Genomic DNA, 144179 nt, shown 5'->3' with positions numbered 1-144179 from the left:
AATCGATTCCCTCTTGTTGGTTATAACCTTGCACCACTAGTCTAGCTTTATTCCTTACGATTTCTCCACTATCATCAAGCTTATTGCGAAAGACCCATCTAGTACTAATTACAGTACGATTAGATGGTCTAGAGACAAGATGCCATACCTCATTCCTTTTGAATTGATCTAGCTCCTCTTGCATGGTCGTCACCCAACATGAGTCATTAAGAGCAATGGTGATGTGGCTAGGTTCGATTTGTGAGAGGTAGGCATTGTAGACACAAAAGTTTTGGAGGGATGACCTGGTTTTTACTCGTGATTCAAGGTCACTAGTCTGATTTGTGGGAGGATAGGAGCTTTGGTGTTTCCATTTTCTTGGAACAATGGTGTTGGAGGTTTCATTTGTTTCGTTTGGTTCTGATGCAACAGTTGCAATGACTGTTGCATGAGGGTGATTTTGTGAGGGTGATTGTGGACCAGTTTCTGTTTGAGTAGTGAATGGTTCACTGCCATCCTCATTCCCCCTGGATGAGTTAGCTCTATTTTAAGATGAGGAAGGGTTAGTTCCCCCTGAATTTTGGCCAGCTTCTTCATGCAACAGATGCTCTGACTGTTGCACAACTTCCTCAGCCTCTTCCACCATGTCCATGTCATGACAAATCATTCCAATGTCGAAATCATCCTCCTTCTCTTCATCATCAGCCTGTTCATTAGACATAAAAAGACTAGATTCGTCAAATATTACATGAACGCTTTATTCCATTTTCATAGTCCTTTTGTTGTAAACTTTGTAAGCTTTACTATGACTAGAATAACCAACAAATACTCCTTCATCACTACGAGCATCAAATTTACCTAGGTTGTTTTTGCCATTGTTGTGAACAAGGCATTTAATACCAAAGCATTTTAAATGTGAGATGTTAGACTTTCTTCCTCGTAGTAATTTATAAGGTGTTTCGTTAATTATTTTCCTAATCATGACTTGGTTGTAGATGTAACAAGATGTTTACGGCCTCGGCCCAAAAGTGTTGGAGCCGGTGTCCTCTAGTTAGTGCGGATAACGTTATTGTACATACACTTGTACGGACAAGTGGGAGCTTGTTGGGGCTGGTGACCTCTACAGTTAGTGCAATGACATATAAATCTCTAAAAGGATCAAAGGGTATACTTTTGTATTATTATCAGTTGGTCCACGTTTATCAATAACGGTTGGCTTGCTAGATAAGTTTGACGTTATTGTCATACTGATGGCGGTGATCAACTGGTCCCTAAAAGTCACACCTATAGGATACGTTTGAGAGATGCGACGGTATGAAAATACAGTCATGTTGATGCCTAATATGACTAAGCAGTTAGTCGGAGTTATTGACTAATAATTAGTCAGACGCGATGTTGAGATAATTATTTGATACGGATTAAATAATAATGGCTAAAACGAATTAAGCGGTTAATTCGTAAATTGATTATAAACGATTATATTTAATTGATGTATATTGAATTAATTATACAATATTGTCTTTGTCGGACAAGTATTAATATGTCGACTAATCCATGTTACTAGTCGATATTTTAATAATCGATAACCGATGACGATTTATAATAAAATCCCGTCATATACATTTTAGCATTTTCGAGTCGGACCACGAGTTAAAATAAGGAGAAAGTGAAAGCCCACTTCCCCATGAAGCTCACGGTTTTGGCTGAAACAAACAAAAGGAGAGCTTTCTCTCCTTTTGACCTAAGCATATTCATTTGCACAAAAATTAGGTTTTTGGAGGCATTCTCTCTGAAACCTAGATCTCACATCGAAAACCTCACAAAACTCTCTCAATATTGCAAGGCAATTAGAGAGTACTTTCTAGCACAAGGGGCATAGTCTCAGACGGTCTTGGGTGCAACGATTAGGAGGAAATCTATATTGATTTCTGTTCTTAGGCCGTATTTACAAAGGACCCGAGGTTGATTCTTGTTCTTTATCGTTTTTCTCTTATTTTCGTTTATGACCATAAATCGCATGTTAAACTTACGTTATAGTCCTAAAATTTAAGGGAATTTTACGGATATTTCCCTACAAGTGGTATCAGAGCGAGGCCACGTAATTTTTTTCATGTTGATTTTCATAAAACGATTTGAAACGATGTTGTTTTGTCTAGAAAACCGTGAGGCCGATTGATTTACACGGCTGCTTCAATTTTTTGTTGAGCATTGAAAACCGTGTCATGCAAAGTACTCGGCCTGTTTTCTGGTTTTTTTTTGCCTTGAATACCGTGCCATACGGTTTATGTCTGATCAGACGATGTTTTGTTTTTCGATTTGTTCTTTGCATATTGTTATTTTAAACGATAATCATAGCAATATGTTAAAGATTTGTCAATTGTAATTTTGTTTTAATACGGATTATGTTCAAATTGCAATTGGTGTTTTTTGTTCAATTGTTGTTGCTCACCGTTTGAGCAGCTGAATTTTTTTTTTTTGCCCTTTTGCTCTCGGCAATGAGCTGCTGGAAAATAAAAAAAAAATAAAAAAAAATTGATGTTTTTTTGTCACGGTCCAGCCGTGAAAAAGAAAAAAAAAAGAAATTTTTTCATGTTCTTTTAATTTTTTCGGGCATGATTTATGCATAATACGGATTTTGTGCATTCGCTTGATAGTGAAACGGTTCACTCACGTACCATTTTGTTATTTTAAAGCAATTTTAAAATAACGGATTATCATGAATTAAAATTAAGTTGATAGAAGCGATTTTGTCACATAATTTTAATTGTTAAAAGGTGGTTTGGATAAATTTAACATAATTACGGAATTATGTCACGAATAAATTTGTTTTAGTTGATGCATTTTTATTTATCGTTACTTTTGAATGCCTTGAATGTTTTTATTACGTATTTAATTTTACAAACGGTTGTAACTTAGTGTGGCCTTAGTAGAACGTGTAACCGTAATGATGGAACACGGTCTTGGTTGTATTTTGAGATCTCGCATCTCCGTTTTGGTTTTTTCCTTGTAATTACAGTTTTTATTTAGAATGTAAATAGGTTTATATTTTGTAAATTTTAAATTGTAATTTTGAGAAGACCAAAGATGGAGAATCCGATGCTCACTCCCGCTACATGGATCAAGATGGAACATCAAGACAAGCTTCTCGGGTCCAACGGTGGATTCCAAAGTTGTATTATGTTCTTTTTACTAGGATAGGCCACACTAGGAATTTTTATTTACGTTTTGCATTCTTTTAAGTTTTCATCGTAACGATAGTTTACATCATATTCCGCCTAAAACCAAACCACCTGATATTTGCATGAAAACTGACACATATAGAGGTCACGCGTTAGTTTTCTATGATATACAGATATCACACGTTTTTTACTTAAGCCATCACCTAAGTTAATTCATTCACGCAATGCTAGTTTTTCGTTCACTTAAAATGAATTAAAACTAAGTTGATGGGATCTTCCTCGTATAAACAAAAATTGAGAATAGTCTTTATAGGTCAAACTCCAATGAATCCCTTCTTCGTCGGTAGGCATAATATGACCCCTTCTACGTCGGGTAAGTTGGAACTGATTGACCTATTTTATCTCAACACTATGGTCACTCGTACGATCCTGTGATTATGGTGGACTATAGATAGGATTTACGGAAATCTATCGACCAAGAGTTCTAACGATAGAACTAGCTAAACAGTTGGCTTATCAATTTACGGAAATTGAGTCTTGGGATCACTTGTATTATTCTTGAGGGAGATCAATTATGCAAGTGCAATGAGTCTACGCGTTAAAATGAATTTTAAATAGACTTAAGTCACCTCGATGAGTTGCTTATTTCGTTTTGTTTTTCCTTCTTTTTCAGTGTAGAACACGATCATTTAAACTGCTAATAACATAATGGCTGGCCGTGCTGACGACCCAATGCCAAGTGCCACATTGGACCGTGAGTCCTGGCTTCGGATCTTCATGAATCAGATGAATCAGTCTACTCGACTGAAGAATGATGGATCAAACTTCGCGGACTGGGAGGCGGCATTACGGAATGCTGCCATTGCTGACGGGAAGCTCAAATATCTGATAGAGCCCATCCCGCCAAACCCAGGTCCCACGGCTAGAGCTAACGAGATCGCCAAGTATAACGATTTCGCCATGGAAGCGGGTGCGATAAAGAACGTACTCATTTTTGCAATGGAATCCAATTTGCAGAAACGCTTCATAGCCCACGGTGCAAACAAGATTTTCACCACGCTCACTAAGGAATTCTCGAAAGCACCGAAAATCGTGACCTATGAGCATACCTGTCGCTTCTTTGAGGCGAAACTCCAGAAGGGCCAACCGGTTAGCCCACACATTCTCAAAGATGATTGAGAATGTCGAGAAACTGGAGGCGCTTGATTGTAAAATCAGCGAGAACATTGTGATTGACCGCATGCTTCATTCACTCCACGATGGTTTTGCGCTCTTTAGAGCCAATTACTATATGAATGATTTGAAGAAAAGTCCTCACGCACTACACTCCTTTCTCGTACAGACCGAGAAGGACATGAAGTTTAGTGGGAGCCTGAAACAGGATGTTCTCGTTGTGTCAAACAAGGGCAAGGGTAAGGGCAAAGCTCAAGCAGACCTAGCAGTAGGTAAGCCGAAGTTTAAGAAGTCGGGATCGGGTAAGAGTGGGCCTGGTGAGTCGAGCACCTCATCAGGCGCGACAAAGAGCAAGACTGGTAACATGGAATGCCACCATTGCCACAAGACTGGGCATTGGAGGCGTACATGTCCTGTATACCATGAGGACATAAAAGCAGGTCGTGTTAATCCTGTTGGTATGTCTTCTTCTTCTTCTTTTATTCATATGATTGAGATTAACCACGCAAGTTACGGAACTTGGGTACTAGATACTGGTTGTGGTTCTCATCTGTGTAATCATGTGCAGGGGCTCCGAAACATCGAACCCCTCGTAAAGGGTGAGGTGGACCTGCGTGTCGGGAATGGAGCACGAGTGGCTGCCGTCTCGAGGGGAACATATGTGATCCAGCTTCCTAGCGGATTTGAGTTATTTTTATATAATCGCTATTATGTACCAGTCTTTACTTCAAAAACATTATTTCGGTTTACGCACTTGACAAACTTGGTTTTTCATTTGTAATAGAGAATAATAGTTGCATTTTCTCATTACACGATATGATTTATGGCAAGGCAGTCTCCATGAACGGAATTTATGTTTTAGATAATTGAAAAACCGGGAGAGAAAGAAACTGGGTCCGGTACGACCTCCCGAACGACTTAAATTGAAGTCTATAATACACGGTTTATCGGGATTCGAGGGTCACGAAACAAAATTCTCCGGAAATCACATAGAAAGTTCCTCGGGTCAAATAAAGCGGCCATGCAAAATTTGAGTAGCAACGGAAGACATTTGGGGGTGCCGGTATGCCATAAACCAGCAATCGTTGAACCTCGGATAATCGTGAAAAATGGATTAATGCTCGTCTAATGCTCGTTATCTAAAGCTGAATCGAATAGGTTAACTTCTGAAATGACCTCGGATGCGTGATTGAAAAACCGGGAGAGAAAGAAACAGGGTCCGGTATGACCTCCCGAACGACTCTAATTGAAGTCTATAATACACGGTTTTTCGGGATTCCAGGGTCCCGGAAAAAATTCTCTAAAAATAACATAGAAATTTCCTCGGGTCTGATAAAGCGGCCACGCAAAATTTGAGTAGCAACGTAAGACATTTGGGGGTGCCGGTATGCCATAAACCAACAATCGTCAAACCTCGGATAATCGTGAAAAATGGATTAATGCTCGTTTAATGCTCGTTATTAGAGGCCGAATCGAATAGGTTAACTCCTGAAATGACCTCAGACTCGTGATTGAAAAACCGGAAGAAACTGGGTCCGGTACCACCTCCCGAACGGCTTAAATTAAAGTGTATAATACACGGTTTATCAGGATTATTCGAGGGTCCCGGAAAAAAATTCTCCGGAAATCACATACAAAGTTCCTCGGGTTAGATAAAGCGGCCACGCAAAATTTGAGTAGCAACGGAAGACATTTGGGGGTGCCGGTATGCCATAAACCAGCAATCGTTGAACCTCGGATAATCGTGAAAAATGGATTAATGCTCGTTTAATGCTCGTTATTTAAAGCTGAATCGAATAGGTTAACTTCTGAAATGACCTCGGATGCGTGATTGAAAAACCGGGAGAGAAAGAAACTGGGTCCGGTACGACCTCCCGAACGACTCAAATTGAAGTCTATAATACACGGTTTTTCGGGAGTCCAGGGTCCCGGAACAAAATTCTCTGAAAATAACATAGAACCGATATATTGCACGTAATGAATAAGAAGTTAAAGGTTGGTGACAAAGATCAAACATATCTATGGCACTGCCGTATGGGACACATTAATGAGAAACGCGTTAAACAGCTCATACAGAATGGAGCTATCTCGGCCTTTGATTTTCAATCATTTGGCACGTGTGAATCATGTCTCATTGGTAAGATGACTCGAATTTCCTTCAAAGGTGTTGGAATGCGCGCTGCTGACCTATTAGGACTCATACATACGGATGTGTGTGGACCTATGTCAATCACCGCACGAGAAGGCTATAGGTATTTCATCACTTTCACGGACGACTTAAGTAGATATGGCTATGTCTACTTGATGAAGCATAAAAGTGAGTCCTTTGAGAAATTCAAAGAATACCAGAATCGGGTACATAACCAACTGGGTAGAAAGATTAAAACACTACGATCAGACCGTGGTGGCGAGTATCTTTCTCATGAGTTTGATCAACACCTTAAGGACTGTGGGATTGCCTTACAGTTAACTCCACCTGGAACACCTCAGTTGAATGGTGTGTCCGAACGGAAAAATCGAACACTACTTGATATGGTTCGATCCATGATGAGTCACACCGTGTTGCCTGATTCATTGTGGGGTTATGCTCTTCTGTCAGCTGCTCTAATACTTAACCGAAATCCGTCTAAAGCTGTTGACAAGACTCCATATGAACTATGGAAGGGAACGGTCCCTAACTTGTCCTTTATATGGGTTTGGGGCTGCGAGGCTTATGTCAAGTGGAGACACGAGGATAAGCTCGGCCCGCGATCGGTCAAGACATACTTTATAGGTTATCCTAAAGGAACACTTGGTCATTACTTCTATTCGCCAACCGAACAACGTGTATTTGTTGCGGCTAGTGCGACATTCTTAGAGAAGGAATTTCTCGAGAATGCGAAGAGTAATAGAACCTTCGAGCTGTCGGAGATTCCAGAACCAAATACCGAGCAACCATTGGAGGAACCAGTTCCTTCAATCCCGGCTGTGGTGAATATTCCTGAGGAACCTAGGAGGTCGGGAAGAGTCTCTATTCCTCCGGACAGATACATTGGTATGGTCGAGGAACATGACATAGATGACATTCTACTCTTAACGAGTAGTGAACCCGCAACCTATAAAGGTGCCATGACTAGTTCCGACTCAAAGCTATGGCTTGAAGCCATGCAATCCGAGATGGACTCCATGTATGAGAACAACGTATGGGATCTTGTTGACTTGCCAGCTAAGGTTCGTCCCCTTCAATGCAAGTGGCTTTACAAGATAAAGCATTCTGTGGAAGGTCAACAAGTTATCTATAAAGCACGACTAGTTGCTAAAGGTTTCACCCAAGTGCCAGGTTTGCACTACGATGAAATTTTCGCACCCGTGGTTATGCTGCGTTCCATTCGGATTGTCTTAGCGATTGCCGCTTTTCATGACTATGAAATTTGGCAAATGGATGTGAAAACCGCCTTCTTAAATGGTTATTTGGAGGAAGAGTTGTACATGGTACAACCCGAAGGTTTCATCGATCCTGAACATCCTAAGAAAGTGTGCAAGCTTAAGCGTTCCATTTATGGACTTAAGCAAGCTTCTCGGAGTTGGAATCATCGTTTCGACCAAGTGATAAAAGAAAATGGATTTACTCGATCGGTCAAGGAACCATGTCTATATATCAAGTCGAGTGGGAGCAAAATTGTCTTCCTAATATTGTATGTTGATGACATACTCCTAATTGGGAATGACATACCTCTCTTAACTTCGGTAAAAGTATGGTTGAAGAACCATTTCCAGATGAAAGATCTGGGTGAGGCACAAAGAATTTTGGGCATCCGTATCTATCGAGATAGATCACGTCGGATGTTATCTCTCAGTCAGGAGTCTTATATAGACAAGATACTAGAGAGATTCAGCATGACTAACTCCAAAAGGGGGTTTCTTCCTATGGCTCCAGGGGTGCATTTGAGCAAGTCTCAGGCACCAGAGACACCGGAAGAGAAAGAGCGCATGACCCGGATTCCTTATGCTTCGGCTATAGGATCAATCATGTATGCCATGATATGCACACGTCCGGACGTGGCATATGCATTGAGTATGACAAGTCGATTCCAACAGCATCCAGGTATAACAACCCGACCCACCACGGTCGTAACACAACCCAATAAGATGGGATACGTACCTTTGGGCCCATTACTTGTCCTCACTTAAGCCCAAAAGCACAAGGCCTTGTTACTAAGTGGTGGGTGGAATCCCTTATAAACATATCACAACCTCCTCAATTCCCCGATGTGGGACAACCTTACTCTCAATAACTGGGGTGTTACACCAGGTGAATCACATTGGATGGCTGTCAAGAACATTCTTAAGTACCTACGGAGGACTAAAGATTGGGCATTGACTTATGGAGGCGAACAAAAGCTATGCGCAACCGGTTACGCAGATGCTAGCTTCCAAACGGATCGAGATGACTCGAAATCTCGGTCTGGATTCGTTTTTACTCTTAATGGCGCTGCATCAATCACCGGAAGAGTTCCAAACAAAGTGTTACAAAGAGATTTTTACGATCGAGTCCGAGTACTATGCCGCGTCTGAAGTTGCAAAGGAAGCGATATGGATGCGTCAATTCTTACAAGGACTATCTGTAGTGCCTAGTTCGAATGACCCGATCACCATCTATTGCGACAATAGAGGTGCCATCTTCCAGGCTAAGGAGCCTAAGTCTAGCAACAAGTCTAGACATGTACAACGGAAAGCTCATCTAATCCGAGATTACGTGGAGCAAAAGGAGGTAGTGATAGAAAAGATTGCTACAGATGATAATATAGCAGATCCTCTCACTAAACCATTACGACAAGATAAGCATGAAGAGCATGTTAATTCCATGGGAATTAAATGTGTTCCTGAGTTGTAGTACTCTTTTATGGATTAGATTCATTTTCTTGTGTACTCTATACGAAATCATCGTTTTGATATTTATATATTTTGTTTTTCATGTGGAATTGTACGACAATTTTGAACACCACAAAGTGAACTGAACAAACATTATATTTTTGGTCCTTAATTGCCCACATGAGCTGATAACTCTGGCAATTATTTTGTGACATTGGTTGATGGTGGGTTCAACGAGCCATAAGTCAAACGGTTGACTGACCAATCACAGAGGCGAGTTATACGGATATCTCGTAGGACAATTGTGACAACGACGTGGAGTCCTAAATGTTTTATAACATTCGGTGCCAGGTCGTGGATAGGACCTCCATGGTGATCCTAAGAGTCGATTCTTTTGACTATCGACTGTCTCTTGAGATTAAGGCAGATTTTGGGTGACTTTGGTTTCTTTCTCACGGTCATCCGTAACAGGGGGCCAAGTAGATTTTTTCTGGGTCATTTCATGATGTGCTTATATCGGCAGGAGTCGAGTTGAAGGAAATATTCAGCCTTTATCAGGTACTCGATATTTCTCAGGGCCACTCGAGGAGTCAGAATCGAATTGCATGGCCATGCTCGAATGCGGATTCGTTTTATCAGTTAAGTTACTCTCTAGTCGGGGAAACCACTCTTGATACAGATCGATTGTAAAATACGACTTTTGCGGATCCAGATCTGCAAATTGTTTTACATTGAGTGGGAGAAGTTTTAAATGGATATGAGAATCGGTTATCGCACATACACTTGTACGGACAAGTGGGAGTTTGTTGGAGCCGGTGTCCTCCAGTTAGTGCGGATAACGTTATTGCACATACACTTGTACGGACAAGTGGGAGCTTGTTGGGGCTGGTGTCCTCTACAGTTAGTGCAATGACATATAAATCTCTAAAAGGATCAAAGGGTATACTTTTGTATTATTATCAGTTGGTCCACGTTTATCAATAACGGTTGGCTTGCTAGATAAGTTTGACGTTATTGTCATACTGATGGCGGTGATCAACTGGTCCCTAAAAGTCACACCTATAGGATACGTTTGAGAGATGTGACGGTATGAAAATACAGTCATGTTGATGCCTAATATGACTAAGCAGTTAGTCGGAGTTATTGACTAATAATTAGTCAGACGCGATGTTGAGATAATTATTTGATACAGATTAAATAATAATGGCTAAGACGAATTAAGCGGTTAATTCGTAAATTGAATATAAACGATTATATTTAATTGATGTATATTGAATTAATTATACAATATTGTCTTTGTCGGACAAGTATTAATATGTCGACTAATCCATGTTACTAGTCGATATTTTAATAATCGATAACCGATGACGATTTATAATAAAATCCCGTCATATACATTTTAGCATTTTCGAGTCGGACCACGAGTTAAAATAAGGAGAAAGTGAAAGCCCACTTCCCCATGAAGCTCACGGTTTTGGCCGAAACAAACAAAAGGAGAGCTTTCTCTCCTTTTGACCTAAGCATATTCATTTGTACAAAAATTAGGTTTTTGGAGGCATTCTCTCTGAAACCTAGATCTCACATCGAAAACCTCACAAAACTCTCTCAATATTGCAAGGCAAATAGAGAGTACTTTCTAGCACAAGGGGCATAGTCTCAGACGGTCTTGGGTGCAACGATTAGGAGAAAATCTATATTGATTTCTGTTCTTAGGCCGTATTTACAAAGGATCCGAGGTTGATTCTTGTTCTTTATCGTTTTTCTCTTATTTTCGTTTATGACCATAAATCGCATGTTAAACTTACGTTATAGTCCTAAAATTTAAGGGAATTTTACGAATATTTCCCTACAAAAAGTTCTTTGGTACTTTAGAGCTAATGATCATAGTCCTAGCCATGTTTTCAAGAGTTCGATTCATTCGTTCCACAACCCCATTTTGTTGAGAGGTTTTGCGGCCGAAAATTATGGCTAATACCATGATCATTACAATAGTCCTCAAATGATGAATTCTCAAATTCGGTTCCATGGTCGGATCTTAAGGATGCAAGTTTTAGACCAAATTTGTTTTGAACCATTTTAACCAAAATTAAGAATTCATCAAATGCTTGATTTTTGGAACTTAAGAAAAGTAGTCAAACATATATTGAAAGGTCATCTACAATCACACAAATATAGCGACTTCCACCCTTTCTAACAATACGCATGGGTCCACATAAATCAATGTGAACAAGTTCAAGGACACGAGAAGTGCTAACACAATTTTTGGATTTCAAGGAGCATTTAATTTGTTTAATTACATTTAACACAATCATCACAAAGTGATTTAAACTCAGATTTCATGTTAGGTATGTCATCTACTAGGTCAAGTTTCTTGAGAGTATTAAGGGTTTTAGCATTAACATGACCCAACCTTTTGTGCCAAAGTCAAGGGTCATTTTTGTGAAAACTCATACATGATAAAGTTTGACCCGACAATGAGCATAGGTTACTCATGTACACATGTATCTTTGGCATGCTTACCTTCAAGAATTAACTCTCTAGTTTTACCACCAAGTATTCTACATACACTAGCCTAAAATTCAACAATGTTACCTCAATCACACAATTGTGAAATGCTTAGAAGATTGTGTTTCAAACCTTTGACAAGCAACACTTTGTCGACACATAGTGACTTTGACTTACCAACTTTTTCAATACCAATGATTTCACCTCGTTTGTTGACACCAAAAGTCACCATGCCACCTTTGTACGCTTCTAGCGAGATGAATTGGTTTTCTTCTCCTGTCATGTGACGAGAGCATGTACTATCTAAGTACCAATTGTTGCTGCCTCCCACTAATGCCTATACAAGATCAAACAGTTAGTTTGGGAGCCCAAACAAGTTTGGGTCCCTTCTCGACACTAGCTTGTTTCACCAAGTCTTTCTTGATCCACACCTTTTTATCTAATTTAGTGTTCTTTTCTAGGTCAAGTTTTCTCTTTTCACAATTGTTAAGCTCATGATCAGTATTACCACAGTAGTTGAAAATAACATATTCAGGAAGTCCAGCGTACTTTTGTCTTCTAAAATCAGTTTTGCTTGGGTCCTGATTTCGGATGCAACAGTGCGTGCTACTGTTGCATTTGAAACCAAGTTCAGCATTCTTTGCAAGCTTTTCATACTCTTGGGACTGTTTTAGAAGAAACTCCAAGACATTCTGACTTCCTTCCCATTTCAAATAGAACATCTTAGCCTCATCTAGCTCTTTGGTTAGTGTTTCAATTTTAGCAAGATGATTAAGATTTAGTTGACTTACTTTGTCGAAAGCATGTGTAGCATGTCTTACTTCGTCACTGAGCAATAAGCCAATTTTCTCAAGTTGCTTGTTATCTCTTTTACACAAGGTGAGGTCAGCTAGCAAAGAGTCACGTTCCTTAGTTAGTGAAGACACATGTTTCGTGAGAGTCTCAATTTAATTTCCTTCATAGACTCAGATGCAACAGTTGCATCATCTGTTGCATTATTTTGTTCAGCCTTTTTTAGAGTTTCAATTTGAACAAGAAGGTCATTATTTGATTGTTACATTCGATCTAAGGCACTTTTAACATGACTTGACTCGTCATTTAACATTTCAGCAATTTTGACAAGATCCCCTTTTTCACTTTGACATGTTGCTAGATCAATCAAAAGTTGGTCACGTTCTTTGGTTAGTGAGAACATGGTTTTGTCGAAGGACTATTCTCCTTTGTTAAACACAGATGCAACATTGCAGTGATCCGTTGCATGTATTTCATCAACCTTTTTAGCAAGAAACAAATTCTGTTTTCGGAGTTTTTTAATCTCCTTCTCAAGACTCGATGATGAACTAGGTTGATCTACCTCATTTAGACATTCTTTTAAACCAACATTTTCTTCGGCTATGTCTTCAATTTCAGTTTGCATAGCCTCTAATTTATCGTTTTGGACACGACACTTATCAATGAATTGGTCTAGGAGAAGACAAATTTTGTCTTTAGAGAAAGATCGAACCTTTTTCTTGAGCTTATTTACCTCAATGTCAGAATCTGAATCTGAGTCCACGGAGTGAGCCATAAGACATTTGACACTTTCTTTCTTTGTTGACTTTGGAACATCATTACTTAACTGAGATGAGATGCTAAGTTTGGCATCCAATTCTTCCTCAAGGACGTCGTCCTCGTCGGAATCAGACATTCCCCAAATGGTAGTCATTACTTTGCTTTTGTATTCTCTTTTAGCAAACTCACGCTTTTCTAGATTTAATGTCGTTCCACTTTGGACATTCTTTGATTTGGTGACCTTTGTCACCACATTTAAAGCAACCAACAGTGGAAGTAGACTTTCTTTTGGGAAAGCGTCGTTTGCTAGTATAGTTATTAGACCTTTGAGAGTTTCGACCATTAATCATGCCAACAATGTTTTTAGTGAACATTGCAAACTCGTCATCTTCATCCTCCTCATCACTTGAGAGAGCATAGAGAGCAAGTCCTTTCCCTTTAGAGCTTTCACCGGATCGCTTCATGAGAGTTAACTCATGAGCCATGAGTGAGCCAATAAGTTCATCAAGGGATAGCAAGGAGAGGTCTTTAGCTTCCTCAATAGCCGTAATTTTCGGTTGCCATTTTTCAGATAGGCTACGAAGAATTTTACGGACTAAATACTCGGATTCGAAGTTTCTACCTAGACTCTTGAGGTCATTAACAATACTAGAGAAACGAGAAGACAAACTATTAATTGACTCATCTCTTCCCATGTTAAACATCTCATATTGTTGCATGAGAAGATCAACACGGTACTTTTTGACTTGTGACGTTCCCTCATAAGCAAGATTAAGGGTGTCCCAAATTTCTTTTGCCGAGTCACATCCGGATATCCGGTTAATCTCTTGTTCACCGATGCCATATTGAAGGATGGACATGGCTTTAGAGTTTTTCTCGACTTTCCTATAATCGGCTTCAACATATTTGTCCTCACTTTTGAGGGACTTAGTGCCATCGGCATTAGTCACCTCAAATTTGAGAGGACCCTTTTGAATGATCAACCAACATTCGTAGTCCGCACTTTTGACATAGTGCTCCATGCGGTGTTTCCACCAAGCATAGTTTTCTCCTTTAAACATGGGAAACTTAGTATGTTTTGAATCGTCCATAACTATAGGATCAACTCTTTGGTTATAACCAATATCAAGAGCACGAGGCTCTGATACCAATTGAAGAGTTAAGAACGATTGAACACTTAAGAGGGGGAGGAGGTGAATTAGGTGTACCTTTTAAAAATTTTCTCGTTTACTTGGTTAAAAATAAACACAAGTAAAAACTATTAAGTACAAACTTGAGAAACTTAATGGATAGTAAGTTCACAAGAGGTACAACAGGTCTATGCAACAGTATAATGGACTGTTGCACAGCACTGGCAACGAGATAGGTAGATAAAAATGCGAAGGATAAACGAATGTAAAAGTAAATAAACAAACAAGATGATGTTTAAAAAATTGGTTCAGCTCCTACTCCGGAGCCTACGTCCAACCGTTATTTTATTGCTTGTTTAGAAATTTACTCAAACTTAACTAAACCCCTTACAATGAAAATAACTCGCCAACCTACTCCGGTTGCAATTGCTTGAAGCTACTCCGCTTCAAGACTTTACCTTTCTCAAAGCTACTCCGCTTCAAGACTTAAAGTTCTATCTCAACGGTTTACAGAGTCAGAATCTCAGTGGTTCACTTAAGAACATGGAGATTACAATTAAGACCTAAACACGAGAATCATTGAACATATTCTTTATGCAACAGTGAAGCGAACTGATACTTGGAGATTTTACAGCTTTGAAAAACAAGTGAAGACTTTTGAAAACAGAAAACGGTTTTGCAAATATTTGAAGAACAAAGCTTTAAAATGCTGAAATGATTTTGCAAATGTTTTACAATGAGTGTTCTGAAAAGTCTTGCAATAAATGATAAATGAAGTGACTATTTATAGAGAAAGGTAGTGTGTAAGAGAAGGGTCTTAACACTACATTAATCTAATATCCATAAGTTTGTAGTATGCATTTTCATTTAAAATTATAAAAGAACAATCAGGTTTGTGAGGCTCAAGGATGCTGCATTTTTCAGAGGCAAAGGAGTGTTTTCCATAAAATTAATGGGAACTCACAATTTTGCCACAAATAGAAAAAACATAAGACCTATTTTTAGCATGAAAAACAACTTGCACAAATGGGATTGTCATCTTTTAAATTATTGTGCAAGCATATTCTTTTTGTTCTTTTTGTTCTTCAGTTTTGAAATAATGTTCCTCTTGAACATAGAAAAGCTTTTTAAAGAATTTCAAACACTTGTGAATTTTTTTCGAAAATTCTCCATACGTTAGTACCAGAAACCTTGGTGCAACAGTCACAGGGACTGTTGCATGGTATTGCAATCACTAATGCGAAAAAGAGGATATGTTAAATTACCTCGTTTACAACATTCATTCTAGGCAATGGGAATTCTTGACTTGTCTTTCATCTTGATCATCTTGTTACTTGATTAGCTTGTGGACTTTTTGATTGATCATCAATAGCTTCAATTTTGCTAAACAATTTAACTAAGAAGCAAACAATTAAATAACAAATGAAACTTGGCATCATCAACCAAATGTGTTCTAACAGTGATCGATAATGGAGCGCCAAAATTTACATACGCACTTGATTTTCAATACGGTTTTAGCCGGCAACAATGCCAAAATATGAGTCCATATATCTAGTGGTAAGTACTTGGATTTGGAAGATGATGATGATGATTTCGCTTTGTTTCTTCCGTTCTTCTTCTTCGGCATCGTACGTTGGTGGACCACTCCCTGGACTGAATAGGGTTTTCTTTGGCTAATCAAGTATGGAGTAATTGCTATAAGTATCTTCGTTTCGGTTATCGGGTAGGTCTCTCATAAAAGGGAGATGGCCGTAAAATTAAAACAGGTCAAATAGATTTTCAGGATATATGAGACTTAACTTTTTGATAGCATTTAGATAATTAGAATGTCTGTTACACAGATATACTATTAGGCCCATTTTAAGTTTAAGACGAGTATTGTGTACGAGTATTGTGTTCGGTTATTTGTATACTTTTATTTTATGGGATAAAGCCATGTTGTGGTAACCGGTCAATCGAAATAATTATACTCTAAAATCTAAATATCCAAAATAAAATAGGTACATGAGCAATCGGGATGAAGAGAATATATTGTTTTTTTACTTTTTTGTATTTAATTATTTAAGAAGTACTATTTCTGGGTTTTAAATTTATCTCGGAAAATAACAAAAGAATTTAGACGATGTGAAGGTTCAATTGGGTCGTTTGCAGCCTAAGACTTCAGCCTGTTTTATGGGTCGATGTCAAATTGTCCAATGGGTTAACCCGAAATTGCTAACCTCTACTTCAAAATTGTACTCCTTAATCTGTCGTGATTTAGGGAGACGACCATGTTTCAATTTATGTGAGGAAAATATTGCAAATTTAAGCAATTACAAATCAGTATTTTCATCTCTCAATGAACTCTCAAACTCCGAAAAGTTGGAATTTTATGTTTAAACTCGTTAATTGCACAAACTTTTTTGTTTGATCAAGATTTACATAAACGAAAATATAAAAGCACATGAAATAAAAGTTGTTCACTACAAGTATTGAGACGATGACCTCAAATTTAGTAATACTACCGAATACCAACGACAAAGTCTAATGCTAACAAAGTTTATAGTTCATACAATTTTACTTGACATGCCGATTTGCTAAAACTGCTTGGTCTAGGTAAACGACTTTCGTACATGCAGCAGGGATTACAGGGTCAGCGACCGGCTAGAAGGCGTGGTTCTCGTCCCGTTCAGCAGAATCAACAAACTTTGCCTATGATGCAGCAACAGATGCTTCCAAGAGGGCGTGTTTCCGAATACCCACCTGGCTGTAACATATCTGAGGTCCCAATTCCTGAAGCTATGCTTCCAACATATGACATGGTGGCATGCCTTTACATGATACTGGAATGGCGCAGCCTGTCCCGATTACTGCTTTAGCAATTACATTGGCTAACCCATCTCCAGAACATCAGCGAACGATGCTGGGAGAAAGCTTGTACCCACTAATGGACATCATAGAGCATGAGAATGCAGCGAAGGTGACAGGTATGCCTCTTGAGATGGACCAGCCAGAAGTTTTGCACTTGCTCGAATCCCTAGATGCTTTAAAGACCAAAGTTTCTGAAGCAATATGTCCACTATTTGTATGAGTTGTTATGGATCCAAATTCACTTACTCCTATCTTATACTCGTGTTTTCCCGTTGTTAGGAAAATGCATCCTCATCCAAATTCCAAAAGCCAGAACATAGTAAAAGCACCTAGCACGTGAATCACTCAAACAAGATGTGAAACTCCAAATCTTCATTTGAAGCTCAGATTCGAAAACAAAAATCAAATATTTATGGTTTCTCTATGAGATTTCTTTTAGCATGTCACAATTGGTAGCTAGAAAAATCAAGCAACAAAGTCGGATCAGTTGTACCAATGTTATACTACAAGCCTAGAACAATACGCTGGGAATAGTACAAATTAGGAACGAATAGCAATTGACATATTTCGGGTAGGTTGACTAACAGCCAGAGGTTCTTCCCAAACACCACTGGTAAGATAAACATTCGCTCATTCAAGGGAAAAACCTCAAATCACGTGCTCCACATCCTTTGGACCACACCAAACTCTCCGAATACATTTCTAGTTGTAAATAACGGCTTATAATACCTTCACACTCCTGCACTTCACAACTAGCTATATTATACGACTCATTCTGAATAATAAAATAGCCACCGTCACTCTCACAAAAGAAAACCTTTTCTTTTGAACCATCGTACTTCTTGAACAAATTATAACCATCTAAACTTGATTGCCCGGAGAACCATAGAGTCCATGGATTGTTTTTCTTGTCCTGTTCCAGCACCCATATACTGGAAGCTACCTCAGAAATTCTAAAAATCGCTAGTGATTCCCCAAGAAGAAACAAATGCCTAAATGATCCGCTTTCTTCCCAACTAGATGGCAGTTCCGAAAAGGTGGGTTCTTCCGTATCAAAGTCAAAGGAACCAAGATGAGTAAATGGATTCCTATCTTTATCAATATTCCCAAGCCAATATGCCACTTCTTTCAAAGAAACAGCGGTCGATACAGAAAAAAATGGCTGAGACATCTCAATAGTGTTCGGAAAACTAATATATTATCCAACATTTCTATAAGTCCATTGTTGATCACGAAGTGTATACACGGCAACATACATTTGTCTAGGCTTTTCACCCACACCCTTTCCCGATGCAATCGCAACGACTTTATAATCGTTACTAGCAGGAGCATAACACATATTCACAATCCTTGAGCCAAGACGAGGGAAATGGACAAGCGGGAATTACAAATGATTTACGAATACAAGGGTTCCACAATCTCAATTCATTCCGGTAAGAAGGATAATCATCAGTTCTACTAACAAGGATCAACCCATTACAACTACCGATTTTAGTGTACGAATACAAATCAGATCTCCTCAAAATGTGGCCCGTTTCTTCATGACGAACTATCAACAAACACTTTGTCCCCCGATATTCACGGTAAACCAAACAATCGAGGGCAAATAATGATGAACAATCGAGGGATAATAATGATTTATTATTATTCCCAAAATTGGGGATTTGGGAAAGTTGAAAATGGATGTGAATAAAATTAGGATCATCAATAATAGAGCACAAAGTTTTACATACGCACCTTAATTTTAATAGGGTTTTCGCTGGCAATTTCACGAGAATCTCAAACCAAATTTCCAGTGGCAATAACTTGAATGCTGAAATTTGGGTCAATTGCTTTTTACTACTGGATGAATTTTGGGGGTTCGGCATCATTTGTAACCTAATTTTTCCAGGAATGAGGGAATTCGATTTTCGATTGAACGGAGGATCACACGTTTATAACCTAATTTTTAAGCAACAAAAATCCTCCGGCATTTGATTTTTTTTTTTTGGTTACCCAAGGGAACACCCGGATAGTGGATACCCTGCAAACCCGGGGACTAAGTAAGTCATCAAGGTTGCCCTTGATGGCAGGTGACAGGTGGATACCGCATCACTCCCGTGCAGGGAGTCGAACCCGGGACCTCTCAATTCGTTGGCATTTGATTTTTTCTATTTTATAATTGGGGATATTTTTTTCGCCTTGGACGAACCCTAATGGTTTTTTTTTTTATCGTAGACTGACTAGACTCACACTGGACCAATGTTAATAACTAGTCTCGTCCAGAACGGATATATCCGTTTTACCATTGTATTCAAACAGTATGACTTGTTTATTACAGAGGAATTTTTACAAATATATTAATTTTTAAGATATACGAATTGTTATTATATACTTCGTATGCAACTAAGCTAAGAAAAATATTCAAATAAATCGCCCAAAGGAAGTCTTATTTACCATACAAGCAAGATTTGTTGTGCTTCTTTGGGAGTCCTCAATCTTTGAGGAAGATTAACATCCCTCCTTTTTTTTTTTTTTACTTTGAGACGGTTTTAACTTTTAAGCAAGACCAATCTCGCTTTAGCTTAAGATTTTTCTGTGTTTTTTTTTTTGCTAAGTTGTTATTATATGTATACGTGAATCTAAAACAAAATTTGGAAAAGAATCATGTAAATAGCTTGCTGATGATATAAACAGCTTTTTAAGTTAGCATATTTTCCGCCATTTTTCTATTTTGTTATCAATTTCCTCATTAAAACGGACATATCCATCTTGAGCAATAAAACGGGCCGATTAAATTGATCAGACAAAATGTAGATGAAAGCGGGTTTATGGTAGTCTGGTACGCGATAGTTATCCAATATCCAACAGTTGACTCATGTCTTCCTGTTCCCCAAAAAGCCGAAACAAGTTTCAAAGTTATATCCAGAACTCCCATTGTTACCTTTGCCTTTACCTGCTAGATGAAGTAGTAGCAATGCTGTGTCAAGCCAAACAGTTTAGGTAACTACGGAGGCTTCAAAAGCAACTCGTCTTTCGCGTCCTATCGTTGCAGGTCAACCAATCGGATAATGGATCAATGAAACAGAAAGCAAAACCTTTGGCCGAGTTACAGAACCTCTGAGCCTTACCAGTTTTCGAGATCATGTTATAAGTTCTATCCATTTACGTTTTGATTGCCAATTTGTATGGAAATGTCGAATTCACCTGATTTGCACAAGGAGTGAAGGAATCACAGTAGAATTGATCAATAATAATACTAATAGGATTTTGAACATCTTCCATTATCACATTTTCGAACTTTATCGCCTTTGCGTAACCTGATCCTCCCTGCATTAAGTGAAAAAGGTCAACTGAATTTATGAACTACAGCCTTAAATATAAGGACAAAACAATACAGTATTGTAGACTTGTAGTACCTGCCAACTCTTAATCCTTAGGCCATTGGTAGTATTTCTCATAAAGGCGCCATTAATTTAGGACGATGTTTAATTGTTTTGTACAAAATCTGCAGCATTATTCTTCCCTATCACCATACTGTACTTAACTGCTCAGCAAGACATTAAAAAATACAATCTAGTACTAGAGAATAGATTACATGTCTGAATTCTCTTACTCTCGCTTTTTACGGAGGACTAATCTTTGCTCTCTTTGAAAAATGAAAAAGACGTGATAAATAATTAAAAATCGTCAACATATAAGTAATGGAGGTTCATCTAGGTCAACCAAACATCTCACAGTCAAGAAGGTAAGCGGTGTTAAAATTCAAGGGGGATGGTTTAGAACCAACAGCAATTAAACGAAGAAAATACGCAAAATCTATCACATCAGCACAATTAAATATTCAGTAATGGTTTTAACATCGGTAGTTGTTTAATTTTGAAAATGAGTGAACAATTCTATTAGAAATCAATACTCAGGGAGGGTGTAGAAATAATTGGAGAAAGAAATTCTCTTATTCATGGGAAGGACCTCAAATCACGAGCTCCATATCCTTTGAACAACACCAAGCTCTCCAAATACGTTTCCAGTTTTAAATGAGAGCTCATATATCTTTTGAACGGCTGCACTTGGTCACTAGCTATATTATAAGCCTTGTTCCCGCAAAATAAATAGCCACCATCATTCTCACAATAGAACACCTTTTCAAAATTACCATAGCACAACTTGAATACTTCATAACCATCCTCACTTGATTTCCCTGAAAACCATAGTGTCCATGGCCCCTTTTGGTTGTCCTGCTCTACCACCCATATGCTGGAAGTTACTTCAGAAATACTGAAAACGGTTAGCAACCCCCCAAGAAGAAAAAGAAACCTTAAGGAGCCTCTTTCTTCGCAAGTAAATGGCATTTCCAAAAGGGTTAATGTTTCCTGATCAAAGTCGAATGAACCAAGATGAGTAAATGCAAGCCTTTGGTTATCATTATTTCCAAGCCAGTGTGCTGCGCCTCGAAAGAAAACAGCAGTTGATACAAAATTAAACATCCAAAACATACTAACATTATTGTTCAGAGTACCGACATTGAGGGGGTCATTTCTAACGGTCCATTGTTGATTAGTGAGAGTATAAACTGCGAAATAAATTTTTTCATCCTTTACTCCTTGACTATTATCAAATCCAAACGCAACCACTTTATAATCCTTGCTATCACGGGCAAACCCGAACAAATACCAACTATTGTATAGCAAAGGTGTTAGAACACATTGGGTTGATGATGCCAAGTCCTTTTGTTATTTGATTGTTTGTTCTTAGTTGAAATGATTAGTAATTGAAGCAATCAAATGGACTTTCAACAATGATTCAAGATGATCAAGCTAATCAAGGAAGTCAAGACAATGATATTTTCCAAGTCTTAGTCGAAAAATGTAAGAGTCAGTGTAACATTCTCATTTAAGTCAAGTAATGACAAAACCATGTAACAGTACGTTGTACTGTGGTTTCTGGTACTATCATACGGAGGAGGAATTTCGACCAAATGTTTTTAAGTGTCAAAACTTTGCAAACTTTAAACCTTAAACATTTGAATTTTCAAAAGCTTGAAAATAATCTGAAATTTTGGAGTCACAAGCCCACTTGACTAAGCCTCTAGATTTGTGCAAACACCTTTTACTAAAATGGCAAAGAAGACTTGTCAAACTTCTAAAGTAAGAAAAGCCTTTTGCCATTTCGGTAAATTGTCACATGTTGAGTGTAGTAGCTTAAGTTTTCTGATTTCTTAAGCCCCAAGCCTATAGTCTAACACTTACCATCACTCAAAGCTATCATTTTAATATTGGATTTAATTTTTCTAAGTTGTACTTACCTAAGACTAAATCCACTATAAATAGAGTGTCTTAGTCACATTTATTTCTTAAGACTTCCAAAGCATTTATTGTAAAAACCTTGCAAATCATTTGTGCATTTAAAGCTTTGTTCTTCAAGTGTTTGCAAAACGTTTTTCTGATTTTAAGTCTTCAAAATTGTTTTCGAAAAAGGCTGTAAAACCTACAAGTATCAGTTCGCTGTACTGTGACATAATGAGTTTGTTCCATGATTCTCGTGTTAGATCTTCATTGTGATCTTTATGTTCATTTAGTGAACTTTTGAGATTCAAGATTCTGTAACACCTTGAGATAGAACCCATAAACTCTTGAAGCGGAGTAGCTTTAAGTTTGAGTGCAACCGGAGTAGGTTGGCGAGTTATTTTCATTGTAAGGGGTTTAGTAAGTTTGAGTAAATTTCTAAACAAGCAATAAAATAACGGTTGGACGTAGGCCTCGGAGTAGAGGCTGAACCAATTTTTAAAATGTCGTTTGTTTGTTCATTTACTTTTACGTTCTTCCACTTTGCTATTTCTCGCATGTACCTAATCAAGTTCTGTGTCACAGTCACCTATACTGTGACAGTTCGTGATGCTGAAAATCCCATACCCTCGAGGGCTACCAATAATCTATTACTCTTATTATTTTCAGAATTGAATTGGGCATGCATGTGAGCGAAATCAAGGTTATCAATAATAGAGCACCAAGATGTACATACGCACCTGAATTTTAATAGTGTTTTCGCGGGTAATGTTGACAAAATATGAGTCCAAACTTCGGGTGGTAAGTACTTGGAATCTGAAGTATAGGGCAATTCCGATGAAGTTGTGGAATTCTTGATGCTCTTCATTATATTGTAAGGTTTGATAAGAGTACCAAATGAATTGCATGCAGTTCAATTGATTTCCAGGTGGAACAATACACTTATTTATACTAGTCGTTGCAAGATCCTGGATTCCTAGTGATAAGTAGACTAAAAAATTGGGGGATATGGACTCGCCCCAAGTTTTTGAGATTACTTTTTTTTTTATGTGTTTTCCATGATCATTCGGGTCAGCTTGAAGAAGAGAAGATCAACTAATTGTTTATACGTTATAACCTAATTTTTACGCAACTGACTCCTCACCGCGTAGGACTTTCAAATCCCTAAGCAATTAGCTTTACAAAGGTGATATATGACTCAATTTTTTTTAAAAAAAAAAAAAATTAATTTACTTGTCTTCAACAAAAATTCGTGTATGACAAGAAATGTGACCACACCCAAATCAGTTAGTTACGTTCAGTATAGGTATGTCTTAAAGTAGGTTTTAGTGTTGTAACGATAAAATCACTTTTATAAAGCAATCACAATTTAGACCGTTGATTTCATAAAGAGTTTGTAAAGCCTCCACTTTCCTTCCTCGCCGCCTAATCTTGCCTACCTTCCCCTAATTTGCTGAGTTGGCAGTCATGCAGCCCTTTGTTTGACACCTCACCTCCCTCTTGTCTCCCTGCCACCGTTAAATTCACCTTTGCCTTCCTCTAAACTTCCCCTGTTCAAACCTTTTCTCCTTTGTTCCTCTGTTTCTTAACTCTGTTTTTAATCAAATATGGCTTCTTCCTCTAAACCTAACCTTTGTCGATCTGGTGTAGGTCTTAAATTGCCCCTATATCTTTGTGCGGATTTCACTGGTGTTGATTTTTCGAAAGCTCTAATTGCCAAGATTCTTGATCAACGCTTTTTGGATGTGTTCCGTCTATATGATCAGATTTCTCAACACTGGCATCTTCAAGGCTCTGTTACAATTCGTGCTATGAAGCCTTATTACATTTTCGAGTTTTCTTCAGCTGTTGATTTAGCCTACTTCCGTCTGCGACAAACTGTGAACATTGAAGGAAGTTTGTTTGTATTTCGTCCGGTTTCACCTTCCACTGTTCCTGATAACTTGCTCTTTCATGTTGTTCCTCTTTGGATACGGGTGCACCATCTTCCTCTTCAGTTCCTGAGTCCCTCGGTTGCTGCTTTTCTTCTCTCCCATGTGGGAGATATTTGCGAGGAAGAGTCATATCCATCGCTCCTTCCACCTCGGAGTTTTGTCCGGGTTAAAGTTTGGGTGGACCTTTCCAAACCACTGATTCCTGGTTGTTATCTTTCTCTTAATGATAGAGAGCACCTTTGGATTGGATTCTCCTACGAAGGAGTTTTCCGATTCTGCAAAACTTGTGGTCTTTTGGGCCATCGTGTGTCCTTTTGTCCATCTGGTAGGGTTCTTGGTGCTCGTGGTATTCAAGCTCGCTTGAATGAGCTTGCAGCTCGTGGACTGGAAGTGTTACATGGCCCTCCTGGGTCGTCTTTTTATACTCCTGAAATTTTTGGACTTCCACCTCGTATCCACTTTTTAAATTCGGATGTTCATACACTCTCTTCTGAGGACCCTGTTCTTGTGGATTCCGGTGGAGGATCACCGGTGTTTCCTTTTTCGTCTTCCTCCTCAGATGATGATGATCATGGCATGGACTATCATTATCCTCCTGAGACTTGTGTCCATGAGGACGAGTCTCGTGAGGTCTTGCTTGAAAATTTCCCTGTCATTCGTGGTTCGGTTGTGCCGGGTCCTTTTTCGCCTACTGTTTCTCCTTTTCCTGTGCCTGGCCATTCTCGTGGTGGCCTTTCCTCGTTTGAGGTGGGAGGCCCATCACATGGTGGTGTACCTTCTCGCTTTAGGGAGGTATCCCCCGCTTTTCGCATGAGTGTGCCTGAGGAGGAGGTGGATGCAACTCTTGAACTTGGCCTCGCTGAACCGTCCACTCCTCCTCGTTCTCTGGATGTTAGTTGCCTTTTTCGTCCCCCTGCTAGTTCCTCTAATACTCGTCACATTGCTTTGGACTCTCTTGGACGGTCGGTGAGATTTGTTTTTAAAAGAAAGGTAGGGATTGGTTTTAACTTTTACAGCCGAACTCGTTTTAAGCATACTCGCAAAATGAGTTATATGGATTTGGCTGTAGATACGGACTATGAACCAATGCCTGTTGAGTTACTGTTGGGTTCCTTATCTGCTGAGCCTTTCCTTTTTAGGCCACCGGATTTGACGTGCTCTGTTTCTGTTTTGCGGCCTAAACGGTCTTTTTCTTGCTCTTCTTCAACGGTTCTTGATGAACCTGTGTCAAAGAAACCACGTATGGAACAAGGTGGTCCTTTTCTTTCTTGGGACGGACCATTACTAACGCTTGTTCCTTTTTCTTTGTCCAGAGGTGATGCTGTGGTTCCTGTTTTTGGTCTGGTGGCGGACCATAATTCGCCACCCGTTTACCCATGAAGATCTTTTGTTGGAATTGTAGGGGGCTAGGATCGACGGATGATCCTACAATTCCTTTTCTACATAGAAGTGTCCACCAATATCATCCGTCTATTTTGTTTCTTCAAGAAACTATGACTACCTTTGACTCGGCTTCGTATAAGACTTCTCATCTGGGTCTGCCTAATTGTTGCGGTGTTGATTCAGTTGGACGTAGTGGCGGCCTCCTTTTGCGATGGGATACCTCTCTACTTTTAACAACCTTATATATAGAACCTCATTTTATCTTATGTAAATTAGTAATCCCTATGGCTCCTTGTACAAATAATGTATTATATATTATTTTTATATATGGTGAAGCTCGGTTTGAATACCGCCAATCTTTATGGGATCGTATTACTTCTAAGGTTTTGAATCTTTCTCCTTTACTTCTCTTAGGCGATTTCAATCAGATTGAATTGTTTGCTGATAAGTTTGGCGGTTCAGTTTCCATTCGGGGTCAAGGTGATTTCACGTCTTGGAAAATTAGGAATAGTCTTATGGATGTTCCTTTTTTTAGACCCCGGTTTACTTGGATGAATAGTCAGTTTGATGGTAATTTTATAATGGAACGACTGGACCGTGCCTATGCTACTCAGGATTGGTTTGCTCTTTTCCCGTATACTTCAATTTTACATCTTCCTATTCTTGTCTCGGATCATGCTCCTATAATCCTTTCTTTATGCCCGGATTCTAAACCACGTAAAAGACCGTATCGTATTGATAACTGGTGCTTGTCTTATCCTGAGGTCCGTGAATTGGTTTTACAAGTTTGGGCAACCCCTTTCTTTGGTTCTGCGATGTTTGTAGTTTCCCGTAAACTTGCTACAGCTCGACGTGCAATCCTCCAATGGGTAATCAATCATCGTATATCTCACGGGATTAACTGGTCGGAAATAGAAGCTGATTTGGATTTAACTGCTACCCATATAGTGGACAACAATTCTGCGTCTGAGTTTCTACAGCTTCGCTTTTCTCGCTTACATTTGCTTCGAAATCAGAGACAATATTGGGTTCAACGATCCAAGGTCAAGAGTGAGATTTTAGATGGGTTTCCTACACGCTTTCTTTATAATCGAGTGAAACAGCGATCAACAAAACATCGTATCATTACCCTTCGATCTGCTGATAATGTATGGTTGGAATCCCCCAGTGATATTAGTGATGAGATTGTTAATTACTTCAAGCTTTTGCTCACTTCTACTACCGCTTTGGATCCTGCCTATCGTGTGGACTCTCTACATTCTTGTTTTGCTGGTTTATCTTTTTCCCGGTTAGGACCCACTGAATGTTCGATACTGCAAGAGTCTTTCAAGGAAGCTGAGGTTATGAATGCTCTCCGTGGTATGGATGCATCAAAATCCCCAGGCCCGGATGGCATTACACCTCTTTTTTTTCACACTTTTTGGCCACAGATAGGCCATTTAGTGACCTCGGCAGTTCTTCGGTTTCTTAATTCGGGTGTCATGCTAAAGGAGTGGAACAATACCATCATTGTTCTAATACCAAAGACTGCTAAACCGGAGTGTGTCTCGCAATTTCGACCTATTAGTCTATGCAATGTCATCTATCGGTTGGCTTCCAAGTGTATGGCTAACCGTCTCAGGCTGGTAATTCCTTCCATTATTTCTGAATCTCAACAAGCTTTTGTTCCTGGCCGTCTCATGGCTGATGGATGCCTTATTGCTCATGAGATAATGCACTATGTTAACAAAGCTAAACATGGAACAAACTGTTATTCTGTAATCAAGCTAGATATGCATAAGGCTTTTGATCGGGTATCCTGGAATTTTCTAATGTCAGCCTTGGACTTCTTTGGTTTTCCAATTTCCTGGCGAAATCTCATTTGGGAGTGCATCTCCACTGTGAAATATAGTATCATGATTAATGGCGAACCTTCCCCTTCTTTCCATCCTTCTTGTGGATTACGCCAAGGGGATCCTCTATCACCCTATTTATTTATCATGTGTATGGAAATTATTTCTCGTCAACTTCAGGCAGCTGAGTCCCGGCATCAACTTTTTGGCCTTAAGATTTCTCGGTATGCTCCACCTCTTTCGCACTTGTTTTATGCTGATGACGCTTTTATCTGCTGTAAGGCAACGCCGCCTTCTTTTGAGTCTATTCGGGATATTTTCCATGATTTTGAAGCTGCCTCAGGTCAAATGATTAATCTTCAAAAGTCTTTTATTAAGTTTAGTCCGAATTCGCCAGCTGATTTCAAGTCTCATATGACATCTATTTTGCGTATGAGAATTGCTGATTCCTTTGGCACTTACTTGGGTGTTCCGGTGGATCTTCCTAAATGTAAGAAGAATGCTTTTCATGAATTACTGGATAAGATTACTACACGAATTTCGTCATGGGCATCTCTTCATTTATCGCAGCCTAGCAAGTTGGTTATCATTAACTCTATCTTAATTGGTTCGTTGGTCCATATTCTTGCTGCTGTTCCTCTACCACTTTCAGTCTCTAAAAAACTTGTCTCCTTAATTGCGGCCTTCTGGTGGAGTAAAAATTCTTCTCAAAGATCAATTCATTGGCTCTCTCAGTCACACTTACATACACCACAGGATTTGGGAGGTCTTGGTATCAAATCAGTGACTATTCTTAGTCAGGCTTATCTCTTGAAGAATTTTTGGCGCATTCATCATCATCCTACTGGTATTCTTGCCAAATATCTCACACCCAAGTATCAAAAAGATTTCCCTATTCCTCCTCCTAAATCTAGGGTTTCACAGCCATCGTTTGTATGGCAAGGGCTTTGTAAAGTTGCAACGCGCTGCTCTGATGCCATGGCATGGAAGGTTGGTAATGGCCATTCTATTAATATTCGCACAAGTCCTTGGGTACAAGGAAAGTGCCCAGGTGTTCGACAGGACCCAAGTCCTCTTTCTCTTACACTTTCTGATTTGATTTTGGAGAATGGCTCATGGAGGACACCTCTTATCTTTCGGGTTTTCGATGCTCCCACTGCTAAGGCCATATTGGCCATGGAACCACCTCAAATTGAAATTGATGATTATCTGTATTGGAAATACACTGAGGATGGTGCATATAATATCCAATCGGGTTACAAATATCTTCTACCTAAGCTCTCGCCACGCCCACGACATTTATCTGTCTTCCCATGGAAATTGATTTGGCTCGTTCCGTTTTCAAAGAAATTTCCTCTTTTTATTTGGCGCCTAGCTCATCACATTATTCCAACTAAGACTGTTCTAGCCCATCGAGGTTTAAGCATTGGTACTTCCTGTCCGTTATGTCAGACGGGTACGGAGACTCCTGAACATCTGTTTCGTTCATGTGATGTAATCCAGCATGTCTGGAGGGCCTCGTTGCTTGGAATTAGATCTATGGCTAATTCCACTGTCTCTTTCAGTAAGTGGCTGGCTGATCATCTGCTGTATCTCCATCGTTCTTCTTCGACAGGGTTTGATGATTTACTGTACTTCTTTTGCGTCTTACGCTCCATTTGGCTCACTCGGAATTCCATTGTTTTTGACAATGCTACTCTTGAGCCTGTACGTATACTTCGTCTGGCAGAAACCTTGCACCAGTCCCATTTAAGTTTATCTTCTCTCCGTCTTGAAGAGTTTCAATCACGACGATTTTCCAATCTGGCAGGTAGGTCTCCAACATTTTCGCGTGCTACGATCTCTTACAAGATCTCTATTTGCAGGAGTTCCTTTCAGAATGGATATGTGGCTACTGTTGTATCTGATACTTGCTTACCTAAGGTCTTCTACTTGCGTGCTTCCTCTCTTTTCGCGGCGCATTCTCATGCATTGCACCAGGTCATGAAGACTCAGGATGTTTCGTCTACTGACATTGCTTTTATCGTTTCATCGCCAAAATTATCTTCAGTTCTGGCATCTCAAATGCCAGTTCCAATCGATGTGCGTCATTCCCTGTCTGGAATTCGCACTTTTCTTCGTTCCCGACGTAACTGGTCGGTTAGTTTAGCTACTGGTTAGTTTCTTGTTGTAGTGGCATTGGGTTCAGACTCTTCTGTTTTCTGTTTAATTTCCTTTAATATAATGGTTTACTTTTGTCGAAAAAAAAAAATGCCAATCAATATACAACTCGATTTCTTATGTGTGAATGTGTGATGGCTTGTCCATTTCATAGGTTCTACCTATGAAATCACTTTCATTAAGCAATCACAATTTAGACGGTCGATTTCATTAAGATTTTCTAAAGCTCCAAATGCTACTTGATAATTTATATACCTTTTTTTTTTGTCTGTTCGTTTTTATGTGTGGTAGCTTGTCTATTTTTCATTTCATTTGGAAAAATTCCTTTCAGAATTGCTAATGACATCTCACAATCGAGACTTTACAAAGGCAAAGGTGTTAAATTTCGAGTGAGATAGTTCACCGCCTTTGTGTCCTACCAGCTCAAATCCAGACTATAAATCGATTTGTTCAAATAAATGAAGACATGCTTCTCCTGTCAGAACCAGCGTATGTTAATAACCAAATTGTATCGGGTGTCAGGTCGGACAAGGTCGGTTTTGGATTGTTAATTTTCCGGGTCTCCTCGGGTTTTGGGCAAGTCAAGTCGGATCGGGTGAAGTTTGCCAACACTAGGTATCAAGCATGAATAATTCTGGTAATAAGCTTTGTCCCTACCATAACTCTCTACCCATCAATCTCACTATATACACATACAAGACCGTCTCTGAGAATTTCGAGGCAAATCACTGAAACATAAACTACAGACAGAGCTTCACAAAAATGTTTCGCACTGGTCAATTTTTTGGCTGAAGAACAATGAACTATGAGGACGAATAATCTGGCAACCTAGTGCTGTTACGTTCATCAATATTCAATTATTGCGCATCAAAGGTTAGGAAAATCCCTACTCACCAGAAAAGGCCAGAACATCATAGCAAATGCCCCTCGCAAATGAATCACTCATACGCAAGATGTGAAACTCCAAATAATCTTTTGCAGCATATGTATTATGTAGCAGACGCTCAAAGTGGGAATAAGAAATTAAGCGATTAACAATCTTGAAAAATATAAGGAAAATAGAGATAAAGAAAGAAAAAGTACCTAATGTATTTCTCAACTTAAACTCATATCTGCAGAATTGATAATTCAAGGGATTGTTGGATTAAAAATTGAAGGGACCGCGGTACATTACATGTAGCAGCGGAAGACGGAAACGCGGTCCTCCTGAGACCTATTGCATTTAAAAACTTGTAAAATTGAGTAAAGGGACACATACTTTATGTGTAGACAATAAATTGGTCTAACCCCGAAAATACGGAGTCTCTAGTGTATCCACACCGGTAAATAAACTAACGTTCTCAACCCTTGAGACAACCTCGGAATATAGAGAAACACTTTTCTCACTTGTATGTATGAGAGTAGAAGAGAATGGAACTTCTTGTCTTGTTATTATTTTTCAAAGGCAACATGCCTTGCTATTTATAGCCCAACAAAACGTAGGCAACAAGTTACGATTAGGTTGATTACAATCATGAGTCATTAACTTTATCCATGAAGAGTATTTGATCACGCAACATTACTTCATGTTTATCAAAAGGCTATAAACGGCTTCATGTTTATCAAATGGCTTTATGTTTATCAAGCCACGTTGCTTAATTATCTCCCGCCGGTCTCTCATACAAATGTCTTTCCGATATTAACTATATTTCCGTGTTAGCGGACAATATAAAAATATGTCATCTAGGTTATTTAATTTATTATCTCATAACAAATTAAATTACCTTAAACGTTAAATATTAAACCGTAAGTGTGTGACCACATAGGTTCATCGCTAAACCGGTAATAATTAATCTCATTAATTATTAATCGAGGTTGGCGTCTAACAACACTCCCCGACGGCCGGATAACATGAATACCAATATTCACTGTACTTCACTGTACTCGAACCTGGTAAAGGATATCGTATTTATTTCCTCCGTCGTTCCAACTCCGGATCGTCCTAGGGTATGGTTTGACTGTCAAACCCCACGAGACGACCACTATGTTACATGTCAATCATTATTGGTCAAGAATGACTTTAAGAAACTCCTTTCTTAAAACATTCGTATGCCCCAACCAAGGTCTTTATATGACCAATAAGATTAATGACAACATAGAGTTCAAACTCATTACCCTGAGTTGACGGATTCCATCTTGACTCGCCACTAATTACATAGGTACTTAATTATACCCAATGACCATTCAACTAGCATTTTTACACACTAGGTGTCCCAGATCTAAGTAAAATAAGTAGTCTATTAACTACAATGATGATCTCAGGTCAAAGGATAAAGTATACAACTATTCCTTAAGAGAATTTCCACATTAACAAAGCATAGGTAATAATAACCATTTGGGAAATCTCACCGTTGGTCGGTTCAATAATCATATCTCCATATGCATTATCTATATTATAACTTAATGAATGAGATCCATTAATACTCATATCATGAGTACCGTTATCAATATATTGGTCTATCCGGATTATCATAGTCCCATTCTGATAATCACATGACCAAGAACACTTTTAGACTAAACTCTATAATACTCGACTCTCATTATCATAATCTCCATTATGATGTCAAATATACTTTTAATCAAGGACTTATCATCGTATTAATACCATAATGAGATAATAAGAAAATGCCATCTAATTATTAATCTCCATTAATAATTACATTGTATGAAATATGTTCAAAATGTTACATAACTAACGATTGCTCTGGGGCACAATTCTAACAATCTCCCACTTGACCTAGAGCCAATCGGTCATGAACCTTAATCCTATATTCCACTTGTGCTTGCCAAACTCCTTTGATCCAAGCGCTTTAGTGAGAGGATCTGCAACGTTTTCTTTCCCTTCCACCTTTTGAATTTGAACGTCTCCACGTTCAATTATTTCTCTAATCAGGTGAAATTTCCGAAGAACGTGTTTGGATCGTTGGTGTGATCTTGACTCCTTTGCTTGTGCAATAGCTCCCGTATTGTCACACATTAGAGGAACACCTTCCTCCACAGAGGAACAACACCAAGTTCATTAAGAACTTTTTATCCAAACGGCTTCTTTAGCAAAGATCACATGCGGCTATGTACTCTGCTTGATTCTTCGAGTCGCTCATCGTACCTTGTTTGGAACTCCTCCAACTCACAAACTCCACCATTCAAGGTGAAAACATAACCGTGAGGTAGACTTGCTATCATCTTTATCCGATGCAAAGCTAGCATCAGTATAGCCAAACACTTTTAGCTCACAATCTCCAAAAATGAGGAATTGGTCCTTAGTCCTTCTCATATACTTAAGGATGGTTTTCACCACTTTCCAATGTTCCTCACCAGGATTTCGCTGATACCTACTCGCTATTCCTAGCGCGTAGGCCACATCAGGCCTTGTACATGTCATGGTATACATGATAGCTCCCACTGCATTCGCATATGGGACTCTGCTCATGCGTTCTATTTCCTCTGGGGTTTTAGGACTATCCTCCCTAGAAACAGATATACCAGTACCTATTGGCAGATAGCCTCTTTTAGAGTTATCCATGCGATATCTCCTTAAGATAGCATCAATGTACAAAGATTGGGAGAGCCCTAGCAGCTTACATGATCTATCTCTATAGATTCTTATTCCAAGAATATAAGCCGCTTCTCCCATATCCTTCATGGAGAATTGTTCAGATAGCCAAATCTTTGTCTTTTGCATGGCTGGCACATCATTTCCTATTAGCAATATGTCATCCACATATAGCACTAGGAAAATTACTATACTCCCACTAGCCTTTTTGTATACACATGGCTCCTCTTCACATCGCACAAAATCAAAACTTTTGATTGTCGTGTGAAAGCGAATATTCCAACTACGAGAAGCTTGCTTTAACCCATAAATGGATCGCTGCAACTTACATACTTTATTATGAGCAGATGGTAATGTGAAACCCTCAGGTTGAGTCATATAGACTTCTTCCTTAAGCTCTCCATTAAGAAAAGCTGTTTTCACATCCATTTGCCATATCTCATAATCATAGTATGCAGCTATGGCCAATAGAATCCGAATAGATTTGAGCATTGCTACGGGAGAAAAAGTTTCCTCATAATCAATACCTTCCTTTTGATTATATCCCTTAGCAACAAGACGGGCTTTATAGGTTTCAACCTTCCCATCCGCTCCAATCTTTTTCTTGAAAACCCATTTGCATCCAATAGGTTTAACGTCCTTAGAGCAATCAACCAAATCCCATACTTTGTTGATTCTCATGGACTCCATTTCGGATTCCATAGCCTCAAGCCATTTCTCATGGTCTGGACATGTCATAGCCTCTTTGAAACACTTAGGATCGTCATTAACAACTGAGATATCATCCATATGATCATCGTCATTCTGCACCATAAGATTCAATCGATCTGGTGCCCGACGTTCCCTAGTGGATCTTCTAAGAGGTTCATGTACAACTTGATCCTCTTGTTGCCTAGGTTCTTGAACTGGTTCATTAGCCACGTTATTTATCTCAACACTTGAGCTTGGAACCCTTGGAGGCAACTTTAATATATCAAGTAAAGGCTGCTCAACTTGCATCTCATGCTTTTGAGCTAATGCTGATTCGTTGGTATCTCGAATCTCATCAAGATCAATTTCTACACCATGGCTTCCTTTTTCAAGGAATTCCTTTTCCAAAAAGGTTGCAGTTCTGGCCACAAACACTTTGTGTTCAAAAGGGTGATAAAAATAGTACCCCATTGTCTCCTTAGGATAACCAACAAACCTGCACTTGTCAGACGTTGCATCAAGCTTGTCTGACTGCAGTCGTTTAACATAAACCGGACAACCCCAAACCTTCAAATGTTTCAGGTTGGGCATACGTCCTTTCCATATCTCATATGGAGTTTTAGCAACTGCCTTAGTGGGAACTTTATTCAGTAAATATGCAGCAGTTTCTAAAGCATATCCCCACAAGAAGATTGGAAGATCGGTGAACCCCATCATGGATCGTACCATATCTAATAAGGTTCGATTTCTCCTTTCAGAAACACCATTGTGTTGCGGCGTTCCCGGAGAAGTCCATTGTGACAAGATCCCATCTTGTCTCAGATAATCAACAAACTCATCACTGAGGTACTCACCACCACGGTCAGATCTCAATGCTTTGATGTTCTTACCAGTCTGTTTCTCAACTTCACTACGAAAATTTTTGAACATCTCAAAAGATTCTGACTTATGTCTCATTAGATATATAAATCCAAATCTTGACATATCGTCTGTGAAGGTGATAAAGTAAGAATATCCACCTTTAGCTTGAACTTTCATAGGTCCACATACATCACTGTGTATAAGTCCTAAAAGTTCACTGGCTCTCTCTCCAGTTCCAGAAAAAGGAGATTTGGTCATCTTTCCTTTGAGACAAGATTCACAAATTTCATATGATTGATAATCATACTGTCCAAGGCAACCAGCCTTGTGTAATTTGTTTACTCTTTTCTCACCAATATGACCAAGCCTACAATGCCAAAGATAACTTTGATTTTCTTGATTATTTCTCTTCCTCTTTTGGCCAGAAATAGTCATGATAGGACAAGTTGTCAATTCAGGTAAGATATACAGACCATGTTGTAAATAACAATGTACATATAATTCATTACCATGAAATACAGAACATTGATTATTATCAAAAGTTGTTCGAAAACCACACTTGTCTAAAGACGAAATGGAAATTACATTCGATACAAACTTAGGAACATAATAACAACTTTTTAACAACATTGTCTTGCCCGTAGGCATTACAAGAGAAATTTCTCCTACAATATGGCGCAGAACATGTGCTCCATTCCCAACTTGTAGGGTGACTTCTCCCTTCTTCAACCATCTACTGATCTTTAAACCCTGCAACATATTGCAGATGTTAAAACTACTACCGGTATCCAATACCCATTTAGTAGTATCAGTAATTGCTAAAGAAATCATGAAAACATTATTCACGAATATCTCACCTTGTTTCTTGCCCTTCAGAGTAGCTTTGTACTCCGGACAATCTCTCTTCCAATGACCTTTCTTTTTACAGAAGAAACATTCAGTATCCGCCTGGTCAAGCTGCACCTTCTAACCCTTGGATTTGTTCACAACATCCTTGGGTGCAAGTGGATTTTTCTTAGACCGTTTCTTGCCTTTCCACTTGCTCTTAGAAGAGCTCCCAACCAAGTTCACAGAACCAGATACATTCACCTTCCCAGATGTGATTTGTTTTTCAAAATCGATCAACAGATTGAGCAATTCATGAAGATCACAATCCATCTTGTTCATATTAAAATTAACAATGAACGGTGAATAAGTATCATTAAGAGATTGCAAGATCAAATCTTGCGATAACTCTTTACCAAGAGTGCATCCATGCTTCTCAAGCTGTTCTATCAGATCAATCATCTTTAGAACATGGAGACCCACTGGCTCCTTAGATTTCAGTTTAGACTCAAACAAGGACTTAGATAACTGGTACCTTGCAGTCCTACTCTGAGACCCATACATCTTCTTAAGATGTTCAATAATCTGTGGTGGATTCATGTCATTATGTTGTCTCTGCAAATCAGCAGTCATGGAGGCCAAAATAATGCACTTTGCAGTAGTACTTTGCTCCAAGTACTTAGCATATGTATCTAATACATTTGCATCATCTTCTCCCTCACGGGGTGCTACCTTAGCAGGTTTATCGATCACATCGATTAGCTTTTCATGCATGAGAACAATTCTCAGGTTACGGTACCAATCATCAAAATTGTTACTGCCCAGCTTAGCATCAAGTATGCCACGCAGTGTTATAACAGTCATTTTGAGAAATCTTATTCTGAAAGAAAACAATCCAAATAAGAACATAATCATACATCATTATGATATGGACTTCATCAAAATGATACATAAAAATTTTAAAACATGCATGAGCCCCCTGGTTGTCAGGTCGTTTCTCATCATAATTAAAATTCATCTGATTTTATCTTATAAAATCATTTCAGGCTCTACACTACATAGTCCCCTGGTTGTCAGGTCGTACCTATCAGTGTAGTTGAGTTTATCCACTCTAGTGACAGAAAATTAATAAATGTCATACCCTCTGGGTTGTCCAGACTAAAAGTACAAGATTAGTTAACTTTTCTTCACCCCCGTATCATCTACAATAGACAATATTATTATATCTCCGAACTACAAGCCCCCTGGTTGTCAGGTCGTTTCTTGTAAACAAAATAAAATAATTTTATTGTCTACCTGAGTGGCAACCTTTGACAAAATATCTAATATTTTATCAATTAAAACCCAATAATATTTAATTGGTCAAGTTTTTATGTCACTTAAACAATTTAAGTAACTCAAGTGCTTATATCGTATATAAACATTAACAACTATATCTAATATAATCGTTAATCAAATAGCTATAAATAGCCATCATATAACTCCTGCGGTTACATCTCATGTAACTAAACATGCCAATACATAGTATGTCATATATAATGCAATCTTATCATCAAAAGCTTAATGATTGAAGAAATTAATGGCCATGCAATTTTAATCAATGTTCCACGTAATATTATCACACTTGAACCTTGAAAAACAAAGCTCAATGATAATAGCGAGAACCATTCTCGCGTATAAACAAGATCGGTCAAACTTACAGACCCAAATTTATAATGCAAAATTGGCTCTGATACCAATTGAAGGGACCGCAGTACATTACATGTAGCAGCGGAAGACGGAAACGCGGTCCTCCTGAGACTTATTGCATTTAAAAACTTGTAAAATTGAGTAAAGGGACACATACTTTATGTGTAGACAATAAATTGGTCTAACCCCGAAAATACGGAGTCTCTAGTGTATCCACACCGGTAAATAAACTAACGTTCTCAACCCTTGAGACAACCTCGGAATATAGAGAAACACTTTTCTCACTTGTATGTATGAGAGTAGAAGAGAATGGAACTTCTTGTCTTGTTATTATTTTTCAAAGGCAACATGCCTTGCTATTTATAGCCCAACAAAACGTAGGCAACAAGTTACGATTAGGTTGATTACAATCATGAGTCATTAACTTTATCCATGAAGAGTATTTGATCACGCAACATTACTTCATGTTTATCAAAAGGCTATAAACGGCTTCATGTTTATCAAATGGCTTTATGTTTATCAAGCCACGTTGCTTAATTATCTCCCGCCGGTCTCTCATACAAATGTCTTTCCGATATTAACTATATTTCCGTGTTAGCGGACAATATAAAAATATGTCATCTAGGTTATTTAATTTATTATCTCATAACAAATTAAATTACCTTAAACGTTAAATATTAAACCGTAAGTGTGTGACCACATAGGTTCATCGCTAAACCGGTAATAATTAATCTCATTAATTATTAATCGAGGTTGGCGTCTAACAACACTCCCCGACGGCCGGATAACATGAATACCAATATTCACTGTACTTCACTGTACTCGAACCTGGTAAAGGATACTGTATTTATTTCCCTCCGTCGTTCCAACTCCGGATCGTCCTAGGGTATGGTTTGACTGTCAAACCCCACGAGACGACCACTATGTTACATGTCAATCATTATTGGTCAAGAATGACTTTAAGAAACTCCTTTCTTAAAACATTCGTATGCCCTGGCCAAGGTCTTTATATGACCAATAAGATTAATGACAACATAGAGTTCAAACTCATTACCCTGAGTTGACGGATTCCATCTTGACTCGCCACTAATTACATAGGTACTTAATTATACCCAATGACCATTCAACTAGCATTTTTACACACTAGGTGTCCGGTATCTAAGTAAAATAAGTAGTCTATTAACTACAATGATGATCTCAGGTCAAAGGATAAAGTATACAACTATTCCTTAAGAGAATTTCCACATTGACAGTGCATAGGTAATAATAACCATTTGGGAAATCTCACTGTTGGTCAGTTCAATAATCATATCTCCATATGCATTATCTATATTATAACTTAATGAATGAGATCCATTAATACTCATATCATGAGTACCGTTATCAATATATTGGTCTATCCGGATTATCATAGTCCCATTCTGATAATCACATGACCAAGAACACTTTTAGACTAAACTCTATAATACTCGACTCTCATTATCATAATCTCCATTATGATGTCAAATATACCGGTTTAATCAAGGACTTATCATCGTATTAATACCATAATGAGATAATAAGAAAATGCCATCTAATTATTAATCTCCATTAATAATTACATTGTATGAAATATGTTCAAAATGTTACATAACTAACGATTGCTCTGGGGCACAATTCTAACAAAAATAAATTAACTACGACAATATGCAAGTACTAATACGTATCCTTGCAAAAGCCAAGGGACTGCCGGGAAATAAATAAATTACCTACGACCATATGCTAGTAATAAAAAAGTATCCTTACTAATCAAACACAAAAGGGATGAGGAGCCATTGACATAACTATGGTTTTGTTGGCAAGACAATCAGAGTCGTATTAAACACGGGCTTTCCTCAAAGGAAAATAAAAGGGCGTCACCGGGTGACACTAAATTTGGGCGCCACCCTCTCACATGGGGTCGGTGGGGACACCCAATTAAAAATGCATGTGAGAGGGTGACACCCAATTTGAGCGTCACCCGGTGGCTGACTGATCTAACCACTATGACGCGGTCAGATTTTGACAATTTGGTTAGGGCACTGGTGAATAATTTGTCGGAAGTTAAATCAACATGTAAGAAGAAGTACTTGAAGCAGACAAACAAAAACCGACATAAGGAGAGGTGTTTCAATAGAATCGTTAGATCACAAAGGTAATACTCCATCAATGAAAATGTAGCAACAAATGGTTTCGGATTACAATTTTGCAACATATTTCTGAGCACCATCAATAAAATCAGATTTTTATAAGCATACATCATGGAAATCGGAAAGGATGGTAAAAACGGAGATAGAAAGCATAAATTTTACCGTTAACGACACAGGAATTTGTCATATTATTTTCCCATAAAAAATAAAGCCAAGCAGTAACAACTACCTCCCACAACCAAGATAGTTCTCGTCAACCCATTTTGAGTACGACTTGAATATTTTAAAAACATCATAAGTTGAACGTCTTGAAAACCTAAATTGAAAAAGACGAATAAATATCGTCAACCTAAAAAAGCGGTGTTAAAATTCGAGGGGGGTGGTTTATGACCAGTAACAATAAAACGAGAAACATTAAAGCCAAACAACAAGAAGGCCGTAACAATAGATATGGAAAATATATCATATCAGCACAATTAAACAATGATGACTAACATTGATTAATACAAGACCGAGAAAATTGCTGTGAACCTGAGAAACCAAAACATAATTGCCTAAAAAGGAGTAAATGAGTGATCTACTATAGCCTTTACCTTTGTGCTGCGAACACATCAAGACTATGGTCGAAAAACCATCATAAGAGTTGGTACTTATTCATGCAAAAGGAGGCAAATCCTCGGCTCCATCTTCTTTGAGCAACGCCAAACTCTCCGTATAAATTTCGAATTCAACCTGAATACCTCTTATAGATTTGTCATGCTCAAGCACTTGACAACTAGCAAGATTATAGGGCTTCTTCCGACACTTAAGATAGCTACCATCAACACTATTATAATAAAATACCTTTGAAAAACTGCTTTAAGTATGACTTGAATAAATTAAATCCACAATAGGTTGAACCCGTTGAACTTCCTGAAAACCTATACAGTCCACAACTCCACACCCCCTTTCCGTTGTCCTGTTCCAGCGTCCATATGCTGGAACTGACACAAGAAACACAGAATATAGCTAGTGATTCCCTAAGAGGGAACAAAAACCAGAAAGTTTCTCTTTCACCCGAACTCCTGAAGTACTCATGGCAGTTCCAAAAAGTTGAGTTTTTCAACATCAGTCAAGGGAATTGAGCAAGAGGAATTATAGCAACTAACATATTCACGGTTGGTTGACACAGCCAGAGGTTCTTCTCAAAACCATTGAGAAAACAAATAGAGTGGTATTTTCTTATTCATGGGGAAATCCTCAAATCACGGGCCCCGCATGCTCTGGACAACACCAAGCTCTCCGAATACACTTTCAATTCAAAATAAAATCTCATAGATTTTTTCAACTCCCGCACTTGGCCACTAGCTAGATTATAAGTCTGCTTCCCACAAACAAAATAGCCACCATCCCTTTCACAATAGAAAATGTTTTCTCTTGAACACTCATAGTCCTTGAACAATTCATAACCATCCCGACTTGACTGCCCGGAGATTTATAGAGTCCATAGCCTCTTTTTGTTGTCCTGATCTAGCACCCATATATTGGAAGTTACCTCAGAAATACTGAAAAGCGCTAGCGACTCCCGAAGAAGAAACAGACGCAGAAACCTCAAGGAGCCTGTTTCGTCCAGACTAAATGGCAGTTCCAAAAAGGTGATATTTTCCTTATCGAAGTCAAAGGAAGCAACATGAGTTAATACTCTACTATTCTTATTTCAGCGAGTTTCCTGCTGGAACGTCAAATGAGTAGCCAGAACATATCAATCGACAAAGTCAGATCACTCGTACCAATACAGATTAGACTCGGACGGAATGCAAGCTCATTCATTCATATAAGATAGATTTCACAGATGTATCGCAAGTTATCGAGTCAGTGTAAATCTCAAGAATAACCCTATCACATTTATTACAGAGGTGCAGGCAGCAGCATATGTAATAAACAAACGTATACCATAAAACTTAAAAATCATTATCTGCAGAATTTTAGGCGTACAGAAGCAAGGGAATGCCAAGGAACCAAGATGAGTTATTCCACTACTTACTAGTATATCATTATTTCCAAGCCAGTATGCTGCCCCTCGAAAGAAAACAGCAGTTGACAGAGAATGTTCAACCATACTAATAGTAGTAGTGTTGACTGTTAGACCATAGTTGATCGCGGAGTGTATAAACCACAAACTGTATCTTACTAGGCCTTATACCCTGAGTATTTTCAAATGCGATCGCAACCACTTTATAATCCTTACTATCAGGGGAGAAACCTAGCAAATACCTAGTATCGAATAAATAGTTGGGCAGTGGACAAGTAGGAAGTATAAACGGTTTGCGAATTCAAGGGTTCCACAACCTCAATTGGGAACCATGAGAACCATGTTGTAGTACTAAAAGCAACCCATTACAGCTACTTTTAATGTGGTACGAGTAGATATCAGAAATCCAAGAAATACGACTGATATTTTTGAAGAGTTTGAGACTCACGAACAGTCAACCACCAAATATCATCCATAATGTGATCTGAACCCTCAAGGGAAATCAGGGTTATCAATAACTGAGCACCAAAATTTACAAACGCACCTGAATCTTACTAGGCTCTTAGCGGGCAATGTTGCAAAAATCTGTCCAAACTTCGGTTGCCAGGTAGGTAAATTGTGAAATCCGCGGCATTGTTTCCACAGGGGATTGACGATTTGAGGGATTGAAGATCAAGAGTTTTTTGGGATAACTTTGAGAAGTAAAAAGATTATTTTGATCAAGTATCAAAATTTTCAGAAAAAACAATACTGGTATAAGGAACTGGCTGAAAGTTCAAACTAAGACCTGTCAAACTTAAAACCATACAGAATGTCAATCTCAGCAAGCACTTTCGGTTAATGACCAGTCGTAAACTCTTTATAGTAGCTAATCCAAAAAAGATGGGACCAAGCCCTTCTCCGATCTAGAGTTGCTGTCTACATATTACCGAATGCCCGCTTTTGACCCTTTACCCTTTTTATGAGTGAATTCCATAATCACAAAAACTTGAGTATCTTAAATAGTTAAATACAGTACACCAATGCGAACACATAAAATCTATTGTCATAGTAACCCATAATAAATAAAGCCAAGCAATAACAAATTTGTCCCACAACCAAGATAGTTCTCGTCAACCCTCTCATAAATCGTAATAGAATACCTTTGAATACCTGTTTGAGTACGACTTGAATATACTACAACCATTATTACTTGAACATCCTGAAAACCGTAGATTCCAAACCCCTTTCTGCTGTCCCGTTCGAGCACCTTATGTTGGAAGTATGGAACTTATACAGGAAATAGACATAATAGTAGGAATTGCTTAAGAAGAAACAAAAAGCGAGGAAGTTCATATTTATTGCAGAGGTGCAGCATATCTAATACACAAATGAATACCATATAACTTATAATCATATCTGCACAATTCAAGGCACACAAACTAAAAAGGCAAGGACTGCCAAAGAAAAAAAAAACAAAAAACTATGGCAATAAGAAAGAGTAGCAATTGCTGTAACTGCGGTTGATCGAATGACAGCCTAAGACAGGCAACGTATGTAGTATTCTCTTATTCAATAACGGTGGGCTCCGTATGCATTGGATAACACCAAGCTCTCCGAATACCTTTCCAGTCGTGAAGTGAAACTCATAGATCTATAGAACTCCTGCACTTGACAACTAGCTATATTATAAATGAGCTTCCCACAGACAAAATAGCCGCCGTTGCAATAGAACACCTTTCCAAATTTACCATAACACGACTCGAATAATTCATAACCTTCCGGACTTGATTTCCCCGAAAACCATAGAGTCCAGGAAAGCTTTATCTTGTCCTTTTTTAGCACCCATATACTGGAAGTTACCTTAGAAATACTGAAAATCGCTAGCGAGTCCCCAAGAAGAAACAAAAACCACAAGAAGCTTGTTTTGTCCAAACTAATTGGCAGTTCCAAAAAGGTTATTCTTTCCTTATCGAAGTCAAAGGAACCAAGATGTGTAAATAATCCACTCATTTTTTTATCATTATTAACAAGCCAGTATGCCGCCCCTCGAAAGAAAACAGCAGTGCGCAAAGAATAAAGATGAAACATACTAGTATTAGTAATGTCGAGATTTCTGACAGTCCATAGTTGATCACGGAGTGTATAAACTGCAAAATATAGATTTCTAGCCCCAGTATAAGGAATTTCAAATTCAAATGTGAACGCGACTACCTTATAATCCTTACTATCAGGGGAGTAACCTAACAAATAATAACTATCTAATAGATAGTATGGAATTGGGCAATGAGGAAGTAGCAGCGATTTGCGAATACAAGGGCTCCACAATTTTAAACAGTTAATGGAAAGATGACCACATTTTGCCACTAAAAGCAACCCATTACAGCTACCTATTATGACGGAGTAGTCATTAGAGTTCCAAAAAAGACAATCGATATTTTGAAGAGTTTGAGAGTCACGAAGAGTCAACGACCACTGTCTATCTCCACGGGTATTAAGCTCATTACCCTCGAAGGCTACGAATAACTGATTATTCCCATGATTGATTTGGAAAAGTTGAAGATGCAAGTGAACGAAATCAGGGTCATTGATAATAGAGCACCAAGATTTACATACGCACCTTATTCTTATTAAGCTTTTGGCTGGCAATTTTGTGAAAATCTGACTCCAAATTTCGGGTGGTAAGTATTTTGATGATTTCATCTTCTTTCTTCAGCAGACTCGGTCGACTGGAAACAGGGTTTCTCTAATTCAATCGGTTCCTCTTTATATCTCTCTCTTTTCTACAATCACCTAATATTACCGCACCTTCCAAACGGGTCAACCGGGGCCGGGTTTGGGCTTGAGTTTGGTCAGTTTGGTTGGATTAATTTCGGGCTTGTAATAGTTTAGGTCATTTCGGGTTGAAAATGGTTATTCCCATGATTGATTTGGGAAAGATAAAAATGCAAGTGAACGAAATCGATAATTAAACACTAAGGCGTTTGGTATGGGAAAGAGTAAGGGAATGAAATCAAGTAAGGGTAAGAAGGGGAAAGGTATGGGATCACCCCTAATATCCTTTATTGTTTGGTTGGATATTAAAGAGAAAGGGAATCGCCACCATTAAAACTAACTCCATCCCCTGCCACCGCCATCACGCACCACCTATCACCACTACCCACACCGAAACCACCAACAGTAGCGTCGCCGACGGCCCACCGTCGTTTTCTCACTGACAACCACATCGTTGTTCCCCTATCCCTTGTCAGACACCAAAACTCAAAGCCTTACAAACAATTAAAAATAAGCCACCACCCACGAAACTCCTCCATCACCCTAGTAAACACAAGATCTGGTGTCGGGGAAGAGAGGTTACCGGCGAGGGAGGGAGTTTTGGTGGGGTGGGAAAGTTATTGAAGGTGTTGGTGTGGTGTTTAGTGGTTGGGGATGTGGGTCCGAATGGAAAGCAAGGGTGGCGTGGACCGCCGGTGAGTGGGCTGGAATGAGGGACCGCCGGCGTCGCCGATGGTGGTTGTGTTGGTGGAAGTGGTTGATGGTTGGTGTTGGTGGCAGTGGTGGAAGGGAGTAGAAGGGAAAAGGGGGTTATGGGGTTACCGGGGGTGGAGGGGTATGGATGAGTATGGTTTTGGGGGTAAGGGAGGGTATGGGTTACCCTTTGATTGTGTCAAACAAACAACAATAAATGAAATCGTCCCATTTGATTCTCTTTCTCTTTCCTAAAGCCCTTGAACCAAACGCCCCTACATACGCACCCGATTCTTATTAAGCTTTTGGTCGGCAATTTTGTGAAAATCTGAGTCAAAATATCGGGTGGTAAGTACTTTGATGATTTCATCTTCTTTCTTAGGCAGAATCCGTCGATTCAAAAGACGATTTCTCTAAGAACATGTACGTAGAACACTTATTTTGCTTTCCATTTACACTCGTTCCCATTGGAGAGCAAAAATCCTAAATCGTTGGAGTGGGCAAAAGCTACTGTTCCTCTTTATCTCTCGCGTTATTCAATCACATATTGTTATCAGTTCCAAGACTATACAACTGGATGTACAATGAGCATTGTACATCCAAGGGTTACTTTAGTCTTTTTCCAAATACTTTTACAAAAAAAATACGTAGTTGCTCATTCATGTACGGGATTTACTTATTCATGTACTTTTTTTCATTAGTTTTCCATTGCATACCCTTTACCTAGGGAAAAAAAAACTCTCTCTAATTCTCTCCCTCACGAAATTAATCAAATTAATTAATCAAAATTTTCAATTCAACGCTTTCGGAAGCCATTGAAAGTGAAGCAAGCTGCTTTCTGGACAGAATAGACGATACGGGTTTGCATAAAACGGGTGAATTGTTCCCAGTTTTTGTGTAAACTCCTCTAAATTTGAGGTCTGTGGCTATATTATTGAAGATGGTATTGCATTGTTGCTCCAAATTAAGCCGTAAATTCCAAAACCCTTTTACCAACAAAATTGAAATGAAAGTAAACCATGAGACAACGAAGGAAGGATTAGTAGTGATTAGTAGAAGAAGAACAAGCATTGAAAACGCGGCTGCCTGATTCAACTGATGATTTCCACTTTTTTTCTACTCTAAAATACTCCCATTGAGTTTGCTACAATTACCGGGTTTGGCGTTTTGGCTCAACACTCACACTGCCCAAGTTCGGGTTTGGCGTTTTGGAGAAGATTGAAATATTGTGCTAGGACAAAACTACTGGAACTGATTCGAACCGAATTGAATAAGCAAATAGAGAACAACAAATAATTCATATACCTAAGAACAACAATAACTGGAATTAAATCGAATCGAATTGATTCGAACCGAATTGAATAAATAAGTGACGACAAATAGACCTGATTAAGATCATTGTTGGGAGCCGGATGATGGGTGGCGCAAGGGAGACGACGGTGAGGGTGGTGGATGGTGGCTGCCGATTGTAATTAGCAGTAAAGAGTAAAAGATGGGAGAGATTGAAAAGGGTATTAAGATAAAATTATTAAAATAAAAGGGGTATTATTGTCATTTACGTACATGAATGAGCACCACCCAAAAAATAAAATAACGTAATTCAATTTTGAATTCAATCCTCCTACTTTCTCTGACTGCTTCCATATTTTTCTAACTCCTCTCCATCTTCATCCATCATCCACTTAATGAATCATATTCTCCTTTAAATTATTATAATGGAGCAAATCATATGACGTGACTCTTGAAGAAAAAAAAAATTTATCCAAAATTTTTAATACATGAAAATAGTTGAAGCTCGTATTCTTTTTACATTAGCTCATATTTTTATCTTTATAACTCATATTCTTATGTGCTCGTATTTTAAACCTCTTGATCCTTTTAAGCTCGTATTCTTTTTAAATTAGCTCGTATTCTTATATTAATAGCTCATATTCTTATGCGCTAGTATTTTTAAGCTCGTAATCCTTTAAACTCGTATTTTTTTTACATTAGCTCGTATTATTATCTTAATAGCTCGTATTCTCATGTGCTTGTATTTTTAAGTTCGTGATTCTTTTAAGCTCGTAATCTTTTTACATTAGCTCATATTCTTATCTTAATAGCTCGTATTCTTATGTACTCGAATTTTTGAACTTGTATTCTTCTAATAATAGTTCGTATGATTGGTGTAGAAATTTACCTCAAAGTATTATTAGAACCATTTTTCCTTCTTGATGATGATGTAAATTGCTTCTCGTTCACCAAAATATTATTAGATGCGTTTTTCCTCCTTGATTATGATGTCAATTGATTTCTTTTCACCATATTAGAATCAAAATTACGGATTGTTTAAGAGAAATTTAGAGAAGAGAAAGAGGGGTAGGGGTTTGTCGACTTGAGAGAAATCAGAATTAGGGAAAAATGGAGATGTGTAAAATTTTTTTTTGGGCTTCAATAGTTTAATATGTAATATATGGGCCTGATGTACCATGCTTCCTGTACAACATGATGTATAATCTTATTTGTGTATTGTTATGGTATCAGGTCAAGTTTTTTTAGGGTTAACTAGTTTTAAACCCGTGAAATTCACGGGTCTGTTTTTAAAATTTTAAATCAATGTGCTAATTATAATTAAGATACAACAATTTTTAATTAAGTTTGAATGATTAACTATAATATGAGCTACTAAATCTTGTGACCGCTAGCATGATCTAGACTTAATCAATGAATATTATTCAAAGACTCCATATTAATAGTTTAGTTTGGTTTTTTTTTCTTTTGTTTTTTTTGTTAATTGTGAACACAGACATGATTAGAGCTGTATGTGACATAGGAAATTTATTGTTTTTTTTATAGGCGGTTTATTGAGAACTAATTGAGCGGTATTTTAGGGCAGAAATCTCGCTTATTATTATTATAGTGCAAGTTATTATACGGATATGAAAATGTTTTATAGGCGGTTATTGAGAACTAATTGAGCGGTATTTTAGGGCGGAAATCTAGCTTATTATTATTATAGTGCAAATTATTATACAGATATGAAAATGAAAACGAAAATTATGTTGCCATATCTCATAGAAACTAATTAAAAAGAAAAAGATAAAAATTAAATTAAATTTATAATTACCTATTATGAGAGTGATCTCTCTTAAGAATTTGTGTTAATAAATTTACTAATTTATAATATGAAAATGAAAATCTCGCTTATATCTCTATGATTTTAACATTTTCACGGAAAAAACACTAAGGAATCCAGTATTAGTTTTGTATTTTGGAAAGAATCTTCGTAATTTTAGTATTAAAGAATAATGTGAGAAATGAAAATGAAATATTCCATATATTCATATAGCATATTCTCCTTTTTTTTTTTCCCTTTTTCATTAAATCAAAATTAGAAGATTATTTTGTAGTTACTCTAATATGCTGACACGTCAGACTAAGATTAAAATGTGAGATGCCATATCAGCAGAATTGACTATTGCATTAAAGAAATATATGATGATTTGAGCTCACCTACAACTCCTCCTAAAACTCTTAAAAGGGTAATCAGGTTGGATTTGCATTGGCCCCGTTATTGTTAGATATAATCACGGTTTATAAATCAAATGGCCGAATCCCATTAGGGAATAGGGTATATGGGTTTTCATTTGGGTGCACTGGTGTCGACGATTTAAAGGGGTTGTCACGTTACACTAAGGTGTCCTTAGTCTAGCTAGGAAGGATAGTAATTCGTTTCATGGTTTTATTTCAAAGGCTTTCAAAATCCCTCATAAATTCGCGCTTTGTTTGCCTTCTGCTTCCAAGTCTACCCTTAATGGAGCTATGTATTTTGGAGGCGGTCTGTATAAGTTGCCTCCTGGTAAAATCGATTTGTCACAATACTTTGTCAAGACCGCTCTTGTGTTTAATCCTATGTGAAGAAACCCAAAGTCCCACATGTGAGGGTTGTCCCACATTGATAAAAGAGGAGAGGAATTACCATTTTATAAGGCAAGGGGCTACTCCCTCTACTGCCAATTGGTTTTAGAGTGGAACCCTCTTGGGCCTACGTTGTGGACTCTTTCTCCTCCGTTTGGGTGCGGCCCAGGCCCGTTGTTGAATTTAACATGGTATCAGAGCCCATGGCTAAGGACCTGGGTTTCATGGGCCAAAAGTTTGCAGACGGACGAGCAAAATTGCTCAGTTGAATTTGTCCGGTCTGAGTTGATACTGGGCCAAGTTTACAGCTAGACGAGCAAAGTTGCTCAGTTGAATTTGTCCAGACTGTGTGAAAAGTGGGTCTCACATGTGAGGGGGAGTGTGAAGAAACCCAAAGTCCCACATGTGAGGGTTGTCCCACATTGATAAAAGAGGAGAAGAATTACCACTTTAATTATAAGGCAAGGGGCTACTCCCTCTACTGCCAATTGGTTTTAGAGTGGAACCCTCTTGGGCCTACGTTGTGGACTCTTTCTCCTCCGTTTGGGTGCGGCACAGGCCCGTTGTTGAATTTAACATTATTACGAGATATTACGAGATATATTATTTTGATACGGTTTTGATCCTCGTATATTTGTATATCTTTCCATATGGTCATATTACCATATTTCTTCTATTTGATGTCGACATAGTATATAGGGTTTCGTATATATTGTAACCTATATATAGTCCGTTATGTAGACAATATTGACACAGCAATACAAGAATTCTTCTTCCCAATTCGTTTCTCATATCAGTCTTATACAATTTATTTTCTCATACTAATTTTACATGGTAATCAGAGCAAGGTTTTTTTTAGCATCTTATGAGCGATAGTGAAGACGGTGACAGAGATTTATCACGGCTTTTTCACGAACACTCCGATTCCGAGAGTGTTACCAATTCTCACGAAGACTACGATTTTGAGTCAAGCGATATGACTAAAGGTGAGAAGCTTAGTCCATATTTTCTTTCCACCTCCGATAAATCCGGAGATAAGTTAATTGTCGTTGAATTAAAAGGAGACAATTATGATGAATGGTCGGTTAAGATGCGGGGTGCACTGCGATCAAAGAAGAAGACGGGTTTCATCGATGGCACAATCAAGAAGCCGGCAGATGATTCCGAGGACATTGAAGATTGGTACATGGTTAATGCCATGATCGTTAATTGGATATTCAACACGATTGAACCCGGTCTTGGTTCATCGATTACTTACGTTGAAGAGGCCAAGGCATTATGGGACGATATTGAGCAACGGTTTAGCGTTGGGAATGGTCCAAAATCGCATCGCATAAAGGGATCAATAGCTACTTGCAAGCAAAGAGACAACGAAACGGTAACCGATTATTTTTGGCCGTTTTAAGAAACTTTGGGATGAACTTGACAAGTACGATCGCAATCCGATTTGTAACTGCGGTGGTTGTAAGTGCGAGATAAACAAACTATTAGACAGAAAGCGTGACGAAGGAAGGGTCCATGATTTCCTCTTGGGTATCTCCACGGCATACTCTACGACTGTTTCAAACTTACTCTTGCAGGAGCCATTACCTTCTCTTAATAGAGCATATGCATCTCTCATTCAAGAAGAAGGAGTTCAAGGCAAAAGTGTCACCATTCCAGGCGCCAGGGGAAGCGAAGATAGGGCAGAACCCATGGGTTTTGCTGCTCGTTCTACGCCATCAATGGTGGTTGCCAAGTCAGACGAGGTGAATAAGCAAGAAACAGAGGGTCAAGGTAGGCCGTGGTGTGAGAAGTGTAAGAAGTATGGGCACGTCATTGCACGGTGTTTTGAGATCAGTGGTTACCCGAAAGGTTGGCGTGTTAGAGGAGCAGGCTGTGGTGAACGAGGAGGAGGTCGTGGAGGTTACAATAATATTCAGGGGAGAGGCAATTCTTCTGCAAATATGGCACAAAACGCGACAACAGACACGAGCACGGATTCCAAAGACAACTATGTGACGGTACCAAAGGAGCAATGGGAAGCATATGTCAATCAAAACAAAGCCTCTTCTTCTAATGTGCGGATGAATGGTAAGACGGATAATTATGAATATTGGTTACTCGATTCCGGAGCAACCCATCACATGACAAGTTGTTTCGAAAATTTGTTTAATGTGAAGAATATTAACCCGTGTAGTATGAGCCTACCTAATGGAAAAACTGTCATGGCATCAAAGGAGGGTTGCGTGCATTTTACAGGAGATTTCACTTTGCAGCACGTCTTATTTGTGCCTGATTTTCAATGCAACCTCATATCCGTTTTTCAGTTAACTGTTGAGCTTGATTGTGAAATACATTTTACTAATAAAGCTTGTGTCATACAGGACCGCGCAACGAAGAGGACGATTGGTACGGGTGAAAAAAAGGGAAGGCTATACCTACTGGAAGGAGGCACGAGACGCACTGCAATGTCGGCTAAGAAGCGTGAGGGTGATGTTGAAATTTGGCATCGTAGGCTTGGGCATCCTTCGAGACGGGTAGTCAGTTTATTGCCTTTTGTTAATCATAAACGTGAGAAACACACCATTGCTATTTGTGATACCTGTTTAAAAGCAAAACAAACAAGAGACAAGTTTATCATTATTGAGAATAAAGCTGCAACAATTTTTGAGCTTGTGCATTGTGATTTATGGGGTGATTACCGTACCCCTTCATCTTGTGGGAGTTATTATTTTCTTACGATCGTTGATGACTTTTCACGAGCCGTTTGGGTTTATTTAATCAGAACAAAAAATAAAGTCTCCCAATTATTACGTAATTTTGTTGCTATGGCAAAGCGTCAGTTTAATAAAGATGTCAAAATAGTGCGTACTGATAACGGTACGGAATTCACGTGTTTAAGACCTTATTTTTCTGAATTTGGGATCATACACCAAACTTCGTGTGTGGGAACCTCACAGCAAAATGGAAGAGTAGAGAGAAAACATCGTCACATTCTTAATGTTGCGAGAGCCTTACGTTTCCAAGCTGGTTTACCAATTGAATTTTGGGGAGAGTGCGTTTTAGCTGCCGGGTATCTAATTAATAGAACCCCTTCGGCTATTTTGAACGGCATAACCCCTTATGAGGCGTTATTTGGGAAGGCACCTGTATACGATAATTTACGTATTTTTGGATGTCTATGTTAAGCGCGACATACACGAAAAGATGGTGACAAGTTTGCGCCGCGTAGTCGGAAATGCATTTTTATTGGGTATCCATTCGGAAAGAAAGGTTGGGAAGTATACGATTTGGACTCCAAACAATTTTTCATTTCACGAGACGTGATTTTTGATGAGTCGATTTTCCCTATGCTTTCTGACCATACCATTCCCGTGAATCCACCTACTGAGAACGTTGAGCATGGTGATACTGATAATAATGCTGAAATCATTTTGGGCGATGTTAGTACCACGGTTGACGATAACAAACGTCCAGATAAGGTGGTAGAAGGGGATGAAACCGGGGAGGTACAGGAGGAGATAGAGCAGTCCGTTGAGCAGCCACCGTCTGTTGTCCAGTCTGAGTATGGGCGAGGACATCGTCCACATATTCCTTGGTCCAAATACAGTCGTGATGAATACGTCTCAAGTGGTGCTCGTGTTCTCCATCCAATCACGCCACATAGCCTTTCCTCAAGTTCCTCAGTACATACGTCCTCTTCAGGTATGCCTTATCCTTTAGCCCATGTTTTATCCTGTGATAATTTTTCTATGGCACACCGGTTTTTCATGGGTGCAGTTGATAACTCCATGGAACCTTCCACGTTTCGTGAGGCCATGAAAGATAAACGGTGGCAAGATGTGATGAGTCTTGAGATTGATGCATTGATTAGAAATGGGACTTGGGATATCGTAGACTTACCACCTGGTAAAAAGGCAATCGGAAATAAATGGGTATACAAGATAAAATTGCGAGCTGATGGGTTCGTTGAGCGGTTCAAAGCACGTCTTGTTGTGCTTGGTAATAGACAAAAAGAGGGGGTGGATTTCTTTGAGACTTTTGCTCCCACTGCGAAGATGGTTACCGTTCGTATCTTCCTTGCAATAACTGCTGCTCGACAATGGGAATTACATCAAATGGACGTACATAATGCATTTCTTCATGGCGATTTGGAAGAAGAAGTGTATATGCATTTGCCCCGTGGATATTCCGTTGATGCACCAGGTAAAGTTTGTCGTCTTAAAAAGTCTTTATATGGTCTCCGACAGGCTTCCTGTTGTTGGTTTGAAAAACTCACGGCATCCCTGGAAGGTTACGGTTTCGTTCAATGTTTATCTGATTATTCCTTATTTACTTACTTTGCTTCTGGAGTCGAAATATATATCTTGGTCTATGTAGATGACCTCGTCATTGGAGGTAATAACACAGAAGCCATATGTCGCGTAAAGGAGTATCTCAATTCATGTTTCCATATGAAAGATCTCGGAACGTTGAAATATTTCTTGGGTCTTGAAGTTGCGAGAAATTCCACTGGCATTTTTCTTTGTCAACGGAAATATGCCGTAGATATCTTGGCTGAGACGGGTTTGATCGGAGGAAAACCGGCTGCTATACCTGTTGAACAACAACACAAGCTGGCGTTGGCTACTGATAATGTGCTTACGGCACCGGAGTCTTACCGTCGCTTGGTTGGTCGTCTCATTTATTTAACTAATACCAGGCCGGATTTATCCTATAGCGTGCATATTTTATCCTGTTTCATGCATGAGCCATGAGAGACCCATTGGAATGCAGCACTACGAGTCGTTCGCTATTTGAAAACTAGCCCTGGTCAAGGATTATTGTTCAGTTCCGACTCTTCTCTTAATTTGTCTGTCTACTGTGATGTCGATTACGCGAGTTGTCCTTTGACTCGTCGATCATTGTCTGCGTATTGCGTGTTCTTGGGCGCTAGTCCTGTCTCCTGGAAGACGAAAAAGCAGCACACAGTGTCCCTGTCTTCCGCTGAATCTGAATATAGAGCTATGGCCGCGGCAACTTTTGAGATCAAATGGTTACGTGGGATTCTCTAGTTCTTTCGGGTCCCTACTAAGAATCCTGCGGTGTTGTATTGCGATAATCAAGCGGCGCTTCATCTTGCACGCAATCCGGTATTTCACGAAAGATGTAAACATATTGAGATTGGTTGTCATTTCGTGCGCGATGCGATACAAGGTGGTTTAATTGCTCCGACATATGTTCACACGACTGATCAAGTCGCTGACATTCTCACAAAGGCCTTAGGCGTATGCGAGTTCTCGCATTTGCTTTTCAAGTTGGGTGTTGTTGATCCCCACGCTCCAACTTGGGGGAGGGGGGGTATTACGAGATATTACGAGATATATTATTTTGATACGGTTTTGATCCTCGTATATTTGTATATCTTTCCATATGGTCATATTACCATATTTCTTCTATTTGATGTCGACATAGTATATAGGGCTTCGTATATATTGTAACCTATATATAGTCCGTTATGTACACAATATTGACACAACAATACAAGAATTCTTCTTCCCAATTCGTTTCTCATATCAGTCTTATACAATTTATTTTTTCATACTAATTTTACATCCTATAGACGTTGGTGAGACATAGCAGAAGCGGAATTCTTCGATTGAGTACTTTGCCAATATCAAGTCCATCTCAGTAGACGATACTACATTGAAAATTAATTCATCTTTACTCGTAATCGACAAAAATGGATTAGGTGGCACAAAAATTAACCCTATATATCCCTACACAACCCTTCATACAAACTAGAGACGATCAAATGTGGATCAAGTTGAAAATGGATCGCATTTACGTTAGATTTTTGACCTACGGATAAGCTGATTTACGGGATTGGGATTAGGGATAGGTTAGTGAATGGATATTTGTAGTGTTCTTAAAATGTCTTGTCTATATTTGCTTGTTTTGCATGGTTGATGAGCCTACTGATTAAATAAATGAGACTACAAAATCTCATTATAGCTGACACATATTCGTTTATAATTAAAGAGAAGTCAAATATAATACCACATTCTTGATAGGACAAGTAATAAGTGGACTGGTGGGGGCAAAAAATATCACCACTTTCATGCTATTTAACCTTATCCTTAACTATAAACAAATATATCCGTCTATAACAAGACTAGCTGAAAGTCTGAAACGAGACATTCTATGAACAACTAGAGTCTAAATAACGGTACAACATGTACAATGACTTTACACCTTCAAAATGACTATTATTATCAGTTCCAATGCCTCACGCACCACTACTCACCTGGTAAAATGTGGGTCAGATTCAAATGACCCAATTTGAAAAAGCTGATTTGAGATCCAAAAAAAACTGGAACACGACCTGAATTGACCTGACCCGATTTGAACATTGTCTGATCCAATATTGACCCGACCTGAAAAGACCAGACTCATAATTGACTCAATCCCAAATAACTTGAAGTGACCCAAAATAAACCTAAACGACTAGTACTAAGTCATATTAATATTATATACTCCCGCCAATTCAATCCAAACTAGCCATTTGACTTTTCACGATCTACGAGACGATACTTTGACAACATTTTTCGTCATTTATATATTATTTTTTTGTGTAGAAATTATAACTTTCCGAAACTTTTTTTTATAACAGACGTATATATGTCAATTTTAAGTATAAATTTTAAAAATTTGATTAAATATAATCGATGTCAAAATTTAACAAGGTTGACTTTAAAAAGTATATCAAAATAAAGTCTCATTGGTTATAACAATCCCTAGTAAATAATTAAACCCTAGTCTCCATCATATTATAGAGGGGCTCCCATCGATTATCAATCGATCGATGGTAAGCCCCAAAATTGTTTCAAATTTCAATCAATAGTATGCATATCTATCTTTTATTCAATAAAAGTCTCCCTTTTGGTGAGATCCGTTTTTCCGTCCCTTATTTCGGGGGTTTTCCATTTATTCGTGGAGTTTGTTTCATCAGTAATATAGTCAAGAGTAGTTCGTTGATGGTTTGCAGCGTGTTCTTTCAAAGGGTAACGGTAATTTGTCAACGATCTTTGGAACCAGTCAGAGATAAATTTTATCTCATAAATCAAACGAAGGATCCCCTCAAAAGCTACATGAAGATAGCGATAATAGGACGAGCCGAAATGTCAGATGCTGTTTTGAGATCCCTAGTTTATAAGAAAATTATTTTTCTTTGGTTTCCATTAGATTTGTTTTCGATTATAATTATTCTTTGTAAGTGCCGTATGTCTTTCTATTAATGAATTCTTCTTTTCTCTCAAAAAAAAAAATAGGAATACTAACTAAAGTACTTAACCATTAACTCGTAAGCAACACGACCCAAAATGACCCATACCCGAAATTGACCCGACCCAAAATAGCTCGACAATAGAACCCTCCCCCCGGACTGTTCACTCGGTGGTCCGGACCAAAGACTAGACCGAACCAGACCAGATCAAATTTTATTTGGTCCGGTCCACGGTCCACCTATTTACTCTACTTTGGTCTTCGGTCTGGTTCTGGACCAAACCAAATGGACCGCGGACCGGACCATGGACCGAATGAGAAAATAATCTCTAAAATTGTAATATTATTGATTTTATTTTCTACTTTGTTTACACGTATTATAAGATGTGTAATTATGTACTCAAATCTAGTAAGAAGAAAATGTTGCTTATTTTTATCGTTATGAACTATTCAAGTTCTAATTTATATGGTAAACCATGTCAATGACAATCATATTTGGTCCACTTTGGTCCCTTCGGTCCGGTCCGGTCCACACGTTTTTATGGTCCAGACCGGACCGGATCATTATTAATATGGTCCGGTCCTCGGTCCACTTTCTAGCCCTTATTTGGTCTTCGGTCCTAAGAGTTTGGTCCGGTCCAGTCCGGTCCCGGACCAATGAATACCCCTACCCCCTTCAAAATTGACCCGAAACCCGAAAACTATCCGATCCGACCAATATGAAATGTGTGTCAGCCCGAAATGACTCGACCCATACCCCCGAAAAATCATTAAAACTAATAATAAAAAAATATAGATGGAGAAGGAATTGAAATGAAAGGAATTAAAGAAGTCATAACCCGTGTAACAAACAGAGCAACAACCTCTAACGAACTCAGTAATTTCCTTGTCAATTGCATATATAAACAATCCCAAATTGCTCCAACCATAAATATTGCATATTCTTTTTTTCACTCTCCATAATTTCTCTGTAAAACTACCCATTTTCAAGAACCCCTACAATGGCAGAACCTTCAACCCCGAATAAACCCACCTCCGAAACTCACCAAACCGCCCCAACCATGGATGAATCCGAGCAGAACCAAAAAGCGTATGATTTTGCCTTCATTCTAAAACCCGCCAAAACCTTGAAGATAGCAGTTGAGGCTTTTTCCGACCCGAAATTGAACAAGGACATGGAGGCATTGATCCAAGTGGGTCCAAATGGGTTCGAAATGACGGTTTGGAATGTCGATATGGACACTGGTAATGAAGTCTTTGTGATGTTACGCTTCATGTCCGCTGGTTTAGAAGACTTTCAATGCTCAAAACCGTTGAAGAAGATGCTTCCATTGAAGGGACTCTGTAAAGTTGTTAGAGCTGCTGATGAATTTAATCCGGAGGCAGAGGGCGTCGCCATTTTCGTTGAACACGGTTCCAATCGAATTTCATTTCAATGGGGAACCTCTGCTCTTGGTATGTCGTCTACAAATCTCGTTTTCTTTCTTTTAAAGAAATGAAGATACTCTGTTGTTTTCCTGGGTTCCTTCCAGTTTTCGGAACGATGAACAATTAGTTTATTTGTTTTGAATTATGGTGCAATTCTTGGTGCATGATCATTGAGAAAATTTTAATACGAGTATTTCTTTGTTGGCCATTTTTAATTGTTTTACTATATTTTTTATGGGAATTTAATCCGACTTACATATTGATTTCGGAATTATCTCGTAAATAATCTATGTCGGATAATTCATGGTCATTGGTAAAACAGTGTATGATTTGAGTTTTTGGCATGATGAGCCGCCATTTTTAGGGTTCGATTATAAGTAAATTTTATTTCTCTTTTGTTAGAGGATGAATTTCTTTGGGTATTTGTAGTCTGTTGTGAGTTTGATCTTAGTTTGTGATATCAATGACTTATATTTAATTGTTTTGATCAAAGATTGATGCTCTTAAGAGTGAATCATGTACACATTGACAATAATCTTTTCCGTCATCAAAATGTTCGAATGTGTAATTTCTGATCAATTTTCAAGTTTTCTTACGATATGGACAAATTGTTTGGTTCATGTACACCCTTGACAGACGGGTCATTGGGATACGATCATTCAGGACATTTGGAAAGTGTTTGTTAAGGTTCTTTTGGCATGTCATTCGTAGATTAATGTATCTCATCTACGAAGTACTCCGTAATAGTTAGGTAGATTAGTAAAAAAATGGACATACACGATTTCAGGTGATGTTATTCAGATCAATTCTTCGTTCCTTGCCTTGTCTAGTGTTTGAGATTTTACTAATAAAATTCAGCATTGAAAATGGGTGGTGGTGGCTAACTGTGAAGTTGAGGTGAATTATGACAGATTTTGCTCTAGGTCGTGCTGTGAATATTGACTTACAAGAAGCTGATGCCGATTACCAAAACTTCACCAACATCTCTTACATGTACGAGACTGTCGTATCATCAAAGGACTTGCCTACAATGATGACAAGGTTACCAGAAGATTTCAGTTTTATGGGAGCTCAGATTGGTACATATATACATACTCTAATCTTGCTCCGTCATTTCTTATGAAAGTTACTACTCATAAACATTTTTTATAGGGTGTGTGGTGTATGGGTCAATAACTCAACTAAGCTAAAGTTTGTTGTTGAATTGCAGTTGAAATGATGATAGGGGAAGAAGAGGAGGAATACAGGATTGAGATGGAATGGTCATTTTGGAAATCATTGGAGAGTGCATCAGGAATTGCAGACAAGTGTTCAGTATGCCTGATTGGAGAGCCGGACAAGTACGTAATGTTGAGGTTCAAGGTGGGTGAATTTGGAGATATGGTGATCTTGAACGAGGCTGATTTCGTGTATGCTCTGGACCTTCCTATCAAGGGTCACTTCCATTCTCTACACTGAATCAGGATTGAAGATCCACTCACATACTACACTACTGACGATTTCATTCCAATAATATTAGTAGTATAAATAGTGCAGTAATAAAACATACATATTCCGGAGTAGTTCTTTGCTCAACTGTGTATAGTATAATACCAACCAGATTGCAATTTTTGAGATACAGCAAGTGTCTGTATAAACATACTAGGAGTATGTCGCTAATTCTTTGCTCTCAGGGCTCAACAATGCTCAACTAGTTTGCATAATCAATCATTGGCTATTATTGTTGCTTAACTTCTCATATCAGCCTATGCATTATTGGTTTATTCTTGACAAAAAAGAGATGATTAGGCAAGCGGCTAATTAACTTGCCTAGCTAATCATCTCTTACACACCTCTTCTAGGACTCACTCCTAGAAGGTGGATTAGCGAGGGTCCGCGATCAACTGGCCTGGTCCACGGGTTGTCCCTTTCTGACTAACCCCCAAAAATACGACAGTTTCAACACAGTAAGCTTCTTCCCTATTACATCAACCCTAACCGACAAGAATAATGTTTAGCTAATCATCTCTTACAGGCCTATTCTTGACAAAACAGTAAGCTTCTTCTCTATTACATGAACCCTAACCGACAAGAATACGACGATGATGATAGCCGTAGTTTCAACACTTACCCAACTAATACCGACATCGCTCAAATCGCTTCTCGCGTTGTTGCCATTACTTTAAACAATAACGGTAACGATGCTGATGACGAATTTGAGTTTGGTTTAACAGAAAATACGTCTCCGGTATACCCTGTTTTCAACCAGGATTTACTGCGAGATCTCGGGTCGACAAATCAAACTACAAAAGTCATCCAACTATGGGAACTGTTTGAGGAAGACCTCGGGTCGTCAAATCAAACTACAAAAGTCATCCAACTAGTCGTCAAATCAAACTACAAAAGTCATCCAACTATGGGAACTGTTTGAGGAAGACGATTCAACTTTATCGGTAGATCTTGAGGGAGTGTCGCCGGAGACGTACTGTTTGTGGGCCCCAAAGTCACCATTTCTGTTGCCGTCGCCAGGGAGGTGTATGAAGAGTAGCTCAACGGGGTCGGGGCCTTCGTCAACGGTATCAAAGACGCGGAGATTGAGGAATTTGTTGAGATGATCCAAGAGTGTCAAGGAGAAATTATCCGCATCGTCGTTGTCGTTGTCGAGGCCGCAATCATCGCCCAGAAGGAAGTCTTATTTGACCCTACAAGCAAGATTTGTTGGGCTTCTTTGGGAGTCAAACTTTGAGGAGGAAGATTAACAAAATTTCGAAAAAAAATCATGTAAATACATAGTTTGCTGATGATATAACCAGCTTTTTAAGTTTAGCATATTTTCCGCCATTTGTCTATTTTGTTATACACGATTCCTTAATTAAAATGGACATATCTATCCTGAGCAATAAAACGGATCTATTAGATGAGACAAAATGTACTGCTTAGGGGACCGCAGACTTTTCTCCCTTCTATCTATATGAGTAGTATTTGTCCCCAAGACGGATATGGTGGTCTTAAGGCAGACCTACTGATTGTTGCTTGAATAAGGATTCCAAGTTTTCTGTTGCCCAAACAAGTTTCAAAGTTATATCCAGGAACTCCCATGTTACCATACCTTTAGCTGCTAGATGAAGTGGTAGCAATGATGTGTCAAGCCAAACAGTTTATGTAACTACGCCGGCTTCAAAAGCACCTCGACTTACGAGATCAGCCATTATCTACTTATCTTGTGCAGTTCACGAGAAGAGCACCATAGTCCGGTCAGTACATCCTCTGCTTAACACCAAGCTTACTACTATAATACAGTACTATATAAGGTTCCAAAGTTATATGACGACTCAAAGCTTTACCCAAAGACTCTGAATGGTGACTTGTAATCATACAAGAATTCAAAAAAGATGTGCCGCTACTCTCTACAAATACAATCTTGAATGCGAAAAGTTGTGAACTTCACCCTAGTCTTTGAAGGAATGAGGGTAGACTGCGCCAGAATCAGATTTTAGTTTCACAATTCCACATCAAGCTCTCTCGAGCTAGTAAAGAACAGAAAACGCCAGTACAACATCTAACTAATAATGTTCAGTCAATGCATGTGGTACTAAAAGGACCCATGGAAAGATTTGTGTACTTTGACACTAGAATTTCTGTAAACTTGGCTTCAAACTCGAATTCCTTCTCTTTGTAGCCACATTGCAGATTCTAGGTATAATCAATAGCAAGAAATTGAAAACATCAAAGATGAATAGCGACAACAATATGCTGGAAAAACGAGTAGCAATGGACATATCCATTGTATACCTGCACAGGTTCTCTTATTCACGGGAAAGACGTCAAATCCTCGGCTTCATATCCTTTGCACAACAACAAGCTCTTTAAGTACCTTTCAAATCTTACATTATGGCTCATAGATTTTCCAGGCTCCCATATTTGGCAAATAGAGAGATTATAGGATCTTCATCCCATGTATAAACCATCTATCATTATCATTCTCATAATAGAATATATTTGAATGTCCAGAAAACCATGAAGCCCACACCCTCTTTTTGCAGTCATGTTCCAGCACCCATATTCTAGCACTTTCTGAAGAAATGCTGAAAATCGCTAGTGACTTCCCAAGAAGGAAAAAAAGAATAAAAACCTCGAGGCTCTTACTTTATCCGACGTCTTTGGCAGTAGTTCCAAATAGGTGAACGTCTCCATATCAAAGTCAAAAGAAACAAGATGAGTTGATTCATACCAATACCGAGAATAATTACCACCCCCATATGGATCTTTTAATGTTATTGATCGAACATAATAGGACTGAAACATACTCTCAAAGTACCAATAACACATACTAATGTTATTAGTCCTTGCAGTCCGGTCACTGGTGAACCGGATATGACACGAGGCATTCATCATTGTTGGGACAAGTTGTGATCAATTTAGGAGTATGACAAGTTGGAATTAATAACAGAAGACCAAGTAAACATGACCCGCTAAAGCGACCCAAACCAGAAACAGTCCTGCCCTAACATAACTCCATTATTGCAATATGATACGAGTACGATCCATTGCAAAATGTCCCACACCGGTCATAAGAGACTTGTGTAGGTGATGCCGGTATTGCAATGTTTGTCCGGGGCTAGAATTTTTTAGCGGAAAGTCAACATATGAGGCAGCTAGGGTGCAATGCGTGGTGGATTAATATGATCCATAGCAAAATGTCTCACATCGGTCATCTAGGAGACTTGTGTGAGGCTTATATTGGTTGAAATATTGGATAGTTCAACCAATATATTCCATACTATACGGCTATATCATCTAATAACTGGTCAGTTTTTTGGTTGAATAGCCATCACTCTGCAAACAGTACATCAAAACCATTGCGCACAAGAGGTTATGAATCCAAATTCTAAGTCTCGTTTTATATTGATCTTTGCCCCTTGTTATGAAATGCATAATCACCCCAAAACCAGAACATAGCGCCTTGCAAATGAATCAGTCATATACAAGATGTTGATGGTTTGAAATCATCATTTGCAGCTCCGATTTGAAAATGAATCACTCATATCCTTCAAATCATCATTTGCAGTTCCAGTTTGAAAATGAATCACATATATTTATGGTTTCTCAATGAGTTTACTGCTAGTATGTCATAATCAGTAGCCAGAACATATAAACTAACCAAGTCAGATTACTTGTACTGATATTATTATACTACCCAGCATGCAAGACATTCATTCATACGGAGTATAAGAGTAATTTAACAAAGGTAGAGCGAGTTATCTGACTATGTTAACTCCCAAGAATAACAGGTGCAAGTTGAAGTAGTAGTAGTAGTGTGCAACATATGTAACAGACACATACATATAAGGTAATAGATATGTCTATCCATTATATCATAACATTTAAAAACTCGTACCTGCAGAAATCTAGGCATAAAAGGCCGATGGACTGCCAAAGAAAAAAAAGCTATGACAATATGCTCGGACTAATACATCTCGTTCATGGGAAAAACCTCAAATCGCGTGCTCCGTCTCCTTTAGACAACGCCAAGCACTCGGAATACAATTCTAGTTCCAAATAGAAGCTCTTAAAACCTTTGTACACCTGCACTTCACAACTGGCTATATTATATGACTTATTCCCACAGATAAAATAGCCACCATCACTCTCACAAAAGAAAATCTTGTGGTGTAAATAAAATCTGAATAGTTCATAACCATTCTGACTTGATTTCCCGGAGAACCTTTGAGTCCACGACCCCTTTTTGTTGTCCTGATCTAGGACCCATATGCTGGAAGCAACCTCAGAAATTCTGAAAATCGCTAGTGATTCCCCAAGAAGAAACAGAAGCCTACATGAGCCACTTTCGTCCCAACTAGATGGCAGTTCCAAAAAGGCGATTTCTTCCGTATTAAAGTCAAAGCAACCAAGATGAGTTAATTCATTCCTATCTTTATCAACATTTCCAAGCCAATATGCCACTCCATTCAAGAGAATGGCAGCCGATAAACGATAATATGCCCGAAACATCTCAATACCATTCGGAAAACTAACATTCAACCCATCATTTCTAACAGTCCATTGTTGATCACGGAGAGTATAAACCGCAAGATTCATCTTCCTAGCCGGTTCACTCACACCCTTTTCCGATGCAATCGCAACGACTTTATAATCCTTACTAACAGGAGCATATCCAAACACATAAACAGCATTCTCGAGCAAAGATAAGGGAAATGGGCAATCGGGAATGACCAACGATTTACAAATACAAGGGTTCCACAATCTCAATTCTCTCAGGATAAAATGAGGAACGTCAGTTCTATCAGCAAAGATCAACCCATTACAACTACCAATAATATGGTACGAGTGCAGATCACATTTCCTGAAAATGAGACCGGTTTCTTGAAGCGTTTCGAGATGACGAACTGTCAACAAATACCCTGACTCCTGATTTTTACAGTATCCCAAACTCTCGAGGGCAACTACCAATCTATTGTTATTCCCAGAATTAGAAATTTGGGAAATTTGAAGATGCAAGTGAATGAAATCAGGGTTATCAATAATAGAGCACCAAGATTTACATACGCAACTGAGATTTAATAGAGTTTTTGCCGGCAATTTAGCAAAGATCTGAGTCCAAATTTCGGGTGGTAAATAGTTGAATTCTGAAATCTGGGTCAGATGATTGTTGATGATTGATGAATTTTGGGGATTCTTTCTTCTCTTCATTGTTTACAGCCTAATTTTGATTGAAATGATGATGATTACAACTTCAAAACCTAATTTTTTTAATAGGGTCAAATGGTCTATGTGATTCTAAATAAAAGAAAAATCAATATGTAGTCTGACTTAAATAAAATTGTGCTGGATAATTTGGATTTGCACGAGTTGGGAGCCGGTACCGTTTTGGAAACTTTTACTTGCTACTCCTCATGGATGGTAGGATGGAGGATACCAATATACTCCATCTCATGAGTAGAGTATTGCTGGGTTGATACGGGTACAGAGCCTACATTCTACCCGCTCTACCCCAATAACATCTCATAGCTTACTTGAACCGATCTGTCCAAAAATCGACCTTACTAAAATTGAATTGGGTAATACCAAAACCATTTTGATCCAACTTAATGATAACCTATAAACAATCTCACATGTCCTAACTTGAACACATTCAAGATGACTAGTTAGTATATTGATTGAACCTAAATACCTAATTACGACTTGATATTGAATTAGCTTAATAATGATCTAGTTAAGACCAATTTGAGATTAATCTTCATTATTATTATTATTGGAGCTACTTTTTATTGTCCGTGTTTACTTAGTATCGCCCGAATTTGGCATTAACTTTCCAGTTCTACCCTTATTTATTAGGTACTGTTTTCTATCACCCGAGTCTTACTATTATCGCCAAATTATGATATCAACTTACCAATTCTAACCCTTGTCATCTCTATTTCAACTTTTATTAATATTGCACACCTATTTTCAATTTATTTTAAATCCATTAACTTAACTATAATCATTTTAATCATGAGTAACAAAAATTTATCAGATACTTGAATTGGACTCAATTGATTTTTGGATTCATCAACTTGACTGAAATTCTGAATGCTCTTGAATTTTCAATTTTTTTACAGTACGTTTGATTTATAACCCTACACGTAATTCTATGTTAACTGGTTGAATAATTAGTACCGTAATTCAAACTCTAGTAATTCGTACGTACGGAGGAAGGGATGAAAGGGGATAGGGGATTTTCGTATATGTGATCCACTGGACATCGCCGCTGCAGCGTCGTGTAAAACGCACGACACCATCATGGATCTGTCTTGTGAGGCGGAACGAATCAGACTAGTAATTCCATAATCACATTTTTGAACTTTATCGCCTATGCATAACCTGATCCTCCCTGCATTAAGTGAAAAATGTTAACTGAATTTATGTGCTGCAGCCTTAAATATATAAGGACAAAACAATAATATTGTAGACTTGTAGTACCTGCCAACTCTTACTCCTTTAGGCCATTGGTAGTATTTCTCATAAACGCGCCATTTAGGACGATGTTGTGTACAAAATCTGCAGCATTATTCTTCCCTAGACTTCCTATGCTGCAGTGGTATGGAAAAAGGCGGTTACAACTTACAACTCAATTGCAAACACATATTACTTTGAAGAAGATTTCTCCCCATAAAAAAAAACAATATGCCAATATTGGAATTCACCTCGGTCTTTGATGGAATGAAAATAGTCCCTGCTAGAGTTCTCCATGATCACTGTTTGCCATCCTTTTCCATCTCCACGATCACCGTAAACCCAATTTCCTTTGTTACCATTATATCCCAAGCATTCCATGACGAGAATTCGATTCTTCTTGCAATTGTTCTTGTATAGTAGTAGCTCGTAAATGAATATAAATGAAATAAGGGTCATCACTAGAGCACCCCAAAACGCACCTGAAACTCAGCAGAAGTTTGACGGCAGCCTTGGGAGTAATGGAGGCTCCCTATCACCATACAATACTTAACTGCTCAGCAAGACAGAGTAGAATTCTCCTATTCATGGAAACGACCTCAAATCACGAGCTCCATATCCTTTGAACAACACCAAGCTCTCCAAATACGTTTCCAGTTTTAAATGAGAGCTCATATATCTTTTAAACGGCTGCACTTGGCCACTACCTATATTATAAGCCTTGTTCCCACAAACTAAATAGCCGCCATCATTCTCAAAATAGAACACCTTTTCAAGATTAACATAGCACAACTTGAAAACTTCATAACCATCCTCACTTGATTTCCCAGAAAACCATAGAGTCCATGGCCCCTTTTGGTTGTCCTGTTCTAGCACCCATATGCTGGAACTTACCTCAGAAATACTGAAGACGGCTAGCGACCCCCCAAGAAGAAAAAGAAACCTTAAGGAGCCTCTTTCTTCGCAAGTAAATGGCAGTTCCAAAAGGGTTACTTTTTCCTGATCAAAGTCAAAGGAACCAAGATGAGTAAATGCAAGCCTTTGGTTATCATTATTTCCGAGCCAGTGTGCTGCGCCTCGAAAGAAAACAGCGGCTGATAAAGAATTAAACATCCAAAACATACTAACATTATTGTTCAGACTACTGACATTTAGGGGATCATGTCTGACGGTGCATTGCTGATTACTGAGAGTATAAACTGCAAAATAAATTTTTTCATTCTCTATCCCCTGACTATTATCAAATCCAAATGCAACAACTTTATAATCCTTATTATCATGGGCAAATCCGAACAAATACCAACTATTGTATAGCAAAGGAGAGGGAAGTGGGCAATTGGGAAGTATCAACGATTTGCGAATACAAGGGTTCCACAATCTCAATTCCTTAAGGCAACCCTGAGGAGCAGATCGTTCAACTAAAAGCAAGCCATTACAGCTACCTATAAGACGGTACCTGTACGAATGTATTCTAAAAATGTGATCGGTTTTACTAAGAGTTTCAGCATCACGAACTGTCAACACACAGCCTTGACCTCCAGTGTATCCCATACCCTCGAGAGCTACCAATACTCTATTACTCGTATTATTTTCAGAATTGAATTGGGCTTGCATGTGAGCGAAATCAGGGTTATCAATAATGGAGCACCAAGATTTACATACGCACCTGAGTTTTAATAGGGTTTTAGCAGGTAATGTTGACAAAATACGAGTCCAAATATCGGGTGGTAAGTACTTGCATTCAGAAATATAGACCAAATTCGATAAAGTTGTGGGATTCTTACTGCTTTTCATTGTAAAAGTTTGATAAGGGTACTGTCAAATGAGAGGGAAATGGTATTGCAATTCAATTGATTTCTAGTATTTATACAGTTGTCTATTTATACTGGTTGTTGGACCGTGAGCAATTCCCCCAATTTCGTAAAATCGGGTTGAAAAATCTAACGAAGAGCGACCATTTTGTTCCTAAATCTAATGCTCTAAAATGCCACGTGATAAATAAAACATTTATCTCTTCATGAGTTTATAACCTAATTTTTACGGAACTGACTCCTCACCAAAACATTTCGTTCCGTTCAGTGTAAGTACTCCGTCTTAAAGTAGGTTTTAGTGTTGTAACTTGTAACAATGAAATCACTTTTATAAAGTAATCACAATTTAAACCGTTGAGTTCATAAAGAGTTTTTAAAGCACCAAATGCCAATTAATATACGAGTACTTTTCTTTCTTTCTTATGTGTAGTAGGCTACTAGGCTAGTAGCTTGTCCATTTTCTTAGTATAACTCAGATTTCTTATGTGTGATCTGATGGCTTGTCCATTTCATAGGTTCCACCTATGAAATCACTTTCATTGAGCAATCACAATTTAGACGGTCGATTTCATAAACAGTTTCTAAACCTCCAAATGCTACTTGATAATTGATATACTTTTTTTTTCCCTGTTCGTTCTTATGTATGGTAGCTGGTCAATCTCAATGTTTCGCACTGGTCAATTTTTGCCTTAAAAACAATGAACTATGACGACAAATAATCTAGCAACCTAGAGCTGTGCATCAAAATTCAATTATTGCGCATCAAAGGTTTGGAAAATCTCTACTCACCCGAAAAAAGCCAGAACATGGAATGCCCCCTCGCAAATGAATCACTCATACGCAAGATGTGAAATTTCAAATCATCTTTTGCAGCATATGTATTATGTAGAAGACGCTCAAAGTGGGAATAAGAAATTAAGCGATTAACAATCTTGAAAAATATACGGCAAATAGAGATAAAGAAAGAAAAAGTACCTAATATATTTCTCAACTTAAACTCATATCTGCAGAATTGATAATTCAAGGGATCGTCGGGTTAAAAATAAATTAGCTACGACAATATGCTAGTAATAATACATATCTTTGCAAAAGCCAAAGGACTGCCAGGAAATAAATAAATTAACGACCATATGTTAGTAATAAAAAAGGATCCTTACTAATCAAACACAAAAGGGATTTAGTTTCTAGTACCACCTCAAAATTTGAGTACTTCCAGAGAGCAGGATTGCAACATGTTTCGCTGTTTAAGACTAGATGCAATAGCAATCTTTATAATCCTGGATAACAGGGGCATACCCGAACACATATACAGCATCGTCGATCGAGGACCAGGGAAGCGGGCACTTGGGAAGTCGCAATGATTTTCGAATACAAGGGTTCGACACTCTCAATTCGTCCAAGTACTTGGGACTTGGGAGCACGACATTATTGTCGCACTAAAAGTAATTCAGAACAACTCCCTATAATATAGAACTTGTGTAAATCCCTATTCTCAAAAATATAAGCGGTTTTTGGAAGTGTGTCGGCCTGACAAACTGTCAACGAGTATCCTCCATATTTAGGATCGTGTCCCAATACCTCGAGGGCTAATAAGAATTTATGATTGCCGGAATTAATACCGCAATGATTAAGATGCATGGAAATAAAATCAGGGTGATCAATGATGAAACGGCATGATTTACATACGCACCTGAATGGTACCAGGGTTTTAGCCGGTAAATTTGCGAGGATGCAAGTCCAAATTTCAGGTGGGATGTACTTAGAGCTGGCCATCAGTACGGGCTGACCCGGCCTGGGCCCGAACCCGACCCGCCTTGAAATAAAACCGTCGAATTCTCGCTGAGCAAACATCATGAGGAATGAGTAGCAATTGACATATTTAAGGTTGAGGTTCTTCCCAAAACTATTGATAAGACAAATCAAGTAGTATTCACACATTCATGGGAAAAACCTCAAATCGCTTACTCCGTATCCTTGGGACAACACCAAGGTCTCCGAATACACTTCTAGTTGTAAAGAGAGGCTTTTAAACTCTTTGAACTCCTGCACTTCAGAACTAGCTATATTATACGATTTATTCCCACAAATAAAATAACCACCGTCATTCTCACAAAAGAAAACCTTTTGATTTAATAAAAATCTGAATAGTTCATATCCATCCTGACTTGATTTCCCCGAGAATCTTCGAATCCATGGCCCCTTTTTGTTGTCCTGATCTAGCACCCATATGCTGGAAGCTACCTCGGAAATTCTGAAAATCGCAAGTGATTCCCCAAGAAGAAACAGGTGCCTAAATGAGCCTCTTTCTTCCCAACTAGATGGCAGTCCTGAAAAGGCGAATTCTTCTGTATCAAAGTCAAAGGAACCAAGATGAGAAAACTGATTCCCATCTCTATCAAGATTCCCAAGCCAATACGCCACTCCTTTCAGGAAAACAGCAGCCGATAAACAATAATATGGCCAAAACCTTCCAATAATGTTTGGAGAACGGACATTCAAACCATCATTTCGAACAGTCCATTGTTGATCATGGAGCGTATAAACTGCGACATACATTCTCCTAGGCACTTCACCGACACTTTTTTCCGATGCAATTGCAACGACTTTATAGTCCTTACTAGTAAGGGCAAACCCAAACACATAAACAGCATACATGAGCAAAGATGAGGGAAGTGGGCAAGTGGGAATCACCAATGATTTGCGAATACAAGGGTTCCACAATCTCAAATCTTTCTGGTAAAAAGGATGACCATCATTTCTAATAACAAGGATCAACCCATTACAACTACCAATAATACGGTACGAGTACAAATCAGATTTTCTGAAAATGAGACCGGTTTCTTGAAGCGTTTCACAATGAACAATTGTCAACAAACACCCAGCCCACTGATTTTGACGGTATTCCAAACCCTCGAGGGCTAATAATGATCTAGTATTATTTCCAGAATTGGGAATTTGGCAAAGTTGAAAATGTATGTGAATGAAATCAGGATCATCAATAATAGAGCACCAAGATTTACATACGCACCTGAATTTTAATAGGCTTTTTGCCGGCAATTTTGCCAAGATTTGGATCCAAATTTCGGGTGGGAAGAACTTGAATTCTGAAATCTGAGTCGGATGATTGTTACTGCTTGATGAAACTTGGGTTTTATTTCTTGTCGTCATTGTTTACAAAACATAATTTTTGGAGAAAAGAAGGAATTCAATTGAAGGGGTGAGTGAAGATTGACAATCTAATTTTTATGCAAGTACTCCGGCAATGGACTCTATATTTTATGTTGCGGAATTTTATTTACATACGCACCTGAAGTATCCGTGGCTACCTTGGATTGAAATTTCCTTCTCCTTGCTCTCCATTTCCATTAGAGACCATGATTCAGCTGTTGACTTTGGCGTGATTTTTATACGATGGCTATGGCAGAACCAGTTCTCCTATTATCAAGTAGCCATCATTATAATAATATAATAGGAGTAACTAAAATAATACGGAGTACTTGGCTTGCATAGACTATTCTAGTTTCTCATTAATTGGCTTGTATAAATAAATAGTGTCAAATACAACTTAAATACTCAGCAAGATACGATAAATTAGCACAGAATAATAAGAAGTCGGTAGCATTGGGAATTAACTGTCGGTTGTTTAAAAAGGGTGCAATAAAAAGTTATGTGATGGCGGAAAGCTAGGCTAAAAAGACATCTCACAGTCAAGACCTAACAAATAAATGCGGAGGTGCTGAGTTTCATGTGGGATGCTTCACCATCCTTGTGTCTTACTCGACTCAAATCAAGACTCTATTGAATGGTTAATACCAAATGAATGACACAGTACATTAAATTGCACAATCATATAGCGACGGAGAGTGACTTAAATTCAAGCACCACGTCAACATCCAAATTCAAGTTCCAAATAGGTGAACATCTCGGTATCAAAGTCAAAGGAAACAAATTGAGTTGATTCATATCAACGGGAATAAGTACCACTCCCATATCACTTTATGGACCTTTTCCAAACCAATGAGCTGCCCCTAGACAGAAATCGTAATTGATTGAACATAATAAAACTGATGAAACATACTCTCAAAGTACCAATAAGACATTGATGTTATTAGGTAGCCAAATCAGGTTTGAATTGAACCATAAGCTACAAACACACCTGCATAAAATGTTTTGCATAACTCATCAGTTTTTGGTTAAATAGCCACAACTCTCCAATAGCACATGAAAAACCATTGCGCACGAGAGGTTATGAATCCAAATTCTCTCAAGTCTCGCTTTGTGCTGATCTTTGCCCCTTGTTACGAAAATGCATACTCACCCTAAAGCCAGAACATAGCAAAAGCGCCTTGCAATTGAATCACTCATATACAAGATGTTTATGGTGTCGAATCATCATTTGCAGCTCCGACTCTTTAAAAAAAATCACTCATTTAATTCAAATCATCATTTGCAGCTCCGATTCAAAAACAACAATCATATATTTATGGGTTTTCAATGAGTTTCTTGCTAGTATGTCATAATCAGTAGGCAGAACATAAAGTAGCCAAGTAAGAGCACTTGTAACAATGTTATACTACCAATCATGCAAGCACATTCATTCATATAAGAGTAATTTAATAAATGTACACAAAGAATCTGATTTTATGTTAACTTTCAAGAATGAAAGCGAGTTTCATATATACACCAGAGGTGCAGCATATATGTAACAGATACATGAATGCATATAAGGTAATATTTATGTTTTATATCATAAAACATAAAAACTCGTACCTATTCTAGGCATAAAAGGCCGATGGACAGCCGAAAGAAAAAGACTATGACAATATGAATAATTTATCTAGGCATAGGTTGGTGACCATTGGTAAGACAACAGAGTAGGATCAACTCAATCATGGGAAAAACCTCAAATCGCGTGCTCCATATACGTTGGACAACACCAAGCTCTCCGAATACATTTCTAGTTGTAATTTGAAGTAAATAAAACCTTCGTACTCCCGCACTTCACAACTGGTTATATTATACAACTTATTCCCACAAATAAAATAGCCACCATCACTCTCGCAAAAGAAAACCTTTTCGTTTACAAAACATCTGAATAGTTTATAACCATCCTGACTTGATTTCCCCAAGAACCTTCGAGTCCATGGCTCCTTTTTGTTGTCCTGATCTAGCACCCATATGCTGGAAGCTACCCCGGTAATTCTGAAAATCGCAAGGGATTCACCAAAAAGAAACAGAAACTTAGATGAGCCCCTTTCTTCCCAACTAGATGGCAGTTCCAATAAGACGATTTCTTCCTTATCAAAGTCAAAGGAACCAAGATGAGTTAATTCATTCCTTTGTTTATCAACATTACCAAGCCAATATGCGACTCCTTTCAAGAAAACAGCAGACGATAAACAGTAAAATGGCAGAAACATATCAATAGCATTCGGAAGCTTGATATTCAACTCATCATTTCTAATAGTCCATTGTTGATCAGAGAGTGTATAAATTGCAACATACATCTTCCTAGTCTCTTCACCCTCACCTTTTTCCGATGCAATCGCAATGACTTTATAATCCTTATTAACAGGAGCATAACCAAACAGATAAACACAATCCAGTAGCAAAGATCGGTGAAATGGGCAAGCGGGAATTACCAATGATTTACGAATACAAGGGTTCCACAGTCTCAAATCTTTCTGGTATACATAAAAACCACCAATTCTATTAACAAGGATCAACCCATTACAACTACCAATAATACGGTACGAGTACAAATCAGATTTCCTGAAAATGGAACTGGTTTCTTGAAGCGTTTTGGGATGACGAAGTGTCAACAAACACCCTGGACATCGATTTCCATGGTATTCCACAAGCTCAAGGGATAATAATGATCTATTATCATTCCCAGAATTGAGGATTTGGGAAATTTGAGGATGCGTGTGAATGAATTCAGTTTGATCAATAATAGAGCACCAAGACTTACATACGCACCTGAATTTTAATAGGGTTTTCGCCGGCGATTTTTCAAGGATCTGAGTCCAAATTTCGGGTGGCAAGAACTTGAATTCCGTAATCTGGGTCGGATGATTGTTACTTCTTGATAAAAATTGGGGCTTTTTTCTTGTCGTCATTGTTTACAAAAGGATAAAACCTAATTTTGGAGAAAAGAGGGATTTCGATTGAAAGGATGATTGCAGATTGACAACCTAATTTGGTTCCGTTTAAAATAAGTCTATTTTAAGTTAGGTTAGGGCAAAAATAACCCGATGATCCGACCGGATACCCAAACTAAGGATCTGACTATCTGAGTATGACTTATAAGTAGCACTCAATAGAGCGGGTAAGTCTGACCCGACCCGAATCCGAGCAAACCCGATCCGTTAGAACCCGAATTTTTTTTGAACCGAAACCAACCCGACCCGGTGACGACCCGTGACATGACCCGATAATCAGTGACCCGAACCCGAAAAACCATTCCTGACCCGATTTTGACCCGATCCGATATTAACCCGATTTAGATTGATACGTTTGTCTTAATAGTGCAGCAACTGAACCAAATAATGGTTAAAAACTAAGAGTAAAATAGAAATTACTCGCTCTTAACTCCAACTTAAGTGACTTATGCTTTCTTTTTTTGAATTTATTTCCTATGTGACTTAGTCAAATTATACTTTAAAAGTTATAACTATGTACACTAATGGAGGGAGAGTTCAATAACAAACGGAATAAGTCACTTAAATTAAAAGTTTGAAGCAATTTTTGATCAAAGTGCATGCATTTAAGGGAATAATTTTATGAAATTTTTTATAAAAGATTATTTTTAAAAAACTGGATTTTAAATTGGAGCAACTTCTAATTTACTCTTATTTGACACTCCGGTGACATATTCCGTCAATATTTTACTCCCATGAAACCACTTTTCTAAAATTACTCCCTTTTGAAAACTTTTTAATAATTTACTCCCATGAAATGTTTCAATAGGTCTTGGTATAGACGGGTGGGGCGAACAGACGGGTAAAGACCTCTAATAAAATGGGTAAGGGGGACAAGATGGGGCACCCCCATGTGCTTTCCACTTTATGGCAAATGGGTATTTTGTGAGGGAAAATGGTATCCGTCGATACGTATAGACGGATAGTGCCCGTCTATAATGAGAATTTGTGGAAATGTTTTCAGGTAAAAAATTGCACCCAATTTGACACTCCGGTGACATATTCCGTCACTATTTTAATTTTCTGATTTTAAGCTATTTTTATGACGAAAATGCCCTTCTACCCTCTTATACTATATTCTTACACTCTTCTCTCTCCTTTATACCCTTCACCTCACTTCATTCATACACCCTCTTCTTGTAATTTCCCCATTTTTTCCCAATTAAGGTTACTCAGGAAGGTTCGACAACTCCCGAAAAGGTGATCCTTTACCCATGAACTCATACACCCAAAGCCTCTGAAGCCCTTCAGCACAGTAACTCTCGATTTCCCTGCAGGCCGTTCATGTCTAGCTGCTTTACTGCAACAACCTATAGCAAAATAATGTCTATTATGTCTGTAGTTCTGTTTGTTTCCTGGCAGAAATATGTGAGAGAAAAAAACAGCGTGTGTTCATTCACCTGCTTAATTAGGATTATCGATGAATGCCCAGTAAACTTTCCCAAAACCACCTTCACCGAGTAAGTTTTATTTTGTGATTTGGGTTTTAAACACACAAATTTGGGTTACAATACTACTTACAAACCCAGAAATTATACTTAAAAACACATATATTAGGGTAAGAAACTCAAAAATTTGAATTAAAACCACGTAAATTAAGGCAATGAACAAATAAATTTGTCAAATTAAACCCATAAACTAGGGTTCACAAGTCACGACACACAAAATATGACTATGAACAAATAAATTGATTCGCAAAAAACCCAGAAATTGATTTGCAAACCCAGAAATTAGGGTTTACACTTTACAACTAACAAATTAATACTATAAACATGATTTTGGGGAGGAAACTTACAACTATGAATCTGGAATCGTCACAAATTAGGGATGGATTCACCAAGCGCAAATTTGGGGGAGAATTTTTGAGTAAAAATTGGAATTTTAAGGTCGATGAAAATGAAAGAGATGACTGAGAGTTGTAAAACGTGAATGTTGGGTTAAAAAACAAGGGCATAACGGTCCTAAAACATGACTTTTCACCGGATTGTCTATTTGGGTGCAATTTTTTAACCTGAGAACATTTTATGGGAGTAAATTATTAAAAAGTTTTCAAAAGGGAGTAATTTTAAAAAAGTGATTTATAAAAGGGTGTAATTATTAAATTACTCTAGTTTATATGTAGCAAGTTCTTGTATAGTGGTATGGTTTTGTCATGTTAAAAGTTAAAACCTTGGGGATGTTTGGAGGTATATGTGTTTTGGAATGAGCTAAAACTCATTCGTTGTTATTATTCTCCTTTTTTTGTTTTTTTTTTATATCCATATCTCATGAGTTTGGGATATGGATTTCTCATACCTATGGGTAGGGGTGTTAATGAGACGAGATTGCTCGCGAGTAGCTCGAGATCGGTTTGGTCAAAGCTCGTTTATCTTCACAAAATAATTGTATAAATACCAATCATCAATTCTATTAGAGACGATAAGCTTGTTGAGTACTTGAGTTGTGGGCTTATTGCTTTAATTAATTGTGACAAAACGATAATAATTTATCCGTATCATTTATTTACCTTTGATTAAAATAAATCTTATAAAGAATAAAAAATATAAGCAAATGATAGAGACGGAAAGAGTACTCAATACGGGGTACCTTTTAGGGAGCCAGGAAGTAGAGCGGTATAGTAGTCAATTGACAGAGTTATTTCATCGAACACCTCACATGCAACATTCAAAGAGATCAAAAATATTCAGAACGAAACTGGAGGGGAAACCAATTCGTCACCAACATATATCGTTTAATATACGGATACCAATTAACAAAATGTTATGGAGTACCAATTATATCAAAGGGGACTACAAGAAACTATGGATCCAAATTCTATCAACTCTCCCGAAAGACAGAACAATCTCAAAAGTTTCTTGGTAATGAATCACTCATATACGAGGCGAATCACATTTTTATGGATTTCATACAAGTTCCATGCTAGAATAATAGAATCTCGAAATAGGAAGCTCCAACTTATGATAGGAATACAAATTCAAGCTAATTAAGTCGATAATTAAACAGCAAGAGTGATGAGCACCAATTGACGATACTGTAACTCACATTTTTATGGATCACATTTTGGTTTATTACTTCATTACACATACGTCAGAAAAGCCGATATAAAGGTAGAGAAGTGTTGACACCCAATGGCTAAAAGACGCCTTCTGTTTTGTATTATCAGCAACAAATCCAGGATATTAATTAAAACCAAAAGAGCAACAACAATATGTTCAAAATAATCAAACAACAAGAGGAAAGAGTAGAAATTGCCATATTCGATCTCTTATTCAAGGGACCGACATCAGATCCTTGGCTCCGTATCCCTTGTATAAAAGCAAGCTCTCTGAATACGCTTCCAATTCTAAATACGAGCTCCTCAATTCTACTGACTGTCGGACTTGACAAGTACCAATGTTGTAGGATTGTTTCCTATAAATAAGACAGCCACCATCACTCTCAGAATAGAACACTTTTTCCTTCGAGTACTTAAAGACGAAGGAGCTGAATAGTTTATAACCATCGTCACTAGAAGAACCTGAAAACTGCAGAGTCCACACCCTGTTTTTCAGCACCCTTACGCTGGAACTTACCGAAGAAATACTGAAAATCGCTAGTGAATCCCCTCGAAGAAACAAAATCCTTGATGAGTCTTCTTCGTACAAAGCAAAGGGCAGTTCAGAAAAGGTGAATTTTTCTGTATCAAAATCGAAGGAAACAAGATGAGTTAATTGATTACTCTCCTGGTAAATATCCCCGTGTGGGTTATTTCCGAGCCAGTGTGCTGCTCCTTGAAAGTAAATCGTATTTGATTTACTACTGAGGCCATTATTACCCTTAAACAAACTCTTAAGATACGAACGGCCAATATTCAGTCCATCATTTCTAACAGTCCATTGTTGATCACTAAGTGTATAAACGGCAACATACATCTTCATAGCCCTATCCCTTGATTTAAATGCGACTGCAACCACTTTATAATCGTTACTTTCAGGGGAGAATCAAAAAATATACATACCCTTACCGATCAAACTGGGGGGAAGTGGATTCGGGGGGAGAGTTAATGATTTGCGAATACAAGGGTTCCACAATCTTAATTCTTCCTGGTAACGAGGAGAACCGTATCGTTGAACTAGGAGTAATCCATCACAAGCCCCTAAAATGTAGTATTCAAATTCATCTGATATCCTAAAAATGTGTTTGGGATTTTTAAGAGTGTCGGTCTGAAGAACTGTCAATGAGCACCCACTTTCTCCCCAGGGCCCCAACCTCTCAAGGGCAAATAATAATTTATCCTTGTCCGAACACTGCTGTATTTAAGATGCAATGAGACAAAATTAGGGATGATGGAGCACCAAGATTTACATACGCATCTAAATCTCAATAGGGTTTTCACAGGCAAATTTTCGAGGATTTGAGTCACCACTTCCGGTGGAATATAACTGATTTCAGACATCACGGGTGAACTTTTGTCTGCTGTTGCGCTGATCGTTTGCAAAGTTTTTGCAATCTAATGGAACGAAGTTTTGTCTTTTTTTTTTTTTTTTTTTTTTATCAATTATCAATTATTCATATGAATTACGTGCATAGATACAAATTGATCAAAGAAATAATGGTAGATTAGGTGGATTGGAAGTAGGGTTTTATTTAGATGGAAGATGGGCTTACCCAAAACGATACGAAACTGGGTTGTTTGCGTAAACCGGATTTATATTTCCATAACCAGCAACTCAACTATTTTGTAAAACCGTCTTATGATACGACTTATTCAATATGAAAAAAGGCTCAAAAATAAATCTATAGTACGAAGTACTTATTTAACATAAACACAAATCCCCTATATACTAATCCTCTATAGGAAAAACTTCAAGTTTTCCCGCCTAAAACACATTTCTTATTTTGATAAAATTTCTTATTTATTTTTCTATTTTAATATAATCCCTTATTTAAAATTTGTCTCCAAGTTTTTTGTGATAAAATTTCGTTACTTATATGCTACGGAGTAAATCATAACTAAAAATATGCTAATGAAAAATTTATGAACAATTTCATTAATTTTGTTTAAAAATATATACATTTCATGATAATACTCATTTTTTTTTATTAATTTTATAGTTCATTTTTTTTTCTAAAAATAAAGACTCTATAAGAGCATCCACAATAGAGAGGAGCTTATCTTCCTCTTATTTTACCTCACTCCCTCTAATTTTTGGACACCTCATTTTCTCTTTTATTCACTTTATTTTTCTAGTATTTGATATTTTTTTGACATATTTAGTGTTTTTATTTAATTTAAAAATTAAATTATTTGTTCTTCTCTCCTTTATTACATTTTTTTACCGACCACTTTCTTATATATTTTACTTGGTTTACTTTTAAGGCATTCCGGATCCTTAACTCTATTTCGGTTTTCAAAATCGTTTTAATCCTTTCTCTCGATTTAAATTTTAAGTTTTTATAAAAGAAATCTGAAATTCGATTTTAAAACCTGTAAGTTTACCTTGACTTTCCATTACATTTTCGCTCCCCCTTTTATTTTTCATCTTCCCTTTTCTATTCGCTTTTTGAGGTGTACGTTCACCTATGAATGGTTCTAAAGGATGATTCATGTCAGCCGACCCCAAATCATTTTGGGATTAAGGCTCTGATGTTGTTGTTGTTGTTGTATTCACTTTATTTTTCACCATCTCCATCCTCTTTCTTTTATTTTCTCACACAATAGAGATGATCCTCTTATGTTCCTCTCTTACTTAAATTACTCTACCAATTTTTATTAAAGAAAAAAGTAAAAGAATTATTGTCCATATGGCAAAAAGTGGTTGATTAGTAGGCACAAGGGCCAAAGTTAGCTTTCCTCTAAAATCCTCTAAAAGTAGAGGAAGTGACTACCTTCCTCTTGTTAAGAGGACACTTAACATAAGTCCCACAATAGAGAGGATGTCCTCTTAGAAGAGAGAGAGTACTAAGAGGATGTTCAATCCTTTCTATTGTGAATGCTCTAAATACCGCGCTTTTCATTGTGCGTGATCTAAACTAGTTGTTGGATAAGGCGGTCTCATAGTATAAGACCAGAAGGGCTGACCAGCCCATTAAAGATGGGTTGACCCAGAAAATACAAGTTATGTAAATTGCTGGGTATAGCACTTGGTTTTGTTGATTTGTTTTGTATTAACGGCCCGTTCATTTTAACTCCGTGTCGGTGTAATATTTCGTAAAACTCGAAAACGTGTCTACTGATTCAATTAGATTTGAATTTTTCATCTTTGATATTTCAAATTAGTTACGTCAATCTTGCTGAGTACTCCAGTGCCTTAAGGGTCCGTTTGGATTGAAGGAATTGGAGAGAAGGGGAGGGGAGGGAAAGTGAGGGATTTAATTTCCTTTGTTTGGATAAAAAATATGGGAGAAAGGAAATGGAAGGGGAGAGAAATGAGAGAACTTATTTTCACTCCTATAGAACAAATTATAATCTCTCCAAGGGTGCCAAGATTTGGAAAGAAAACATTATTTGGACTCTAATTATACCACCACCATCCTTCAATCCTCCATCCATTCTTCATCTCCCTCTTTCCTCCCCTTCCATTTCCCTTCATAATTTTTGTTATCCAAACACCCACATCCCATTTGCCCTCCCCTTCTCTCCCCTCCCTTCACCTCCCCTCACTCCCCCTCCCCTCCCTTTCCCTCCTAAAATTGTATCCAAACGGACCCTAAATACCTTCCAAATTAGAGCCGGTAAAACTATGATACAACTTGAGAAAACATCAGTCACAATAATGGCACAACATTAACGGGTCTAGATTGATGTTTAACTATGAATGCATTGATGTAAATGATTTGGCACGAACACTATATGAGATTTAATTGGGATGGGTTTGGGTCAAGCACTCTAAACACAAAACCGCTAAGAATAACTTTTTTATTAAAATTATTCTTCAATTATTTTAATTTTCCGTCACATAAGTATATTTACACTCCCAAACATTAATATGACACGAAAACACGATATGAACCCGAAACAAAATTAACGGGAATGGGATGAGGCTTAAATGACCGAGACCTATTTATGTATGTAATTGAGTTAACACTAACACAATACTGACACAACAAGGCGAGCGGCATAATGCTCGTACTTTGAGACGGAAACACCAATAACACCAAAAACAACCGAAAAAGATGGAAACTTTGTGACGGAAACACCAATAAAACAGAATGTAAACTCTGAGACGAGGGTTGGCATCCTGTCATGGTCAATAAATTGCCCGGTAAGTCGTGTAGTCGGTACTGTAGCCGTTAATATCGAGCTGAAAGCGACATAGAAATAATCTCACCCGAATTCTACTCGCACAGAGTACTGGCATAACATGAGCGAAAGCAAACGCCACACCTATCCGTCGTTCCCTCCCCTCTCCATTATAAAAACTCAAAACTATTAAAACAACTGCTAAGCTCATAAATTCGTAATAGTTCAACCCAAATTACCAAAGTAGTTTGCAGGAAACGAAGCTAACTATATAGCATAGTAACCAAGTTCAAGGTGTCCGACATAGAAATAGTCGGGGAAAACGCGATATAATCTTTTGTCTAATCTTTTGTTTACCTTTGATTATAATAAAGAAAATGAAGGTAAACAAATGATGAGATGGAAAGTGTACAATATATTGCAGTCAATTCTCAGAGTTATTTCATCAAACACCTCATATGCCTTCTCTTTTGCAGCCATATCAATCAACAGCAACTAATCGAAGTTACTAAAACCAAACAGTTACAACAATATGCAAATGGAAAGAATCGAAATTGCCATATTCATTATCCATCGGCAGGACTTCCATAAATCATTCATACTATTCTCTTATTCATAGGGAGGACACTAGATCCTTGGCTCCGTATCCCTTGTATAACACCAAACTCTCCGAATACGTTTCCAGTTCTATATACTTGCTTTTCGATTTTACTGGCTGTCGAACTTGACAAGTAGCAATGTTGTAGGAATTCTTCCCACAAATAAGACGGCCACCATCACTCTCACAGTAGAACACTTTTTCCTTCAAGTAGTTAAAGGGGTAGGGGCTGAATACTTCATAACCATCGTCACTCGAAGATCCTGAAAACCGCAGAGTCCACACACCATTTTCCAGCACCCTTATGCTGGAACTTACAGAAGAAATACTGAAAATCGCTAGTGACTCCCCTCGAAGAAACAGAACCCTCGATGAGTCTTCTTCGTATGAAGCAAAGGGCAGTTTCGAAAAGGTGAATTTTTCCGTATCAAAGTCAAAGGAAACAAGATGAGTTGATTGATTACTCCGCTTGTTAATATCCCCATATAAATTATTTCCAATCCAATATGCCGCTCCTTGAAAGTAAATTGTATTTGATTTTCTATTGATGTTATTGCCATTAATCAAACTCTTAAGATACGAACTATCAATATTCAAACGATCATCTCTAACAGTCCATTGTTGATCACTAAGTGTAAATACTGCCACATACATCTTCTTAGCTTCATCACTATCTCCAAATGTGATCGCAACCACTTTATAATCTTTACTAGCACGGGCGAATCCAAAAATATACTTGCCCCTACCGATCAAACCAGGGGGAAGTGGGTTCATGGGGAGAATTAATGATTTACGAATACAAGGGTTAAACAATCTTAATTCTCTCTTGAAACTAGGAGGACCGTATCGTTGAACTAGGAGTAATCCATCACAAGCCCCTAAAATGGAGTAACCAAATACATCTTTTATCCTAAAAATGCGACTGGTTTTTTTAAGAGTGTCGGTTTGAAGAACTGCCAATGAGCACCCTCTATCTCCGAAGAGTCCATACCTCTCAAGGGCGACCAATAATTTATCCTTGTCCCGACGAACACGGGTGTATTTAAGATGCATGGAAACAAAATTAGGGTGGTCGATGATGGAGGACCATAATTTACAGACGCATTTGAATCTTACTAGGGTTTCCACAGGCAAATTTGCGAGAATTTGAGTCACCAATTCCGGTGGAATATAACTCAATTCTGACATCGTGTGTCTCCTGGGAATTACGTATATAGATAATAATTTTTTTTTGGGGTAGAGATATAGATACAAATTAACCAAAGCCAATTTAAAGGAATGAAGATGATGGAGAAAAAATGGGAGATTAGGTCGTTTGAAATTAGGGTTTTATTCAAATGGATGCTGGGCTTGACCAAAACTTTACAAATTGGGTTGTTTGTGTAAACCGGATTTATATTTACATAAACAGCAACACTCTTGAAAAAATTCGTCTTATACCATAGGACCGTCCAGTAGACTAAGGGGGTGTTTGGTTGGCTCTCTTGGAATGGATTGGAATGGATTTGCTCCATTCCAATGTTTGGTTGGAGTCTTTTGGAATGGAGTTAGATACCCAATGGATTCTAACTTCATTCCAACCCCCTAGAATCACATACCCAACTTCCTCCCTTGGTATCTAACTCCATTCCTCCCTTCTACAATTTTAGATGAACCAAACAAGTTTATAAAGGAATGGATTTAGAACCCTATACCATTATGGGTTCATATTCCATTCCATGCTATTGAACCAAACGACCCCTAAATTATAGTCACCCTAACTTTTATCGTGAAATTAATCTTGCCCCGTTTGCCAGGTCTACTTTATACCCCTACCTTGGTATCGAAAGGTGTAAATGTGTACACCCAAACTCAAGATTCGAGTTTCACCCGAATCTAACTTGACCTATCGTGAATGTTTATTATTGCACACGGATTATTACCCATAAATAACTTGATAATAGGTGACCTAAAAATGATCCAACCTCGAAGTTTGCAAACCTGAGATTGATCCGAGCCAAACCCAATATCGACCCGGTTAAACCGTTTGTCAAGTCTGCCGACGACAACTCCACAAGAGAAAATTGACTGGGAATTGCCGAATAAGATAAAAAGTTGAAAAGCAATTTCAGGAAAACGCCTAAATTGACAGAAAAAACAAATTAAAAAATAAAAGTACGAGTAACATTTAACTGCCATCCTCTGCCATGTTTTTACTTCTCCAGTTCTACGCTGCAAATTAATCAACATTTGGTATTACTTGTTCTTTCTCCGTTTCAAATTAAATGTTCTTCAGAAATCACAGGTTTTCTCAAAACCCTTAAACACCTTTTTTTTTTTGGTTTATTTGGCGTTGCAGTTGTTTATATTGTTCATCTTTTAATAATTTCCAGTGTGAATAATCAAGAACCCATCATTTCTCTCCTGTTTTGATCGATTCTCCAAGAAATTCAGAAAATGAAAAGCAAAAAGAAGACCAAATCTTCGTTAGATTCGACCTGTATTTCCGAATTCATGTACATACCACCTGAAGTTTGCACCCAAATTCTCGCTAATTTACCAGCCAAAACCTTGGTAAAATTCAGGTGTGTATGTAAATCTTGGCGCGACATCATTGATCGCCCTGATTTCGTAATCCTGCATCGTAAACTTTGCAAAATCAATTCCGTTAGTAGTAAATTACTACTATCCCTCGAAGGGTCGGGTCGGTATGGGATGCACGGATGCTTGTTGACAGTTCGTCGCGCTGATACTCTTCGAAAAATTGATCACATCTTTAAGATTTCGCAAAGGTATCATCTAGATGGGAGCTGTAATGAGTTGGTCTTAGTTCGCGCCTTAATTGGTGCTTGTGAACAAGAACCGTTGATGCTGTGGAACCCTTGTATTAGAAAGTCGTTGCGAATTCCCCTTTCTCCATTGTCCTCCTTTGGGGCGGTCGAGTATACATTTGGGTTTGCGCCTTGCAGTAATGATTATAAAATCATTGCTATGTCATTTGAACAAAGTCAGGGTACAGATGGATTGAATATGCATGTTGCAGTTTATACGCTCAGTGATCAACAATGGTCTCTCAGAAACGATGGCCTCAATATGTCTTCTTCTTACTTTAGGCGTTTGTTTTGGCAATATTATCATCCCAAACCGGGTTTTTACTTTCAAGGAGCAGCACATTGGATTAGTAATGACCCAAATGGAGATGGTAACCCTGCTGATTGTCCAACTCATTTAGTTTCTCTTGACTTTGATTTGGAAAAATTTACTTACTTGGAACTGCCTTTTGCTTCAGACGATAGGGGAGCCGTAAGATTTCCGTTTCTTCTTAGGGAGTCTCTAGCGGTCTTGATTTTCTTACGTGAAATCCAAAGCATATGGTCGCTGGAAGGGGAGAGGGGGAACGGGGAGTGGACCCAACGTTTTTCAGGACTTTCAAGTTCTGACGGTTTTATGTTGTTCCGTTCTGGCCCGCGCTTGCCGCTATTCTACTGTGAGAGTGATGATGGTAGCTGTTTTGTTTACGGGAAGAAGTCATACAACATTGGTAGCTGTCAAGTGCAGGAGCTTGGAAAATGTATGTCTCGTTATGTGGATATGGAAATGTATATGGAGGGGTTGGTGTTGTGCAATGGTTACGAGTCAAGATCTACAAATCACTTGCTCAACAACAAGAAAAAAGGTGATGTTCTGTTGTACATTGAATGTGGATATGTCAGTTGCTCCTCTCCTGATCCCTACCTAATGCCTGTCTAGTTAGTACTTTAAATAGCGTTCTCGATATTGTTTATATTTCAAATATAATAGTAGTGATGTTCTCAATCTTGTTGATATTGATCTTAATTGCTCTGAATCTCTGATATAGACTATAGTATTCATGTGCGAGGCCGTGGGTTCTGCGGCTTGTAATGCCTAGTAGTATTCTGCTTCTTATGGCTTTGTTTGTTTCGATATGCCTTGTATCATGTTTTGTTGATTTAATTGCTAGAAACATTTGTTTGGGATTAAGGCTTTGATGTTGCGGTTGTTGTTGTTGAAACATTTGATCTGGATATGCGTTATAAGCCTCAAACAACAAATCGCGCCTACAAATAAGGTTCTCGATCTTGGTTATACTTGAAAAATAATGTTCTGCAGTTTGGGATGCCTAGTACTCAAGTAGTATAAATGTGATTGACAGGGAAACTATAGAATGTGCTAGCCGGCCGCTAGTAAATGATCAACCAATATGATAGCTTTATTTTCAATGTAGTCAACTTTTGGTTGCTTAGTTTTTGTCATGATTCAATAAAATTAAAATGATTCAAGAAATTGTTGTTTGTCTTATAATGTGAATTAGCAACCAGAGAAATGCAATTGTTGTTTCATGCTCAATCTTTTAATTACTGTTTTGTTTCTACCACCTCTGGTGCCAAGCAATGTCGCATCTGTGCCATTGCCCGTCATACAACACCCGCCTCATCATGGAGCACCATCAACAGCCCACTTGCCTTACCTCCAAACACTGCCCCCATCAACATTTACCTTCCAAAACCCTTCCAGAAGGTAAATGTTGATTACTGTTTTGTTTCTACCATCATGGAGCACCATCAACAGCGTCAGTCTGTGGAGACGACAGACTGAAAAAATTCGAAATTTAATATACAAGCTGTACTAACATTGTAAGTAAGTATTTCTTCATTACAATTAAAAACAGTAAGAACTAATTAACCGAGTTCAAACAATGTTTGCTACGACAAATTACTGAATCGTGTTTACAACAACTTCAAAATTACTGCCAATTTTTTATTTTTTTGGGTAGAGATATAGATACAAATTAATCAAAGCCAATTTAAAGGAAGATGATGGAGAAAAAATGGGAGATTAGGTCGTTTGAAATTAGGGTTTTAATCAAATGGATGCTGGGCTTGCCCAAAACTTTACAAATTGGGTTGTTTGTGTAAAACCGATTTATATTTACATAACCAGCAACACTCTTGAAAAAAAGTCACCCTAACTTTTATCGTGAAATTAGTCTTACAATAGTTATTATATTTGATTTGATTTCCAACGACTACAAACAAATACAACTTCAAAATTACTGCAATATTCAATTACAATTACATATTTAATACGGAGTAACCACATACAGATCATCAGAGGATGATGGATGTTTCTAGCAAACAAATAGAGGTAAATCATCTTTAAAGAAAAAACCAAGCTTCTCCATTCGTCTTCTTCCAACATAACCTAAACGAGACATTGAGCATCCCGCTAAAACCTCCAACTCCTTTGTAATTCCATAGTTGTCGTCAAATTGAACCGATTTCTCCAACTTGTCTAAGGCACGACGAGCCGCCTGCCCTCTCTTCTTGTCGTCGCCTTTGGTTCTCTAATAATTCCTTAGTTCTTGCTTTCTCGTCACGCTTTTTCATCACTTCATATGACTTAGCGATGATGTTTGCATATCGACCTCTCAACATTGAGGCGCGTAATTCCTTTGAATCTTCTTCGACAATCTTCAACTTCTTCGTCATCTGTTGGTTTTCATGGTCTTCAACTCCACGGCTCCTCTTAATTCCTGCCATTATTGTCTCTTATGTTGTAATTTGTAAAACTACAGAGTTTTTTGTAAGATTGAAATTTGTTGTAAGAGAATTAATTAATGGAGGAGAATTGTGTTGGAGTAAATAAAGTGATAACGGTAATTGGAAGAAGTTATGCGGGTAAGTGTGTGTGTCGGTGTAAAAGTTTCCTAAAACTCGAAAACGTGTCTAGTTAAGTTGGCATTCTATTTACTTGTCGTTTAACCGACTTAACTATTTGAATTTAACCAAATGTGTTTGGTGTGGTGGTTGCTCACCTCATCCCTTATCCATGAGGTCAGGGGTTCGATCCTTGCCCATGGGAATGGAGCAAACTCTCTGGCCAGCCGTTTACCTCTTCGTGAAAGCACGCGCGGCGAGGGGATTATACACTGTTGTCGACGGTGGACACCCGGTTTACACCAAAAACTATTTGAATTTGAATTTGAATTAGATTATAATTTTTCATCTTTGATATTTCGAACTAGTATAATTCCCGTTCTAAAGTACAACATTTTTTAGATTTATTTTATAAGGAGACTTTTCAATTAAATTATTTTCATAAAGAACTATACTTTTAATTTAATGTTATAATCTATTAAATATAATAATATTAATAAGAGGTAGAAAAAAAAAGTTTACTACAAGGTACTTTTAAGTAAGTTATTTTATACTAATAAAAATAATGCTATATCATTACATGCAGCTAATTTATGACATTAACAATACAAGTAAATTAGTTGTATAATCTAATTAAAACGCATATTGACCTTAAAACAAAATCGGTAAAAATAGTAGCTAATTCAAAATGGGGCTATTGATAACTTTTACATTTACGGTAGGATAGAAAAAGGTGAGCTACTTATATTGGGTACACAATTTACAATTCATCCAGTCTTGTGGTTTGAGTATCCAGAAAACAGGTCTAACTGAGTAAAAGTTCTTTGGACGGGAAAAATAAGAGAATTTTTATTTTCTAGTAATAAAAGGGATTAGTTAGGTCAATCTTGCTCAAGTACTCATGTTCCTTAAATACCTTCTAAATTAGAGCCGGCAAACTATAATCAACTCGAGAAAACATCACATCACAATACTGACACAAAATTAACGGGTCTAGATTGAGGTTTAACGATGCATGCATTGATGTAAATGGGTCAACACTCAACATGAACATTATATGATGTTTGATTGGGACGTGTTTAGGTCGAGATCATCTCTAAACACGTAATCGCTAAGAATTACTTATTTATTTTAATTTTCCGCCACATAATTATATTTACACTCCCAAACGTTGATATGACACGATAACACGACATAAACCCGAAACAAAATTTATCAGAATGAGATGAGAATTAGATGGCCGATTTATTTATGTAATTGAGTCAATACAAACACGATACAAAATTTTGTAAATCCGTTAAAATATTAAAGGCACGCGTTAGAAAAGTCGTTTATAAAAAAAATGTTACTCCGTATACAAAAGGCAATGGTTCCGAATCTTTTAAAATCACACACATTCTCGATGTTCATTCAGCTATCGAGTGCACTATGAAAACTCAACTTCCCCCAACTAGAACTGACCATTAGCACGGGCTGACCCGGCCCGTCCTTGGCCCCTTATTTTAGGCAATTTGGCCAGGCCCGGGTCTTAAAATTTTCAGCCCTAACACGCCTTGGCCCGCGCCATTTTAGGAATTAAAAAAAATATACATAGGTGTGCAACTGTCATGTGGCTTTTTATTTTTTCTTCGGATCAGACTGTCTTATGTCATTTCATCCTTAGGAGGCCATCCTACAGTTGCAAGAATTTTTTTTGTCAATTTGCTGCGATATTGATCGATTTTCTCCCAATGATCTTAGTCACAATGTTAGCTAGTTTCCTCTAATCACCCAGAAGTATGATGTGTTACTCCGCAAGTATTATCAAGGGTGAAGTCTACCTGCACAAAACCAGCTCTAATTAATAAGTTCGGCTCAACACCTTGTTCTATTTGATTCTCACAACTACCTCGAAATTTCATCTCGATTATATTATTGAGTCTTGCTTATAACCGTCCTATGTTACGACATAGGTAAAATATGGAAAATATTATTGTTGAAGATACCCTTAGTCATCTTTTGGGAAAGAGACGGTCTCTTAATAAGCTTTATTGAGAGATTATTGTACAATTTTAAGAAAAAAATTGTACCAAAAGTAATAAAATAGGTACAAATCATGATTAATGATAAAATGGGTACATTTATTATGTAAATAGGTACGAAAATACTATGTCACGATCAACAATAAAAGGGATACGGAATACAAATAAAAGGGTACGAAAGATTGGTCTCTCAATAACTTAGTGAGAGACGTCTCTCCCAAGTTTTAGTGTTTAGGCAAATTTTATATATATATATATATATATAGAGGCCGGATCCGGTGAGGCACCTCATTATGGCGAGGCGGCCGGCCTCACCAAATTACTACCTTGGACTCATTTGCATTATACATGGATGGGTGATTTTGTAATGTTGGATTTGAAAAAACAAGGACGAAAATTAGGGGTCAACACAAAACTTTTCATTTGGTCCAAAACACTTTCTCTCTCTAATCTAAAAAAAAGCCCAAATACCTTATTCTCTCTAATCTAAACAAAAGGCCCAAATTCTTTCCTTCCAAAACTAACGAGCTTTCACTTATACAAAAACACTGTGCGTCGATTTCAAAGAGAGCTACAATATCATCAAATTTGTGAGACGATTTCATCATATTAATCAAATTCTGACAATCAAAGAGGCGAATTCATCAAATTAATCGATTTTTAAGAAGATTTCGAGGTAATTTCCAGGTAATTTCATATTATTTGATGAAAAATTGATTTTCTTAACTTCGTTCATTAATTGATGATATAATGATCAAATTTGAACAAAATCGAACTGTTTTGTAAATTTATAAGGATCAAAACTGAAGTATTTCGTTAGTTTAGGGTTTGAATTCGATCAAAACTGTGCAATTGAGCAATTTCGGAATTCGCGGTGTAAAATTTGTTGATTTTGTTAATTCATTCATTAATTGATTATAATTCATTCATTAATAAGGCTCAAATTGACGTTGCAGCTTTAATTTCAATGGAGATTACGGACATTACAATAACTCGGTGATAATCTGCTCGCTTGTTGAAACAGGTAATCTCCGTTTTTTTTCTATTTTATGAAGTCGTTTTGCTATTCTTCTGATTTTGTGAATATGTGAGGTTGTATTGTGAATCTAAGAAGTTATTTCGTAAATCTGAGAAGTTATTTCGTTAATGTAGGCTATAATATCCTAAATTTGATCGAAAATAATCAATTTCGCCCTACTTATTATGGTATTACTGCTGATGTTGCAGGTCTAACTCCTGATACTGCAACGACTCCTGATAATAGTGCTATTACAACAGGTATTCTGTTTTGTCCCTATTTTATGGATTTGAGACGTTTTTTTGTTCTGGTTTTGTGAATCTAAGAGGTTATTTTGCGAATCTAGGAGCTAATTTTGTGCATCTGAAAGGATATTTTGAAAATATAAACTGTTCTGGTTTTGTGAATCTGAGAGGTTATTTTGCAAATCTAGGAGCTAATTTTGTGAATCTGAGAGGTTATTTTGTAAATATAGACTGTTCTGGTTTTGTGAATCTGAGAGGTTATTTTGCGAATCTAGGAGCTAATTTTGCGAATCTATAACATCCTGAAACTTGGATCGTGGCAGAAATTGTTTGACATTGTATATTTTGTGAATTAGAGTGCTTATTTTGTGAATATAAGAGCTAAATATAATATTCAGAAAACTTAAAAATCTTGTAATTTTTCATCACATAAAATTTCACAGGCAACATTCAAACATAAAATAAACTTAAAGCAACAACATTCAAAAATAAAATAAACTGAAAAGCTGAAAAATTAAACAAGAAATGATATTTGTGTAGTTTATCAATCACCCCTATTTGTTCGAGGCAATGAACATAGAGCAATATTGATATAGCTATAGGTGCAGCGTTCATCTGCATCAGCGAGTGATCTTCCTGCATGTTTAAATGAATATGGGACTCTTCTACATACTGGAGTGTAGCTAAAATAGTTTGAATCAAGCCTTGATGCTACCCATAGAAAGGGCCCCTGAACTCGGGAATAGGTAGCCAGCCATTCAGATCTAGTACGCCCAAATTGCTCGAACTTCTCCTGCAACTTAAAAGCCTGTTTGCAGCCATTGTCATTTGTGCCAAATTGGATTAGTACTAATCCCATAAAATGACAAGTCTGCCTGCAGATAACAGGCACCAAAGACTCTATCTCATAACCTTGGCTCGAAACAATCGCCAATTTAGAGAGGTCAGGACAAACATACTTCCCGTTTTGATTCATATAACCTGGAACATTCGCCAAAACACAAGTATAGGGAAATACAAATAAATGAGACATTGTGTGCAATAGGGATTTTTGAAATGTTTTACAGAAGAGAGAAGAGAGGTTATTGGGATATACTATTATGTTTTAGAAATTAGGAATTTATAGGCCCTGGTATTTGGCACAACTGTCAACATTGCCTGTTCGCATTACCCCTATATTAAATTTTTTGATTGAATGCTTTCTGATTGTTCAATGTCCTTTTCTTGGGAATGGAAGTGTTTTTAACAAATCAACAAAATATCTAGATACATACAACCTGACCTTTTCTTAAAAGTGAATTCATAATCTTCACCCATTTTTTTTTTTTTTTTTAATTATTTGAACTAATAATCTGATACTTTATTTAGTGAATCTCGGATTTTATTTGGTGAATCTCAGCCTATAGTTAGTGAATATTGGGCCTTATTTTCTGAATCTCTGTTGTTAAACGTTACTGATGCAATTTATTTATTTCTTATAGTTGGTGAATCTTGGACCCTAGCTTGTGAATCTTGGACCCTAGTTTGTGAACCTCAGACCCTAGTTTGTGAATCTTGGGCCTTATTTTCTGAATCTTGGGCCTTATTTTCTGAATCTTGGGCCTTATTTTCTGAATCTCAGCCTATAGTTTGTGAATCTTGGACACTAGTTTGTGAAACTAGAAGGTTATTTTGTGAAACTTAAATAACTAATATATACAACCTGGTAAGATTAAAACTAAATAAGATGACAAATTAAAAAAGTTTGCACAAGTCCGCACCATTGAATGCTTTTATTGTCTTGTATCAGTATTATCTATGGTTGTCCTTGTATTCATACTTATTATGGTGTTCCTACTATTTTGTTAATTTGAAACATTATTATCGTGAAACTGTAGTTGTTAATAAGGATCAAATTGACGTTGCAGCTTCAATTTCAATGGAGATTACAGACATTACAGTAACTGGTGATAATATTGCTGTTGTAACAGGTAATCTCCTTTTTTTTCGCTATTATCCTGATTTTGTGAATATGTGAGGTTATTTTGTGAATCTAATAGTGAATTTTGTAAATCTGAGAAGTAATTTCGTGAATGTATGCTATAATATCCTGAATTTGATCGAAATTTATCAATTTCGTCCTACTTATTATAGTGTTCCTGCTAATGTTGCAGTTCTAACTCCCGATACTACGGCAAAACAACTCCTAATAAGAGTGCTAGTGCAACAGTATTCTGTTTTGTCCCTATTTTATGAATTTGAGACGTTATTTTGGTCCTGGTTTTGTGAATACGAGAAGTTTATTTGCGAATCTAGGAGCTAATTTTGTGCATCTCCTAGAGGTTATTTTGAAAAATGTAGACTAATATCCCGAAACTTGGTTTGTGACAGAGGAACTTAGATGCTATTATTGTGAAACTTGATTTGTGAATCACCTATGTTGCTCTGTTTGGCAAAACTTACTAATTGAACCGAAGAAACATCAATCTTGTATGAATTTGAGATGTTATTTTTTTGAGATTGTTTTGCTATTCTCCTTTTTTTGTGAATCAGAGAGCTTATTTTGTGAATATAAGAGCTAATTATGTGAATTTGATAGGTTATTTAGTGAATATAGACTATAAGATTATGAAGCTTGATTTGTGGCAGAGATTGTTTAACATTGTCTATTTTGTGAATCAGAGTGCTTATTTTGTAAATATAAGAGCTAATTATTTGTATCTAGTAGGTTATCTATTGAAATATAGACTATAAGATCCTGAAACTTGGTTTGTGGCATAGATTATGAACCTTATATGCTAATATTGTGGAACTTTATTTGTTAATCTCCTATCTTGCACTTTTGGCTTATTTTGTGAATCTACAATTTTCAGTTGTTGATTCCAATGTTAATTGCGGTGAAGCTTCTACCTCTACTGTGTTAACAAGCCCTACAGTACCAACTATTTCCACACCTACTACTCTTATAACTTACACACCGAGTGGCAGCCAACAATGGATAAATAGGATTGATGAAAAGTTTACACCAGCGATTGGGAAAACATTTATTGACTTAGACTCAGCGATGCTGTTTTATGAAACGTACGCCGTTGCTTGTGGGTTTAAATCAAGGAAATCTTCAAGCAAAAGGTTTCGTGATGATATTATCAGAACAAAGTGCATGGTTTGCAATCGGGAAGGCTGTAATAAGAAGAAAAGACGACCTGCCCTAACTGGTGTTGCGAAAAAGGCGGATGAATCCGTTGCATCGAAATAAGAAATAGGTAGTACAAAGAGCAAGCCGAACAAACCAACTGCTAAACGTAGGGTGAAAAAAGGTGGAGGAGAGGCAGAGAGTTCCAACAAAGGGTCAACCACAAGAATAACAAAGATTAGAAGGTGGGGATGTCCAGCAATGATAAAGTTCAAGTTCCATGAGAACAAGTACATGGTTGACGTGTTTATTGAGGGTCACAATCACCCGCTTGATGTTGTGAAAAATAAGGAATTTGAGAAACTTGCTGAAATATCAATGAATTTCATATGCAAATGATTGTCAGCAATTCAAAAGCAAATGTTGGTCCTAGCTTAACACACCAACTATGCACTCAACAATTGGGTGGTTTTCAAAATGTCGGGGCAACAGTCAAGCAATTCAAAAATTTTCAGAGGGAAATGAAGTGTCTAATGAACAGTCATGATGGGGAAATGTTCAAATCACGCTTAGACACCCTAGCTGAAACAAAAGGGCTCCACTTTGTTTATGAAAAAGATTCCAAGAATGCATTGACAAGGATTTTCTGGACGAATTGTGACATGCAAAGAGCGTATGCTCTGTTTGGGGATGGAGTTTCATACGACCCAACTTATGGTACAAACAAGTACAACATGACGTTCACGCCTTTCACGGGCATTGACCATCATAAAAGGTCAATCACATTTGCATGTGCGCTTATAGAACATGAAAACGATGAGTCATTCATGTGGGTATTTGACCGATTTCTGCGGTATGGGTGGGAAAGAGCCCAACTACATAATCACCGATTTAAGACCCGGGAATAATTAAAGCGATTCCAGGTATGTTTCTGAAATTTGCAAATCGTACCTATTAACTTGTGAAACTTCATATTAAATTGTGAATCCTACATTTGTTTTGTTGATTCTAGTTGGCACTGGAAAATATGATGGTTGTAATAATTTGTTTGGTTTTTTGTTTATGTGATCGTAGTGCTTATTATGCGAAACTAGATCATGAATTTGTGAAACTGGGGTAAAAATATGTTTCACGTACTTATATCGCGAATAAGGCACAAAATTTATATAGTCTGAATCCGAGGTTAAGACATGAGATCACAAAATAACCCCCCAGATTTACAAAATAAGCTATAGGATTCACAAAATAAGCTATATGATGTATAGTCCGAATCTGAGGATAAGACTTGAGATTTACATAATAGTGCATCGTATGACTTTGTTATGTGAAACTGCGTGAATTTAGTTATTATAAAATGATGGTGACGGTCGGTAATTTGATTTTGTTCATTGCAGCTAAGTTCAAAACAAATGAAACATCGGTTTTGCATGTGGCACATCATGAAGAAAATAACCGACAAGGTTGGGAGTAAAATTTGTAGAGATACCGACTTTTTAACCCGTCCGAACGGTGTTGTATGGGACGATGACCGGAGCCCGGGAATTTGAAGAGAAGTGGCTTAAAGTCATGAACGATTTCTCCTTGGAAGACAATACGTGGTTGAATGGGAAGTTCGCTGATAGACACACATGGATACCCGCTTATTTCAGAAATGTGCCAATGGGCGGTTTACTACGAACTACACAAAGGTCAGAGAGTGCTAATAGTTTCTTTAAGCGGTTTGAAAACAAATACGGGACATTAACTGAGTTCTTGGTGCGCTATGAAAGCGCCACTGACCACCAAATGCACCTGCTGAAGCTCCGTGAAGAGGAGAATGCGAATTCAATCCTGAAACACTTGTATGGGTCAAAATGGGAGACACAAGACGGTTAGAAGCTATACCCATGCGATGTTCTATGAGTTCCAAAACCAGGTGAAGCTTTCAATAAATACCTGCAGCTTTGGTTGGATACACTCACTTGAGATCCTGTGACGAACTTTGAAGTGTCGTTAGTTGAGGATGCAAAGAAAGGACTAAAATTTGCGGTTGAGTGCGGTAGAAAGCACGAATGATGTAAGGTGCACATGTAAACTGTTTGAAAGGAGAGGTATTTTATGCAGTCACATCATTTGGGTTTGTTCGGGAAAGTTTAAGGACATACCTGATAAATATATTTTGCAAAGGTGGAGCAAGAATGCACTCAAAAGTGACGTTTATGATTGGAATGGGAATCTGTTAGAGAAATACAACAATACCAGTACAAAACAGATTGGAATGTCTGTGGTGTGGTCTGAGATTCAGTTAACTGTTGGTATGCTCAAAAGGAAAGAAGAGTCGGATGTGAGAGAGTTTGCCAAGTTGATCAAGGAATTCAGGACAAAACTAGAGGGAAACACTCAACCGTTGACAAAACAACAACAGATTGAGCTTCTACTGGGCTGCAAGGTTCCAGAAGAAACCAACATCTTACCGCCGAATGTGTCTAGGAACAAAGGCTGTGGTAAACGGTTGGTGAGCAAGAAAAATAAGGCAATCAAGAAGGCGGAAAAAGCAAAAAGGTTGTGTGCTAACTGTAAGCGCAAGGGCAACCACGACAAAAGGAATTGTCCATATGATTTTGCAGACCTTCCTCCAGTGAACCAGGTTTGCATTCATCTACGCAACTACAACTGATATTAATCAAGTATTTTATTTATCTGTTTATCTTATTTTGAGAATCCCAGAGGTTGCTTTGTGAATCCCAGGTCTTAATTTGTGAATCCTGGGTCTTATTATGTGAATCACATATCTTTATTTGTGAATCACAGGAATGAGACTGATTGTATGTAGTAACCTGATATAATTCCTCACTTTTATTATTGTTTAATGTTTGTAAACATCTTTCTAATTCCAGCTGTGTCTTTTGCGTAGGGAGAGCTAGCGGACGAAGAAGTAGAAGAGGAAGGGGATGAGGATGAATAATGAAGGAAAGAGTCTTCTTAAGCCTTGAGAAATAGATATGATGATTGAAGAAGACACTGACAATTTTGAAAGGAGCAGTCTTTTAGTTTGGCAACATATTATTTATTCGTTTCCAAAAATATGGACATCTTATTTGGTTATCTTATTTTTGTGAATCTGAGAGGTTCTGTTGTGAATCTAAGAGGTTGTTTTATGAATCTTAAATCTTAAATCTTAAAATGCCTAAGTACATCTTCTATTCTGTAAGTGCCGCATATTACCTTTTCGGATTGTTTTGAAATCCGCAACTCGTAATGACCTTTGTCTAATTGAATACATAGGATATGAATACATAAAATAAAAGTAAAATGATCATTATCACCTTCAACCCAATCACCATCTTTGAAGTTGATAAAATATAACCAACATTATAAAATATAACCAACATTTAAAAAAATACAGTACAAATTAATAATCCGGAAAGTAGTTACGGATTTCAAAACGAATATCATTGAAAACATCATTATCACCTTCAACCCAATCCACCGGGTCGTTCTCCCATGCAAGCGGAATTGTCCCGAACTCAAAAGAAGGCCCCTTCGCATACAAATATGCGACCAGTCCCAAATCATCTCTATTAGCAACCCATAAATATGGTCCGGACGGAGGTTTAACGTTTTCAAACCACCACCTCGAAGCTTCATTATTATAAAAAGCGCGCTCCAGTTTGCGCGCTTGACGGAAGCAATTGCGTTCATCTCCCCTCCAAACTCGATCATTGCATGTCCCTTGAACGACCCATCGCCGAATAGCCGGGTGGATAGCTTGAACTAAATTCAATCCAAAGACCCGAATAATTTCTACTAATCATCAAGATCATATGAGAGAGTCTCCTTTCCAAACCTATCTCTTGTGCTTGGCAAATTATGAAGAATGCACATCGCAGGTTTGACGTACGATATTTCGGAACGGCGTCCGAAACTTTCTACTGAATCAAAGGATGCATCAGATTCATAGCCATCGATTCATAGCCATCGATTCTTCATACGATGCATCGGATGAATTATTAGAAGACATAATGGTTTTAGAGGGAATTTACTATGGATTAAGTTTGAAGTTTCGGGATAGACGGGTATGGAGGGTTAAATAAATATATGTGAAACAAAGAGAATGAAACTAAGAGATGTGAAACAAAACCTATTTATAGGAACGAACCGATTGATGAAACAAAGAGAATGAAACAAAGAGATGTGAAACAAAACCTATTTATATAAAAACGAACCGATTGATGAAACAAAGAGATGCATCAGATGCAATGGATAGAGTTGAAATGTGTTTGGTGTGAAACGTTTGAAATAAAGAGAATGAATGAATGTTGTGTGTGAAACGTTGTAAATAACAACATTCATGGCACTTGCCACGATGGGTAGAAAAGTCTAGAAATGTGTATGTGTGGTAAATAATTAACACAGATGAAATGTTTGAAACATGTAAATGACGGTTTAATCCAAAAAGAATCCCAGGTCTTAATTCGTGAATCCTGGAACAGTCTGTTAGTTTGGCAACATATTTATTTGTTTATCTTATTTTTGTGAATCTGAGAGATTCTTTTGTGAATGTAAGAGGTTTTTTTATGAATCTTAAATCTTAATATGTACAAAAGACCTGGAAATCTTATTTGTTGGTATTAATTTGTGAATCCTGGTCTAATTTTCGCGATTATTAGGAAGATTCGTAATCTTATTAGAAAGGAACGTCAATCAAGGCTAAACGGTCTTATTTTGTGAACGACACAATTTAAATATTATTTCATGAATCTTACCGTGTGAATGACAATATATAAATCCGAGGTCTAATATTGTGAATCGACTTGTTTTGTGAATCAATCTTTTGTGAATATCGTCTTTTTTTTTTTTGAATCTCAGACATTCTTATTCTTTTGTAAATCTCAGGTCTCATTTTATCGACTTATTTTGTGAATCCATCTGTTTGTGAATATCGTCCTTTTTTTTTGAATCTCAGACATTCTTTTGTGAATCTCAGGTCTAATTTTGCGAATCAGACGCTTTATAAATCTTCCACGTTAAATTTCCATTGATTAAAAGTCAACTATTACAAACGGAGATCTACTCAATAAGCAGATTAGCACCCAACTAAATGACTAATAACATATTCACTAGGATACTTGATAGATCCTGCATATACCATCTAATACTATACTAACATAATACTTGATTGTATCCACCACAAGTTAAATCTCCCTGCTTATACCATAATCACTAATAACATTCTTTTGTGAATCCCGGTCTCACTTTGTCGACTTGATTGCATACATCAAGAACGATCTCCCTGCTTCACATCATATCACCACCATAGACAAGCACATCTTGCTACTTATACTCCTATATCGAAAAAACACATAAAATATTTCAAAATATATACACGGACAAGCATGGCTCGTTACTATTTTAAATATCGCGGATACTATGAATGAATGGGGATTTGATATGCAAAAGTTATTAAAGAACCGGAACTGTACCGTTCTAGTATTTGCATCCCATGAAAGTAGTTGCATCATTACGGACTTTCAAAATCGGCATTCTCTGCAATTGTAAGAAATTATAGATGAAATTAATGAACAACACTTTCAAATACTGATTTCATGTACATATCTTTGTTCAACTTGTTTCTTACGATAATTGTCCTGATTCGCAATCACCGATCTCACAAATCCAACATACTCAAATACCTCAACACGTGAGCTCCACAATCAAAACTGAATGTAGTATAGTGTTCAACTGTTTAGTAAACAATATTTAATTTCCGTAAAGCGGACACATTAGGGAATAACTTACTTATTTGATTGTTGAGGAACTCTGAGAGTTATAACCCTGTGAGAGTGCAGAAACCGCATGGGATAATATGACGGGGAACTACGTGCCAAAATAGGAGATAATTTGGCCACCTGAAAATGTTTCGAGTTAATACGATTATACACTAAAAATGTTTTATATACTACGATTCACAAACAATAGGGTTAGATTAGGCAAATAATTAATACCATGTCTATGGTTGTATTATGTACATCATAAGACTGTCGCAGATTGCTTGAGTTGAGGATGTAATTCGTTTTACTATCCATATCGCATATACAAGCCCACCAATGTTTGTCTTTGATCGGCGTATAAAAACCGATATAATAAAGATTAGTCTCCAATTTACAGCCCTACATGTCCACCACAAAAAAAAAAAAAAAAAAAAAAAAAAAAATAAAAAAAATATTGTGGAGGGACCAGACCTTTCGGATTGTGGCACCATTCACCGGTTTGTATGTCCCACTGATGTATTGATTCCAAATACAAGGGTTTTTCTTCCTTGTACAGTTCTACATACCACAAAAGGTGATTTTACAAACCATATCAATTTGGGATAATCAAGATACTTGAATATTAAAACAAGTTCAAAGCTAACCACGATGACAGTCGATGGCAAGTACAGAAGATCTGGTCGATGAAGTGTCGTCTTAATCCCAAACATATCAATCACCTAAAAAAACAATATTAGGAATGAAACAAAAGATTACAGATAATACAATGGAATGAACGCTGATAGTAGACTACTTACTTCATCCATAACCCACTGACGCGGTCTAAGCGTAGATAATCCCGCTCGTGTGACTTCCATCCACTCAGTACACACCATAGCCTCAATTTCTTTGTAGTAAGGCACATTAAGAAACATTACTAGAATTAAAGTAAAGGGGCAAGGGAAAAGCACAAAAAAATAAAAGTAAAGGGGAAAAATACTTACTGTATGACATCTCTTCCTTTGCGGTGCCAAATAACCTTCACAAGGTGGTCTTCAGAATAAGGTAGACGCCGGTAGCCCCTGACAAATATTAATAAGACAGCTTAAGATCTGTGATTCACAAATCAAGAACTTTGATTCACATAATAAGACCCACGATTCAGAAATTAAGAACAACAGATAAAACCAATAATAACATCTAAGATTCACAAAACATGATTAATAAGGGAATGGGTCATACATAGGCACACAATTCCACTCTTCTGCACTTCGTTCGACAGTAGCTTTCAACATGTTGTCACCGGAGGTCATAATTCGAAGGCATAACTTCAATGCATAGCGTTTCAGTTGACTTACCTATAAATGCAAAACAAAAAGTCCTTATAATTATTCCAAAGTTCACAGAACTGGCCCCAGGTTTCAGGAAATTAACTCCAGGTCTGACAAATCTAACTCTCAGGTTCACAAGGTTAAGTAAAGGTATCTTACAGAAGTTATAATTAAAGGACAGTCAGTTTTGTTCCCTTTGTAATGCTCCAACAGGTGAAACAAATAGACGCCGGTATCCATTTCACCAGACTTCAAAATCGAAGGAGGGATAAACAACTCGGGCATCATGTCAGCCACTGCTGCGAATCTCGGTGAAACCCAATTAATGAGCCTGTCTTTCTGCACAGACACAACCTAAATTAGCACTTAATTATGTGGATGTGTTACATGCTTGTCAAACACTTTGATCGTGAATTCACAGCTTTGCATAACCAGAAATGGAGGAAAAGACGCACCGTAGGTTGCACATAATCAGAATAGTTAACATCTACTCCATTCATAGGGTGTATGACTGTCAATTTATTCCATCGAAGGTCGAAACAAAAGAAGAACGGTGGGCATGATGTAGACATGATTGGAGTGCAAATCTGAAAACAAGACAAGATGAAATGAAAAGAAGAACATACAGATGAAAATAGGTTTCACAAAACATAATAACACCAAACCAAAACTTACTAATTGAATCAAGAAACATCAATATTTTCCGACAACCCGGGGGAACTAACACCGTCATTGGAGTATGGAACAAATAAACGAACAGGAGAATCCGGTGATTTCAACTTCTCATTCTTGTTTAGGATCTCACACCAAATATTTACGACTTCGAACATACTCGATCACCTTCGGGTATAGTCCTCAACATGCTCCTTGTCAATCTCTCGAGTGTTACTTTGAAAAAGAATATCACCGCACTCAACAATCAAAACAATCGATTCGCAAAACAAGCCGTCGATTCGCAAAAACACCTATTGGATTCACAATATAAGCCCTACGATTTATAAATTGTCTGATTCACAAAATGAGACCTGAGATTTACAAAACAAGGTCATAGTCAAATACCTTTGTTCTACTGTTGAGCAAAGCCCGAAATCCAACAGTATTTTCTCATCCCTACTAAAAGCAGTAACAACACTGATGTTTCTTTGGAGATACGGAGATCGATAGGCAGCAGCTGGAATTATCTCTCTTCTAGAACGCACAATAGCAGGAGTATTGACATCAACATTATTGACATCAACATTAGTGACATCAACATGATCAGAAACTGATGGTACCGATAATGTAGGAAATCTGGTTCCCTCATCCTCTTCCCTCTGACACTGAACTATTCTTTCCTCACCTTGTATGCTTTCCTCACCTGGTCCCTCTTCGTCTGCTTTCTGGCACGGACCGGTGGTTTCATCACCTGACAAACGGTTTCCATGACGACGACGACTGTACAGGTGAGTGACCAATGGTTTTTCAGGCAATTGATCAGATTCTTCCACACACAGTTTCGGAGATGGTGGACGGACGACTGGAATCATTGGAGTATCAGGTAAATCAATAACAATTGGGGGTTCGGCTAGTTCGACAACTGGTGTTGGTGTTGGTGTTGGCTGGGACTGAGGATCAATAGACCTGTCTTCTTCAGAAGACAAAAAATGATCGTCGTCTGCTAGCAGCCTCCACCGTGGGCAATCTGATGGGGTTGGCAATCTTGGTTTACGACGTTTCCGAATGGGTTTGCTTGTCACTTTGGGATCTGGTGCACGAATCGGTACAAAAGTGTCATCCATAATTTCCAATGCCGCACGTAAATCAGCGTCGGACCATCCACCCATCCTGTCCACATCGTCATTAACAACGTGATCATTCTCCACAACATTCGCTCCCATGGATAACGTGTTTCCAACGATATTATTGACCACGTTGTCCAAATTCAGTTCACCATCCTCATCCTTCTTAGCATCCTCATTATTACCAATCTCTGTATTTTCCTCCTTATTCCCATCATCGGCATTTTCTTCATCCCCAACATTCTCATCAAACTCATCCTGTTGGGATGAAATATACCCGTCCGCAATACCATTAACGGCTGCCACCATAGTAGAGACCGCTGCTGAGGAAGGTAGCTTGTTCGTAGCTTGAATAGCAAGAGATCTGTACTTAGCGAAAGCTGCAGCCGCTACCTTTGCGGCGTCAGCAAGTTTGTGAACAATATCACACTTACTGTCACTAAGGCCATCAGTTTCCTTGTCACCGCAATGTGGAATGTCAGACCCTATATCTGGTATGCCTTCTTCAATGGTTGATTTGACCGAACATGCTCAAGCTTTGTGACCGGTGGGCCGAGGTGCGGGTGCGAGTGTGTGGTAGCTCATGACAAGGGGAGGCTCCACAGAACCTTGACCGAAACCTTTTTTTGCCTTCAACTCCAGTTTAATTCTTTTTGCAATTTTTTCCTTCGTCCAATTACAACAAGTTGGAAACTTTCTTACGACCAATCTTGATTTGTAGACGAAACGGTCCAAGTAAATGTACACGAGCACCATAATGGGTCCACCAAAAAAATTATCTCCTTTCAAGCGTTTGACATCTCTCCACTCCTCCTTTTGCCAAGACTCAACTTGGTCAGCCAACTTCTGTTTGATGAAATTGCACCAATTGAATTCCGGAATCAGTGAAGTATCACCTAAACTTTTCAAAATCCTCAAACTTGCGCGATTCCCTTGCACACCACCCAACAGAGACGAGAATATGTAAACGATGAAATTTCGTTTAAAGTCATCTCCACCATCTTTCTGCATGGATAATTGGTTCAAGACGTGGTGATCATCGATATATTTGTGTGGATATTGCTTTCGGAAGTTTTCCAACGTAGCTAAATAAGCAGGGCACTTATCCACATGTGACGCTTCCTCAACAGGTCTTGAACCCATTGGAATGTTCATGCAAAGATGGATGTCCTCCTCTAATACAGGGAGTTTTTTGTCAAATAACCATCCCTTTGCTGGGTTGTAATTGGACACTAGCCAATAAGCAAGGTCCCCGGGAACCTTGTCTGTTTCAATCATTAACAGACCGCCAAAGCCCATGTCTTTTATAGATTGAATCTGCTGATCGCTCGGTGGATTTTCCGTATCTTTCAGAAAGTTGTACAACCCTTTTGGCGACATTCGAGTCCTCACTGTAGGCAGTCCCTCTGAACGCCTCTGTTTTTTTGCTGGCGCAGAAGCGCTTGCTTGCACAACCGCCTGTGATGGTCGCTTCATCTTGTAGCCTGTTTCACAATAATCATCTTTAGAGTCACAAACACAAAATAAGCTGAAAGGATACACAAAACATAAGAACTAAGATTTATATAGTCTATTTTGGGGGATATGACACGAGATTCAAGAAATAACTCTCCGCTTTCACGAAATAACCTCAAGGATTCTTTTCAATAAGGCATAAGAGTTATATAGTCCGAATGTGAGGAGTATACCCGAGATTCACAAAATAACACCCCGATTCACGAATAAACACCCCATTCATAAAATGTATATAGTCCGAATCCGGGGATAAGACCCGAGATGCACAAAATAAACTCCCGTTTTCACAAAATAAGCTATAGGATTCAAAAATAAGCTAACGGTAGGGGGCGGGTGTCCTAAAACGGGACGGGAAAGGGTTTAGGGTTGGATTAGGCGACCCGCTACCGCGGATCCGCCTAATCCAACCCTAAACCCTTTCCCTTGTACATAGTCATTCGACCAACAACAAGACCAAAAGACACCCTAGGAGGGGACGGGTGAACCCCTTTTGGGGGACGGGGTTAACAGTAGGGGGCCGGGTGTCCTAAAACGGGACGGGAAAGGGTTTAGGGTTGGGTTAGGCGGTTCGCTGCACGCGGAACCGCCTAACCCAACCCTAAACCCTTTCCCTTGTACATAGTCATTCGACCAACGACAAGACCAAAAGACACCCTAGGAGGGGACGGGTGAACCCTTTTTTGGGGGACGGGGTTAACAGTAGGGGGCCGGGTGTCCTAAAACGGGACGGGAAAGGGTTTAGGGTTGGGTTAGGCGGATCCGCTACCGCGGAACCGCCTAACCCAACCCTAAACCCTTTCCCTTGTACATAGTCATTCGACCAACGACAAGACCAAAAGACACCCTAGGAGAGGACGGGTGAACCCTTTTGGGGGACGGGGTTAACGATAGGGGGCCGGTGTCCTAAAACGGGACGGGAAAGGGTTTAGGGTTGGGTTAGGCGGATCCGCTACCGCGGAACCGCCTAACCCAACCCTAAACCCTTTCCCTTGTACATAGTCATTCGACCAACGACAAGACCAAAAGACACCCTAAGAGGGGACGGGTGAACCCCTTTTGGGGGACGGGGTTAATAGTAGGGGGCCGGGTGTCCTAAAACGGGACGGGAAAGGGTTTAGGGTTGGGTTAGGCGGATCCGCTACCGCGGAACCGCCTAACCCAACCCTAAACCCTTTCCCTTGTACATAGTCATTCGACCAACGACAAGACCAAAAGACACCCTAAGAGGGGACGGGTGAACCCTTTTTGGGGGACGGGTGTCCTAAAACGGGACGGGAAAGGGTTTAGGGTTGGGTTGGCGGATCCGCTACCGCGGAACCGCCTAACCCAACCCTAAACCCTTTCCCTTGTACATAGTCATTCGACCAACGACAAGACCAAAAGACACCCTAGGAGGGGACGGGTGAACCCTTTTGGGGGACGGGGTTAACGATGGGGGCCGGGTGTCCTAAAACGGGACGGGAAAGGGTTTAGGGTTGGGTTAGGCGGATCCGCTACCGCGGAACCGCCTAACCCAACCCTAAACCCTTTCCCTTGTACATAGTCATTCGACCAACGACAAGACCAAAAGACACCCTAGGAGAGGACGGGTGAACCCTTTTTGGGGGACGGGGTTAACAGTAGGGGCCGGAAATGTCAACGGGGCATGAAGTTATTATTGAAGTTATTATTGAAATTGTCATTCGAAGTTATTATGAAACAATAGGGAACGCAAGGATTCACAAAAAACAAAGAACACAAAGCAAACTTCATTAATAAAACGTAGTAGTCATACATTATATTTATAAACTATCGACAATAGAACACGGCAAACAAGATAGCAACGTTCAATGCCGAAAATCACAAAGATAGTATTTTAGGAAAAGGGATACAAATGTAGGCTATAGGTCCATAATAGAAGGTAAATCAATAGAACATGCATCTATACAATTGCGTAATAAGTTGACAGCAATAGCAATTGCAGTGGCTCGTTCAGTAGACATCACTGGAGGTAAAGAACGGAAGTTTTCATAAATTGTAGCGCGATCAATAGCATTCAGAAGGTTCATGACACTTGGATGGTTATATTGGTGAAAATGAAGGATGAATTTAGCTGACATATTATCAGTCAGCAAACATTTGCACGTTTGGAAGATTAGGTTAGCACCCCTATGAATAATTAGAATACCCTCCACATGGTTGATTTCAAGAGAAAGCCAATATGCAGCGGTTACACCGGGAGCATTGGGATGAATAAGAAATAACTGAGACCAATTCCGACACACAATAGCCATATTTGCCTTGTCTTCAAAGGCATCAAGTTTAGAAAATATATTATGCATAACTCCTTGAATATTGAAAACAGAATGTTGTGAGTGATAGCGAGGGGAAGACAATTTAACTTCTGCCAAATCAGCTTCCTTAAAAGACAAACTGATTGCATTTTGTTTTTGACAGACATAAGTCGCACGAAATGACGATTCGTCTTCTTCAAAAGCATTAACGACACACCCTTTGCACCAAGACTCCATAATTCACTAAAAAATAATAATAGGAACGCATAGTAGGTTAGTAACTAAATGAATAAGTTTCACAATGGCAGATCTAGGTTTCACAACAACTACTCCAAGATTCACAAAATCAAGTATAGGATTCACGTAATTATGAATCAACATTACAGCATCGAGAGACAGAACAGAATCTCACCAAGTGCATGCCAGCTAAATTATTATGAAAGTTGTATTCAAAGTTATTATGAAAGATATATGCTCGAGGATTGACAAAATAAAAGGAAAGTGAACTTCATTAATGGAACATAGTATTCATACATTATGTTGATACAACATCCGAAATAGAAAACTACTGATTACATATTTATACAAGGGTGCCTTAGCAAGTATACAAAAGTAAGATTAAACACTAACGGTGATAGACCTAAGTACACCGACCGACAACTAAACATAATAGGTTCATTTGAAATATAATTGAGTAGCTACATTCCCTATCACGCAAGGGTACAACTTTAAGTCCTACAACTGTGTTCACAAGGTATTACCGTCCTCATATTCAGCACGCTTAAGATAAATTCCTTGTGTTGTATTATAAGGGCATTGTAGGCAAGCTTTCTTTAGATGTACAAGAAAGCAAATATATCAAAGATGAAGATGAGGACGATGAAGATAATCGATCCCTCCAAAACAAGTCTTTCTCATGGCATATATGTTCTGCCATATCCCACCATTTGGTGTTGCTCATTTAGCCAGGAAACCGTCACAACTAGAAGGCCGGGCTAAATGAGCAACACAAATGTTGGGATATGGCAGAAAATATAGGTCGTGAGAAAGACTTGTTTGTAGGGATCGATCTTCATCGTTATCATCTTCATCTATGATACATATTCTTTCTACTAGTACATGGAAAGAAAGGTAACCTAAAATTCCGTTTTAATACAACCCAAGGAATTGTACAGATGATGAGCAGAGTTTGAGCATAGTAATACCTTAAGAACACATTTGTAAGACTCAAAAGTGTACCCTTGCGTAATAGGGAATTTATCTACTAAATTATATTTCAAATTACCAATATTAGTCCCTACAATCGAAAGTCTGTCCTAAGAAGATAGCATATCCATTTAATGAGCTCAAACTCTGCCTCTTCAAATATATCGATTACCCGACCCGTACACCAAGTGTCCATAGTTGGCAATGTATACGCAGATAGGAGCAATTGACCTAGGCATATAAATAACTAACACAGTTCAGACAAAAATAAATGAAAATAACTAAAACATAATAAGTAATACATTTCATACACATACACAAAATGTCATGTTTCGTATAAGTACATTCCAGATAAGTAGGATTAAAAGCCATATCAAAACAAGGCAAAGCATTCAGATGAAGTTTTACAAATGACCAACTATGGACAAAGTGGTCTATAGGTTTCGCAAGATAAGGTCTATGCTTCAGACAAACATTCACATAAACTCATCATAAAAAGATGACAATCATGAGGCAGGTTTAACTTCCTGCATTATAATGAGAATGATTCGCAAAATATTGCACCAGATTCACAAAATATTCCACCAGATTCACAAAAACGACTCTAAAATTCACAAAATTAACTCGGGTTTAACAACGACACATCAGTCCAATATTCACAATATCACCTCCAAGTTTCATGATGCACAAACACAAAGCTTAACTTCCCGCATTATAATGAGAATGATTCACAAAATATTCCACCAGATTCACAAAATATTCCACCAGATTCACAAAAACGACTCCAAAATTCACAAAATTAACTCAGGTTTAACAACAACACATCAGACCAATATTCACAAAATCACCTCCAAGTTTCATGATACACAAACACAGAACTATGTCGACATTGCAGAATCAACAGATCACCACAACAACAACAAAAAAGCACAATATTAACAAAAACGAAACATATTAAGCAATGAACAATGAGAAAAACCTAATAAACAAACGAAATGCATAAAAATCAAACGAAGTCGATTTAGTAAAGAAACGGAAAGGAACATACGAAGAAGAGGATAAATCTACTTCAATGGCGGAACAAATGTGACGGAGTTCGTGAATGGCGAAGACGGAGTGAAGTCAAGATGAGCAGACGGAAGAAGAGAGAAAATAAATGGCGGAAAAGTAATCAAGGAAGAGAGAAAATAAATGAGGGGAAGTGAGATTGTAAATGAGGGAAAGTGAGTTAGTTGGGAGTATATAGGGGACAGTGTCAACATCCGGTGCATCCGTAATAATTAGATCCAATGGTGAGTAAATGGTTCAAACTTACTTTACCCTAAGAAGGGTGCCTCACATGATTCAATCTCTCTCTCTCTCTCTATATATATATATATATATATATATATATATATATATATATATATATATATATAAAAAGCAAGTTGAAACGCTGTGGATGCGCCACGTGTCCCATACAGCCTTAATGACAAGCATTTATTACAACTAATCATTTAATATGAACATAATAAATGCAGTATAAATCTCAGTAAATATTAATTATAATTTAATAAATTTTATTATAAATTTACATTAAATAATTACGTTTATTTGATTCTAAATTTATTAAAAAAATATTTTAACAAAAATTCTAAATTGTAAATAAAAACGTTCATTGCGAAAAATGCTTTCAATCGAGTATAATTTTCATTATATTTATTAATAGTTTGAGAAAGTTATAAAACTTAGACCATCAAATTTATTAAGAAAAATATATTTGGAAGAGTCATTGTACTTATTAAAAACAAAACTTTAAAAAAACTACTAAGATATGGGATTTTGAGAGGTTTAAATACTGTGATAACGAGTATGTATGTACACAGTGATCACGAGTAAGTTTGAATAATTAAAAGAAAAGCAATGATTATTAAGTAAAATAATATTATATAGGGTTTTTCTACGTGGTATCCCGAGTTTCTTCGCATTCTACGTGGTACCCCTATATTTTTGAAAATATAAGTAGTATCCCTAAATTTAGTAAAATGTTCTAAAAGTACCCAATCTACTAAAAATCACGTTTTTAATATGTAAGATTTTGTGTAAAAAATATGTTTACAATTGAGTAGACGATATTTATGTTAATGACATGAAAAATCATTTCCAAAAAATCAATAAAAAATTTATAAATTAAACATTTTAAAAAGGCGGATTAGAGCATTTTGGGTATTTTAAAATGTTTTTATCATGTTTAGGGGTACCACTGATATTTTTGAAAAGCGAGGGGTGTCACGTAGAATTCGTATAAATACAAGGGTATCATGTAGAAAAACCCTATTATATAAACAACATGAAAAAGTAGAATACACATTACATTTTCCTTTAATATCTTCAGTTAAGTATGTATACGTCAAGAATAAAACATTGATTATGACTAACTAGATATTACTTTTAGTTAAATATTTTATATGTTATCTTATAAAAATTATATTTGAGAAAGTTCAACCTATTTTATTTATGGTAAATTCTTAAACATCACTATATATAGTTGTTAAAAAAAGAAAAGCTGCAAATTTCTTTTAGATATGTTTAACACATAGCACATGTAACACACAATTAAAACATTTGAATAAGTTTAGTTTGAGCCCTATATGTTTGATACATAAATATCAAACGTTATACATACAAAATTAAAAATTACATAAAATTATATTCACATCATTTTGAACAAATATTTTAACTGATTTGGAACATAACGTATCGTGAAATGATATAATTTGATAACATAATGTTGATTGTTGCATTATTCGAATAACTTTTATTTTAATTAATGTGATATTTGATTAGTTACAATTTTTTTTTTTGCAAAGCGTTGATCATGCGTAATTAACTATAACTTATTAGTTTTAATTAAAAAATATGTATTTTATTTTAAACATAGGTAAAAATATTAAAACAGGTAAAAATATTAAAGGTCATATATAAATTATATTATTTTTCTTCAATTATAAAAATAAAATTTTAAAACAGGCCGCGCGAAGCGCGGGATACTACCTAGTTATACCATAAAACCGTGTATAATGTGTAATCAAATAAAAAGTTACCAGTGCGCACCGAAGGTAGCGGCTGCGGGTTCCATCGTTACCAAAAAAAAAAAAAAAAAAAAATAAATAAAAAGTGACCAGTTTTTTTAACATAAAAAATAGTCCTTTTTTCCGCACCCTATAAATACTACCTTTTCAATTTCATAAACAATATTGTACGAAAAAAATTCATAAAGAAACCCTACTGTCCAAAGATAAAACCTTACACAAGTCAGTAAAACTAGGGTTTTATTTCATCAGTTTATTAATCCCGGGTGAGAAATCCCTCTTTCAATTGCTCCATCATCTATCAACCGGAGAAAAATAATGAAGAGCAAGCAATCATCTTCAAATGAATACATACCCCCTAAAGTGTTTACTCAAATCCTCGTAAATTTGCCGGTTAAAAGCCTATTAAGATTCAGGTGCGTATGCAAATCTTGGCGCTCCATTCTCGATGATCCTAATTTCGTTGACATGCATATTCAATTTTACAACCACCAAAAGAAGATTAATTCGGATAAAATATTATCCCTCGAGGGTTTGGGACTCTATGGACGAGGTGGATGCTTGTTGACACTTCGTAAGGCCGACACTCTTTGTAAAACCGGCCAAATTTTCAAGAGCCCTGATAGCTATTATCTTCACGGAAGTTGTAATTCTTTACTTTTAATAAGCCGCCCTCAAAACTTCTTGTATGAAGGAATGAGATTGTATAACCCTAGTATTAGAAAATCCTTGCTACTTCCCCGTTGTCCTCTTTTACCACGTTACGAATGCCATACTACATATGTAATTGGATTCGTACCTCGCACTAAGGATTTTAAAGTCATTGCAATCTCATTAAAGCGTCCAGGTGTAGTCATTCCAGAGATGCGTCTTGCAGTTTACACACTTTGTGATCAAAGATGGGTTGTTAGAGATAACGGCTTCAACTTTGATTGTTTGTCCAATACACATTCGTTTGGGCCCTATTATTTCTCTGAAGGCGCAACTCACTGGCTTGGAAAAGATCCATGTGAGAATAGTAGTAATCGAGATTGGAAACCGACTCATCTTGTTTCCCTTGATTTTGATACGGAAAGTTTCACCTTTTTGAAACTGCCACATGCCTCGCCTGAAGCACAAAGGCGTCTGTTTCTTCTTGGGGAGTCAATAGCGTTTTTCTGCATTTCTCCTGTTAGTCTCAAAATATGGGTGCTGAAACAGGAGAGTGGTATGAGAGAGTGGACTCCATGGTTTGCAGGTCCTTCGAGTAGCGATGGATTTAATATGTTCTTTCATTGGGGCTGTAGAACAAGGCTATTGTATTATAAAGGTGATGGTGGGCATGGTGGCACTCTTGTTTATGGGAACAAATCCTATAATATTGCTACTTGCGAAGTGCAGTCAATTGCAAAATCTAGCTTTTATGTAGAACTGGAAACATATTCGGAGAGCTTGATTTTGTGCAAAGGATACAAAGTCGAGGATATTGCTTCTTCCCCTTTTTGCTTGGATAAATAAACGGCCTAAATACAAATTTATGATATCGAAAAGACTGAGTGTGGGTATCGCGTACGAATTAGTTTGGGAAGACCCTCCGCTCCTAAATAAAGAATAAGTCCATCTCTACTTACTGCTCTTGGCATATGAGTGAATCGTGATAGACTAAAAAAACTAGGACATTACAAGGAAGATATGGTGAGTTGGTGAGGGATGCTTAGATTAACATCAATAAAAAGCTAGTTTGTTTTAAGTTGAAGTATAGACTTACTTTGATTGACAATGAAAGGTGTAGAACTTTAGTTATATGATATGTCAATTGCTTCTCTTCGTCTCGCTCTGCTTTTGAGTGCCATTTTGGTGCAGACTTGTAGCTCTTTGGCTTCAATACTCTCCATCCTGTTGCTTTTGTTCACAACTGCCTGGAGTTTGTTATATAGCTTCTGTTGGCTTATTATACTCGTAATTATTTAGCGCTGCTTTCTCTCTTTTAATAGCACATACGCCGGTGGGTAGTCCATCATTAACTTCCGTGCATTCCATCGGCGAGGCAAGGACATCCGCTTATCTTGGATAGAGTAGACTTAGAAGTTCATTCTAACACAAGTACACAGTAGAGAATAATCATATTTTTTGAGTTTTATAATTTCAGTCATTCTAAATTTCTAGCCTAATTTACAAACAAATATGAAGACAGTTAAATGTTGGAAAGTAATTTAACTCAATGTACCTGATGAAAAGAGCTCATTACCATTGCAAGTTACGATGTGCGAGTGTCCATGTTTGATGACGATGATGGTTTTTTTTTTTTTTTTTGCTTCCTCTTTGCGTTCGCCTTAGAATTTCAGACACGAATTTAATCAATCATCAAGATTAATACGGAGTAAGTTCTAAAATAGGTTAGTTAAGACTCCAAGCTAAGTTAGACCTACAGTTCTAGCCCAACTTGGATTTTCTTTTCCTTATCCCATAAGTAATACAAATTCCAACATTATTATAATCAATATATATAACTAAAGGAGGCTTTTTTTTTTCTAATTATACTATTAGCATTAGAATTAGGAGATAATTAATTATTTTACAATTTTCCTATTAGAAATAGGAAATAAATTAACAATTTATTAAGGCTTTTTTTTCCTAATTATACTATTAGAATTAGGAGATAATACTTATTTAAAATTTTTCTATTATAATTAGGAATATGATTTTCCAATTAGAAATGAGAATTAATTAATTATCTTACAACTTTATTATTAGAAAGAGGAAATAAATTAATTATCTACAATATATTAATATTAAAAAATTATTCATGAGTATTTGTTCACTTTTTATTAAATTAGAAGGAAAAAAACCTTTGATATATTTATAATATCCAATTTTATGACAATTTCCTAATAAAAAAATGAGGTATTATGAGGCTAAAAGGCCCCAGGCCAAACTGGGTTGTGACAAATGTGCATGCATAATATGTACTACATGGAATTTACTCATGTGAAGAGTAAAATGAACGCTGAAATATGCCCCCTACGTCTTTTGTTATTGCTAATGTCATATTTAATTATACATAATATGAAATTTATTTTTCAAATGTCATATGTATTTCTCCTACTAATTTTAAAGTTATTTCTCTCACAATACACTTCAACTTCTATTGATAATTTATTATTATATTATTTACATTCATTTGTCATTATATAAAAGTTTATTAATCAAAATTTAAATAAGATAGTCACAAATTATTGATAAGTACAAACTTTGATATCTATTGTTCAAGGAGTATTAAAAGATAAAGAAAGTTGCTGCTAATTTGCGAATCGAAATATCATATTATGATAAATGAGTAAATGTTTTAAAAAAAATTATTGTGCGATTGTTTTACAATTTAAAGTAAAAATGGTACCACGAGTAATAAAATAAATTTGAATGAGACTTGAAGGTAAATTAGATACACTTATTATAGAAATATGTATAAGGTTAAGATTCAATTCAAGCAACGATCAACATTAAAAAAAAATTCATGAAAAACACATAAAAGGGTAAGAGTAGTCTTTCCCTGACATAGTAAAGACCGTCTCTCTCAAGCTTTTTTTCTGACAAATTTACATGCATAAAAAACGGTACTATTCAATTATATGGAGCAAACTAATTATTGTTGATGATTTTTTTTTTATGTCAGTTGATCACATCATCATTATAATTTAAGGAGAGATACGAATTGGGGAAGGGTAAGACATATTCGTCATGTATAATACGATGCTTTAACCACCTTTAGGCAAAAATATAAAAATAAATGAAAATATTTAAACCTAAAATGGGGTCACGTACTTGTCAACTCTTCTATAGTTCTCTACCGCATTAATATTCTCATGAAGTTTATGACATTTATTTCATATTAATAAAAAAAAATGATTATACTGCTTCGTACAATTTGTGATTTATAACTTTTAACTAGCTCTTGCTTAAAATTATATATTTTAAGTGAAGAATATTAATTATAAATATGATAAAGATAAAGTTTGATCTTTAATTTTCTCAGAGATAAAAAAAACTCAATTTTTATTTTCTTATAATATACTAATTAAAGGTCATAATGTAAAACAGGAAATTACACTACAATCTACTATTTCAATATGTCGATGATCAACACTCAAAATAGCACATTTGTTATTTAAATAGTGTAAAAACTCTCAAAATTCTAAAAAAAATGTTCACAATCTGTCGTTATCAAACAAAACCTAAGTTTCTGCATATTTTTTTTGTCATGTTCAACTTAATCTTTACGGGATGTAAAAATGATGAAGTTCGAAAAGTAGCGGTTAGTTTTCTGTTAGTTAAATAGACTTTTCAAGAGAGAGATGAAAGCTTTGCATTTTAGACCGTTTTATGTGTGAACCGAAGGGATTAAGTATTGGGCTAAAGGTTGTTTTGAGTGGGAATGTGGTTGATTGCGACGAGTTGGTTGACTAAAGTTTTTCCTTACTAGATCTAGAAAGGGGATAACAATTATGAGATAATGAAATTTGAAGAAAAAAGGACAATAAAAATGAGATGGAGGTATCAAGATTTATTTATGCAAAATGAAATAAATAGCAAAGTTCGTGTATATATAAAATATTCAAACTTATTCAGTTTACAAACATAGTACCCAAACACTTTGTTTGAGTATTTGGAATGGAGGTAGGGGAGGGGACGAGAAAAAGACTAAGAAGGGAAAGGGAGGGAGATAAGAGGGAAGATTGCTTTTTAAACTTTTCTTTGTTGAAGGAGAAATAAATTATCTTCGATAAGGGAGACAAGGATCCATATCATCTGGAGTAAATATTTGTGTTTCATGGAGGTGAATGTAATTTATGACTTATTAGATGTAAACGTTGCAGAAAGGTAGTGATAGTGGTTGTGGATTGGAGGTTGTTTCAAGTAGTAAGAACTAATCACAGTGACTGATGTTTTATTTTGCGGGTAAATTAGTGGGGTGGAAGGAGGGTGCATTTGTGGAGGGTGATGAGTTTAACGAGGATAGTGATAATAAATAAGGTTATTTATCAGCAAAATATCGCTTGCATTAAAACATATAGGTAACATGAATAATAACAAGAAACCTCAAAAGATCATACTGATAAACTTAATCTTGACCCCATCAATCCAAGTTAAAGTAAAATCTTAATTCTAACAACATTGTCGAGAGCAAGGGTTAGTTTCCATTGGATTGTGGATTTTTCTAGAAGTAGGGGTTTAGTTTTTCACTTGGTTGGATAAATTTGAGAGAAGTTTCGAAGACAAGGATCGATCTTTCAAGGGATGAGATTGTTTTAGATCATGTGTGTGAATAAGGAAGAAAAAAAATAGAGGTCTGCATGAAAGATTTTGTTTCAAATGAGAAGATGGGGGGCAAGACTATTGTTATAAGGGGGCGTCATAAGCAGCCCCAGCCATGTATTATTGCGTTGTAATTTGGTTCACATTCAAAGGTACGTCTAAAGATTGACCGGGAGATATAACATTTATCTACCTGTAAATATTTTTACGTAACTACCATTTGACCCAACAATGATTAAATTATGGTTGTTATTCTAAAGAAGGAGATTTGTTGCATCATTGAGTTGATTATGCAAAGTAGATATTATTGTTTTTCTTGACCAATTGAAAAACAAACATGTATTAATGAACAAAGTCTAAAAAATCTCAGTCCTAAGTATCATATATATAAACTTCATATTGGTTTTATTTTCTTAAAAAAACAACATTGCAAGGGTTAGTTTCCATTTGATGATGGATTTTTCTAGAAGTAGAGGTTTAGTTTTTCACTTGGTTGGATAAATTTGAGATAAGTTTCGGAGACAAGGATCGATCTTTCAAGGGATGAGATTGTTTTAGATCACGTGTGTGAATAGGGAAGAAAAATAGGGGTCTGCGTGAAAGATTTTGTTTCAAATTAGAAGATGGGGGCCAAGACTATTACTATAGGTGGGGTTCATAAGCAGCCCTAGCCATGTACTATTGCGTCGGAATTTGATTCACATTCAAATGTACTTCTATAGTTTGACTTGGAGATATAACATTCTAACTACCTCTAAATGTTTTTTACATAATTATGTACTATTGCGTTGGAATTTGGTTCACATTCAAACGTACTTCTATAGTTTGACCGGGAGATATAACATTCTAACTACGTAATTATAATTTGATCCAGAAATGATTAAATTATGGTTGTTATTCAAAAGAAGGAGATTTGTTGCATCATTGAGTTGATTATGCAGAGTTGATATTATTGTTTTTCTTGACCAATTGAAAAACAAATAGGTATTAATGAACAAACTTTAAAAACTATCAATCCAATTATCATATATATAAATTTCATATTGGTTTTATTTTACTAAAAAAAAAGTATTTTATTAATCAAACACTCTTTTATTCTTATGTCAATATTATGTTAACGGGAATTATTTGTTGGTCATGCGGCATACTTAAAATCTTAGACATGAACGATGTACTATATGTCTATATTCCATTTTATTGTGAAATTTATCACACATTATTTTAATATCCGTGCAACGCACGGGCAAGAAAACTAGTAATGAATTATTTTGTTAGGCACGGCTGTTTTCATAATAACGCCCAAATTTAGCACAAATTCTTTTGTAAGGACGTTTTATATATTCGCACTATTTTTAGAAACCGCAAGTGATTTGGCTCAAAATATTGGATGATTATGTTCTTCAGGCAGGGGCGGATTTGGGCCTAGGCTACTCGGGCTAAAGCCCGAGATACTTTCCAGAAAAAAAAAAAAAAAAAAAAAATTAAAATTATATCTGAAAAGAGAAACACGCTAACTACCACACAACCACAAGACTAAATGTCTAAACCCCAATAGAAGACAACCAGACAACCACACAACTTACCTTCACCGATCGGCGATCACCAGACACCAAGTCTATTTGACGGCGCCGGCACCAAGTCCGGTGGACCTCCTCGCATCCAGCCACCACTGCCCGTACCAAGTCCGGTAATTTTGTACTCCAACCCTTTGTTCTTTTTTATTGTATTTCAATTTTCAATTATAATTTATACTTCTCTTGATTTTCTAGTTGTCGATTGTAGATTTTCAATAATCAAATTGGACATAAAATCACATGATTTATTGGTTTTATATATTGAATTTGAAACTTGAAAGGTTGAATTGTTGAAATCATGAGATGAAAATTGAAAAACGAATTGCAGCTTTAATCGAGGCGTGATAGGCATAGCCGATACCTGAGTTGAATACTTGAATACTTGAATCTCTGCTTGGTTCAATAGTTGAATACTGAATTGATTGTAGATTTTCAATAGTTGAAGTGAGACCTCATTTGCAGAGTTTGTGGCAATTGTGTGATTATGAGTACTTGTTGGGACAGTTTGATTCGGAGAATGATCGGTCATTGATCGAGTTGAGAATTGAGAGTAGATATTGTCTAATTGTTGGGTATTTTGGTTAATGCTTGTGCAAGATAAAGGGTTTAAGAAGAATGTTCTTGGTATAGTATCATACCTTCCAAAAAGCATGCTTTTGATGTTTTGCAGGGTTTTTTGAATGAATTTTTTGGTTTTTTGGATGGATTTCTTGAACAACATTTCTACTTGTTTCTCTCTACTTGTCTTGGTTTTTGACAGAAAAAAAATGGGGAAGTAAGTCATGCTGTTGAATACTGATTACTGAATTGATAGCCTTCATATTTGTCGAGCGTTGATTATCGTCAATTAATATCGTATATTATCGTCATATAGTTGATTACTTCTGAGTTCATCAATTATTAAGGGTTGAACAATGGAGTAATTGATTAGTTCATCAATTATTAAAAGTTTAGCCTTCATGGCTTCATACCTGGAGTAATTGAGTAATATTAATAATTTCGTAACTTGATATAGGTATATGAAATATAATGGCAGATACTCAGAATCCCAAACGATACAAAACCTTATTCTCGTGCTGGTATAAAAATGGTACTTCACCAATTGACAAGGACAAAAATGAGCAATGTAAAGGTGCTGAGATAAGAGTTGAACAAGTTGGGGCTGAGATACAAGATGAAGGGCTCGATATGGGAGAAATGCAAGACGAAGGGGATGACATAGATGAAGGGGAACATGCTGACATAATAAATGAGCAAGATGAAGGGGCTGACATAGGAAATGAGCAAGATGAAAGGGCAGATGGCGAAATTGATCAAGAAAGGGTTCAGGAATACGATATCACATCACTTGAACGGGATCCTGGAATACGTCCTCCTATAGGTACATATCCTTTGAATGAGCGTGATAATGTTCGTAGAGCTTATGTGGCATATGGTCCTAATCAACCATATTTGGCGGAATATCCAAGTACTAAGGATGGAATTCAAGGGCGAAAATTTTGTCGCAGGTGGTTTAAAGAGTGGAATTGGCTTGAGTATTCACTTAAGGAAGATAAAGCATATTGTTTCCCTTGTTTCTTATTTGATAATTACCCATCTCGACATCCATCTTTTACTGAAGTTGGATTTAATGGTTGGAAGAATGTGATGTCTAAACACTCAGGCGTCTTATTTCATGTAGGAGGCGTGATGTCAATACACAACGCCAATGTACGCAAGTGGGAAAACCTGAGAAATCCTTCTAGACATATAGAGAGAGTGATTAGCAGACTATCCTCACAAGAAATAGCAAGAAACCGACTTCGTCTTGTTGCTACTATTGAGGTTGTAAGGTTGTTGGCACGTCAAGGATGTTCTTTTAGAGGTCATGATGAATCGGTTACTTCTCTCAATGGTGGAAATTTTGATGCAGTATTGGATGCTTTCAGAGGCTTGAATAATGAGATTAAAATAGCAACGCATTTGGTCCAGAAATGCCAAGTATACTTGTCCAACGATTCAAAAGAAAATTGCCAATATTCTTGCCAACAAAGTTCGAGCTATGATTCGTGATGAAATAGGAGATGCTAAATTTGCAATTCTTGTTGATGAAGCTCTTGACGTGTCAAATAAGGAGCAGATGGCAATAATTCTCCGGTTTGTTGATCGTGGAGGATTACTTAGAGAACGATTTTTTAAGGTTGTTAAGGTTACTGATACTTGTTCTCAAACTCTAATGAATGAAATAGTAAAGGCTTTTACTCAATATAACCTTCAATTAGAAAATATACGAGGCCAAGGATATGATGGTGCAAATAATATGCGTGGTCAATTTAATGGCTTGCAAGCTTTGTTTCAAAGAGAATGTCCATATGCGTATTATGTGCAATGTTTTGCTCATCGGTTACAATTGTCTTTAATTGTTTGTGGGCTAAAGGCGTGCCTGAATTGTGGCAATTTTTTTCTACTCTCACTATGATTGTGAACTTTGTCATTTCTTCCGCTAAAAGACATTCTATGTTAAAAGCTCTTCGAGAAGAAGAAATCTCGGAATTAGTGGCTGCTGGTACTCTTAAGACGGGGTCGGGAAAAAATCAAGCAACCACTTTGCAAAGGGCAGGAGCTACTCGTTGGGGTTCACATTTACGCTCTATTTCAAGTCTTATTAAGTTGTTTACCGCTACCCGATCAACTATTGATGATTTGTATTTGAATGGAACAGACAAAGTGCGAGGAGAAGCTAAGGCGGTCGGTAAGGCTCTGACAAAATTTGATTTTGTGTTTTGTTTACTTATGATGCATGATATCATGAAAACTACCGATTTTTTATGTCAAGCACTGCAAAGAAAAGACACTGATATATTGAATGCGCTACACTCTCTTGTGATTACGAAAGAGAAACTTAAAGATATGAGAGAAAATGGTCGGATAGCTTATTGGGAAGGTTAAAGCATTTTGTTCTCGAGCATGATATTTGTATGCCGGATATGTCGGCTCCTTACAAGAAAAGGATGAGAAGTCAGTGAAAAGGATATAACAAATGAACATTATTATCGTTTTGACATACTTAATGCTTTGTGATAGACTTTCGGTGGAAGAACTTGATACCGTTTACGGATAGTTCTAAGGAGATTCTGACTCTTGGCGCTTCATTTGATCCACGTCACAATTTCCGAGCATTCAAAAGTGAAAATGTGTGCAAACTCGCTCTGAAATATTATCCTTCAGACTTTTCATCAAATGACATGCGTGCTCTAGATCTAGAGTGTGGGTTATTTGTAGCGGATATTCAAAAAGATCCAAGATTTGAAAATACGACTTCAGTATCAGATTTGTGTCGACGATGGTTGAGTTTGATAAAAGTTGGCTTTATCCTATGATTTATTGATTGATTTGTCTTCTCTTGACTCTTCCTGTTTCAACCGCAACAACGGAGAGAGCATTTTCAAGTATGGACATCATCAAAAACAAACTACGAAATAAGATGAATGATGAATTTCTCGATGATTTAATGGTTCTTTATATTGAGAGGACATTTGCAGGAACTATCAACAATGATGACGTAATTGCTGAATTTGAGCTTAGTGGAACCCGTAGGGTAAAGTTTAGTTAGTTGTGTAATTTACATGGCGTAAGGCGTGTGTGCCCCGTGTATTTTTTTGGACGCTAATATATAAGAGTAGTTCAAAGTTTTATATAAAACGTCAAATATTTATTATTTTAATTTTAGCCCCAGGTACTTGCGATTCCTGGATCCGCCCCTGTCTTCAGGCGAGATTGCTGAAGCTGTACAGACGTGCAAGGCAAAACCCCTTGCCACTCAAGAGTTATCTGTTTCTTTTCTTCTCGCTGTGCAGTCGATTTGGATTTGGATTTTTATTTAATTTCTTCTTGTCTAGTTTTGGGTAGATTGAAAATTTAACCATCAAAACGCCGCATTATGATTAAAATTTATTTCTTTGCCATTCTAGACACGACAAACAATTCACTACAGGTAGATGTCAAGCATACAAGATTCTACCACACCACGATCCTGTCGTTGTAACAAGAGGAAACTCATCGTTTTTATTAACTGATGTCAAGCATAAAACAAATTCACTAGAAGAGGCAGCCCCTTACGTCACAATTCACGGAGCCTTTGAGGGATGTGGTCCTGTTGTTGTAAAGAACATCAAAATTCCCAAAACTAGTCGTTCAATCAAAAAACAATCAAATTTCAAAAGACGAAGATAGCTCATTCAACTCTGCGTACAGAGAAATTTACTCACATCAAGACGAAGATCATCAAGAAGCTTTGCAATGTAATCAATTACGGAGATCAAAGTTATTTTGCAAATCACACCCACAATTTCTAACTAAACAAATAACAATAAAAAAACTCTGTAACTTCAAATACTTAATTGTTCAAAAATTTAAAAAATGAAAGAAGTAACTAAATTACAGCCAATTCTTGAAGAAGGTTTTGAGGGTCAGGAGTCTGAAACAATAAAGACAGTCACAAGAAGGAGGCAGGTTGATTTCCTTGACACTAGAGAGTGGACAGCAAGGATCAACACCACCAAAGAAGCCGATAGTGTTGTGTGCTGGAACTGCATTCGAAATCTATTACCATACTTTGAGCTTAGAGTCGTAATTTTAATTTTCAAGCCGATTAAAGTATCACGCATCAGTTAAGAAAAAAGTAGCTCAGAAGTAGCAGAAGACCTAATACGTGTCTTCCCAGCATCATCCATAACAGTTAGTTCGCGTTTACTTTGATTAGTATCGTCATGATGGCTCATAGATTTTCCAATCTCCCGTACTTGGCAAGTAGCAATATTATAGGACTTCGTCTCATAAACTAGATAGCCACCATCACCCTCACAATATAAAACCCTTTGGCTTATATAGTAGAACAAATCAAAACCAAAGACTCTTTGGAACGACTGAAAACCATAGCGTCCACTCCCTCTTTCCACTCTCCTGTTTCAAAACCCATATTTTCAAACGTATAGGAGAAATACAGAAAAACGCTAGTGACTCTCCCAGAAGACATAGAGACCCTGAAGTAGTATAAATATTATCCAACACAACCGGCAATTCCAAAAAGGTGAAATTTTCAGAATCAAAATCAAGGGAAACAAGATGAGTCAGATTATCAAATTGATTACTAGAATCCCCAAATGGAGCATTTCCAAGCCAGTGAGCTGACCCCTCACAGAAATAATAAGGCCCAAACAAATTCTCAAAAGACGAACGATCGATATTGAGGACATTATCCCTGATAATCCATTGTTGATCACTAAGTGTGTAAACTGCAACACACAACTCTCCAACCGCTAAACTGATAATGTGTTTAATTGCGATTGTGATGATTTTATAATCCTGACTATGAAGCGCAAATCCAAGCACAAATTCCGGTAAGTACTCGTCAGGCGGAAGTAGGGGACAAGGAGGAACTCGCAATGATTTTCTAATACTCGGATTGCATAATTTCATTCCTTTAGACATGTAGTCTGGAGAGAGGTTTATTAAAATCAAAGAATGACATGTTCCATAAATATCGTACTCTTCAGAACTCTTAAAAATCAAATCGATGTTCTAAAGATTGTCAGTCTCACAAAGTGTCAACGAGCATCCTCCGTTTTGCGTGCCTCCCAATCTCTCAAGGAATAATAACTTACCCGACGATTTGTTATTGTTGCAAAATTGCAAGTAGATGAAATTAGGATGATCGATAGTGGAGCACCAAGATTTGCATACGCACCTGGATTTTAATAAGGTTTTAACCGGCAATTTTGCGAGAATAAGAGACAATACATCGGAGGGTATGTATTCATTTAAAGATATCTTCCCCAAGTTGATGTTGCTGCCACTCATTTTTTCTATGATTGATTGATGGAATTCTAGGGTTTTTTGCGAAATAAGCTGTTGCCTTTGGGATTAGAGATTATTTATATACTCCTTTTTTTTAGATATATACATGAAGAGTTAAGAATGATTGAACACCTAAGAGGGGGAGGGATGAATTAGGTGTACCTTTAAAACACAAGTAAAAACTATTAAGTACTAACTTGAGGAACTTAATGAATAATAAGTGATGGGGCATATTCTGCACCGCTGACCAAGTCAACATGATTGAGCAAGGTCAAAGATATCCACAGCAAGTCAACGACTTGGACAATCTAGCCGATGCAGCCCATCGGCCCGTCAGCCCGGGTCTCGGCATGGTAACCTGCCAGCCGGGACACATATCCGCGTACTCATATCCAAGACCCCTCGGCGGCGAGTCAACAGGATCCGCCGGCCAGCCATAGGCCCCTCGGCCGAGGGGTAGATCAGTCTTTCCACCTGCTAGCCACTTGGCCACTTGGCCACTGCGTGACAAAAGGTGAAAGCCTATAAATACTCCTCAACCTTCATTGAGGAAACGATCCAACTAATCCACGACTAAACCTAAATACACTATTCATCTGGTAATATCTTCCTTATCTCTCTACAATACACATTCAGCCAAGTAACAACTTATCTCTTAAGTTTACTGACTTGAGCGTCGGAGTGAGTACGCTTGGCAAAAAGCCAAGCCCTCAGTTCGTTCATTGTTGCAGGAGAGGCCGCGAGGAACGATTGAGACCAAAGGAGAATCCAACTCAAGACATCATTCAACAAGCCACGGGTGGTAACTATACTTGATCTGGAATTACACCCGGAACAATAAGTTCACAAGATGTACAGCAGGTTTATGCAACAGTATGATGGACTGTTGCACAGCACTGACAACGAGATAGGTAGATAAAAACGCAAAGGATAAACGAATGTAAAAGTAAATAAACAAACAAGACGATGTTTAAAAAATTGGTTCAGCTCCTACTCCGAAGCCTACGTCCAACCGTTATTTTATTGCTTGTTTAGAAATTTACTCAAACTTAACTAAACCCCTTACAATGAAAATAACTCGCCAACCTACTCCGGTTGCAATTGTTTGAAGCTACTCCGCTTCAAGACTTTCCCTTGCTCAAAGCTACTCCGCTTCAAGACTTAAAGTTCTATCTCAACGGTTTACAGAGTCAAAATCTCAGTGGTTGGTTTACAGAGTCAAAATCTCAGTGGTTCACTTAAGAACATGGAGATTATAATTAAGACCTAAACACGAGAATCATTGAACATATTCTTTTATGCAACAGTGAAGCGAAGAACTGATACTTGGAGATTTTAGAGCTTTGAAAAACAAGTGAAGACTTTTGAAACAGAAAACAGTTTTGCAAATATTTGAAGAACAAAGCTTAAAATGCTGAAATGATTTTGCAAATGTTTTACAATGAGTGTTCTGAAAAGTCGTACAATAAATGATAAATGAAGTGGACAATTAAAAGTTGAAACCAAACAGCTACTCTTTAGAGTCTGAGTAATAGTAATTCTTGCAAATCAACCAACAAGAGGGAGTCGCATTTGTTATTCACGTTATTGATGTCAAATCCACGGCTCCATATCCATTGTACAAACTAAGCTCTCCAAATAAGTTTTCAAATCCAAGTTACTGCCTCGTTAATCTACCAAGCATCCAAACTTGGCCAATAGCAATAATATTAATGGAATAATTTTCAATGATAAAAGACCTACATGCGAACACTCTCGTCATAGAATACTGGTGTATTCTTGTGCAAGTGAAAAAACCACCTCTTTTGTCTACTGTTCCATAACCCATATGCCAGCATTTTCAGAAAAACAGAAAAAACAAAATCCAAGTAGGTGAATTTTTCCAATCAAGAAAAGAGATAAGTCGATTCATAGCTATCAGTATCACTATCAGGATTATATGGGTCCTTTCCTATCTATTACCGCCTCCGGCTCCCCTTGAAAGATTAAAAGCTTTAAATACCCTTATTTTATAATAGCTTCTCGGAAACACATTGAGTGAATTACCAATAACAGATATTCAGTTAACCATCATTTCTCAGTCTCCATTGTTCATTGTTCGTCATTAAGCCTATATGCAGCAACACACATATTTCTAACAGGCTCCCAAGTTCATCTATGTCGAATGATCGCAATTGTTTTGTAATCGTTACTGCAATTCGCTAAATACCTACAATCAGCCAACATAGCAGAGGATCTTCCTACCATCATCTCATAAGAGTTACTTTACGTTTACAATTTGATCAATTATACCATATCCTCAGTTCCGTCTCTATTACACAACACCAAGCTCTCAGAATACTTTACCGGTTCTACATAACGGCTCATAGATTTTCCAAGTACCTGCACTTGGCAAGTAGTAATATTATAGGAGTACTCCTTATAAACAAGACGGCCACCATCACTTTCACAATATAATACCCTATTTGTTGTTGATCCCATATAATAGAACAAGTCAAAACCATCACTACTTGAAGGACCTGAAAACCATAGAGTCCACTCCCTCTTTCCGCTCTGTTGTTTCAACACCCATATTTTGAAACTAACGGAAGAAATGCAGAAAGTCGCTAGTGATTCCCCAAGAAGAAACAAAGACCTTGAAATAGTATCTACTTCATCCAACGCATGTGGCAGTTCCAAAAAAGTGAAACTTTCCGTATCAAAATCCAGGGAAACAAGATGAGTTGGTTTATCATCTTGATTACTAGTATCTTCGTATGGATCCTTTCCAAGCCAATGAGCTGCCCCCTCACAGAAATAATAGGGCCCAAACAAATGCTCATACCGCAAACAATCAATGTTGTCGAGGCCATTATCCCTAGCAGCCCATTGGTGATCACTAAGTGTATAAACCATAACACGCTTCTTTGGAATCTCTACATCCAAGTTGCTTTCAAATGAGATTGCAATGACTTTATAATCCCCAGTATTAGCCGCAAATCCAAGTACAAAGGTAAAATAATGGTAGCCGGAACAGGAAAGAAGGGGACAAAGGGGAAGTCGCAACGATTTTCTAATACTCGGGTTACATAATCTAAACCAACCATAGAATAAAGCTTTAGAAGGGGACACAAAAAGCAGAGAATGGCATGTTCCATGAAGATAATATGTTTCATTGCTTTTGAAAATCTGGCCAATTTTTCGACGCTTGTCAGACTTACGAAGTGCCAACAAACATCCACTATATCCACGTGGTGGTACCAAACACTCTAGATCTAATAATTTAATCAAATTAGAGTTGTTATTCTTACAAAATTGATGGTGGATTGAAACAAAATCAGGGTTATGGATTATAGAACACCAAGTTTTGCATACACACCTGAATTTCAGTAGGCTTTTGGCTGGCAAATTTACGAGAATTTGGGTCAATATTTCTGGGGGTATGTATTTATTTGAAGATGCTTTACCCATCTTCATCTTCTTGCGATTCATTTTCTGCAGTTGATAGTGTAGAGGATTGAATAGATTTGTATATATTAAGTTAATGATTGAGGTTGCAGTATGTTACAATATATACTAGTATGTCTAACAGAATTAGATTAACCTAAGCTATTAACAAGCTAACAACTGCTATAATATAGGAAGATACATTTGACTAGGATACTAACAATAATATAGAAAAGTAAGGAGAACTAGTAGGCTTCGGTTGAGGCTTCAGTCAATGACTTAGATTGTTTATTCTTAACAGGCTCCCGCAAGATGGACGGCCGGAGGGTGAGTCCAATCTTGGAAGCAAGTAGAAGAAACCGTGAACTTGGTAAGGGCTTGGTTAAGGTGTCGGCTAGTTGATCATCACCGTTAACATGTTGAATTCTAATAGTGCCCGACTGTACTTGTTCGCGAACAAAGTGAAAGGCCAAGGCCAAGTGTTTCATCCGCGAGTGAAAAATGGGATTGGCCGAGTAGTTCGTAGCGCCGAGATTGTCACAAAAGATCACAGGACTAGCTGGTAATGAAACGTGCAGCTCAGTGAGTAAGGACTTTAGCCAAAGTACCTCTGAAGTTGTATCAGCTATGGCGCGAAATTCGGCTTCGGTCAAGGACCGTGAGATAGCACGTTGCTTCTTTGAGGACCAGGAGACGGGATGTTGACCAAGGAAAACAATGTAACCCGTAGTAGACAAATAATTATCATGATCACCACCCAAATCCGCATCGCAATAAGCATGAAAATTAAAGGGATTGTTTTTACGAAAAATAATACCATGATGAATTGTGCCTTTTAAGAACCGTAGAAGTCGTTTAAGAGAGCTCCAGTGAATAGAGGTTGGGTGAGTAAGAAACTGGGCTAGTCGATTCACTGAGAAAGCAATGTCGGGACGCGTAAGAGAAAGATATTGCAAACTTCCAACTATAGCTCGATAAGTAGTGGCATCTTCAACAGGTAGGTCGTCGCGACGAATTAAAGGAGGATGAGACAACATCGGAGTGGTGGAGGTGCTGCATTCAAGCATATTGAACCGAGCAAGAATATCGGAAACATATTTTGATTGGTTTATGTGAATACCGGTTGATGTAGGCGTGACCTCCATGCCAAGGAAGTAAGATAGAGGACCCAAATCTTTAAGAGAAAAACGCTGAGAGATAGCCGAAATAAACTTAGTGACAGCGGCGGAATTAGGACCTGTAATAACAATATCATCCACATAGACTAGAGCAAAGAGACGGATGTTAGCACGATCATAAATAAATAAAGACGAATCAGAAATAGAATTGCGAAAACCATAGGAGACGAAATAATTTTTCAATTCGGTGTACCAAGCACGTGGTGCTTGTTTTAACCCATAGATGGCTTTACTTAATTTGCACACATGTGAAGGAGACTCAGTATTATTGAAACCCGGGGGTTGGACCATGTAAACGGACTCAGTCAAGGTTCCTTGAAGAAAGGCGTTATTGACATCAATTTGTCGCATAGACCAACCATTGGACACGGCTAAGGATAGGATAAGTCGAATAGTTGTAGGCTTTATGACAGGGCTAAAAGTTTCGGTGTAATCAAGGCCGGGTCTTTGATGGAAGCCCTTGGCAACGAGACGAGCCTTGTGTTGCTTAAGGGAACCATCGGGATTATACTTTATGCGGAATACCCATTTGCACCCAATGACATTTTGAGCTTGATCCGGGGGAACAAGAGTCCATGTGGAATTACGAGTTAAGGCATCATACTCGGATTGCATGGCGGCTCGCCAACGAGGGTCAAGTAAAGCTTGTTTGACGGTCGTTGGTGTAACATAGGTGGAGGGAACAGTGGATAGCTTAGCATACTTGGGGTTTGGCTTTCGAATGTTGTTGGAAAGACGAGTGACATGAAGCGGGACAGTAGAGGACGTGGTAGTGATGGTAGGAGCAGGAGTTGTGGTAGGGACAGTAGAGGACGTGGTAGTGGTGGTAGGAGGAGCGGAGGAAGTAGTGGCAGGGGAGATGATGGATGACGGGGCAGAAGAAGGGTCGGGTTGAGAGGTAGGAGAGGAAGACGAGGAGGTAGGAGATAACATGGCAGGAGAGGAGAGAATGGGGACAACCAGTGGACACCAGTCCGCGGAATTCATCGAAGGAGGAGGGGAAGAAAGCTTTAGGAGATCGACATAAGGGAACTGGTCATCCAAAAAACGCACATGACGAGAGGTATAGATGCGGGAGGTGAGCGGGTCAATACACAAGTAGGCGCTTTGTGTTTGAGAATAACCAAGAAAGACACATTGAATGGAACGAGGTTCAAGCTTGTGGTGAGAGTAGGGTCGTAACCAGGGGAAGCATAGACAACCAAAGCTGTGGAGTTTATGAATGTTTGGAATTTTTTGAAACAGAATAGAGTAGGGCGATTCATTTTGTAACGTAGGAGTAGGTAGTCGATTTATGAGGTAGGCCGCTGTAGAAAAGGCGTAAGGCCAGAAAGAGACAGGAATACGAGCATGAGTAAGCAAAGACAAGCCCGTTTCAACAATGTGACGGTGCCGTCTCTCTGCAAAACCATTATGCTCCGGAGTGTGAGGTGGGGATGTAAGATGATTGATACCATTTATATTAAGATGTTGTGTCATTTTAACGAACTCTCCGCCATTATCGGAATAAAATTGACGGATTGGTTTGTTAAAATATTTTTCAACAATTGCACGAAATTTGATAAAGGTAGAAGCGGTGTCGGATTTTTGTTTGAGCGGATAAAGCCATATATAATGAGTAAAATGATCAACAAAGATAACGTAATATTTAAATGAATTAGCGGAAGTAACAGGAGACGTCCATAAATCTGAAAAAATTAAGTCAAGGGGAGCAGACGATTTAAGTGAGGATTCGGCAAACGGAAGTTTGTGACTTTTATTAATATGACATGAAATGCAAGAATCAGAACATGAAGTGCGTAATTGAAATCTAGAATTAAGAAGTTGCATAGTTTTATTCGAGGGGTGTCCTAAACGGTGGTGCCAAGAGGATTGACCGGGAGCAATAGCGACTTGAGCTTGAGGTCGGGAAGGAAGCGGACATACATGCCATCAACGAGTGGGCCTTGAAGAAGGACCGCTTCCGTCTGAATGTCATGAATAGAAAAAGAATTGGGTGAGAATTTAGCAAAAGCATTATTGTCATGACAAAACTGTGAAACGGAAAGTAAACGACGAGCAATTTTTGGAACAACTAGAACATTAGAAAAAGTAAGTAGGCGAGATGAAGAGGGGAGAGTAAAAGAACCCGTGTGACTAATTTCAATAGGCGAGCCATCAGCTATAAGAAGATCATCAGGCCCATCATATGCATGATGAATAGACAGTGTGTTTAAATCATCAGTGATATGATGCGAGGCGCCGCTATCAACAGTCCAAGAGCGCGGAGGTTGAGCAGTGGAGGGGTTAACGGTATTAGCCTGAGGACGAGGACCACGGGGTTGACGGGTGGGAAAGACAACATTAGGGTAAAGTTTCTGAAGGAGGCGACAGTTGGAAGCGACATGTCCTACGGCGTCACAGAAGTGGCAGCGGCCGCGATACGGTTTATTGAAAGTAGGGGTCTGGTTGTTGGGGGAAGGAGTGGGTAAAATAGAGGAGGAGGAAGCAGGTTTGTGATAGGTTTGATTGGAGTAGTGAGAACGGGATTGAGTAGCAGCATGAGCCGAGGGTTGGAACGTAGTAGGAGCGGGTGCAGGTGGGTTATGTTTAATGCGGAGTTCATGTTGTATCAGTTTTTCATGAAGAGCTTCAAAACTGATGGGGGTGTCACGGGCGCGGATGACATCAATAACGGAACCATATTTGGTCGGGTTGAGGCCATTGAGAATCTTAGCTGTGATATCATCAACGTCCATGGGATGTTCAAGTTGAGCGAGATCATCGGTGCAAGCCTTGATAGCCGTCATATATTCGGTGATACTCATTCCATCAGTATGAGTAATGTTGTCAAGACGATCTTTTATTTGCAAACGATGACCACGCGAAGAATTGGCAAAGGTTCGGATCAAAGTGTTCCAGGCGTCATAGGACGTGGCATCATTGACGATTAGGCCAGCAATTGGGGAAGACAAGGTACCGGTAAGTGCACCAAGGATCAATTGATCTTGGCGATACCAAGTCGAGTAAGCCGGGTTTGCTTTAGTTGTGGTTTCGGTGGCAGGAGGGACGGGTTGGACAGTGATAGTTTGTGGAGGAGCTGGGTTTGTACCATCAAGATAGGAAAACAATCGTAAACCATTCATGATAGCACGAATTTGGAACCGCCATTGACGGAAGGTCATCGTGTCTTTGAGTTGGATACAGTTGGAGAAGGTGACAAGGGTAAGGGGAGAGTTGGGTTCATCGGTGTTAGCAAGTTGAAGTTGGTTACCTGCCATGGGAGCAAAAGGAGAAGGGAACAAGACTGAGAACGTGAACAGGGAGCAAGACCGGGTTTCGTTTATTGATCGTGAGGATCGATTTAGACTCGTGATACCATGTAGAGGATTGAATAGATTTGTATATATTAAGTTAATGATTGAGGTTGCAGTATGTTACAATATATACTAGTATGTCTAACAGAATTAGATTAACCTAAGCTATTAACAAGCTAACAACTGCTATAATATAGGAAGATACATTTGACTAGGATACTAACAATAATATAGAAAAGTAAGGAGAACTAGTAGGCTTCGGTTGAGGCTTCAGTCAATGACTTAGATTGTTTATTCTTAACAGATAGATGGTGGAGCAAAGAGGGATTTTTCAGATGAAACCCTAGGTTTTTATTAATCGGGGAAAGTTAGATGTTTGGGGACTTTGGGGGTAAACTGATAGATGCGTTGGATGAATAGATCGGGCAATAAGGTCGGGTCGGGTCGGGTCGGGTCTGGTCGGGTCAACTATCATTATCCTTATATCCTTATATAGTTATATCAAAAGAGGATACAGGGCTGTGGTTGCTTTGAGACTCCTGCTGCCCCTTGACCACGTTTCTATTTACAGTCAAGCCATTTAGATATTACAATTTTGCCATTTCGTCTAAAATTTCATTTGTCTTCTTCTCTCACCTCCTTCTTTAATCACCATTGAAGTTGGCTGTTTCTCAAAGAAGCACACTGCACACCAATACTTAACGAAATTTTAAGCTCTAGACACAACCATCGTCTTTCTTCTTTCTCATATCAAGACAGATATCTCAATTTATTTGGTCAGTCCATCGTTCTTATTTCTAGGGTTCCTACTTTCAATATTAATTTCTCAGTTTTGATTGGATAACACCTTGTTATTTTTTTGATTATTTTGTTCTTAGTTCTTATTCAGATGCTTCCTCCGACTGATTACTGCTTTCTATATCGATTGCCTTATGCCATTTCTACAGGTATAGCTACTTCCTTATACTGTAGACAAGGTGTTCGATGAAATGCCTAAGACAGTTCCTCCTTTTTTTAGACTTCTTAGTGTGCAAAGAATTGTTGACATTCATCAAACAAATAGCTTGCACATTCGGATAACCTACGAATCGTGTTAGCCTCATGAGTTGTGATTAACGGTTAGATTATAACCACTGCGCTACGCACCGAAATAAACTTACTTCCATTCATAGTATTGAATCCAGGTTTACATTTCATCTTATTGAAGTGAAGTCATTATTTGCAATGCTCTTATAAGTGAAAGGAAGATTACAGGTGTACTTTGAGTAAAATTTGGAAAGTTCAAAAGCCTATGAGAGTTTGGATTGGAAAAAGATGTATTCCCATAGCAAGGCTTAGCCTTTCGATGCTCATGATGGTCAAGGGCTAAGAAGCGAGTCTTCTCACTTGGAGCGTGCTTTTATACAACATGTCTCCTTTTGCAGGTACTCTCTTCTATAGAGTAGGTTGTGGAATATTAATAGCATACCGTCCTTTTAGAGTTTCCGTCCTTGCTTTTATCTTACTTACAAAGAAAAATGTGATTGCTTAGGCGATGTGATAAGAATTGCATCAACAGTTTGTATGTATTTGCTTAATGCAAGGTGTTCATTTTGTACTATATAAGGATGTAAGGATATCCGAGTATGTTACTACATGCACGAGTTTTTGTTGTAATTGTTTGTTTTCGTGTGTGAATTTTGGTGAATAAGGTTGTTTTTTAGATGTATTGATGATTTGATGTGTTTGGTTTGTTTGATTAGATAGTTTACATTTGGTTTAGATGAGCTTGTTATGTGAGCTAATTAATGCAAATGTGCTAGTGTGGTAAAGATTAGGAAGTCCAATATTCAATTCCCGTCACGCAAAATATGTGTAAAAAGGTAATATATGTCAACTATTAGGCAGATGGATTGGTTCTTTGACTATGGAATGTCACGGAGTTGTAATGAAAACATTAAAATGATAGGAAATTAGGAACTGGTGAATGTGGTGATGAGTATTTTGATGTGAGGGAGTTGTATTCGTGTGAGTCGTGGTTGAAGGTTTGGCAGTTGAAAAAAAAAAGTGTTGTTTCAAGAAATGAAGTGCTTTATGTTGATGGGATTTGAGCATTTATAGACTTCCGTAATTATGTGTTTCTTGATCTCATTAAGGAAGTTTTCTCCGTATTGTTATTTTAATTGATGTTAGTATTGAAAGGAACTGAAAAATATTGTTGACAATGTAGACTTCTTTGGGCCATGATGTTGATTGGATTGCTCTCAGTGGAGATAGAACGGGTTTGGTAGCTATGTGGACTTTGAGTAGTTAGATTAGAGTAAGCTTGTTCATTGAAATTATGGAAATGGTCTGCACAAATATTGGTTCTTGAAAGAAATTAGTTGTGTATCGACTTGACTGATATCGACTTGAATATACGGATTTAATTCTACTAACTTGTGTATATATTCTATTTTGTCTTAATAATAATATGCACAAATAAGTGAAGGAATCTGAATTTATTGATAGAGGAGTACATAACTTCGTTACCGACACACGCTGCCGATATCAATATTAAAGTTCAGAAGTTTTCATGAGTAGCTTTTGGTGTAGTATTCCGCTTCCATATACATATGCCAAGGAAGCATTTCTTTTTGGATTTGGAGAAGCTTGGTTGCATCTTATATGCTTGTTTTTTCGTGATGGTTAAAGAAATAGTGAAGGATGGTGGTGATATTTGAAAGCTTCCTTGAATTTCATTGCTTAATCAAGACTTTACTTTGAAGACTGCTCTTGAATGGAGTGCCATATGAGAAATTTGATATGTTATACTGGGTTGTGACTTGTGTAGGATTTGCTCCTTGATTTTTTTGCTGGAATATAACACAATAAATCAACATAACCTATCATAAGGGAAGATATATTTCAACTGGCGTTTTTGTTATCTCCAGAGGATATAGAGAGAACTTTCCTAAAAGAAATTTCATGCTGAGTGTACAGACCCATTACCGAGCCACTGTAGCAAAATATACTCTAGCATTAGGCATATCCATCATAAAGTAGCGGAATGTCTGCAATTTACGACTCAAGTATTCATTATGTGTCATCTATGTTAGTAATGTTGGTTGTATTTTAGGCCAGGAAGGTTATCACTTGTCAGTAATGTTGGTTGTATTTTAGGCCAGAGAGGTTGTCCCTCAGTATCATATTAGAGAATTTTTGGCGAACTTACAATCAATTATAGGTAGACAAGTAAGATAACTACTTTGCTAGCTGATATGTAAACACCCACCCGTTGCAATAATTTTGACAAATTGTAAAAGTGCGGGAATATGACTGACTTCCACCTTTGGTTTATATCATCTAATGGACTCCAAAAATCATGAAAATTTGCAATAAATAACTTTGATATCTTAGCTAAATTCTGCTAAAATTTGAGGATTTTAGGTGACTCAGAAGTATTTTAAATAAATTACTAGACCTGGACTGACAGAGAATGAAACACTTTGACAATGTGGATGAAATTGTGGAATAAAGGAGACAAATTTGTGATATAATTGTTTAACTACCTTCCACAGCAAGCACAAGAAGCTAACTTAACAATTTAGGTTGTTTAACTCAAGAAAACCACAGTTCAACACAGGAATACTTGAGTTGAAACAGACAACAAAGCTCAAACAAACCACAGCAAGCACAAGAATGTTCTTACCTTGTTACCGGATCCTTATTCAATACTCACAGCAAGCACAAAGTATTAATAAGCCGGACTCTAACCTATGCTCTAAACATAAGATTAAGAGATTTGAATTGAGAGTAAAACTCAGGTTTTCATTCATAAAATTAGCTCCGTCCAACAGTCTGATGCAAGGGTCCTTATATAGGCCTTCCTTTTAGGTTAAACATAAAAAGAAGGTTCATCTAAGGGCCAGGATTGTCCCATACATCAGGACAAGAGTCTAGATAATATATTACAACGACAAAAGATCATAAATGTAAACTAGGGTGAAAACAAAATGAGATTTGCAGGGGACAGTCAGGTGACAGTGACATCTTTGTTGCCTTTCATGCTTTTCTGTGGCAGCTGTTACTTTTTCTGCTCATATGAGGACGAGTGGTCTCCTTTGGTCTTGACTTGGGATCAAGGTATCTTCTGATTTATGGGAACTCAAGCCAAAGAAGCTCCTCACACAGCTCCTTCTTGGTTTGTCCAGGAATGGCAATATTACTTTTTGGAATCTCCCCTTTTCTGCAACTTGTTTTCAGACTGGTTTTTTCAATACTTTGCAATGAGAATTAGGCCTGGCTCCTTAGGACTTTTTGATGCTCACATGAGTGTTCTATCAGCTAGCCATGGTGGCAGCTGATGATTTGCCTTGTGCTGATACTTGTGACCCAGCAAAGTAGACTGTTCAGTGGCCTTGCAGTTTTAGAAGTCTTGGGATAGCTGGGATGAGTCATCACATTGCGGTTTTAGAAATCTTCCTCTGTGTCGAACATTTGTTGTAGTTGTTTAGCATTTGACAATTTTGAGGACCTTGTATTTGTCTTTTAAGAGTTTGGAGTTTTGGCATGTAACACTTGAACATATTTACTATTTAAGTACGTTTCCTTATTGTCATTTGATTTATCATTGCCTCGGGCATCTGAGATGGTAGTATTCTCATACATTAACTGGTCCTGGTAAGACACTTGGAGTATGGGGGTGTTACAATCGGCTATCAATGTAGCCTGCCCGTGTTGTTTTAACGAGATCGAGTGGGTGGGTTGGAAGGGTGTGGGAAAGGTTGGGGTGGAGGTAAGATTATCTATGGGATATGATATGGTGAGGGAATAGGTGGGAGATGTGTCGAAAGAGCTTGAGGCGGGTGAGTATGAGGCGTTTATGGTGGTGTGTTAGGCAAGATGGGAGGCTCGAAATTAACTGGTCTTTGAAGAACACAGGATTTGTGGAGCTAAAGTGGTCCGTCGGGCAAAAGAATTATTGAGAGAAATGAGGGAGATAGAAGATGATGATGGAAGGATAATGTGTGTGGATAATGAGAGAAGCAGAGGAGTAGGGAGTAAAAAATCTGGATGGAGGATGTCGGGTGGTGATGTGGTGAAAATTAATGTAGATGTCGGAGTAAATAAAGGTCAGGGGACGGGGTTGGGGTCATTTGCAGGGACGCAGAAGGAAAGGCTATGTGGGTTGTGGCGGCGAAGCGAAAAACTGAAGTTATTCCGAGTGTGGCGGAAGCAGAGGCGTTGTTATTGGGTGCTTGGATGGCGGCTAGACGAGGACTTAAGAAGGTGGTGTACGAGAGTGACTCGAGAGTGATTGCAAGTGTGTGATCGGGGCTTTAAAGCAGGATTCGACGGGTCGTAATGAATTTTTTATGGTACTCGTTGAGATTAGATCAATTTGTATGAGCTTTAATTATATTTCTTGGTCTTCTATTGGTACAAAGTCTAATCGTGTCGCTCATGAGCTTGCTATCATTGTGCGATGGGTACAACTGTTAGTTTTTCGACTGCTACTTTACCTCTTTACATTGGAAACATGGTTGACTTTGATTGTTTGAATGAAAGTTAACCCAAGTTCGTGGTTTTTATATAAAAAAAAATAACTTCATAATAGATGACCCGAACTCGAAATGCCCGACTCGAACCGATCCAACCCGAAATCTACAAACCCGAAATAACCCGATCCGAAATTGACCGGCCCTACCCCTATGTAAATAAAGAATGGAAAATATATTCACACAAAATCTCATTTGTGAGGGCAAATGGGGAGGGGTTGTGAGAGCCGAGAGGTCTCTTTAAAGAGACCGTCACAACCAAAAAGGATTGATATATTTACTTCATTTCATCTCCATCCTTTCCTTTTGTTTTCCCTTCATATTTTACATTCCAGCCACCACCCAAAGGGGAATTATGAAGTGCCGGAAGGTGGAGACAAACATCAGTCCACAACCTCGTTCCGTTCTCTTGTACCATCATCACCCATATGCTCTCATTTTCATAAAAAAAGCATTGAAAATCGCAAGTGCTCCCCAAGACGAAACACAAACCTTGATGGCCCTCTTTCCTCTAGAGCAAATGGGAGTTCCAAGCAGGTGAATTTTTCCAAGTCGAAGTCAAGAGAAACGAGATGAGTCGATTGAAAGCTAACACTCTTGTTCTTATTTTTCTAACAAATATGAAGACCAGATAAAAATAATGGAAAGTAATTGAATTCAATGTACACTCAAAGCTAATCACTCACTAATACTCCCGGAATGACTATCCTAATTATCTAGTCTAGTAGCTGAAATTCACAAAACAGTTCAACATCTAATCAGAATTCAGAATATAAGCAATCATATGAGCAGCTAAATAATTAAAGACATTAATTAATACTAAACATAAAAAATACTCTAGGAATAAACAGTGTTTAGTTTAGCTAATCGAACAGCAAACAGAACAAACTGAGTAGCCACTCGCATATCCTACATTTACCAGCACACGGCCTTCCCAAAATCATCCGTAAATGATGGTAGTATTGTTTTCTCTTATTTATGGTAAAGACGTCATATTCTCAGCTCCGTATCCTTTCCATAACACCAAGCTCTCTGTATACACTCCCAAATTCACACATGTGATCATTGAGTCAAGTCCCCTTATTTCGCCAGTAGAAATATTATACGATATATCCCCAAAAATGAAAAATCTTCCATCATCACTCTCATGATAGAGTACAATTGAAGTTTTCCCGTCGTTAAAGAATAAATCATAAACATCACAATCCGAAGAATACCATTTAGTCCACACCCCCTAACCTCTCCCCTGCTCCATCACCCATATTCTGAAACTTACACGAGAAATGCTGAGAAGCGCTAATGACTCCTCTAGAAGAAACAAAAACCTTATTGTCTCTGGTTTGTCCGAAGCAGCTGGGATTTCCATAAAAGTGAATTTTTCGGAATCAAAGTTAAAGGAAACAAGATGAGGTGATTGATAACCAGGTTTACCTCCAATCCAATGTGCAGCCCCTTCAAAGTAGAAAGCATCTGGCGGTATAATACATGAGCCCAATGTAATACTCTTAATGTCGCTAACGCTGATATCCAGGCTATCATTTCTAACAGTCCATTGTTGATCACTGAGTGTATAAACTGCAACACTCATCTCTGTAGGCGATATAATCTCGGATGGTCCGTATGAAATTGCAATAACTTTATAGTCCTTACTACGAGGCACGAATCCAAATAAATATGTATGACTGTTCAATGGACAAGGAGGCAATAACAACGATTTTCTAATAGAAGGGTTCCATAGACTCAGTTCTTTTCGAAAATAACCTTGGTCTAAATTGCCCTCATTAACAAAGCACCACATTAAAAACAACTCATTACACCTCCCTAATATAAAGTAACAATCGCAACTGTCGAAAATATGAACAGTTTTATTAAGAGTGTAACCCTTATTATCTTTCAAGAAGCATGCTACTCCAAGATGATGTTCCAAGTCTAACGGCTCAAGGGCAAAAATTTTACACGTATTCGAATTTATTTTGGGTCGCATAAACGAAGTCAGGGTGATCAATAATGGAGCACCAAGATTTACAGACGCACCTCAATCTTATTAGGGTTTTCACCGGTAAGTTTGAGAGAATATGTCTCCAAATTTCCGGAGGCAAGTACTTGAAGTTGAAACTATGAACCATGGTCGATGACGATGAATATTCTTTGCTTCTTCCAGCTCTTTGCATTCGCCTTAGAAGTTCAGTTAACACATAAGAAATTGATGAGTAGAGCCGCACAAGGGTTTTCATTTGGACTTTGGAGGAACGAATTTAATGAATTATCAAGATATATCAATATCAATAACAATCAATCATCATCCATATAAATAAAAGCTTTTTTTTGGAGAGACTTGATAGTCTCCAACTGTTGCAAAACACTATTTATTTATAGATGATTATTTAATTTTCCTATTAGAATAAGGAAATAATTAATTACTTACAAATTTTCTCGTAGAATAAGGAAATAGTTAATTATTTACAATGTTCTATTAGAACTCGGAAAGTACATCTTGGCGCTTCATAACCATTGTAAGATTTCTGGAGACTGAAATCAAATTGCTAAATTTGCTATAACAAATTGGAGAAATTGATCCTATTAATAAGTTAACAGCATCAGATATGAACTCAACAAACTAACCTCATTAAGCACTGTTCCATTTGAAAGGTCGATCGCTGCATCATTGACCTGCAACAAACAAATCACTTCCTATAAATAAAGCAAAATGACTCACTAAAATGATTGCGCTTCTTTTTATTGTGAAATATCTGACATTCGATGCAATTCTTCATGGACAACAACAGCAACATCACTGAAGAAGACAGGGAACCTAGGTACGATAGGCTTCAGGTTGGAAATCTCACCTCAATAGTATTTGATATAGGACCCTTTTACGCCTTTTTCCACTCTAATTTCATGCCTACCGACTCCATTTGAGTCGGTTTTGATCGTCCTTTCTCGCATTTTGTGTCCCGATTCCCTTTACTATGACATTATGGCCTCCTTGCAGAAATTTAGGCGGGAACGGGTGAAATGAAGCAAGGAAGACGGGTTGAATGAGCTACGCATGAAAGAAGAAGGAAAACATGCTGAGATGTATCCCAAAGGTAGGCGGCGGTCGGCCACACTGTGAGTGCATATGTATAGAACTCAAGGCAAAAGCAAACAAAGGAGTATCCCCGCCGGTGGTCTTGGCGGCCGCTAGCCGGGGAGAAACACCAAAGCTTAGAAGTCACAAGTTTTGAAGTAAGTTACAGAATCTCCCAGCCAGGTCAAAGACCCATGGCGGCCACCTACCGGGAGTTCCTCCAAAGGCCAAAAGTCAAGTTCCAAGTCAAAGGTGTCCCAGCCGGTCAAGGACCGGCGGTCGGCTGACCGGCCGTGCCTACCGATGACTTCCAAAATCCATCTCAACTTCCAGAATCTCCTGCCGCCAAATGACCGGCGGCCGGTTAATGACCGACCGGAGCGCAGTGTCGTGTTTTGAAGCCCATTTCAAATCACACCCTAATCTTATACAAGCCTATAAATACCCCCTCCTTAAACCTTTTGTACACACAACCCTAGATCTGAGAATATTTCCTTTTCAAGTTTCAAACTTTGTTAATCATATTATTAATCATTCCCTAATTAGACTAGTTCTTCAATTAATTGGTGATTGAATTTGGGTTTGTAAGAGGATTGAAGGTTCCTCCTTCTTTATTTTTCTATCCAATTTCCTTTCTTGCTAGTTGATTGGTATTATTTCTCTCCCTATTTTCATTTGTTTACATTTATTTTTCCTTCAAGTTTGTTTGATTGTTTATGTTTAATTTGCATCTTTGTTGGTTGGTTGTTGTTGTTTTCAACATTGTTCATCTTTTCATTGTTTCTCTTTTAATTGTTCATCCTTGCTAGTTGTCCTCAAAGACTTAATCTTTGAGTTGATTGTGTTAAAGATTGTGTCTTTTTGCTTGTTCATCCTTGTTATTAGATTAAAACCATCTTTCATTATAATTATTGTTGGGTTGTTGCATGTTTAGAAGTAGAAATCATCTTATCACCATGTTTATGCTTAAAGACTCTATCTTTGTTGTTTATTTTGCCTTTGGAAGCATGATTAGTGAGTAGTCTCCTTCTAGGACTCGGTTCGACCCGATATGGGTAATTTCACTAACTAATTGTCACTAAGGCTAATTTGTGGGGAAAATTGGTGAGGGTAGTCTAGGGGAATTTGCATGTTTGAGGTTTGGTTTTCGGGTAGTGTCGACTTTTGACCCTTGTCCACCAACGGAAGTTGGTTAGGTTGTTAGTCGGGTATTTGGGGACCGACCCTTGTCACCAACTAAGGTTGAGACCGGAAGGGAGAACCGAGGGAGGGTGCCTCTAGGCTAGCGTTTGAAATCGACCTCCGGAAGGGGGAGTGGGATGACCCGGAATATGATGAGGGCTTAATGACCTTGACCATTTACTTGACCTCCTTGGGAAAATGCATGTTCTTGGAGTTGTCGGGTTTTGAGTTGGGGATACCGGCTTTCGAACCCGGGAGGGGGGTTAGTCGGAGTAGCTAGTGTCCTATTGCGAGACCGGAAGGGAGGTTCTAGGCGAATTAGAGCCATCTCCCCCTTACCTTTCTACCCCTTTTGATTAGTCGAGACGATTAGTATGTGGAATTACTTATAGCCGTGGGAGAGCCGAGTTCTAGTCCTTCTCTTTATTTGATCTATCCCTTATATTTTAGATTGTTCTTGTCTTGTCTAGTTTATAATCTTTTAATTGGTTAGTTTAGTGCTAGTTTGTTACCTCCTCCTTTGTTATTTATCGACTTAGCTAAGCTGAAGAATATAGACAATTAGTAATCACCCCTACTCCTTGTGGATCGACCCTCTAGAGTGTACAACGATAAAATCGTGCACTTGCGAGGTTTAACTTGAGACCATCAAGTTTTTGGCGCCGTTGCCGGGGAGTACGGCTTGATATTAATCGTTTTTGTTCTAGTTTAGACTAAGTCCTTTGTTACTAATCCTTTCTTTCAAGTGCTTAGGTCTTTTGCATGAGTAGGCGACGAAGACGAGGTCAACCAACATATCCGCTTGATCGCGAAATTGAAGCCACGGCAAGAAGACTTAATTCTCTAAGAAGAAGGGGTTTACTTGATACACCACCAATTGAAGAAGTTAATCACCAAGAAGCTACCGAAGTGTTTGAAAATCCTTTTGGGGTTTTAGAAGAAGAACCTAACACCATGGGTGATCCGGTTCCGATAAGAGACACTATGGCTCCTAAGCACATAGTCAATCCAAGCATCCAAAGGCCACGAATTCAAGCTAATAACTTTGAGATTAAAAATGCCTTGCTCAACCTTGTTCAAGACAACCAATTTGGAGGAGGTCCCTTGGAGAACCCAAATGATCATCTAAATGATTTCCTTGAAAATTGTGATATGTACAAGTCAAATGGGGTTTCCGATGACGCGGTTCGCCTTAGGTTATTCCCCCGCTCTCTTAGGGGTTCGGCCAAGGATCGGTTGAAGAATTGTGACCCGGATTCCTTCAAAACATGGGATGAGTTGGCTTCGGCATTTTTAAACAAATATTTCCCTCCCTCAAGAACGGCCAAAGTCAAGAGTGAACTACAAGGCTTTACTCAAGAAGAGGATGAGACATTATATGAGGCATGGGAACGGTATAGGAAGCTCCAACGGTTATGCCCTCACCATGGCATCTCCGAGGCCGAGCTAGTGAACAACTTCTACAAAGGGTTGACTCAAGACCTTAGGCTTTCATTGGATGCGGGATCGGGAAAAGGTGCCTTAGACATTTTGGGGCATAAAGCGGCAAAGGAACTAATTGAGGAGATGGCCTCAAGAACTATGGAATGGGGAAGTGATAGGCAAATGAGAAAGGGAAAGAGCAAGGATTCTAGTTCGGTTTTGAATGTGGAAGTTAAGGGAATGCTAGATGAACTCACCCAACAAGTTGCTTTGCTAAATTCAAAACCTAAAGGCTCCGATATGAGGCAAGTCTTGTCTTGCGAGTTGTGTGGTGAACAAGGGCACACTTCCATTGGGTGTCCCTTGATTGCACCCCTCCAAGAGGAATGCTATGAGCAAGCAAATGGAATTTGGGAGTCCACTAGTTCAAGGCAAGGGTTCAACAATAATAACAACAACCAATTTGTCAATGGAAAAGGAACTCACCCTTTCTTGTCTTATGCTTCACAAAACATTCAAAATCCAACCACTTCTCAACCTCAACAACAACAAAGGTTCAATCAAAACTCTCAATTCCAAAGACAAATTCCACCCGGTTTCCAAGGGAAACAATTCATCACCCAAAACCAACAACCATTTGGGGGTTTCAAGGGGCAAAATTTCAATCAACAACAAAACCAAGGTTTCCAACCACAAAACCAAAACTTCCAAACCCCTCAAAAATCATCTTGGGAACAAGCTTTTGAACAATTGGTTATTGCAAATCAAAAATCCGACTCAAAGCTTGATAACCACATTGCCGCACAAAACCGGGTGAATGATGAAATCCGAGCATCCCAAAAGGCTACGGAAACTCATGTGGCCCAAATTTCTCAACAATTGGGGCAATTGGCTCAAAATCCGGGGAAGTTTCCGGGTAATACGGTCAACCCAAGGGAGATGAATGCGGTATTTTTGAGGAGTGGGAAGCAATTGGAGGAGGTGGAGAAATCTCCTAAGTGGAAGAGAAAGAGGGTGACTAATGAAGTTGTGAAAGAGCACCCGGTTGAAATTGTGGAAGAAGATGAGATTGTGGTGGAGAAGTCTAAGGAGGTGGAGATGGTTGATCCTCCAAAGCAAGATGAGCCTATTGCAACTAAGGCCAAAGAATATATTCCACCAACAAGGGAGTATGTAGCACCGGTACCCTTTCCACAAAGGCTTGCAAAGCCTAGAATTGAAAAGAAATATGAGACGTTTGTTGAGATCTTGAAGGGAATGAATGTCACTATTCCTTTCCTCGATATGATTACCGAAATCCCATCTTATGGCAAGTTTCTTAAGGAACTTGTCACCTTGAAGAAGAATAATGGAGAGGTGCAAACCATCAACCTCTCCAAGGAATGTAGTGCTATTCTTACTCACACCAACAAGCTTCCAAACAAATTAGAAGACCCGGGGAGCTTCTCAATCCCTTGTTCTATCCAAGGGGTGGCTATTAAAAGAGCATTGTGTGATTTGGGGGCTAGTGTGAGCCTCATGCCACTTTCAATCTTCAAGAGACTTGATTTGGGGGATTTGAAACCAACTAGAGTTTCACTTCAACTTGCCGATCGGTCGGTCAAATTTCCCATTGGTGTGATTGAAGATGTACCCTTGGTAGTTGGGAAGCTTGTCATGCCATGTGATTTCTTTGTAATAGATATGCCGGAGGATTACAATGTGCCTATTATTTTGGGCCGGCCTTGTCTTGCTACCGGTGGAGCTATGATCGATGTAAAGAGTGGCAAGTTGTCTTTGCAAGTGGGTGAAGATAGAGTGGAGTTTGAACTCCACAAGTCCATGGAAGCTCCATCTCTAGGTGACACTTGTTGCATTGTAGACATTCTTGAGAATCCCATGGAGGAGCATGACCCAAAAGCTTCCTCTATGGATCCTTTGGAGACTTGTCTTGTTAGTGGGTATGAGGTCGATGACAAAGATGTTGAGACTCTTGCATATGTATGGATGTTGGATGCGGCTCCTATTCATGAACAAGCT

At 37.9% G+C, this 144179-nt stretch overlaps 14 protein-coding genes, 1 long non-coding RNA gene and 1 other non-coding gene across 16 annotated transcripts; 7 read left to right on the top strand and 9 right to left on the bottom strand.

Moving 5' to 3' along the window:
• Positions 1-16980: 16980 nt before the first annotated feature.
• Positions 16981-17438, top strand: LOC141587670 (polyadenylate-binding protein 2). Its single transcript, XM_074409144.1, has 2 exons — positions 16981-17130; positions 17205-17438. The coding sequence occupies exons 1-2, from the start codon at positions 16981-16983 to the stop codon at positions 17436-17438; spliced, it is 384 nt and encodes a 127-aa protein (XP_074265245.1).
• An 18004-nt stretch (positions 17439-35442) lies between these two features.
• On the bottom strand, positions 35443-37746 carry LOC141658635 (uncharacterized). Its single transcript, XM_074465542.1, has 2 exons — positions 35792-37746; positions 35443-35684 (listed from the first exon to the last, which is right to left on the bottom strand). The coding sequence occupies exon 1, from the start codon at positions 36672-36674 to the stop codon at positions 35901-35903; it is 774 nt and encodes a 257-aa protein (XP_074321643.1). The 5' UTR covers positions 36675-37746; the 3' UTR covers positions 35443-35684; positions 35792-35900.
• A 19386-nt stretch (positions 37747-57132) lies between these two features.
• LOC141658634 (uncharacterized) lies at positions 57133-59344 on the top strand. The gene is made up of 3 exons (XM_074465541.1): positions 57133-57671; positions 58556-58723; positions 58855-59344. Exons 1-3 carry the CDS (start codon positions 57218-57220, stop codon positions 59100-59102), a joined length of 870 nt encoding a protein of 289 aa, XP_074321642.1. The 5' UTR covers positions 57133-57217; the 3' UTR covers positions 59103-59344.
• Positions 59345-63104: 3760 nt separating this feature from the next.
• LOC141587669 (F-box/kelch-repeat protein At3g23880-like) lies at positions 63105-64334 on the bottom strand. Its single transcript, XM_074409143.1, has one exon. The coding sequence runs from the start codon at positions 64332-64334 to the stop codon at positions 63105-63107; it is 1230 nt and encodes a 409-aa protein (XP_074265244.1).
• Positions 64335-66164: 1830 nt separating this feature from the next.
• On the bottom strand, positions 66165-67373 carry LOC141587668 (F-box/kelch-repeat protein At3g06240-like). The gene has a single exon (XM_074409142.1). It carries the CDS (start codon positions 67371-67373, stop codon positions 66165-66167), a length of 1209 nt encoding a protein of 402 aa, XP_074265243.1.
• A 1955-nt stretch (positions 67374-69328) lies between these two features.
• Positions 69329-70558, bottom strand: LOC141587667 (F-box/kelch-repeat protein At3g06240-like). The gene has a single exon (XM_074409141.1). It carries the CDS (start codon positions 70556-70558, stop codon positions 69329-69331), a length of 1230 nt encoding a protein of 409 aa, XP_074265242.1.
• Positions 70559-72279: 1721 nt separating this feature from the next.
• Positions 72280-73509, bottom strand: LOC141587666 (F-box/kelch-repeat protein At3g23880-like). Its single transcript, XM_074409140.1, has one exon. It carries the CDS (start codon positions 73507-73509, stop codon positions 72280-72282), a length of 1230 nt encoding a protein of 409 aa, XP_074265241.1.
• Positions 73510-81425: 7916 nt separating this feature from the next.
• LOC141587665 (putative F-box only protein 10) lies at positions 81426-82598 on the bottom strand. Its single transcript, XM_074409139.1, has one exon. The coding sequence runs from the start codon at positions 82596-82598 to the stop codon at positions 81426-81428; it is 1173 nt and encodes a 390-aa protein (XP_074265240.1).
• A 1248-nt stretch (positions 82599-83846) lies between these two features.
• On the top strand, positions 83847-85139 carry LOC141587664 (F-box/kelch-repeat protein At3g23880-like). Its single transcript, XM_074409138.1, has one exon. The coding sequence runs from the start codon at positions 83847-83849 to the stop codon at positions 85137-85139; it is 1293 nt and encodes a 430-aa protein (XP_074265239.1).
• A 10384-nt stretch (positions 85140-95523) lies between these two features.
• On the top strand, positions 95524-96583 carry LOC141658633 (uncharacterized). Its single transcript, XM_074465540.1, has 2 exons — positions 95524-96089; positions 96357-96583. Exons 1-2 carry the CDS (start codon positions 95721-95723, stop codon positions 96405-96407), a joined length of 420 nt encoding a protein of 139 aa, XP_074321641.1. The 5' UTR covers positions 95524-95720; the 3' UTR covers positions 96408-96583.
• Positions 96584-99667: 3084 nt separating this feature from the next.
• On the bottom strand, positions 99668-100093 carry LOC141658632 (uncharacterized). Its single transcript, XR_012549322.1, has 3 exons — positions 100011-100093; positions 99858-99932; positions 99668-99771 (listed from the first exon to the last, which is right to left on the bottom strand). It is a non-coding gene; the product is annotated as an uncharacterized LOC141658632 (long non-coding RNA).
• A 10591-nt stretch (positions 100094-110684) lies between these two features.
• On the top strand, positions 110685-111863 carry LOC141587663 (F-box/kelch-repeat protein At3g23880-like). Its single transcript, XM_074409137.1, has one exon. It carries the CDS (start codon positions 110685-110687, stop codon positions 111861-111863), a length of 1179 nt encoding a protein of 392 aa, XP_074265238.1.
• Positions 111864-117151: 5288 nt separating this feature from the next.
• LOC141587662 (uncharacterized) lies at positions 117152-119284 on the top strand. The gene is made up of 2 exons (XM_074409136.1): positions 117152-117345; positions 118248-119284. The coding sequence occupies exon 2, from the start codon at positions 118262-118264 to the stop codon at positions 119282-119284; it is 1023 nt and encodes a 340-aa protein (XP_074265237.1). The 5' UTR covers positions 117152-117345; positions 118248-118261.
• A 67-nt stretch (positions 119285-119351) lies between these two features.
• On the top strand, positions 119352-120591 carry LOC141587660 (uncharacterized). The gene is made up of 3 exons (XM_074409135.1): positions 119352-119614; positions 119722-120155; positions 120296-120591. The coding sequence occupies exons 1-3, from the start codon at positions 119352-119354 to the stop codon at positions 120589-120591; spliced, it is 993 nt and encodes a 330-aa protein (XP_074265236.1).
• A 4762-nt stretch (positions 120592-125353) lies between these two features.
• LOC141587659 (F-box/kelch-repeat protein At3g06240-like) lies at positions 125354-126538 on the bottom strand. Its single transcript, XM_074409134.1, has one exon. It carries the CDS (start codon positions 126536-126538, stop codon positions 125354-125356), a length of 1185 nt encoding a protein of 394 aa, XP_074265235.1.
• A 15526-nt stretch (positions 126539-142064) lies between these two features.
• Positions 142065-142171, bottom strand: LOC141589536 (small nucleolar RNA R71). The gene has a single exon (XR_012520469.1). It is a non-coding gene; the product is annotated as a small nucleolar RNA R71 (small nucleolar RNA).
• Between the last annotated feature and the right edge of the window lie 2008 nt (positions 142172-144179).

This window comes from Silene latifolia, chromosome 6 (assembly GCF_048544455.1).
Source record: "Silene latifolia isolate original U9 population chromosome 6, ASM4854445v1, whole genome shotgun sequence".
NCBI classification, from domain to species: Eukaryota; Viridiplantae; Streptophyta; class Magnoliopsida; order Caryophyllales; family Caryophyllaceae; genus Silene; species Silene latifolia.
This window is presented reverse-complemented; position numbering and strand designations above follow the sequence as displayed.

What these genes read in the sequence shown, in the direction of transcription:
- LOC141587670 (XM_074409144.1), top strand. Translation starts at nt 16,981, where the DNA reads ATGCAGCAGGGATTACAGGGTCAGCGACCGGCTAGAAGGCGTGGTTCT. An exon ending in CTGGCTGTAACATATCTGAG is followed by an intron (nt 17,131 to 17,204) that starts GTCCCAATTCCT and finishes GGAATGGCGCAG; the next exon opens with CCTGTCCCGATTACTGCTTT.
- LOC141658635 (XM_074465542.1), bottom strand. Translation starts at nt 36,674, where the DNA reads ATGATTATGTTCTTATTTGGATTGTTTTCTTTCAGAATAAGATTTCTC.
- LOC141658634 (XM_074465541.1), top strand. Translation starts at nt 57,218, where the DNA reads ATGGCAGAACCTTCAACCCCGAATAAACCCACCTCCGAAACTCACCAA. An exon ending in ATGGGGAACCTCTGCTCTTG is followed by an intron (nt 57,672 to 58,555) that starts GTATGTCGTCTA and finishes GAATTATGACAG; the next exon opens with ATTTTGCTCTAGGTCGTGCT. An exon ending in TTTTATGGGAGCTCAGATTG is followed by an intron (nt 58,724 to 58,854) that starts GTACATATATAC and finishes GTTGAATTGCAG; the next exon opens with TTGAAATGATGATAGGGGAA.
- LOC141587669 (XM_074409143.1), bottom strand. Translation starts at nt 64,334, where the DNA reads ATGAAGAGAAGAAAGAATCCCCAAAATTCATCAATCATCAACAATCAT.
- LOC141587668 (XM_074409142.1), bottom strand. Translation starts at nt 67,373, where the DNA reads ATGAAAAGCAGTAAGAATCCCACAACTTTATCGAATTTGGTCTATATT.
- LOC141587667 (XM_074409141.1), bottom strand. Translation starts at nt 70,558, where the DNA reads ATGACGACAAGAAATAAAACCCAAGTTTCATCAAGCAGTAACAATCAT.
- LOC141587666 (XM_074409140.1), bottom strand. Translation starts at nt 73,509, where the DNA reads ATGACGACAAGAAAAAAGCCCCAATTTTTATCAAGAAGTAACAATCAT.
- LOC141587665 (XM_074409139.1), bottom strand. Translation starts at nt 82,598, where the DNA reads ATGTCAGAATTGAGTTATATTCCACCGGAATTGGTGACTCAAATTCTC.
- LOC141587664 (XM_074409138.1), top strand. Translation starts at nt 83,847, where the DNA reads ATGAAAAGCAAAAAGAAGACCAAATCTTCGTTAGATTCGACCTGTATT.
- LOC141658633 (XM_074465540.1), top strand. Translation starts at nt 95,721, where the DNA reads ATGTCTGTGGTGTGGTCTGAGATTCAGTTAACTGTTGGTATGCTCAAA. An exon ending in ACCTTCCTCCAGTGAACCAG is followed by an intron (nt 96,090 to 96,356) that starts GTTTGCATTCAT and finishes TCTTTTGCGTAG; the next exon opens with GGAGAGCTAGCGGACGAAGA.
- LOC141587663 (XM_074409137.1), top strand. Translation starts at nt 110,685, where the DNA reads ATGAAGAGCAAGCAATCATCTTCAAATGAATACATACCCCCTAAAGTG.
- LOC141587662 (XM_074409136.1), top strand. Translation starts at nt 118,262, where the DNA reads ATGGCAGATACTCAGAATCCCAAACGATACAAAACCTTATTCTCGTGC.
- LOC141587660 (XM_074409135.1), top strand. Translation starts at nt 119,352, where the DNA reads ATGGCAATAATTCTCCGGTTTGTTGATCGTGGAGGATTACTTAGAGAA. An exon ending in GTGCAATGTTTTGCTCATCG is followed by an intron (nt 119,615 to 119,721) that starts GTTACAATTGTC and finishes TTCCGCTAAAAG; the next exon opens with ACATTCTATGTTAAAAGCTC. An exon ending in TCGGATAGCTTATTGGGAAG is followed by an intron (nt 120,156 to 120,295) that starts GTTAAAGCATTT and finishes GCTTTGTGATAG; the next exon opens with ACTTTCGGTGGAAGAACTTG.
- LOC141587659 (XM_074409134.1), bottom strand. Translation starts at nt 126,538, where the DNA reads ATGAATCGCAAGAAGATGAAGATGGGTAAAGCATCTTCAAATAAATAC.